At 37.2% G+C, this 144,179-nt stretch overlaps 1 protein-coding gene across 1 annotated transcript; it reads right to left on the minus strand.

Moving 5' to 3' along the window:
* Positions 1–2,720: 2,720 nt before the first annotated feature.
* On the minus strand, positions 2,721–98,116 carry LRPPRC (leucine rich pentatricopeptide repeat containing; the record flags this gene model as incomplete). Its single annotated transcript, XM_075707684.1, is given in 40 exon segments — positions 2,721–2,777; positions 4,058–4,200; positions 7,553–7,634; positions 9,123–9,197; positions 12,205–12,320; positions 12,481–12,620; positions 14,485–14,689; positions 18,166–18,254; positions 21,942–22,065; positions 28,746–28,833; positions 28,939–29,081; positions 32,494–32,584; positions 32,862–32,930; positions 45,895–46,001; positions 46,650–46,774; positions 54,906–55,110; positions 56,733–56,818; positions 58,243–58,373; positions 59,581–59,694; positions 60,411–60,464; positions 60,812–60,889; positions 61,102–61,208; positions 62,329–62,386; positions 64,700–64,727; positions 67,850–67,919; positions 70,881–70,974; positions 71,606–71,724; positions 77,673–77,780; positions 77,862–77,967; positions 78,252–78,394; positions 79,191–79,335; positions 80,399–80,525; positions 81,014–81,100; positions 81,860–81,918; positions 82,009–82,130; positions 82,849–82,971; positions 85,925–86,130; positions 97,546–97,617; positions 97,714–97,982; positions 97,985–98,116. Coding segments are annotated over 40 exon segments (4,497 nt in total), but the record flags the coding sequence as incomplete, so codon positions are not given.
* Between the last annotated feature and the right edge of the window lie 46,063 nt (positions 98,117–144,179).

Consider the following 144,179-nt stretch of genomic DNA (forward strand, 5'->3'; position numbering starts at 1 on the left):
CTTGAAATGGCTGAGTCTCAGCACACCAATGCACAAGAAATATTATCATTTCAAGCCCATTCTAGAAGAGTTGGCACAAATGCCGACTCTGCAAAACCTTCCCAGTATAACCTTGTTTCAGACTGAGATGACTGTGTCCCGGAGTGGCACAAATCCCTCACTGTCCCACATTTTAAAGACAGGACTGCACTCCTCTATGTAATCATTCGGTAATTGTACATGAAACACTGACCAGAACAGAAAACCAGAAATATTATCACACAGTGGCAGCCTTTCCCTATCCTTTGAATAGTCTCTGCTTTTCCCTCTCTGGCACAAAGCTCCACAGGCCAGGGCTATTGCACTGTGATCCCAAGCGGTCAGCGTGCACCTTCACCCATTACCCTGCCAATGCTGCCACAAAACCCTGGTCCTGTTTGGCAATGCAGGAGCGTGAGACCTCACTGATGTTTAATCGGCTCAGCAGCCAGCTCTTTCAGCCCATAGCTTTTCATGAGGTCACTCAAAATGCAATTTCAGAGCTGAAAAAATTTCAATTTATATTCTTCAGTTACAGGCTATCAAATCTACTTGCCCCTTCCACAACTGCAACTATAAAATCACAGGGCATTATTCTGTTAAAAGTTCAAGTCAAGCAAGTTAGAAGAAAAAGGTGTAGATGCCAACTAGTACCAATCCTGCACGGTCAGACCTCACGCACGGGCACTAGCATCAGGCAGTCATGCATCTGGCTGCGGCCTTGCGTGCTGCTGTTCTGCCTCAGAAGGCAGCAGCCAAACACGACCTGCCAGTATCACAGCACAGACTAATGACGGATGCAGCGCCTGACGGTCAACTGCACCTGGTCCACGACCACATGAGATTCCACCTCCTTGTCAAAAAGATACTTAAGATCTACAGATCTGCTGTTAACTTCCTCTGTGATGACCTGGAGTTTGCTTCAAGCAATAGCCATTCTCTCCCTTATCCTATGTGCTAGCTTAGCTCAAAAAGAATACAGGCCCACTGCCTCCAGTTACGCTCAGACACGACCCACTTACTGGAACACAGCTACCGCTGTGAAACTGAGAGATTCACAAGATGACCTGTAAAAATAAGAGCTGTGGCACTAGAGAAAGGGTTGCCAACTAGTTGACACAGTCTTCAATTTTGCTGCTATTACACTGAAACACAGTAAGGTAGCTGTAGCTTTAGAAAAATAAACACCTCTATTTGTGACATGAAATAAACTGAGTACGGCCTAGGCTTGCTTTCAGATAGGGCACACAACCATTAGGCTATGAATGAAATTTCCAATGTTGATGCCTTGACAACCCAGGAACAAAGGCTGCCAGACGGTTAGAGCCATGTAGGTGCAGTACATTGTCTACTCTACGCTCGTGAAGTAACAAAGGTCATCGTAAAACCACACCAATGGAGCAGACACAGCTAGGATTCATACAGTACATTTGGAAAACAAAATTTACCGCTCACCTCAGCCCCTGATTAGTTGTGCCTCATTATTTGAGTACAGCAGGAATTTTCTGTGTATTTATAAATACAGTAGCTAGTTAATGAATTGGAAATTTTACTTTAAAAAATTAGGTCCCAATTTCTTCCCAAATTCATCACATTCAGATTACTGCACAAATCTTTCAAAATTTTGTCAAAACCTTGTGTGCACACATGAATTTAATTACCACAGTATTGCCTATGTGGGAAAACCTAAGAAAGACAAGGTTAACTAACTGAAAATGTAAAGATCAATCAACAAAGTTATTAAATGCACAGAAACAAGCTTTCATTTCATTAAAACCTGTTTGAAGTACTGCATAAGCACCGTATTCCATTTGTTAAACTAGGGTGTGCATTTGTGAGTTTCCATCAATATTCACAGAGATAATGGATGTATTTTCTCTCTATTCTTTCATCTTTGTAATTTATAAGTGTCTTATTTTCATGATCCCACAACTCTGGACTGTAAAACTTCACATCAGAGTAGGTTTACTCCCACGTTTATACAAATAAAGTATGCCCACTGGTCTCCCAGCAAGCAAACAACTGCTACCCCTGCAAATAATGGGCACTGCTTTGTTTAAAAGGCATGTTTTCATGGATATGCAGTTCTTGCACCCATAAAATTAAATGGACTAACAGTTACGAGAATGAATTAAAGATGCTATGAAACTACAACACACAAGCTAGTGTAAAAGGTAGAAAAATTTTGTCTTTACTTATAATCTCACACACCCTAATTAGATACTTAACACAAGAGAAGTACATTTAGATGAAATCTAAAAAAGCTGTGTTTATTTTCTGTGTAGATACAGATGAATCCTGAAGATGATGTTCTTTACCCTTCTACTTTCACCCCAAAGTACATCAATCAGGCAAAGAACAACAAAAGATAAGACAGTTTGCTTAAGTTATAGTTAAATACCCCTCTAGCAACTTTCTTGATATACATATATTTGGTGAGTCAACAGGAGCCAAAATACAGTTCAGGTTATAGCAGATCATACATCAAAACAGAAATAGTCTAGAAAGCTGTATCCTGATATTCCATTAGCAATTTTAACAGCATTTCTATTAATGAGTTTCCATCAATTACAGCTGTGGAAAGTGCTGTTCAAACACAGATTTATATTAAAAATTATGCAGAACAATATGCTTTTTTAAATTTTTATTGAATGTAATGTTTAGCAATTTCATAAACAACTAGATCATAAAAGACTGTCTGTTCATGATGCTTCCAATCTTCTTTTCCTCCATTTTTCCACATAGAACTTGAATGTCTCCTATAAATAGAGTGGAATAAAGAAGTTCAACATTGTTTCAACTGAAAAGTTACTAATTCTGAACAAAGTCTAATGTCCTGACAAAAGCAAAATCTATTATTCTCTGTCATGCAAAACTAGATCTGTATTGAAGTCTGTATAATTAAGAGAAATACCAGAGAGAGAGAATAAAAGGAAAAGGAAAACCTTGCCAAAAATGCATAATGAAGCTTCTATTACAAAATGCAATAACAGAATCAATTTCATTTTAAAAATGAAAATACTTTTTAACTGCAACCTGCAATTGTGTCAAAAAAATTATGAGGACCAAGCTGCATTAGAGAAAGACTGAACAGGGAAATCAGAAAATGAATCATTTCAGTGACTTTGGAAAAAAAAAAACCAAACCCACTCTTATTTTCACTAGCTGCATGTAAGAAACAGACATTCTAGGTTTTAAATTTAGACAGTCCACATAAAAATTCAGATTATAAATTATTTGCAGAAAAAACTCCACAGCTGTTAAAAGGCTAAACCAAACATTTTATGCCAAAATTTTCTCAAACTCTTTGCAAAATGAGAAAAGAAAACCACATTTACCATGAAGGAATATGGAGAAAACAGCATATAATCAGGTCTTTACAGAACTATAGGAAAACACTTATTTTAAAATGTAAAAAGTGGTTAGAAAATGGCAATAAAAAGTCTACTTTGCTAAAATGGTACTAGTAGACTATTAGTCAAAGGATGATGTGAAAGAAGTATTTACAGTCTTGACAGATTTAGCGTCATGCCACTTGTCACCCCCAAATAAGATATATTTGCACAGTTGCATGTATCTGTTGGCAAGGCAGCTAGAAGCAAAGCTGCAATAAAAAAATAATTCCTACAGTTCTAAAATCCATCCTACTAAAGTAGCAACTTGTACTAGATACAAACCAAGTAATTAATGAAAACTAAAACCCATTAATAGTTAATGAAATACACATTCTATAAGACTTTTAGACTTCAATTGCTTAGATAAATGCCCCAAGGACATTTGACAAAGGTACACCTGTAGATGAGTGCCTGGTAAGGATCGGGTAGTTTAAGTATCATAAGCCCCAAGAGGTTTTATTTCTTCAAGCCAAATCCAATGCAAGATTACTACAGCTCCTACAACATTCAGTACTTCACACATTACCTCCTTTGAGGAGTCTCTGCAGAGATCTAATCCCTATGTAATTATTCATGCAGTTTGTTTTATTAATATTGAACATACAGAATTCTGCAGATCTATTTCTTAATTAGGAAATACTCACAGGGGGTTCTGTGAAAGGGACAGGCTCTCCTACTTTCTTCAGAAAAGCTGCTAAAGATTTCAGAGATAGCTCGTGCAGCTGTATATTCTTCGCTTTTGTTGTCTCATACACAGCCTTCACAGAAGCAACATCCCCATCCAATTCTGAGGAAAAAAACCCGCAAAACAAAAAAACCCCCCAGTGGTTAAGTGTTCCTCTTTTCACCTGTTTTCATGATGTCACACATTCCTACTACTTGCCAAAACAAAACCACAAAAATAAAATTACAGGTGCTTGGCTACATCAAAACTATAACCTAAAGGAACAAAGAAAACAAAGGCCAGGTGCTCATTTTAGAACACAAAGAAAAACCCATTTAAACCTATTGAGCAGGAGAAAATTTTTGCTGACCCACTAACACTACTACAAACCTTAACTAAGCAATAACATTTTGCTGGATATTCCATAGAAGGCACCATCCCCTACAACAAGTTCTAACTAATCTATTCTTAATTTATTTAAAGCACTGTTCACTTCTAGCTGTAGAAGAATGGAGTATATTTCTCCTTCCTCTAAAGCGGGAGAGGGAAGAAACTCCTCTTTCTTCATTGACTCATGCTTAACAATAGACTTTCCTGCTGCTCAGACATTTGCTGGAGAAGCATCAGGATGAAATTAAGGTGACACCTGACAGTTTCACTGTTGTCCTCAGGGTCCTAGAAGCAGTACAACAGTTCTTAGTACCTTGTGAAGAAGAAAGGCATCATGTCCAGCTAAATTAATTTTGTTGCTTGGGAAAAAAGCAAACACCTGCAGTATAGGAGCTGTCTCAGGTTCTTACTTGTTCACATTTGGAAACAGCATCTTCACAACCATAAGGGCTATAAAAACAAAGGTTCTTAAAGAAAAAAAGAAAGCTTTAATTATGCAGAAATGGATAGCTTGTGTCCCTTTCTCATGAGAAAAGCTTCCCACTCATATCTGGCAAGTGGCTGAGCTCCTTTTTAAACGTGGGAGGCTACTGCAGAAACTGCATGAAGCGATGGTTTAATGAAAGCCTAATAGAAATTGTTAAGCTTCTATTTCTTTAAAATAAATGTATTTACTGTATGGAAAACAACAACAAAAAAAGAGCTAATAGTTTGATTGTGTTTAATGGACCACACAAATGTAAGTTCACATATTTCTATTTCCTCTTTCTAGAAGGTATACAGCAAAGAATTATGCATCTCACCAGATGAAGGAAATCTAGTCCTGGCAGTGGATCATACCTCAGGACAAGGAAAGGAATAAACGTCCGTTTACTTGTTCAGTCATGGACATCCAGACATTATGGAAGTCTGATATACGATCAGATTTTTTTTTACATTCTACTGTATCTTTGTTAAAACACATAAACAATTATCATTTTATTTGTCCATTTATTTTGATAACTAGCAACAGTAACCAATTGTAGTAATTCTGTTATTTTTCATTCCTCTTTCTAACTAATTAAAAATAACAGTGGTCCTGACAGGAGAATCATTTGTTCTCTAGAGAATGAGGATACTACAAGGTTGGACTTGGCCCAAAATAAGAAAACTTGTTTTAAAGCTTATTACCTGTAAAGTGGGGAAAAAAAAAAAAGAAATCTTTTAAATAAAAGATCTTATTTCTAGCCCTCTTGGCTAGAACACAACCTAAGCACAGCCTTCTAGATTTCGGCTGTGTTAAATATTTTACTGATGATCATTTTAACAGCCAAATGAAACTAACATACTCACCACTGCAGAAAGTATCAAAAATAGAAGAGAAGGGATGAGGCGAAGAGGTAGCTAAATTGCTGTTCATGTGTACAGGTCTGCACATATTATACGTGGTGGGGATAGAATATAGTAAATGCCCCCGAATATCCTAAGAATAGGACAAGACCTTACTTCCTTAAAACAGAAAGATGCAATAGAAAATGCAAAGATACCCTAGTATGATGCATCCAGCCCAGCCCTGGTAAAATGGGTCAAGTAACTGATGTGCACACTTCTACCTGATACAGGAGTGGAATCAGTATCTCATATAGGTGAGATGCTTGTACAGAATAACCTGGGAACAGCTTTTAAAACTCTTCATGCTGGTACTGAAGGTCTCCTCTAGCACTTGCTATGGAGCCACCTACGTCTCTGCCTGAAGAAACTAAAGCAACCATCTCTTCACATACCATGTGGTTTCACATGTTGAACGCATTCTAACCACTGTTTTAGGTATAATAGAGCACATGATTGATTCTCCATACTTTCTTTATGAAATAATTGTACTATGATGTAGTTGGAAAGGATATTGAAAAAATTAGTTAGTTCACTTACAGAGTTTTCACTGAGGTGAAAGCAGTAAAGGGCTAATGATAGTGTAAAGCAGCAAGTAGAGTGCTGGTGACAAAAGGGTGGGTTTTTTTGTTTTATAAAAACATGTTAGAAAACTTACCCTCCTGTGAATGAAACTATGAGGCTAAACGATTTTGGTAGTGATTGTTGTTTTGAACGTTACTAAGCAAGTGAATTTTCTAAGTTAGATACTACATCATGAGAACTTCTACAAGTTAATTCAAATACAGTGAAGTTTGTATTCCTTTAACACCATACCTTGGATTTGGGTTTGAAGTGTTTTACTTAATTACTCCTATTTATCTCCTCTGTGACAGATTGGAGCACAAGGGCTTCTGTCATTATACATTTTTGCTTGTAATACATGCATGAAGAGTATTTACTCCTTCTAATAAGACTGGAAGACCATATCAGAGTACACAAAGCAAAGGACACTACAGCACAGAGATGCAAGCTTCCAACTCAGTGTTGCCATAGGGGCTATGTGTCCTGTTTTTTCAAGAGTGAGTGTTGCAAATAAACATATTTAAGCAACTTGATTTTTTAGAGCTGTTCCTCTCTGACTTCAACTATAAAGACAATTGATTAGCACTTTAAATCAACTATTTAGGTAAATCCAAATAAAGGCTGGAATATTAACTTTGGCTAAATTAAAACAGGTATAAAGAATCTACACTAGTAACAATAAGGTCCTTGCACATTACTGATAGAACTAATCACTTACAGTTTTGAAACACCCTCATAAAAGGAACTAATGTACTTATTACATGTTTTGGGGGAAAAAAGCTAGATTAATTTTAAAAGCCATTCATTTCTACAGTATTTCTCCCCACGGGTTAGGATGGATTCTATTTTATTCCACAAAGCCCCTAATGAGCCTCTACTGTAGCAGTATCCTTTAATCTAATACAGCTCCTTTTCTAAAGGATTCAAGGCTTGGGTCAGTTGGTTGCTTTTCCAACCTAATAGCTAGGATAGTACACAGACCCAACAGACTTCAACAACAAAAACCCCAGACAAAGCCCCCACCTCTTTGTGGCTCAAACTGTAAAGCAAGTTACGCAGTGTGGATCCTACTCCCCTTTCTAAGGGTTTCTGTGACCTTTTTGAATGTCTCAAGAGTTCTTACTAAAAAACTGTTCCAAGGAGAGTAAATTACCGTAACATCTCATGAGGTAACGGTATGCAGTTTCCGGATCTAGATCAGGAATCAGTTCTAGAAGTGCCTCGATCTTCTTTGCCTATGAAATTTAATGCACAGACAAAAAGAGCATTAACTTCAAATCTTAAAGAACAAAATAAAATTGCCAAAGTTAGAATAATTATTTCAGGTCTTTTAAGTGATATGAACTGTACTGATAACAAGGAATAGACTGTGCAACTGGAAGTAGACATAATAACTTCCTTCCCAAAATTTCACATGCAGATAAAAATAGTCAAAGAAATCAGGCACAAAATAAACCAAACAAAATAGAGGACTAAACCCCATACTTCAGAAGCTTAAATATTAGTTTCTCAAATCTTTTTTGAAGGAAGCAATTCATGTATTAATGAGAGTATGTCAGATTTCAACCAATTTAAAAAAAAAATGCAAACCACTCAGCAGCCTTCACTGACCTAGAGGTCAATGGTAGCTATGATCAGTGCTTAAAAGAAGTCAGATCACTAACTAATGTGCTTAAATTTAGATCCTCCCTCAACCTCTGATTCCAGTTTCAAAAATTCTCATGTCTGGAATTAAAAAAAGTTTGTAGAAATTAATAACATCTTTATCACATACTAACTTCTATGTGTTATTAAAATTTCAGCTAAGCTAGCAAATTTCAAGTTTTTTAATTTCTTCTACAGATACCAAAAGATGGTGTTTATCATCACCATATTTATCACCATCACTTCAACAGAAGAACTTTTAATCTATGAGTATTTAATAGCAATTTCCACAAAACATAAATGTGCATTTTCCCTCATTTGAAAAGTATTTATTGTAGTTTGTGTATTAATTGCCTCCTGATGCTGCTCCTCTACAAGAGAAATCAATGTAGTTTTGCATGGGGGTGTGTGCTTTGGGTTTTTTTTTGTTGTTGTTCAGTGTTGGGTTTGGGGGGGGGGGGGGGTGTTTTGGGGTTTTTTTGTGTGGTGTTTTTGTTGTTTGGTTTTTTTGTTACTTTGAGGGCAGCATATGAGGAGGGAGGGACAGGAGTAGAGCAGGCACATAAATGAGAGCATTTGGAATTATAGGGAATGAGCACAAAGCCAGGAATCTAAACAGATGCTCAACTAGATACATGCCTAAACCACCATAACAAGTAATATGAAATGTGTGATGCAAACATAGAGGCATTTTATCATTAGAGGAGAGGCTGAGGTTTTAACTTGGATTTGTATTCATACAATGTAGCCAACAAAGTAAGTACTTCCACATTGCAATTCTGAACCGGACAGTGCAGTAAAACATTTAAAGCACAATGTTTGTAGGATATAAAGTATAACATAAAAAAATGCAGGAAATTACTAAAACAATAGAAAAATATTAACTACACCCTCTTTTCCATCAAGCTCCATAAAGTAAACTGTTCCTTTAAATGTAACCAGCTCTTCAAATTAACCTCTCCCCTCCCTGAGAAACCTGAAAGCTGTCAACTGTGAAGTTCAAGATCCAAAACACTTCAAAGGTTGATGAAATAGTATTTTGCCACATATACAATGATTACATGAAAAAAATATTATACCTGTCCAGGTTTCGATGCTGATCTAGCCATAAAACTCACTAAAGTTCTCTTCTCATTAACTAACGCACCACACCTCTAAAGAAAAAGAAATAATTAATGTAGCAGTCATGAGTATATTAGTGATAAACAAAATGACTAAGGTGAGTGGAAATTTCCAATTACAGATGTTTAAAATAATAGACTAGTATATTACCTATTTTACAAGGTAAATAATTGACCATTAGTTTGGAAAAAAAAAACCCAACACAAAACCAAAAAACAACCAAAAAAACACCCCACCACAGAACATAGGAAACAAGTTCATTTCATGCACCATTTTGGTAAACATTGTTTTTAAAATGATAGGTATAAAGTTTGTTTAAAACAAAAGGGGAAAGAATTAAACTAATACTTCAACACACCACAAAAACGAGGTTTAGGACTGCAAAAGAATGAAAAAGAAAAACACTATTCCTCTCCAATTATACTGCCAAGCATTCACAAGTGAGCTAGGGATCATAAGGTTAATTATACATTTAATAAGGTGTCAGGGAGATAACTGCTCGTTTCTTTATAAAAATTAAAATGTACAAAGCAAGTTCTCTTTAAAGTATAATTACCTACACTTATGCATACAAAGGACTGATTTCAATCTCTCTATTTTATAAAAGGCTTTCACTGCAATAGACAGTGTTTGAGAGAGAGAGAAGTTGAACTTAAAAAAGTTTGAGACAGACCAGATAAATCAAAAATCTATTTTACTTCAGAAACAAGGGCAAAATAAAATATACAAGACAATATTTTAGGGTATGTTCCTCAAAGGTGCCAGTCTTAAAATTCTTACAATGCACAGTGCTGTTTACCAGCTGCAAGATATTTTTATCAGTACCGAAATGCACAGGAAGAAGAGAATATTGTACATATAAAAACACACATACCATGAATTTACTACATTCAATTAGTATTCTAGACACATGCAAACAAATTTTGGTTTATGCCATTATGAATGTGCTGTATGTGTATGTAATATGGTTTGACAAGTTCTTTAAGGTTCAGGTGAAAGGGTGTGAAGCCTCATTGCATCAGGCAAACTGAGGCTAAAACGTACCCATAGTGTTCTGACCAAAAAAAAAAAAAAAAAAAAAAATATCGCTTTACGGTGATAAACAGAGGTGAAATATTCATGGGAGAAACTTGCAACGTTTTATTTACTGATTCTAGCCATTGTCACCTACTGTCAGTATAAGAAATAAGGATGCTCTGAGAGGAGCAGAAAGAGACAGTCTAGTTGGAGAAATGTTTTTCACAGCCCCCTTTCACGCTGAAATATCAAACCACTTTTGACTTTCATCAGTAAAAGCATTCTCCCTCCAGACAGTAAAAAAAAGACACTGTTGCTGTTTCTTGAACTTTTAAATACACTCTTGGATGCATTTTTGAAAGCAAGGATTCTCCATGTGTAAACCGATATTTCAGATTATTACAAGCAAAATAATTCCTTTAGATTGTGGTTTACTTTTCAAGAAAATAACAGGCAATGGACAGTGATTATTACTATCTCCTAGTTACCTATTAATAGAATACTCGATCCACAATAGCAGTCAAGAATGTTCAACACAACTGAAAGTCTTTCCAGCACCACACAAAAACAAATTTTCTCATATACACAGAAATTTCAACTCAAGCTTATCTGTGAATATCCACTTAACATGAAGTATTTTAAAATTCTCCCCAAGATATAGCATATACAATGTTATTTCAAGTATGCTATAGAGCCACGAATTTAATTCCAACAGTTGGATGCTGTTGTAATAAGACGTTTTAGGATATCTGAATGGAATTTATTCCATTTTTTGAAAAATTCTAAGAACATGCAGATTTTACTTAAAAATGCAAAACCCTATCTTCACAAAAGCAAGAAATTGTAACCAATTTTCATTCACTCATTCAATTTCATTCATTTCAATCAAAGAGCAATCAAAAAATCAGGAAGAGTAAGATAACTTGAGATTTTTTTGCATTTTGATGTTTCATGCTATATAGCAAGAGGGTTTTATATCAAAATTGTAGTCTCCTTTTAATTTAGTACTCAGATGACCCTTTAGGCTAAGCAATAAACAAAGTAATATTCCAGAGCAGGGAATATACAACTAATACACCTTACACTGTAGCAGAAGTAACTGAACACATTTGTTGGTATGCATTCTTCTCAAAAAATGGTATTGGAATATCGTAAAACATCTGATGGATGAAGCAAAGCTTTTTCTTTAACAGCTTAAACCACTTTGGAACTGGTAAATGAGTAGTATGCACTACCAGGAGATGGTAAAAGGCCTCAGTTTGAGGCAGGAGCCTATGCACACAGAACAAGCTGCAGAATCGGCGTGACTGCTGGACTGCCACCTGCTGGGATGGGCCTCCCTGAGGAGGACCGTGCACACTGCCAGCGGCAGCTCCCATCACCCAGGGTTCATCCCACCTCTGGCTCGGCTTTGTCTTTAGCTCTGTACAAATGGCACGAATGCAGCTGTCTGATTCCCTGAAGATCACTAACAACTGACACTGTGGCCCAGAGACCAGCATTTGTCTTCTAATGAATCTGTGACACTCAAGAGAACTGAAAATTCACTCAAATTCAGCTCTTAATAAACTTGAATACAGCAACCAAGTGAAATAAGGTCCATGAAAACCAAACGTTGCCTGCTTCTGGTTTACAAATTGTACACCTGTAAGATATTATTATGTTTACAGCACTTAAAAAATTATGTGAGAAGTTGCAAGAAAATGGTTTGCGAGAAGCAACTGCTGTCTAGCAGAAAACTTACAAAAGCATATTTGCTTTGGATGGAATTTCAAGCAATATACAAATCTTCCTTTATTTCCTTCAGGTTGTTAGAAGACAAAAAACCTTCCAGCTCTGGCACCCACTACTCCTATTAGTACTAGCTCCTGGTTTGGAATAGTCTACACTGTGCTACTGCTACTCACACTGTAATTCAAAAGCATACTAGTACCAGCCTACACCTCTTTTCGACAATTTCTCAGTTAACCTTAGAGCTGGAAAGCTCTAAGCATTTCTGTACCTCTCTTGTTATGTCATTACCTGTATCAGCGATCTGGCATCATCCACTCTGTCTGCACTGACATATTGAAGGAAAAGATCTGTGACAGGTCTGTAAATTCCAAACTGACTGGCCAGTCGTTCTGCCATCACACCAACTGCAAAATGATGGGTACATAAGGAAAATCTTTGATTGAAAAGCCGCTTTTGTAAACTTCAGGCATGATTTATGCTGACTGAGCAGGTTTTACATGTAACAGCTCTTCCATAACACCTCTGTCTAGTCAGAATATTTAAATATCATTGCAGTTAACTTACATTTTTCCAAAGCTGGTTCTAATCCTTCCTCAGACACTTTTCTTAACAAATAGGAAATATTTCTGACAGCTCCATCAGGATTCTGTGCACCAGAGATAAGCAGAGGCTCAAGGTACTCCACAGCAGCATCAAGGTCATTGCTAGGAAAACAGATTGAACTGGCTTAGTTTCTTAAATCAAGATTTCTAAACCTAGAGAAGCAATTACATTGAAGCTTTTGGTTTTTACATTAAGGTTCTGTTTCCCAGGAATGGTTAAGTACCTATGACTTCATCCAGATATTGTAAAAGTGAAACCATTTATGACTGAATGAATAAATTAACCCGTAAGTAAAATATTTTTAATGACCTTTGAACTGTACGAAGCCTAAGTAATTTTGACAGACTTTTTTCTTCATTAAGAAAGAACAGTTCAACTAGCTGCTTTAGGAAAGTGTGTTCTGCAAATCCAGAAGGCAAAACCAAAACATTAACAGAAGGTATCTGAATAATTAATACACGCAACTCAAGTACTTTTTTTTTTAATGCTATTCAATTAATTATTTACCCGAGTTTTCCTATGCCTGCCTTTTTGGATGCAAAAGATAACATTAAGTGTCATTTGGTCAGTACCTTTGTCTAAACACTTTTAATCTTATGGCCTAAGTATAGCAAATGCTAGTAAAATGCAGCTGATGCTGCTTAAATAACCTGTGCCTGCATACAGCAATTTATTTATTTATTTATTCTTGTCACCAATCTACATCGTAAGAACATGGCATGACTTTGCAACACTTTTATGACATGGAAATATAGGACAATATGCAGCTTACGAGACAAATCCTGAACATTCCTATTTGGAGTATTTAGTTTGGGCAAAAGTCAATGCACTAGAGCTGTGCGCCAAGGACCACTCAGATCTAAGTGTTTATGGGATCAGTCCTTTATAGAGATTGTTTTTCAGTGGCTGAAAATATAGTGAGGTCACTACTGCAACTGGCCTGCATGGTTCTCCTTCAGTTCAAGTCTTCTTGCTGTTCCAAACACTTCAGTGACTATTCTCTCTGGTCTGGCATGCCTGAGGCAATCAGGTATCTGTTATGTACTACACAGTTCTACAGCTTTCCTGCTAAGTTAGACACAGAAGCTCTACCTGATGAAACTGGTTTGAAATAAAATAACAGAGTATGTAGGATTCCTGAAGACTGGTTCCTGCAAAGCATATCTGAGAAGTTCATAGTATGCCCTTTCTCTCAGAAGTGCTTCCCCCATGCAGTTTTATACAAAGGATAAACTAGCACAGTAGCAATGTATCAACAAAAATGCTAGGCAGAATGTAATACTGAATTAAACAGTTGAATCAAAGGATACTCAAACTGTGGGGATAATTACCATGATCAAAACTGTGGCCTAAAACAGCACAGCAGCCAATTTTTTATAATTCTGACAAAAAAAAAAAAACCACCAAAAAACCCAAAACACAAAAAAACCCCAGAACAAACCACTCCACAGATATATGTCTGGCTTTCACATTTTGAGGGTAAAGACAATACTATGTTGTCATTTTAACTACTGTAACAGGTAGCAGATTTTTGTTTTCAAACAAGTATTATATGCATAAGCTGTGGGTGTTAAGTTCCAAGATCTTTTATATATATATTGATGAAGTAATTCAATTTTACATTCAGGTTTCATAGGGCTTGTGATCTAACACCAAAAAGAACACTTTACATAGGGTGTAATACTTTAGAACAAAGGTATCAAAGCTAAATTACACTACCAGAGAAGACTTTATGCTCTCCCAAATGCTTCATAGCTATCCCTGCATTTCATTAAATGATGTTCAACCCCAAATGTGTTTGGGAAACAACATCGGAACAGAATTGCACAGCACACTGCTCACCTTGACCAGAATTTTAACATCTAGAAGACTCTGAGAACAGAAAGGGAATAAAATGGATAATGCAAGTGATTTCCCACCACTCTGCATAGAAGAATTACATATACCACTCCTAGAAATACTTACTTCTTAGTAAGAGCCAATGCAATAGCATTAGCAATTAGTGAGGCAGACACTCCAATTGATTTTGTGACGCCTTCCAGCATGTTTTTAAGTGCTTGCAGTTTCTTCAAATCTCCTTTTTCTGCCAGAGTCTGAGTGAGCGCAATAACTGCTGGTCTAGCAGGCAACAAGCCACTGTCAAGCAATCCTTTTAAAACAGCCATGGCATCTAATGATGGTAAAGAAATAAGGGAAAAGGAAGTCCGCTCTTAGTTTGGAAGGCAACCATGCTGCTGGTATCATTAACCCTACCTTTATGAAAACATGTACAGAAAATAATTCTCTTGCTGAATTTAAGCCCCACAATTGCTATAGTGAATTGTTAACTTGAATATATACACACACAAATAAAAAACTTTCAACAGTAATGCAGGTTAAAATGCTTTAATATTTGCTCAATAAAAATTATTAAGATACTTTTAACATTTAATTAATTTATTTTAGTATCCAGCTCAAGGAAAGCAGCTGTGTCATAAATGTCCTCCCATATGACCTTAAAATCATGAGCTTTTCAGCTTCTTTTTTCTCCAAACTATAATCAATTTTTGTTACTAAAACCCAAAAATGTTGCATACTTAAGAATAAATATAGTTTAATAATGTAATTCATTATTGAAACTGCTGAAGTCTCGTGTGCAGATTTGTCTTTTTAAGTGTGCACCAAAACTTTGTTTGCCAACATTTAATTTTTAAATAAAAGCACAGGACACAAGTCTCCATACAACAACAAAAATAAACTCAAAACTGGATTGTTACCTCACAAACTCCTAAAATTATAGCAATCACCTATGTTACAAACAGACAAAATCAGTCTCCTGTCCATCTGCCACAAATTCCCCAAACCCACCGCAGATGCAGTCACCATCATTTCTCTAACCAGATTTCTTGTCAATTTATGTTATACGTAAGCAAACACACACAGAAAAACATGCCCCTCTGGTAAAAATCTCTTACTCCTTACCAGCACAGGCAGGATTAATCATAGATAATAATTATAACACCAAGGGATAACACTTCTAACATAATATACACCCACTTGAACTCCACAGCATTAGCATTCCAATTCAATATGCAGGTACTGCAGAAACCAAATATTACCTTTTACAAGGGGGGGGGGGGGGGGGGGGGGCGGGGGGAGAAACCAAACCATCCTGCATGCCTAAGCTTCCTTCACAGCAAATTTTCTTTTGGCACCCCCCCTGCTTCTGTTTTTTTGCCCTTTCTTTTTAGGGGGAAGGAAAAAAAAGGAAAAAAAAAAAAAAAAAAAAAAAGCGCAATACATCAGGGGCAAGATTCCCAAAATCTAAAAAGCAAACTTAAAACACATGCTAAGTTCAAATTCTCTCCTGACTGTGAGTGTGGACCTCCCTTTAGCATGGAGCATGACCAGCCTTCTGAAGAACAAGGACACAGGAAGATTTGAAAGTTGCATGTGTGCAGCACCACTGCAAGAAACATTGCACTGTTCTAGTAGCATACTAGATAATTTTGCTGGTATCTTTTTTTTTTTTCCCCTTATGCAAAAGAACTCATTACTACTAATCTGAATTCATAATTTAATGCCTTGGTTTTTCAGTAGTACATAGAAGCAGGTAGCTATGTGCTTCTGAAAACTGACCATTTATCTTTTAAAAGGCTTTCCTATAAACTCGGCAAATTCCATGCCATGAAACTCAAGTTCTGACTCTTAAAAGTAACCTGGGTTTTATCATGTTCTTGCTAGAAGATATTAGAGCTCTTATGAGTATACTTAGGGACCTACATAAAAACTTTTAACTATACCATATTACACAGCAAAGAATGATGGTGAACTGTATGAGGAAGTGATAAAGCAAGCAAGTTTTATACAAGTGGAAGCCTTCACAGGTGTAGGTCAAATGGACCTCACCACCAAAAAGATTACAAAAAGACTGTGCCCAAAAATTTTTGGGTAATCGATGAGCCTCAGAAAATGACCAGTATGGTTGAAATATTTAGTAGGTTGCATTTTTCAAGGCTTCACTTACAAAAAGAGCAGTATCTTTCAAATTAAAATAGAAACAAGGATCAAGTCTGACTATTCAGTTAAATTACTGAAGTAAAGCTTGTTCAATGCACAAGATAAAGGAAAACATAATTTTGCAAACCAATGTAATTCCACAGACTTCTTAAGAAACTTTGTATTGTGCAAAAAGAAATGTTTTTAGAGTGCAGCAAGGTAGAGGGTTGATGTGGCCAAGAATTTAGTATGCTAGCTAAAAAGAAATCATGTAGTTAGCACAAGACACTGGCAGAATACAGAAACATCAGTGATATTCTGAAGAAGGAAAGATTTTTGGTATGTAATATTTAGGAAGAACTGGCAAAACTTCGTGGCACACTGGACAAGAAAAGGCAGAAAATTTATTAGAATGAAATCGGACAGTAAAGTCAGGTGAAGAACTTGAAAGCTGCAAAAACTTCAGACTTGCCAAGAGCAAGAGAAGCAAATTGCATTCACCACAAATACTTCAGTCGATGACACCTGGCAATGATGTCAGACTGGAGACTGAATGGGGAAGGAATTTGAAAGAAAACAAGTTTATCAGTTGCAGGAAAGGGTACAAGTGAGAACATGCGTCTTAATGCTCATCTTAGAGTATTTTTAAATGCAGCTGATATTACATGGGTAAGGGCTACTACAGCTATGCGTAATGGAACGAAATAAAATTAACTGATGGCAGAATCAAAAATGGATTTTCTGGTATGACTTCTGGTACGAAATTAAAATTCAATTCAGCATAACACATTTTCTTCATACGTAGCTCTTTAACGCTTAAAGGTACTGATGAAAATACATAATGCTGTACTTAACGCTTGCACAGCGATAAAAGACACAGCACTGCATGTAAAACTATGTGCTTGCAGAGTTTTCCTCTCTCACAAAAGTTCTACAGAACAACTAAATAAGTAAAATGTAATGCTGCAGAGCTGAACTCTAGGCTGCAAAACAACCAATGCCTAGAACTAAAATAACACAACTATAAACTTTATCCACCATCTTGTTGGGTACCCTTACATACTCTTCAGCCACCATTTTCTTTTCTATCATCATTGTTACGTTAAAAAGAAAAAAGTGAGTATTTTGTTACCGTTGGTATTGAGAACTATTAAAAAGTATTTGATTAAGTTTTTAAATCAATATTATAATCATTTTGTGCACAATCATGCACATTTAACAGTCAATTTAACTCATCTGGTATCTCACACAACCAACACAATATGCAAGAAACAACTGCTGGGAATTGTTTCAGATGCTCTAAAGTATGTTAATTTCTAAAGCAAAATGACTTGTGCTGTGAATTTTAACGCACTTGAAAGCCTGTACTTTCTCTCGTTCTGGAGCACAAATTTTGCATGTCTGAAGAGCTGTGATTCATCTTAAGAAAACCCATCTTGTGTTAAATGGAATGGAAACTGGACTAAGTGGTCAAATGACAAGTACATTCATATTCAAGCTGTATTATAAATGCATGTACAGTAATTTACGTCTCTCAGCTACCACAAAAGGCTCTTGATAAGCAGGTAATTTGCTAAATGGACTCCTTTATCCAAGTATTCGAAGGGCGTTACAAGAAAAATCTGCAGAGGCATTAATGTGACGTAAAGGTCAAGCATTGTGACATACCTTTCAAATAATCCCGCCTAACTTGCGATATGATGAGGAGGCTGCTGGCAGCACTGTTCAGTGTGAAGCCCTTGATGTGGGTCTCAGCACTAAAAGAAGCAGACATTTAGAAAGGAATTACTGACATGCTTCTGATACGATAATAAATGGTTGAGCACCAAGGTGAAATTATAAAAACTACTGTTCGTATGTTAAAAATATTGCTGCAAAATATCGACCTGGAGACAGCTTTTGTGTTATCCTGTCAATGGTTATAGAAGGATAATTTTTTTTTTGCATTCTGACAGATGACAAAGTTGGAAGTGAGCAACAAAAGAAACAAAGTACAAGATTTTTTTTAAACAATCGGTTCAGATTCTTGAATGCTGACATATTAGATGACTAAAATAACTGCATGCCCTGCATTGTTCTGTTGTATCCTAAGCTGGATACTTTTTCTTCTTTTTTCAATAGTCACCATAATTATAAAATGTAAAACTATTCTTTCAGCAATAAAAATGAAACATTTATTTTCAGCACTGTATATTTTAAACATAAACTAAAGCATATTATGAACTAACACCATATCATTTGGTTGATTAATTTTCAAATTTCTGTCATCTAGATGTATACAGGTTTTAAAGTGAACATACTACATTTGCTGCCTTAGCCATGTCAAAATTGTATTTCGCTTATCAATTCTTTATCTCCTGTAATACAAAACTTCATGTATCTATAGCAAAGAGAATCTTTAATAACACTGCTAAAGCTTCTCTAACACTCTGGAAATTAGTCAGGAGAGAATACCCAGCAATCACATTGATCTTATACTACAAAATGTTCCCGTTCCTAAATGACATGTAGCCACATTTTTAATATATAAGGATAACTTTACAAATGTTCATTTCTAGATTACAAAATCTCTACACAGAGAAGGGGGGCATTGCCATTTACCATATCAGCAATCAAGATAAGCCTCACTGATCATCTTGTGGCAAACAACTGAGCAGCCTACCTACTTGAACTTAGAGGCTGAGCGGATTGGGAGGTAAGCAGGGTCATTGCTAAATTATTCTCCTCAATCCCAAGAAAATCCTTCACATCGCACACAATATGACTATCCTCTCAGTCACTTTCAGCCTCCCAGGCTCACAAATGCAGTCACTGGACTCGGGATTTTCTTACTCTCCCAACCAATCCTCTTAATCCCTGCCTAAGCACCCACTGCTCAGTTCTGCCTTTTTTTTTTTCCCTTTGTCCCATCTGTCAAAGCCCTTAAGTCAACAATTCATGCATGAGACTGTAAATTACATATAACAAAAGATTTACTTTCTCCAATCTTCCAATCTTTAGTGTGATTAAATAGATGTTAGCTACTATTACAGAACTAATCCATCATTCTAATACTCCTAAATTTCTATTTAAAACTTCTTGGACTAATGCAGTAAATATTCCTCAAAACAGTGCTAGAATGCCAAAGCAACTAGACTTGGGTTGACCAACAGATCAGTAACCTTCTGGTTTTTTTGGTCGCTTTGTTTTTTTTCAAATGCAGAGTAGGAGTGCAATTTCCTTCTACCACATCACTTTCTCATGGAAGTTTCTCAGTTCTGGTAACAGAAGGGAAGTTTTAAAATTATCTGGCCTTTGCAAAAAAAATTACTTTGTTGCCTATGCTAATACTCATACTAAGGCTCCCTAAATATTATTTAAATTTCAAATCTGGCTTCAAGCAGTAAAAAGAAAAAGATGTTAGCTTATATAGATGAAGGTAGCTTTCCTGTATTTTATGAAAATATTAGGAGTTGCACAAGTTTCAGGCCACTGAACACATTTAGGCTTTGTAAGACTAATCTCTTTGTAATATGAGGTTGGAAAAATTGTCAAGCATGCAGAAATGTGTGCGAAACACAGATTTGCTATTCCTCGACCATATGTACACACACAATCACTTTCTTTATTTCAGTGAATAATTTAAAACTTACAGACTTTTGAAAATGCTTAATGTAAGCACGATTTTGTTACTAAAGAAAAAGGTACACAGAACACTATGAACACTGCCAATATGAAGCATTTTCTGTCTTGATGCAACAGCAAGCCGTTACAGGCTGCTTAGAATGTCATTATTCGGCACTTCTGTGCTGCAAGATGGAGCATAAGAGTTCTGAAAAGCACAGGGGTTATTATGATGGCTGACTCTGACCAGTGACCAAGCACAGAACCTCTTACTAAATCCTATTTTCTTTTTCCTAAATATCTCAAGGTTCAGAGGCTTCATCCTTTAATACTCATCTCCAACTCTTTCAGTCTTTAAAATTTTGTTCATTTTTTCCTGCATTTTGAATTTACATACTAAAACACATATCTAAAGTGGGAATTCTGAATCATCGAAATATTAGGAAGAAGCCACCACCTTCTTTCTGCTCTTCCAATCTGAAAATTACTGCAGATAACATGCAATACTTGGTGCATCTTTGTTACAAGTGTGTTTGAGCTGCAGACCAGGGAAGCAGTCAATGCATGTACGAATCTTCAGTAGAAAGTTTCAAGCTGCTTCTCTGAAGAATCTTTCAATACATCTTTTGATACACGAATATTTTCTGCAAATGTTTAATAAACTACCTAAATTTTAAGAACATTCTTTTTTTCTTCTAAAACATGTCCTTTCCATCTTCTATTTACAAGGATTTATCAGTTACTTCCATTTCAGGGAGCTTAATTTGATAAACTGTTTTAGTGTTTCCCTAATATAAGCCATATATCCATCAAGCACAAACAATCCTTATCATAAAGCCCAGTTACCAAGACCTATTTGAAAAAATATTATTTGTTCTTCTGAATGCAGAAGTCAAATACCTTTTCAATGAAAGACATTTCTTCAGTCTAAACACTTTTAAAGAAAACATGAAAATGATAAACATCATCTTACACTATACTGTTCCCAGACATCAAAAACTAAAGTTGACTCTAAAAATTATTAGATTTTTATAGTGCCCTATGCATCATGTAAGTTACCTACAGACACTTTGAAATTCACTGTATTCAGTCAGAGAACACACTTGATGACAACCACTGTTCCTGTTTTAGCTGAAGAAACTGAAAGACTTAAATCACATAAACTTAAGTTTTTGTTCTTCTTACGTCTACACTGATGAATAGTAACACTTTTACTCCGAAGCCTACAATGTAACCAGACCACACATTACAGGCAGTAATTAAAGCCAGTGCTGTACCATACAACTCACTAAAGGTTAATTTGATTCTGGTGATTCTAATAATACATGACAGCAGGTTGGATTTATTTCAGAAGTGTAAGAGTTGGATTTAAGGTTTATGGTCATCTCCTAGCCACTGGCATCACAGTCAAATGTACCATTTTGCATCTGGCAGGCAGCCAGCTGTGAGGGAGTGTGGGTAGGGTAAGACAGCAGCAGGGATGGGCATTGAGGGGAAGGCTCACGGGCAGTTAAATGAAGGAATCTTGTCCGTTTGGATATTGCTCTGCAGAGGAAAAGGCAGACTGCCAGAAGGGTAGACTTTCAGTTCTGATGCCAAGTACATTTGTTGATACTGTTAGTTGAAATGAGTTATTAGCAATACATACTGTCACTCTAGTAACTCTTCAATATATGGCATATCGCCCTATGCAACACTGGTGTATTTCATATCATAACTCCTAATTACCAGTCATGACCTGTTTTCCCATTGAAAGATAAGGACTTCCTGAAAATGATCCAGAAATTATTTTAAAACACTCCCACCCCAATTAAAATCCCCCAAACACAGAAAAGCCTTACATGTGTTTCACTTTGATGGCTTCTTCAAGACAATTCTGTGTTAACAAAGCTTTTATAAGGGTGACATAAGAACGATAATGAAACTCATTCTTCCCTTGCATTTTCAGGAAAACACTGTAGGCCTCTGGAGCGGGAGGAAAAAAAAAGCCAAAATGAAATATCATATTGTGATTATGTTGATCATAGAAACAAATCAGCTATTCATTGTAAAGGTCCATCTTAAATCTGTTTATCCTCTGCTTACACCTTTGAGCCCAAAGCTGTTCGTCACACCTTATTCAAAACTACTTGTATAAAACAATCAACTGACACATCTTCCACAGAACAAAATGTTTGCTACTCCTGTTTTTCTGTACATGGCTGTTGCTTAAATACCACAGCTGGTTAGAAGGGGAAGACTCAGGATTTTTAAAGCAACACCTAATTCTGGGGTATATAGCTACAGTGTCTGGTGCATGATCACAACAGCATTTAACAAATAATATAGGAGGCGATTCCAATATGGGGAGATGAAATTATTTGGCTACGACAAGATTTATACAAAACATACAATTTACAAATATACAGATATTTAACAAGTAAACTACGCTGCATTTGTTTGACTGATTAACAGTTTTATTTCATGCATTCACAATAACTGTCAGTGTATGAAAAGATGTTACCAAAAAGGGGGAAAAAATGATAAGCACACTTTTCAGTCATTTATTTTTCTGAAACAAGATTATGCAGCTATAAACATGCAGCTAAAACTGCTATCCAGTCTATAACATATGCTAGAAAGCTGTGTTAAGAACCACAAATGATCTTTTACATCTAAACTGTGATTGCATGTTCCATTCAATGAAACTCAAAAAATAATCCCTTTGCTAATTCAAATCATAACCACAATAACCTTTAAAACTTCTCAGATACACTTGGATTATCACTATGAATTTCACAGCTAAGTGGTTTTTTTCTTATACTTTGAAAGTACAGATGAAGACAACTCATTTGAGTCTTACTGTCACAAAAAGTGTCACACTAATAGCACTTACTACAGTGTGCTGCGGAATTTTAAGTTGGCATTCCCCAAACCAAAGTGTGCCTTTTGGTTTGAATCTTAAACTTCTTCAACCAAAGAGTATACAGAAAAACCTCCTGAAATGTGGGCACAAAAATGACTATGCATAAAATTTATTATTTACAACACACAAACCCTTACACTGAATTAATAATTAGAATTAATGTTGCCATCCATAATCTACTCTGGATGCTTGGAGCTACATTAAATATATATATGAACAGAGATAAAGGATAAGAATATCACAGTAAAAATTAAATCCACTTCTGTGTATGTGAGTTTCATGTATAGGAGACATGAGAGAGATGGAGAGAGAATATGACTGATGTCTGACATTACAATAGTGATTGCATTGTCAACCAGAAGACCAATAAAACAACAACAGGCGACACGGGAAAGGTCTTGAATCCTCTGCCATGTTTACTTATAGGTCTGAGGTTAAAGCTTGGCCTGTTGCAATGTGCTGAACTCTCTTGCCTGCTCAGATGCTGAACACCAGCACCCATAGAGTGTTCACATTTAAATTCAGGGGGAAAGACATTTTTTCTTCCACTTTTCTGAAATGTGAGGTACCAGTAGACTAGCAATCACATTCAACAATAACAAAACCCCTTTCACTGGTATTATCTATTACAAATGTAACCAATTATTTCATTAATAAAAATGTACCTGACTGGCAATAGGTTTGTTCTTTCTGCTTGTGAAAGCCTGTTTAAATTTTGTTTTTTAAAGCCCCAAAACTCCTTATGTTTGGAGACTCCTACAAAAGCTCTGCTGTGTTCAGACTGAACTAGGATTTCACCCTGTGTTTGAATATTGCTTTGCATTGCTTGGGTACAGAAATGGACCTTGCCACCAGTGGACATGATGTCAAGCATATGATGTTACCATCAATTTTCACAGTTCACAAAATGTAAGATCTATTTCTACAAGGAAATATATTTAAATCTTTTTTGTAATGAATAGTTCAATGAAGAACTAAAAGTCTTTGTGTCAGTTTTGTTTTCCTGTTCTAGGATGTTTTGTTGTGTATGTCAGTCCCAACCTCAGAATGATTATCCTAGTCAGATTATTTTCTTAACTTTATTTTGCATCCGTGCAAGTAGCATGTTTGAAGCATACCTAGATGAGTCTCAAATTGAGACATATGCCTCATCAGGTACTATCAGCTTATTACTTCTTCAGATGGCATCTAAAATTACTGAAGTATATTAGCATTCAAAAGAGAAACTTCTTGGTTTCAAAATCATATTGTGTTATACTAGCTATTTCAAGTAGAAAGGTTTGCTAGAAAAGTGACAACTTGCCAAGAAAGTCTCAGTTCTCAAGACAGTCAAATTTGCTTCAGCAATTGCAACTGTTTGGGATATGTGTAACATGATCCCCTAGAGTCAAGTTCTCACACTGAGGAATCAAGATAAAAATGAAAATATGACTTTGCATAAATCGAGCACTTCAGAGAATAGCTTTTTCAAAACACCTGCATGTCAGAGCTGATACATTCATGAAACTGGTTACATAACTAGATTAAGTTAATCTTTTTCCTATCAAAAGGTGATGTTGATAAACACTTATATTCTGCTCTGTTACATTCACATCAAAATTACATTATACTGTTATATAGAAGTGACAACTTAGTTTTTATACTTTTTTTTTTTTTTTTAAGACAAAGAGAATCATAGAATCATAGAATCGTTTAGGTTGGAAAAGACCTTTAAGATCATCCAGTCCAACCATTAACCTACACTACCAAGTCCACACTAAACCAATCAAGGGTAGACTAGACTAAACCATGTCCCGAAGCGCCACATCTACCCATTTTTTGAACACTTCCAGGGATGGTGACTCCACCACCTCTCTGGGCAGCCTGTTCCAATTCTTGACCACCCTTTCCATAAAGAAATTTTTCCTAATTTCCAACCTAAACCTCCCCTGGCGCAGATTCAGCCCATTTCCTCTCGTCCTATTGCTAACCCCATGGGAGAAGAGACCAACACCCACCTCACTACAACCTCCTTTCAGGTAGTTGTAGAGAGCAATAAGCTCTCCCCTCAGCCTCCTCTTCTCTAGGCTAAACAACCCCAGTTCCCTCAGCCACTCCTCATAACGCCTGTGCTCCAGACCCTTCACCAGCTTTGTTGCCCTTCTCTGAACACGCTCCAGCACCTCAAGGTCTTTCTTGTAGTGAGGGGCCCAAAACTGGACACAGGATTCCAGGTGCGGCCTCACCAGCGCCGAGTACAGGGGAACAATCACCTCCCTGCTCCTGCTGGACACACTATTCCTGATACAAGCCAGGATGCTGTTGGCCTTCTTGGCCACCTGGGCACACTGCTGGCTCGTGTTCAGCCAGCTGCCGACCAACACCCCCAGGTCCTTTTTGGCCAGGCAGCTTTCCAGCCACTCCTCCCCAAGCCTGTAGCGCTGCATGGGCTTGTTGTGACTGAAGTGCAGGACCCAGCACTTGGCCTTGTTGAACCTCATACAGTTGGCCACGGCCCATCGATCCAGCCTGTCCAGGTCCCTCTGCAGGGCCATCCTACCCTCCAGCAGATCGACACTCCCGCCCAGTTGGGTGTCGTCTGCAAACTTACTGAGGGTGCACTCAATCCCCTCATCCAGATCGTTGATAAAGATATTAAACAAGGCTGGCCCCAAAACAGAGCCCTGGGGAACACCACTCGTGACCGGCTGCCAACTGGACTTAACTCCATTTACCACTATTCTCTGGGCTCAGCCACCCAACCAGTTTTTTACCCAGCGAAGACTACACCCATCCAAGCCATGAGCTGCCAGCTTCCCAAGGAGAATATTATGGGAGACGGTGTCAAAAGCTTTGCTAAAGTCCAGGTAAATGACATCCACAGCCTTTCCATCATCTACCAGGCGGATCACCAGGTCATAAGAGGAGATCAGGTTGGTCAAGCAGGACCTGCCTTTCATGAACCCGCCCTGGCTGGGCCTGATCCCCTGGTTGACCTGCACTTGCCTGTTGAGTTCAGTCAAGATGAACCTCTCCATAATCTTTCCTGGCACTGAGGTCAGGCTGACAGGCCTGTAGTTCCCCGGGTCCTCCTTCCGGCCCTTCTTGTAGATGGGCATCACATTGGCAAGCCTCCAGTCATCAGGGACCTCCCCTGTTAACCAGGACTGCTGATAGATGATGGAAAGTGGCTTGGCAAGCTCCTCTGCCAGCTCCCCCGATACTCTCGGGTGGATCCCATCCGGCCCCACAGACTTGTGAGTGTCCAGGTGGCGTAGCAGGTCATTAACTGCTTCCTCCTGGACTATGAGGGCTCCATTCTGCTCCCCGTCCCTGTCTTCCAGCTCAGGGGGCTGAGTACCCTGGGGATGACTGGTCTGGCTATTAAAGACTGAGGCAAAGAAGGCATTAAGTACCTCAGCCTTTTCTTCATCCTTAGTCACAATGTTCCCCCCCACATCCAGCAAAGGATGGAGATTCTCCTTGGCTCTCCTTTTATTGTTGATGTACTTATAAAAACATTTTTTATTATCTTTTACAGCATTGGCCAGATTGAGTTCTAGCTGGGCTTTTGCCTTTCTAATTTCCTCCCTGCAGGACCTAACAAGATCCCTGTACTCCTCCTGAGTTGCCCGCCCCTTCTTCCAAAAGAGAACTGTTCCAAAATAGAACTGTTTCCCAACAAGAACGGAACTGTTTCCCAATATGTGTCTTTTTTTCCCTTAATTCCCAATATCTCTGGACTACCTCCTCTCAAATACTGCACCTTTAAATAAAAAAAAAAATGCAGAAATAATTTCCTGATAAATTCAATATCAAATGTCATCATAGACTGTTAGCAGTTGCATTTTATATTTTTGTTTTAAACTAGTCTCCCTGCAAAGTCCAAGGCATATTTAGTTTCCCCCTGCTCTCCACTTGATCATTTATGATATCAAAGGCCCAGGACACTTTTCTAGGAATAAAGTTATAAAATGCATTCCATTAATTTTGCATGGTTTTCAGTGAAAATATTTCTGCGTTTCTCATTTTCATTTGATTCCCAAAATTTACCAGCATGAAGAATTTCCTGAAAACATTAACTTTATATCTGCCATAATACACAATTCTTACATTCATATACATAACACGAGGTTGCACTCCCTATATACAGAATATCCAGGCTCCACATTAGACTTCTAATCAGCGTTTCTGTGACTGAATAGCTCTATAGGGTCATTTCACTAACAATAGAAGTTAACTGTGTGAATGACTGACAGAATTCTTCTTTTAAAAATGCAAAGCTTAAAAATCTGTGCGTTCAACCTGTAAAATATACCGATAACACTCAGAGAAGAAAATAACTAGGTATCTTGTATTTGTAAGTCTTCCTCATTCAGCAAAATTAATTTTTTAAAACCTATTTAATTCTATTTTCTAATCTGCTTTCAAGTGAGATAACTAGGTATTTGTCATAGTATAGGCAAAGAAAATAAGGATTTCCGGGATATTAAAATGCTCTGCACCTTGGCAAATGCTAGAAATGGGCTGATTTCCTCCCCTCCTTGAAAGATCCAGTAATGCTAGTTCTGACTCTGTGACCCTGCTTTGGGATGAGATGGCTAGGAATGGATTTCTTACACACAGACTGAGCCACAGGAACTGCACTGAAGTGCACTCTTCCTTTCTATATACAAAAGCAAATACCCATATGTAAGTTAATTCTGTTTTTATGTGAGGCAGGGAAGTTTGCACAGAAAAGCTATTCATTTTTCATAGCAGAACTGATCTGAAGTGATCTCTCAATAAGGCCATTTTATTTGTGGGGTGGCACCCACAGGCACAGGGGTTTGGAAACAGTGAACTGTGGGAACACAGATTTTGGTATTTTGTTTACAGTCTGTGTATTTCTTTGGGCAAGGAACAACAAGAGGAAAAGTTTGCAAATTCTACAGAGAAACATGGACAACTTTAATCTTAGTTGTAAAGAAGCTAAAGACACTATGCAACACATTGAATCCTCCCTTCAAATAGAAATAAATAGCCTTGCAACATCAACAAATAGAAAACAGACTAACAGATAAAAGACAGATAGGAAGAAAGCAATGATTCTCTCCATAATGTAGTCCAATCTCATTTAAGCTCCTCTAATTTCCTTGCCAAATCTATAGCTTAAATAAAGTACCCGAAGTATACTGTGGAACCATATCTCATCTTACTATTAAGACTTCAACAGCAGGGGCAAATGCAAAAACTCTGAACAACTTCTTTCAATAGGTAATTACCTTCTTATAAACGTGTCCCAGCTATTTCACTTAATATTAATCTTTCTTCTCACTACACTTCTCATGTCTCACACTATAAAACTTGTGACTGGGAACCATAAAAACGGTATTTTTAGCATCAATCCTGTACATAAATTTAGTTTCTGGTGTTTAATGGATACATTTGAAAGTCTAGAACATGGCGTTAACCCAACAATATAAAGTGAACTACAGACCAGCAATACTTTGGTAATTTTAAAATTGGCAACTTCACCACAGACTGGGTCTCAAACACGCATTTAAAAGTCAGCATTCCCAATGACATTTTAAATATCTTAGCCAATTCTTCTCGTATCAGCTTCTGAAGCAGAATATTGGCAGGTAACATTATCACATACCTTTCGTAATATACTAGCAAACCAACAAAAAGCAGCAGCAAGCATCTGTTGCTCTGTAGTTAATCAAAATCATAAAAATTAATGCTGAAGGGCGAGAAAAACTAGTGGTTTTCAGTTTACCTTTTGCGTTGTTTTTCTTGCAAAGCATCCTTATTTTTCTTTCTTCTGCATTAGAAAGACTTAAACTTCCAGTATCTTCATGTTTAACCTTTAAAACAAACTGATTTAAGTTACTGTAATACTGTTAACATTTTTCAATGGAAAGAAATATATTCAAAAGTGTTGTTAGCTAGGAAAGTTAAACTCCAGTTACCTTAGGTACCTCAAATGGAACAACTTGACCATTCTTCTCAAGTATATCAGCCAGTAAGGTTAGTGTTTTCTCACGAGGAACAATATTTTCTTCTTGAATTTTAGTCCAAACAGCTTCAGCCTTTCCCCAGTCACCATTGTTCTCTGAAACAAGATTCAAATCTTCAGATAAAAGCACATTTAGAGTATACATACATATGTGAAGTGATTCAAAAAAGGTATCTTTGGAAAATAATTCATCAATTAATCATGTGGTTCTGTTTCATATGATCATCAACTTGAAAAGTTCTAATTTTAATACACAGAGGACACCAGAAGATGCAAACAGAAAAAACTCCAAAGGATTGTATGAATTTTCAAATGAATGAGAAATCAACTCAAAAATATTGCAGAAGTGTTCCTCCCTAGCTCATCAGTTCTAATATTCTTGATTGTTATTTGTAAAAACAATTACAAAAATTTCTAAATTATTACAAAACATTAACACTCTAAGGTACCACTTCTAAATTCTATTCTGAAATTCTTGAAATGAAATCCTCTGGTTACATTGCTACTGAGTTAGAGCACCTACATCCCAGAATTTTATCACTTTCAAGTTAAAAAAGTGTTCTAGGCCTTCAGGCTCTCATTTTGCTTGGGGGCAGGGGGGAAGTGTATCTGAAGACTGTAAAAGGCAAGTTTTCTGAAAGACAAAAACTTAAAAAATTGCTACCAAATGCACAGAATAATTCAACTGTTTTCAACAAGAATAGCAATTTATATATGCACCACTGTACAAAACTACAAACAAACAGAAAGCTGGACTTTGTGAAAGAAAACAGTTAATTACCATTTAACTACATACAGCACACAGTTTCCTGTGTCTCCTATCATAAGCCACCAGAACAGCATTGACTTCCGGTTGTAGGTCCTATTCACAGCTATCTAATCCCAACATCTGCTAGCTGTATTCTGTCCGTTCCATGGTTTAATTCAGAATCCCAGAAATGGAGATATGCAAGGCAACAAGGCGGATGATGGAATGAATCAGTCACACGGCAATATCTCAGCCTGTAACAGCAGCTCTTCAGCTATTCTTCCACTGTTCAGTTAAGGAACTTCAGCTGTTCTGTAGCTCAGGCTCCACTGACTAAGTCATAATACAAGGAGAAGCTGGAGCAGCCACCTGGAAGCAGTATGACGCACTTGGATATTCTCTAGAATTGTTATAAAGTTGGCGTTTCAAAGCAGCATATATTGCTTTGTAAACAATACTGCAATGCAATACTGAAACGTTATAGTGCAATGTTCTCTTCTTGCCAGGAGCAGCATGGGCTTAGGAAAACACATGGATATGTAACCAGGCTGGTTCAACATCCAAGCCCACTTTCAACAACGTTCTGGCATCAATTCAGCTTTTTAGAAGAGACAGCAAACTTCGTGACTGCCCTAAGTCAAATAAAATGACCGGTTTTAAGGACTAAATACTGCAGATATCGTTTTGAAGCAGATTATTATGGCAGTTAACAGAGTAGGGACAGAGAATGTCTTAACACTTTCTCATGTGTTTGTCCCGATGTTTGACGCTCGTGAGGCCACATTAAGGACTGTGTCCAGTTTTAGGCTCCACAACTATAAAAGAGATGCTAGCAACTGGAGCAAATTCAGCCATCAAGACAGACATGGGGCTGGAGCAGATGAAGCAAAAGAGGAAGTTGAAGCAGATGAGTTTTGGGCAGCCTGGAGAAAAGCAGGCTAACAGGGGGATCTAATTGCTTTCTTCAACTACCTAACTGACAGAGAAGAGACAGCCAGTCTCTCCTTGGAAGTGCACAGCAAAGCATGGAGGGTGACGGTTAAAAGTTGCAGCAATGGAGTATCTGAGGATGATCAAACCCTGGAACAGGTTGCCCAGGGAGGCTGTTTGATTTCAACCCTTGGAGGCACTCAAAACGTTACTTAGACAAGGCCATGTTCTGATCTAACTTTGAAGCTGTGAAAGGGCTAGACCTAAAACTCCTGAGGCTCTCTCCAGCATAAATTATTCTGTGATTCTACAAAACCAAATGCAGTGTTTTCAACATTTTTGATCATAGCTTGGACTAGATGGTAGATTCTTTTTTTATATGCTTAAAATAGATCTGAAGTTATGGCTCAGGTGCAAAATGACAACTCTGTACTGTACTTGTGCATGGGGCAGCTTTGATAGATAATCTGAAATGGTTGAAAGCAGGAATGTGCATGGGTTTTGTCTTTTAAGGTGACAGAAACCCACAAACATTTTCCACTTCTTTGAACAGATGGAATTCGTTTTGTCTTTTGAAAGAAGACTGAAAATTCTGCATGACAGAATTTGATAAATTTTATCTTAGATTCTCTTCCTAGCAGGCACACTGTCAGACTTAGTCACTGCCAGAGGTGAACAGGATGAGCGGAGAAATAGGAAGACTTCTTCCCTGTTGAGACAAGATTGCTTTTCAGGCCTACTTGATTTTTGGTGGTGAACCAGTATACGCAAAGCCAGAACTGGGTAATGCTACAGTTTGGTTTTGAAGCTTTCTGAGGGTGTTCAGGAAATGAAAAGGAAAAAAGTTCTCAAGGGGTCTCTGGTCATCTTTCTTTGTGGAAGTACTCATCTTTTCTGCTTGTGTTAAGTGCAATGGGGAAGAAGCCTCTTTGGGAAGAAGCCTCTTTCATTACCATACAAAAAGAAAAATGGGGTTTGAATAATATCTTATTTAGCATTAAAACATCATTAGTTCTAGTCAACCAAAAATATATATGGGGAACAGCCTAAAACTACTTGAAGCTCAAATGCAAGTTCTCCCATGACCAAATATATCAAATTGCTATAGTGGCTCATTAATACATGTACACATTACCGTACATAGCAATCCCTGTGATGCTTTTTTTTAATGTCCCAATTCACTATTTAGTGCTCCGTATCCAATCTTAACACAAAATATTTTTTCAAGACTTTAAAATAACTTGAGTTTCCAAAATTTTTATTACGTATAATACAGTATGATACCCTGAATAACAAAACCAGCACAGACCGAAAAATACAGAAAAGAAGAAATGAAAAACACTATAAATACATCCTACACTAAGTGTAGCACAGAAATGAATTTTCAATTTTAAAAAATGTTCCGTTCCTACAAATGATGCAAAAGTTAGGTTGTGGCTGGTGAAGAATTGGTAGATATAAAAGAAAAAATGCACCTTTCAGAACCAGATCCAATTACAGGAGACTCCAGATCTATATCAGTTACGAAGATATAAAAAATAAGCAGATTTTCTTCTTTAAGCATATTAAAAACCAAAATAGAGTAAACTTTCAAATTAGGACACAAGATAATAGCATGGGTTGGAAGACTTGTGCTGTATAAGTTCTATGTAAGTGTTGAGGTCTGCAGGTAGAAAAACCTGTACTCTCTCCCCTGCAAAATGCCTCAGAAATGGTATCCAGGCTAATTGCATACCCAGATAAAGCTCCTCTCCAATTCAGGGTTATTTCCTATCTCCAACCGTAAAAGAACACAGATTACAACATGAAAAAGATCACAAGCTCACTTACCACACAGTTGAAGCAGGTAGTAGTACATCTCATCTCTATCACATTCAAATAGATTTTGAGTTAATTCTACCAAATGTTCCAAAGTCTCCATCTTCAAAAAAAAAAAAAAAAAAAAAAAGGAACATAGTTATACCTCAACCAAACAATTATTTTTCTATATATGTGCACTTTACATGCTGTGTGCATCCAGCTAAAATAATATTTCTGTTTAAGTATATACCAGCATTTACACAGAGCATTAAGTTCACCTCATCAGCCTGTCACACGTCCTTTCACAAACATAAAAATCAAACAATGAAATATTTTAAAACAATTTTTTGTTGGAATATAATGACAGTAACATAGAAGACATCATATGAGCCACATACCTGATTACTTGAGATACACTTTTTTGCAAACCACTGCAACCTTCCAGAGTGTGCTCTCAAGCCAGGAGTCTGTAAAATATTTCCACAAGAAGAAACACATTACTTCACAAAGAACATTCTAAGGAGAAGTAAACATAGCACTTGTACTCATAATAAAAGCTCATAGTTTTTCTCTGGTTTTTGAAACCTGAATGAGACTACAAGCTCACAAATAATCAAGTTTGGTTGCATTTATGAGACACTTAAAAATTGCAGTCATTTTATTCAAGACTTTTTCCTTTTTGGTTGAACAGTGCTGAGAGATGATTTAAAATACGCTTCAGATAAACTGAATTGTTAAATCATTTCTATCACCACAGTAATAGGGTATTATTGCTATTACCTATGGTAATCATTACTCAAGGTAGAGAGTAACGCCAAATGTTTCCAAACTGTCTTCATAATGAAATGTTCATATTCAACACCACTGCGATGTCTCAGCAACTAGAAAACCATGCCTCTCAACCGCAACATCACCATTTGGTACCCCTTCTCTGCTAACATTAGCCATTTTCTTACAACTATTCAATACCTAAAAACAACAGTGCTTTTAGATATTGATTTCTCTTGCTCAGTAAGAAAAACAGGGATTTGCAGAGCAGTAACTGTTACAACTGTAACGTGCTGCCAATGCAGATGCCAGGTATGCTAACTATATGCCAATTCCTGTCCCAGAACAGAGCAAAGGCTTACTCTTAAGAGAGTGCGTATACAGAGGAACTGATGTATAATAGTTAATATGCCATAGTTCTTTCTGTTATTAATTTTCTCAGGTTTGATGAGCCTTTGCTTTTTCATTTCTTTGTTGTTTCAAGCAGACTACAGCTACAGAATACACATTTTCAAAAAGGTTTCAATCCTTGGAAACTCTATCTGGTATAGACTACTACATTGTGCCTTCTCAGCATGACAGACCACAATCAAAGTATCGGTTCCTCCACTTAAATAAATTCTTAAATAAACATAGGAAAATTCAAAGTTCTTAAAGAAACATGTTACAGGCATGCCAGTACTTATGTCCAACGTATCTAAAAAAATGATACAAAAAAACCTGTGTGCAAGGCATCCATCATTTTCACCTCTTACCCTTCCCCTCCCACAGAGTACCTGAATTTACTTTCTTTATACTCTCTTGTTTTAGCACAAGGATCATTTACAGAGAGGACTCTGCTTTCATTTCAGGTGTCCAGATTCACATTAATATAGCTCAAAGTGATTCCGAGGAAATGACTGTTCAACCCTACAGAGAAACCCGTGTTTTGACTCTTGAAGGCTTTTAGCTGTTAATATTATAAGAAGTCTCTACTGTCTAAACATGAAGTGTGACTTCGAAAATTTGAACACCACTTCACATAAAAGGTAAGAGGCAGTTTGAACAAAAAGCTGTGAGAAATATTGAGTCTTAGTTCCAAAGCACCGGAAACAATTACCATTGGGAAAGTCAATTTACCTTCTATCTTTTTAAACAGATAATTTCCTTTTCCCGTATTCTCCAAAAGCAGAATTATTACATCCCCCTGAAATAATTCAGCATACACCAGAAAAACCGCATGCAAAACTTCAATCAAAAAATGTTAAAATTTGCTAAAGTTATAGTAAACAGTGCTCTCCAGAGTAAATGTTAGGCCATGTAATCCTGCCAACCATCCAAACCATTTCATGCAATCAGTGTAAGCTTTTTAAAAAATAGGATGCTAACCCCCCCAGTTCTTCAACATGGACCATCTTTTCTATGCATTTAACTGTCCTATAAAAATAGTCTCAATCCAAGAGGTTACAGAAAAATAGCAGCTTCTCAAGTATTCAAAAATGGTATATAAAGACAGGTTTTTTCCCCCAGTTATTTATGTTTCTAGGTACCTGTTCAGTGCTTTTTAAGAGCCACCAAGCAGTTTCACATAAAATATGCTGAAAACTAAGTCAAGAATTAACATCTTACACAACAGGCTCTTGAAAATGAAAAAGAAAAAAGTATGTTGCCTGCATTTGTAGCTAATCCTCTTTAGGACATGGTAAAATTCAAATGCTGAATTCACTTACAACTTCCAATATCATTGCTGATCCGAATGCCAATGAACTCAACAGCTCCAAAGCTACAAACTTTTTATAGTAAATCCTTTCCTGTTCAGAAATGATTGATGTGTCTGTCACTACAAGGACAGCTGAGTTATACAACAGATATCCTTGTGTTTCATTTTGAAATTGAGAAGTGTTTTCACATACTGCAGGTCTCAATCATCAAAAGAACATCTAGGTCAGATTAACTAAATCTCCAGGGCTTGCCTGATAGTCCATATTTGTAGCTTATCCCTTACCATCTTAGGGAATTTTAAACATTGCATTTAGCAGGAAGCAGACTTTCTACAATACAGCAGACTAAAATACAGAATAAAACAATGCAAGGAATAAAAAAAAAAAAAAAAACCACACCAGTAAAAAACTGTTACTCTAATTACTCTTCCAAATTTCCATTTAAAATTTTAATCTTGCTTGTTTCAGCGGACAGAAAAAATTTCTATTATTGAGTCACAGTGTTTTATTTTGGTTTTTTTGCCATTTTTAGGGCATTCACTGCTTTAAAGAATGAAACAACTATTGAGAGTCTCAAGCAATTCATACAGCATATAAACTAAACATGGAGGTTTTCTGGCTTTTAAATTCTCTCAGAATATAAAACAGCTGTACTGTACCAGACCAAAGGTTCACCTAGCTTTTTATCCTCTTCCTAACAATGCCTGTGGGAGAATATAAAATGACAGAAAACCCAGCAATACTTCCCCCTTAGCGCTCTTTCACTCTCCAACTACTTGAAGTTCAGTGGGTCACACTGTTTCTAGTAAGTGACTTCTCTTCCATGAGCTTTTCTGGTTGCCCCAGGAACCCCATAAGATTTATCATTTGTAAGATCTTTTGGCAAAGGGTTGCCTCAGTTACCTGCTGCAAAAAAACACCAAAAACCTACCACTTATTTGTTTTCAGCCTAGCTTCTAACCAGCTTCATTTGAAGCCCCTAGATTTTGTATTGGAAGACAATGCACAATTGATTTCTCTTTATCCTCTCCATTTCATATTCATTTCACGACCGGTGTATATAATAATTCCCCATTTCGCTGTTTCTTTTCCAGACCAAGCAGAACTCACCTACTTAGTCATATCTCCTACAGAAACCATTCCATACTTTTGATCACCTTTGTTACTATCATTCTGAGGCTCAGCATACAACCCTACACTAATTTATTCATTGATTCTATACCTTCACGTACTGAAAGGAAAGCTAACCAGAAGGGGAAAAGATATGCTGCATCTTTAGAAGAACTCTTGCCAAGCAGCACTCGAAAATCATGTGAATCCTAACACACTGAAAGCATTTGATTTCTTCTCCTCCTTCCTAGAACCAGTCACTTCAGACAGGTGATTGAAGGGGTCCAATCACCAGAAAAATCTTTTCTGTACTAACATTTTTATTTGAGCTAATTTCTACCTATTATAACTGAAAGAAAACAGATTGTCTAGGAAAATACTGACCTGTCAGAGAGGATTCTATTTGATGTTTTTCCAGATTTTTAGATAATGATAGAAATATTCAAGTTTCATTTACATTAGCGTTCTCTAACTGTTACAGCTAATAGACCAATACTATTTTTTTACTTTTAAAAAGCCTTTTTTTAAAAAAAAAAAAGTTAAGTAATTTACAGAAGACATATGGAAAATATTTATTTCTCTCTACTTGCCTAAAGCAACCTTTTTCTCTTTGAACACAAAACTTACTTAAGGAGAAAAACCACAAAACCCAACATAACAGACCAGAAACGACATGGTATTGTTCAGAGAGAGGGACTTTTGGAAAACTAACTGTTGAGAATGTCCCAAAACAGTGCCACTTTTGCTATAGCTAGCTTTGGATGCATAATTATTTAAAAGCCAGCAAAAGTATTTTTCATTTGGCATATACATGACATGAGGTAGATTACTCTTTTGTTTTAACCTTCCAACACTGCACTTCCACAAACTACTACTGTACACTGGCTGGCAAAAATAATAGTTACATATCCTGGCCAACTTACTCTAGCCGTTCACAGTATAACTTCACTGTGAATAACACATCAATACTAACCTTTCAAGTTTAACTCTGCCCTCCTTAAGTGTTTTATGTTTTCTTCTAGATACTCACGTCTTCTTCCCAAATTTCAGTCTTTTCTTAGGGAAACAGTTTACTAAAATCACCAATACAAACATGTTGGAAAGAAACAGCCAAATTTTATAAACGCTATCCATGTTGCACTTTCTGATGGTATTTTTTTTTTGACAGGTAGATCCATCCGTTCCTCTCTTTGCAGCTAAAAAAGCCAGTAATAATGAGAGACAGCTAATGCTGCTAAGGAAGAAGAACATTTCATGATGAGTTACATCAACAGCCATAACAGACTTATGTTACCAGTACCAGAACCAGTTACTGAGATTCAGATGCCAAAGCAATGTCTTGCAAGAAAATGCATTACTTCTCCAAACAGACAGCCTTAAACAGACAGCTATAAGAACTGATGTGTGTCATTTCTACCAGCTCTCTCCAACATAAGCATTGGTGAAAACAAAACATTTGATGGGAAGTTCTTAGTTTAAAGACAGATTTTTCCCTGATTCCACAAAAATGTCTATCAAATCTCACAAATTCCATGCAGTTTCAATGAAGCCTGGGATATTTTTGTATGGCAGCTTACTAGAACAAAGTTTTTTACAACATAAACACTTTTGCTATGCTTGAATCTTCCCCTACGTTAAAATTCTTGGCAGAAGTCCTAACTTCTATTAAGCAGTAGGTGTGCTGCTTAATCAGAAAGTTAAAAGAATATGCAGATATATAATATATAGATAATATATATTTTGTACCTTATGTAGCCATCTAAATCTAGTTGATAGGTGACATGGTTAAAATTATCTTACACTTGTTATATCTTTGCCTCTTATTAAATACTGTTCACCTTCAAATAGCAATGCATTAGTTTTAAAAAATACTAATTAAAACATTTATATTATTTTTTAAAATAATCTTAAATCTGTGCTCATATGCATGAAAGAAAGATACCACTTTGGTTCATTTCTTACATTGTACTCTTTATAGCATAATGTAAGTGAAGTACCATAGTGGGATATACAAAAGATTGTTTTGATTATTGTCTCTGAACATATAAACTTTTACACTAGAGTCCAGAAGTTTATAGAATCATAGAATGCTTTGGGTGGGAAGGGACCTTTAGAGACCATCTAGCCCAACCCCCCTGCATGGACCAGGACATCTTTAACCAGATAGGGTTGCTCAGAGCCCAGTCCAACCTGACCTGGAATGTTGCCAGGGGTGGGGACTCCACTACCTCTCTGGGCAACCCGTTCCAGTGCTTCACCACCCTCATTGTAAAAAAAATTTCTTCCTTGTATCCAGTCTAAATCTACCCTCCTTTAGTTTAAAACCATTACTCCTTTATAAAATAAATATCTTTAAAGACTGAGGGATCTAAAAATAATCTTTGCATCAAAAAGCATCTTTCCTGTTGCAACCATATCAGATATCTAGTAAAATGCATCACCTCTTAAAAGCTCTGCTTTTAAGTCATTGTACTACCAGGATAACACTAGAGCTACATCTGTATATGGCAGGCAATGGAAGTAATACTTTTCTACAAGTTCATTTTCCACCTTGAAAGAAGTTTAGCTCTCGTGGATTTAAAAAATAGTTTCTTTAGTGATGGCATGGAAAGATATCCTTGTTCACTTTATTCTTTCCAAACAAAATAAAACCTTGCAAACTGCTTATAACTAAGATGGGATTTCTCTAAAAAAGGAGTAATTGCTTTTGGTTTTTTAAGCAATTTTGCCCAGAAATAAATACTATGACTAAACACATCCCAACCCCACAATACTGATTTCTTTAACGAGAAGCTCATCTGAAACATCCGGACGCTTGCACAACTTTTTGGGTAAGGGATAACTGTATGAAAGCTTGAATACCATTAAATCTGTAACTTCAATATGACTACTTTTTGAGTTTGACAACAAGGGAAAGTACTCTAATACAGCATCAGAATTTTGAAAATTATGCGTTGCTCCACTGCAAGTTATGCCTTCAAAAACTACACAATTATAGTGTATTTGATACTTTATTTGCACTATCTGATACTTAATGAAAGACATAAATGGACATATGTTTTCATATTTATCCTCCCTAACTCTCCTGTGATTACAATTCAAGCTCATGCTCTCCTTTCTGCCTATCCTACAAACACCCAAGGTAGCAACTAGCCTACTTACACCACGTTAATTTTTACACAAAAAACAGCAGTAGTTCACAGGAAGAAAATGCAAAACTTACAGTCTCTACTGGGAAAAAAAAAAAAAAAATCACAAAACATCAGTTTTTACCTTTGGGTTTTTTTTCCCTGAAGTATCTATTTGCCTCAAAGCTTCTGTCAGTCATGCACTTCACAGACTTTACCAACACAATTAATATCTGTTGATTAGATACTCATGATTTTGTTTATTTCTCTTGAAACAGAAATATATGTTGTTTTATGTTAGGCAGACATTGCAAAAAATGTAAGCAAACTGATTATTTTCCAAAAATGCCAAAATAAAAATAGGAAAGAGCTTTACAACTGTAGCATGACTCACGGCAAGTGAGACTGATGTATGTTTAAGTACTATTGGAATAGCCTACAGTAAGATTTCCAAGAGAAATTATGCAGTAAAATACTATTAATATTAAAAAATCGTTAGACAATAAGAGAACTTCACAACAATAATCATGCTGGAAGAAAAGACAACATCAAAAATATGCAAAACCAAACCCCTGCTCAAAACAAAATTCTCAAGGATGCTCTAGACTCAAAACAGAGCAAAAATTTGCTCTTTGCATTGTAATGTGATTTTATGTTGTATGATGAACTAAAATAGTATCTTCCCTCTAATACAAAGTCCCTGGAGCTAAGAAAGGATGCACAGCTTTTACCATGATCCCACATTCTAAACACATTACCCTCTCCCTTTCTGGAAGGAATTTGTTCAATAGTTATCTCCTTTACCAAATTTACTTATTTGAAACATATTCATTTGCTATTTAACAACTTCTAAATAATGTGCACTGAACTAGTAAAGCACCCTCATTTTTATTAACCCACATATACACATGCACATACAAATGGACACAAAATCCAACTTCACTAATAGCTGTATCAGAGTTCAGTTTCATAAGGAGAAGTAATGCTTTTATTAGACTAATAGGACTCAATAGTAAGAAAAAAAATAATCTTCTCTTGTAATTATAGGGCTTGCATGCCTAAAAGCTCTTCAGCCTTTCCCCTCCCTCTCAGTTGTATACAGTTACTCTAATAAAAGCTATTACACCCCCTACAAACTACTCAATCTCAGACCACCGTTATTCAATACAATTTGCATTCAACATTCACAAACATTTACATTTTGTTCTACTGTTTTCTTAACTGGACCAAAAATAAGTCTTTGTAGGTAAATTCAGACACTAGATATAACCACCGTTAAACTACACATTAAAAAAAAACCTAAATCCTGCTGTCACAAATCAAGAAAGCATCTTCTCCCAATTATTCATCTCCAGCATAAAATCAGCAAGACTCAATTTTATGATGTAGACTCTTAAAAAGCAATCTGGATGAAAGAAGGTTGTAATCTCTCAATATCAAGTAGAAATATTCTCATTGTTTTTATGGTAGATTAAATCCAATGGCAACTGGTATCTTGAGGTCTGCTGACAGTGGATGTCACAATTCTTTGCTTAAATCTATTTACCTCCTGAATTAACCTGACATCTGTTGATAGATATATTCCTGTACACTAAACTCACCCAAAACAGTTCTTTTGTCAGGTCTTGAATTTCAAAAGCAAATGCCTTTTCTTGCATTTATTCACATTTGAACACTTTTCATTAAAATATTTCACAACCATTTGTCCCCCAGTTCTTCACATAAATGTCTTAAATATATCATACCATATCTCTCATATCTCAACTATTAAATTATATATTTAGTTTGAGAGCAGAAGATGAGGAAAGTATCACACTTAATTAAAGTCTGGTTAGAAGAGTTCTGAAGCTATGCACTATGCATTGCCATTGTCAAGGGAGGTTCCTCTAGTGGTAGCAAACTTGTACAGGTTGGTCTTCTACTAAAAAATTTTGCCATACAGCTCTGAGATCTTTCCCTGTATCCCAAATACTGCAGTCCTCGCTTAGCCTTCATTTCCAGTAAAACTACAAACAGAATAGAAACTAGAGCTTTTACTCCTTCACTGAAGGAACAATTTTAATCTAATAGCTGTTGTGATTTGATTTAGAAGGATTTCAAGAAGTATCTGTCAAACAACAAAAAATGATCGAACATATCTACCACCTCCTAGTTCCTATCAGAGGAGTCCATAAGCTCCTAACTAAAAATGCCAATGACCTGATACCCTTTTTTAACGTGGTGCTTGTTTTGGGGTTTTTTTGTTGTTGTGGGTTTTGGGTTTTTTTACAGAAGTATTTTGATGTCCAATGAAATATAGTTTAAGGTGTAATAATTTCATTAATACAGTGCAGAAATTTATTTAACACCAGTTCAAAACCTTGCATACTTTAGCCATAGGTGTAAAGTTCTCATTTCTACTTCATGATTTAGAAGTAAAGTGTTCATTTCTACTACATGGTTTAGATTTCTGCTAAGGAGATTTAAAGAAGGGCTTGCTTGAACCTCTGCTGCAGGACTGTTACAGTACTTAACGATACTTAAGTCTTGTGACTATCAGAAAGCGTGGACATGGCCTTAATTACATGCAGATTCAGAGAGTGTTTTGATAATTGCATTCAGCATGAATAATAAATGAAGGAGAAAGGGTGAGTCTAGAAATATCCAACCATCATGAAGGTAAAACAGCTGTAAGTATGAGATCCCAGTGCAAAATTCAGATATGACCAAATAATTAAAACTGGAGCAAAATGACAGACAACAACTATATTCTAACTACTTTAGGCAGTGAAATCTTTAAACCTCCATGCAGCATGCAAACAAAATAACAGAAGAACAGGTGAAGGGGGGAGAAGTAGATTCCTCCAAGGTAGTGTAACATTCCCTTTTTCATTCCCACTCTCCTGGATGACCTTCACATCAGTCCAGCTCTCAACCATCAGCACAATCAGGTTAATAAAGTAGCAGTCAACAACTGAATAAACATAAGGGAATTCCAATTGTCCAGTTCTGGCAACAGGTAAGAAGCTGTGGATTGGAGGGATTTGGTGGACTAGGCTCTAGAAAATTCTCTTACCATTTATATAACAGACTTAAAAGAACACTAGGCCAAGCAACTCTTCCAGACTCTCTGATCTACTACCTGGACCAACACATGGGAAGAATTACACAAGATCTCTCTCCACGAGAAAATTTGATAGATATTATCAAAATAAGACAACATCTTAGAAGACAGTACCTTTCTAGAAGGTACTTTTTCCCTAATCCTATTTATTGAAAATTCATATCCCTTTCTTTTAGCCTACATTAGTTTTAATGTAGTTTAATTTAGTTAAAGTCAAAATGTATTGACTTTATTTTCTTTCTTTTTTATGAATAACAAAACTAAAGTAAAAAAGGCAAACAAAATTCCTTTCTGAGTAAGGGAAAAAAATCCTAAGCACCTAGAACTAGATTTGATAAAACAGAAGTTATGCTGTGCCACTCGAAGGGAAAGCAAGCTAGCATGTGACCTTATGGTAAGGGGCAAGAAGAGATGTGCCAACTTTGTTTGGACATGATCACTGTTGAAGGACTCAAGACAAAAGCTAACTCACCAACTGAGGTGCAATTAAGAACTGAAGACTAAATCATGATACCACAGCACCCAATGGTAGAACTTGTTCCCAAAGGAAACCAAAAAAGCATCTATCAGTACATCGATCTACCAGCATAGCCAAGGGCTTAGGAACCTCCACACACAGCTAGAATAAAATAGCCTTTTACTTTACAGAGCAGCCCAAGGCTACCTCATTTGGAGGTACTGTCTCTGAGAGATGTTTTCTTCTCTAGCTACCTGCCATAGAACAAATGAGAACAGACTTTCAAAAGCTTAACAAGGCAGTCTAGCAACATTGGAAACTGTTACCTTATCAACCAAACTCTGTGAAGCCTTAGAACTTAGCTGCATTTTCCCTGCATGGTCTTCTCAATGATAGCTTCTCTTCCACTTAGCATTGCTTCAAAAGAGACTCACACCACCAAACTACCACATGCTTCAGTTTACTTGTTCTGGTATCGGTCAGGTGCATTCTTTGCCTCATCTCCTTTCTATTCACCTTTCGTTGTCTTCTATACTATCATTCTCTGTTTAGTCTTGCTGTTCTTCCGGCAAACAGTTGAGCCGCAGAGCTTTCGGCTCTCTTGCTATGACAATATCCCACAACATGAGTTTATACATATGCATGCACAACACATTTGTGACTGGACAATGTACATACTCAACTCTGACCTAATTTTTATAATCTCACTCAAATGTTACCCTTCTTCCTTTCCCACTATTGTCACCCCATTGAATTTTACCAAAGATTGAGATTTAAGAGTTAAGATCTTACTCCTGGGGCTTTGAGTTGCAATTTTCAAAGCAGCAGTTGTCACTAGGTTTCACATAAGCATGTAGTGGACATCTGATTTTTAAAAACAGCAAGAGCAAGCAGAGACAGTGGTCACCAATGAGTAACACCCCATTCAAATGACCATATCCTCCACAGTCTTCATTTCCTTAGCTCCTAAGGAAATCTTTTTCCAGCTTCATTACCACCCTTTTAGATACTCTTTATTAACTCCATAGATACTTTTAAAACAAATGATACCACTAAAACCAACTGACCACCATATTCAGCAATACCCGATACAAGTATGTGCTGAAAGGTAATCGACATCTAAAACACGACAGCATCTAAAAAGAGAAAGCGGCACCTACTGATCACCTCTGCTGAATATTATTTCACAAGAAAGGAAAAAAGAAAAACAATCTGAGATGACCAACAAGAGAATTAATTTAGTTGCAAAAGCCACCGGACTAGACAAAAGGATACACATACACCTTGTACTCCATCTTCCATATTATATTCATTAAGGCTTCGACTTCCCAACAAACAAAAAAGCAGGCAACTTGTTTATAGTTTAAAACAATAAAAGCTATTTTCTTCTTCGGCAAAATACCAATTTTAAGATTTCTCCCCCTCCCCCCCCCCCAAAAAAAAATTTATTTGAAAACACTTAACTTATTGTTACATAATAAAAGCATGAAACATATGTGCATGTGAATATAAGGCACCATATAGTAATTGGTTTTGTGCCACTTTATCCACTGGTAAAATGCAGGCATATTATTCCAAGCTAAATTCCTATACTCCTAAAAATTCTGGGATTTAAATCCTCTTTTTTCTCAACAGCATATACACAGCTCTAATTCATACTTCATGGAAGTTAGGGAAGAGCAAGAAAACCTACTCTAAATAGCATAAAGAGCCAGGAAAACTTCCATTTAGTCTCCAGGTATCATGTGTTTGAATTTAGGCCTAAGCATCTGTTTGTGGTTACTAATAGCTCATGATCAATGAACAAATACTGAGTATTTGCAGAGATAATTTGGCACCTATTAAGAGAATGACAACAGTTTCAAAGCCCCAACAATTTGACAATTTGCTTACTATCCTATTCATGACTGCTGAACTGTAGCCACCAATATGTTCTGAGAAATTAAATGCTAGTATCAGAGAAACAGCTGCTAAATGACACCAGGTACCAGTTTTCTTCATATAGCTTTAATTTTACTTCCAATTCTCAGATTTCATCCTTTTACCTCCTATATGTTTTAACCACTATAAAAAGAACGCAACTCCTCAGTATCGTCTTCTGTCGGATACTGATATTTCTGTTCTTCTGTGTTATAAGACTTTGAGCTCCAAAAAACCCTCTCAGAACAAAATACCAATGCTTCAACATTGTGCTTAGCAATTTCCACACACCCCGCAGCACGACAGTATTGTTCCACCACAGACAAACAATGAGATCTTCAATTAAGTTTTTTTTTTAAAAAAAATGCAGAAATTCTATTAGATAATTCAAGTAGGGATAACTGGTATCCCAAATATTCTAGGAGGAATCAGAAAAAAAGCATACTTTGTCTTAGGAAGGAAAAAAAACCCCTAATTAGATTACAGAGTTGTGTATGTACATAATGCAACAATGATGAGGACAAAGTATTACTTTTGCTGCAAGATGCCTCCTCCCACACATTAACCGGAAAACTTATGCAGCATTTTAAAAACACACAACTGTGTTAAGAAGAAAAATAATCACAATCTGGGCAGACTCTGCAGCTGCCCCTTTGACTTATCAATTTCAGTAAGCACAATTTCAATCAAGTCTAGATAAAATATACTAATCCTAAATAGACCAAGTTTGTCACCTACCACTTCCTATAAGCTGCTTACTATTCTGAAAAAGAGAGAGAGAAGAAATGCTAAATTAAATGCCAAACAGTAGCAGACAGCGCTTGTTTGGCTGATTAACTTGTAGACAAGCATTACAAATAAATCTGAGCATGGTCTGCAGCAAATTAAATTCCAGTGCTTTTAAGAACAAAGAATTCCTTCGGAAAGAGGATTAGCAACTTTACACCCAGGAATGCCAGTTTAATTTAATTGTTCCACAATCCGATATTTAGTATGCAAATATCATTTTGATATATAACAGTGAATTTGAAAAAGTGAGGAAACAATTTCAATATACAAGACTGTCTCTCTTCTGAACTGTAATTATACAAAATAAAGCTGGTCGAGGTTTTTTTTTTTTATTATTGGGATTGAATTCTATTAACATGAATCAGAGCAAGTCTAATTAAAGGTTAAAAACTTTAAATGTTTCTAATTAAGAGTCTAAATAGCTGCACGATTAGAGTACTACAGTTAAAACCCCACCTCAATGACCTTCCTGGCCTCTTTGTATTTTCCTGTTTGCAAGAAGGCGAAGAAGAGATCATAAAGAGCCATCATGTCACCATATTCTCTGCTTATAAAATCTGAAACTAAAGAGAGAATAAAACCCATTAATTTACTAAATATATAGAAGCATTTTAATATATACATCAGATATTCTTAATATAAGTATTTTCCAAGCATCACAAAACTCCCAAGAATAAGCTATAGGGAAATAAATTTTGAAACATACGGAATGATTACAACATACTACACAATTTATTGTAGCTTTGCGGTTGAGCATATTTAAAATGTTTTCCTGTTTATCTACACTATATTTTGAATTACATTCACCAAAATAAACAGACTATATATTGACATTCCCTACTTGTAGAGAGTGAGGATATAGGATTTCTTAACTGCACAACTACTTGAAAAACACGTATTGCTTTACTATTGCGTTGTATTACTATTAAGTTGTTTCTCAATAGTAATATACGTAGCTAGAACAAGTATTAGCACTAATCTTTGAGAGCTTGATGCTGTATTATCCAAACATTAGGATTCTTCTACATTTAAAATCAGTATCAATTTTCAGTCTGAAGAACAGAGGCATCATTATATGTGTAACTTTAAAGCACTTAAAACACAAACAATTTTTTTCTTTCCATTAAAAGAAATTATATACAAATCATGGAAGAAAAGCCTCCAGAAAACACTCCATATAACCAGATAGCATTTGACTACATGCAACTAACCCTGTTGCAGAAGATCAGCATCTCCTTTTTCTATCAGTCTACAGTAGATGTTATGAAGCTGAAGAATTTTGCCATACTTCTTATAACAGTTGATTAAAGCTTCCAGAGCTGCAGGCATGTCATCCCTTGTGGAATGAAACAAAACAAGAATAAAAACAATCAAACATTCCGAGCAGGAGCAGTGCATGCTAAACCCACTTTAGTCTTGAAAATTTCAAGGAAAATTAATTCAGCAGTCTATAATCCAAAAGTGTATTTTTTTTCCCCAATATGCTACAGTTATTTTTAAATAACAGGTAAAGTTTTCCTACAAACAAATAGCATGTATGCTTGACAGCCACAGAAATGAAAACAGAACTACAGATTTATGCTTAAACCTCTTGGTTGTATAATTTTTGATTGCATGGCCACTGTTCACTACAAATTAACTGAAGGTGTGAATGCTCTTCATCATTAGATGCACTTAATTTTTGAAGTAAAATTCTTAAGTTCTGCTATGTACTGTTGTGACAAAACCCCAATTCCATGGAAATTTCAGTTTATATTTAAGAGTTCTATTTTTCTCATTAATAAGTAATATTGGGCACATTATATTACCTCCAAATGTCTCTGTTTAGACATTTTCAATTTTTAAGCTCTTTACAATTTTTCCACAGCATTTTTATTTCAGTATAGATCTCCAGAGTTAACTAAGTTAACCACAGCTCTTTAGATTGCTTTACTTGTTTTATGCCTTAACAGACTAGCTATGAATAATCTGTTGATTTCCATTTTGTCACAATTGAAGGGCTAGCACTTTTCCATTCCCTATAAAGGTCAGAATCCAATGTGCATTTTCTGCAATAAAAGTGTAATTTTTGCAATTAATTCAACACTATATAAACATACCAAAATGTATTTCATGCTGGCCTATCCATGTCACACAGAGCCATGGCACTAGTATATATCGATGGTACTGGTAAACTAGCGCATAAGATGCTGACTTCCTTAAATGCACTTATTCAGGTGCTTTTGAGCAGCAAGTAACAAATACAATATTTCCATTGTTGTTATCTCAATCCTTTGCTGACTTTTTTCCCCCCTGTGTATGCAGTATTAACATCTTCAGAAGTATACACAATTAGAATGCAAAACTGAAAAGCCATAAACCCAATCAGATCTGGAACTTAAAATAACAACAAATATAAATTAATATTCTATCTACACTGTGCAACTAACAGAACTAAACCATCTGCTGCAGACCCTTTTTCAAAGGATTACAATCTAAATCTAAAAAAATAAACCAAAACCAACAGAGGACAACCACTGAAACACTGGTAAAACAATATGTGTAGCTATTCTTTGAAGGGGAAGGTTTAAACTGAAATTGAAACAAACCAAGACGACGCACGCAAAATGTATTAAGTAGCCAAACAGTCACAGTGAATAAGTGCATTTTAGATTTCAAAAGGCTTATCAAAAGAGGGTGGTGGAAGTGGGCAAGGTGAAAAATAAATAAATAAATCACTTAACAGCTGAAGGCCATAATAAAACTGACGTGAAATAATGATTTTGCATTCGTGAATCAACTTTATTATTGATCAACTGAACCTTCACAAATTAAGAAATTACTGTTAAAACAAGCCAAATTCAGATATCCTCTCCTCACGCTGCATTTCTTATGCAGCACAAATTTTGCTTTTTCAAAGAATGAACTGCCTACTATATACTACTACCTTCATCTAGGCTAATATTTTAAAAATTTTAAGAGTAAAACACGGAAGAAGAATTAATACTGGCATTCTGAAAATGAACCTAAGATGATGGATTTCTACCTTATCCCCCTTACCGAGCCCTGTTTACAGTGCATCTTCTGGCACCCCATGGAGTCATTTGAATTTTTGTCATTTGGGGTGAAGACTAAATTACAGGTTAATTTCAAAACTGCAAGTAGATGTTGCAGGCTAGATTACTGTCATAAAAGAGAAATACTATGGTAGTTACCACAGACAGATATAAAGCTTTATATAATCAGTATTTTTCTCCTGCTTTAGATGCAAGTTCAGTTAACGTTAAAAAAAACCAGTTTTACAGAAAACTACTCAATTTCTAAGGAGGCACAACAACATTTATACATTCAAATTAAAGTTTTCAGTGATAAATCTAGCTGTTCAGATTGATGCTCAAACAGCCATAGTATTGTCTCGGCTATATTCCTAAAGGATTAAAGTGACTGGGTTTAGGTCAAAGCTATCAATAAATGAATGAATAATTGGAATGTCATTCAAACAGGAACATTAAGAGTTTTGTAGTCTCTAAATGTATACTTCTGAAGGCATTAATACTGTATACGCAGAGAAAAAAGACAGCAAAGAACTGAGATAACAAAAATGAAAATATTGTACTTGTTACTGGTACTTACTGCTCAAAGGCACCTGAGTAAGTCTGCATTTAAGGAGGCCAGTATCTTACACACTAATTTACTAGACTGTTGTTTTGAATCTATAGAAATCTGATGTATTTGTTCTGTTGCATTCAAGCAACCAACCAGTCATCCACAGTTTACTAGAGAATTGTGTTCATAAAACAGAGAAGTGATAAAACTGGCAACAACCAGCTATAAAACAATAGAAGGTATAGAAGTTCAGCCTCCACAAATAGCTTGTACTACTACTGCAAAGAAAAAAAACCCATCAAGCTTATGCTTGTACTTGAGTTAATATGATTTATCCAACAACCTGCACTATTTCTTAATTGTCACAAACTGCAGTTAATTCCAAGTAAGTACCAGCAACTACTTTTGCAAACAGTTTTTACAATTCTGTTAGAAAAGCCCAATGAAAATTAGGAACTTACTGTAGGCTTCAAATTTCGAGTACAGGAAACATTTTAATGTGTTTCTTGTTATAACTCACTAACTTAAAGAAAGAACTGCACAAAAAAAGATTTCCCACATTTTAAGAAAATGCTATTTAGACATAATGATTTTAAGCTAACAGCTGTACATTTGAAAGTATTTGGCAGTCTTTAAATACGAACTTATGCATCGAACACACTTTTATCTTCCCAAAGGATCCTTACTACACTACTACATTAGAAGCCTGGTCCAAAATGACTATCTAATTAATATGGATCGAGTCAAAAAAGAAATAAAGCCCATATACTCATAGCCATGTTGGAAAAGTCTGATTTTCAGTGTCAGTCTGGACAGAAGAGTATTACAAATGTGAACACAGATGATCCATGCTTCATTTTGAGTTGGCCAGATACTACAGCTTTAAGTCACTCACAAATATTATCTGTTCAGGGCTAATACCTGTTCCACTTAGAGATTAGGTGTATTTTTCCCTCTCATTGAAACTTGTTCTTTTAAAAAAAGAACATATACTATTATTTTTGAATGACAGAGCCTCAGTTACCACTGTATGATGCTTGGCCCTTATGTATTCCTGGAAGAGTCCTACTGTGGCATTATTTTTCAACTAAATTGATGCTAGGGTTAAGACATCGTAAGTTTTTGGATTCATTTGGTTTCTGTTTAGGATGTCTATGAAGTTCAAGACACCATGGGCACAATCTTCCAAAATATTTGCGTGGGCAATTTTACTCACATAAAGCTACCTGAAGAGACGAAATCACTCAGATGTCTGAGTGTTTGCAGAACACACTCTGTAGCAGGACTGGCTGTAACGTGCATGGATGTAACAGCCCCCTTCAATTTGAACAAGCCACTCCCCTCTTGCTTCAAGAATGTAGCACTAAATCTAACCCTTTTACTTGTAATAAACAACTTTCCCAACCAGAGAGTCTGGCTGATAAAAATAAGACTCCAAATATTGATTTTAATTGGAATGAAGTGCTGCAACATTATGCATAAAGCTTTAGTGAAGTGGCAATTTACCTAAGGGGTTTACTGATTGAAAAGCTCTCAAACCTGAAATCACCAGAGAGGTAGAAAGAAAAAAGGGACTCTCTGGGGTGGGGGTGGAGGGTAGACTGGTAAAACAAATCCCTCTCTACAAATCTGAAACAGATGTTAGTGTAGAGGGAAGTCAATTCAGCAAGGTACAATCAGCTTTACAAAAATTATTCTGTTAAAAGAGAACGGGCTCTTGAAAGAGCTAAATGTTTTTCTGTTCATTTGCTATACTAAGGAATCTTCAAGGAGACTGGTGTTGCAATTACAACTAATCCTCCCCAAAAAATTAACTGTGTTGAAGGCTTTGTAATTTCCCTAGGTACAATTTAGCTGTCACTTACTTTAAAATTTACTCAAACATGCGTTCCGAACAGCACTAACTTCACATGTCAAGTGCTTTCCAGCCAATTGAGTCTAAACTGGAAGTCGGTGTTAAACAACTGAATGATTAGACAAGATAGCTCATTTCCCTGCTCTTTTGTTCAGAATAAAATGCCACATTTACATTATCAGACTCAACAGGATTTTCTGACAGAGGGAGAAAAAACCCTAGTGAACACTGTCCGTACCAAGCACATGAAGCCTGTCATTTACCAATCATCCTTCAAAGAGCAATAGCCATGAATGTAACTTAATTACGACCCAATGATCCTTGACAAAAAATCATCTTATCACTGTCCTGTCCCCATAGGGCAAATGAGACACTTTTGTCCTTTGGCACTGATGATGCTAAATTCCTAATTGCAATAATGGAGTAAGAGAGCCAAACATCCCTAATTTCATAGCAATACGTACAGAGTTTTAATACAAATATTTGAAATAAAGCCGCTAAAAATTAGAAAAACCTCTCCGCACTAGAGATATCTTTTCCCCAACTAAAAATATCACCGAATTTAAAAAGATGCCTATTTTTAAAAGTAAATTTAAAAGTCAGTTAACTTGCATGTGCTACAGAATCATCTCAAACAAAATTACAGGTGAATTTAACTCCGTGAAAACAACAGAAGAAAAATTGTCCAGGCACTGGATTCACACTGTATCTGCTACATAATAAACGAAACAAAATGGGTTTATATAAGATTAATCAAAAACCAGCACACAATGCTTTACTGGACAATGCTGTATAAAAATACAGTGACCATTTTTAAAGAAACACAATCCAGCTATAGCCTTTTGATCATTTAAAATACAGATATTAACTACTTACATTGACTGACTTAAAACTACAAAGTATTTTGTTCATACAGTCTGTAGCATAATGTTTTCATAGTTCACCTGCAAATTTTCTTCCCCCTGCTTAAGAGCACTTCTGATATAGGGAATTAGTAAATTTCAAACCTGAAGATGTTTTGTTTTGTTTCTTTTCTCAGAGGTGATATTATTCAAGGACAGCAGAAACAAACTTATGTTAATGAAAAGACAGGAACCACATCAAGTTTTTAAAATGTGCATTATTTTTGGTTGTACGAAAGTTGGCTTATGCAGCTTTCTTAGAAGAAGAAAAAAAAAATCATCCGTAGTTACTGTATCTGTTAATTTATGATCCTTTAAATAGGTGTTATCAAAGTATCATATAGCACAGGAGCATGTTAGCTTTACAAACATCTTCAGTTTTATAAAATGGCTCGTGTTCAAACAGGTTTCCCCTGACAGTTGGTAGAGAAGGTAAAAGCCAAAACTACAATCCTTAAGAAATCGTAAGAAATTTTACGTGGTGTAGGTAACACAACCTTTTCCAATTATTATCAGCTGGAAGAACCAGTTCAAAAATATGACATGTTTTAAGAAAAAGTACAAGCTCTTCACATTCTTGCAGCTTTTAAAAACTAAGATTTTTGTCATACTGTCCAAGGCAGGTTTATCACCTTGAATAACAGACCAAGATTCCACATGTGGACTGTCTCAATTTTTAATGTGATTTCACCGTCTTGAGAAACTGTTCAGAGTCATAAATAAAGATCATACAATTAAAAGCAGGGGGGTGGTTCCCCTTACATTTACTCTGGGTAAAAAAAAACCAACAACCCCACAAGATAGTATGAGTGCTCTCTCTAGTTACTTCAGTTAAATATTTCTCAAAATATTAAAGGTAAAATGTCCATTCTACTAGAATATTAGATTTTGTTAGTTTTGTCAAGTTATACTCTTCATCATCAACAGTTTTTTTCTTTTCCATGCTCTGCTGCAAATTGTCACTTTTAACATGCACTAGGACTTAACAAGAATTTCATAACATTCAGGACTGGGTACAGAGAAGAGGGGTAGATGAAAACATTTTACACCCACATTTGTTGAAATCTTCAAAAACAAATCACAGATTCCTTTACAAGCAATTAAAAAGTTTGAAATAAATTAAGAACACAAAACACTAGCACAACCACTGCTGTGCAACATTAAAAAATATCCCAGAGCTAATTTCAGAGGCATGCTGACAACCTGCAGCTAAATGACAGCATTTCAGCATGATACTTGAGCTGTAGGATGGTAAATAGTAAGCACTACTGCTGAAAGAAGTGACTAACACTTATTTCAGTCACTCATAACTTTCAAAAACTCTTAGCATCTCCAAGACAAAAAAAAAAAAAAAAGAGCAGTTATTCCTCCCAAGCAAATTATTTGGAAAAAGCTTCCCCTTTCTGTTCTAACATTGGAGAGGAAGCAAGTCTTTCCACCCATAAGGCAGTAAAAAAACCCTAGGAAATTAGCTTACTTTGTACTGTATTTATATATACAAAATGTATTGAGTTATACAGGTGAGTACCAATGACTTGCAGCCAGAGAGGTCCACAGTATGGAATTACTTTCTCCTTTAAAAATCTAGTCTCATCAAAAGTCCCTTTATTAAAAAAAAACAAACCAACTTTTTAGAAAGTTCTATGAAACATTTACAATTCAAAAGAATGTGGAATCAAACTAAAGTAACACTCTTTACTGTCCCCCTTTGCATCCACACATGATCACATCTTTATTTATATCATCATATACTACTTCTCAAGTGAAAATAACCCAAGTAGCACCATGTACAACCTGCATGTCAATGTACATAAAGCAATTACGTAAAATGCAGCTGCTCTTACTGCACACTGCAAAGCATATCAGATATTTTTCCGACACATTAGTTACATATGATTGCAGTTGAATTACTTTCATAAACATCTGCCCTGTCTTGTGATGTAACCAACGCAGTGTTGCTGACTGAAGAGATGTACATTATATTCTTAACGGTTGACCACTACACTAAAATACTATTTTTTAGAAGAGAATGTCCTGCATCTACCAAGAGTTACATCTTTTTGACAAGAATTTTGAATACAGAAAACATTATATAGACCTTGCATACCCAGAATACTTACAAGAACTAAAAAACTCTACACGTTAACAGAAACATTAGTATGCATCTTTGAGGCTGACTTACATGATACTATGAAAAATTCACTTATTTCATAGGTATTATATTTAAGCCAACAACATTTCATATACAAGAACCAAACCGCAAGAAATTGATCCATCACTCTCTAGCTGCAAGAGATTAAAATCCAGCAGCTACATAAATAAGAAAAAGATAAAAGGATTGTGCATATGGTAAAAGAAGTGAAAAGGTACTCTTGGTTCAATTTCAGTACGAAATTGTTATATAGTTCACACATACATTTACTCCAATATCCTACACCTCATAATGAAAATTTATGCAAAGGAACATGATACATGGAATTACAGATACATCCTGCCAGAATGAATGTATGAACTTCCTTTTCCATATTAAATGGTATTAAAAGTATATGGGGGGGGAGGGGGGGGGGTAGAATTACAATAGACAAACCAGACAATACTTTCTTCGAATTCTAATTTACAGCAACATAGCCGTCTACTGGAAATAACATCAAATTATTTGAATTATGTGAATTCAAAATATTTCAGTGTTCAACAACCACCCTTCACCTCACCTGAGGTGTTTTGGATGGCACAAAGTAACACTGTTTTGATGGGAAAACACATACTATTTAACCACAAGAGCTGAGAATATAGCTATCATGCTCTGAATAGCTATCTTGTCAAACAGACTTTAGAACCAACTAATTCATAAGCATATTCCAGTACACAGCCACTTCATGTGTTGTTCCCAGAGATCATGATGTGATGTATAACTGATGAAAACACTTAGGTAACTTAAGAAAACATATTCGTTCATTACTATTCCTAGATCACTTATGTATTATATGTGCGTGCATGTGTGCATGTTTACGTGCATGAGCACTTTCAAACATGAATGTGCAGCTGTGTATAGCATACACAGGTCATGTAACACAAATAAATATCATATCATAACTTATTTCATCTAGAGCCCAAACACAGCTTACTTTTCAAGGTGAACTGTAATCAGAGGGGAATAAAGGACAGCAGTTTCTGCCAACCCCAGGTTCACAATGGTCTCATGTAATCGATTCACTGTTTCAACTTCACCTCGCATGGCAGCGGCATTAAGAATGCGGAAAAAAGATGCAACTGTTCTGTCTGAGATAGGAACATCCTTCTCTTTCATCTCCGTTAGAATGTTAATAGCATCTACAATGAAACAACACAAAAGACCCTTAGGTAATTTCATGTAGGGAAAACAAACTGCTATTAAAACAGCATTTCAAACCCAGCAGGAATGTAAATTCTGGCATATAATGCCGATTTCAAGTTAATTACTACTTGCATTTCTAAACGAGACTACAATTATAAATCCACAATAGCATGGTTTTATCATTTTGCTGCAACTTTGACTACAAATTATAGACAGGAACTGTGTGCCCACTCTGCACCACATAACCCTGTATAGTCTGCCCTATAGCTGCAAGATTCTACTAAATGGATGCTTTTATCGTTCAATGCTAACATCTGCTAAATCACTCCATTGTTTCTTCAGCAGATGGCTTGTCACGAGGCCAGATAATAAAGATATGTTTACACTGTATATACAGCCAGACTAATGGTCTGATACCGATAGGGCCTGTTTGCTGTGTCGATACTAATTAGCCAAGGAGAGCCAATGAAAGCTTTCTAACAGACTGCATGTTAAAACATTAGGTTCATTAAGCTTCATTAGTAAGGCAGAAACAAACATTTCGGTATATGGAATAAGTGCATTCTTACGATGTTCTTAATTATTGCATAGACAGAATTTTTTGACCACTTTACATTTGGCTACATTTATGAATCATTTTATTTTCTGAGGGACATTTATGCTCTTAAAAGCAAGCTAATCTTTTCAAACTGCTTTAAGGTAGAGGTGGTATTGATCTGATTTATTATGATTTGGATAACATCAGCTTTGTTTATTATTTTTCTAACAGTAAGCCTAATAAGAGGCCAAGACAAATTTCAAAGACAGATCTTACAAGAAAAAAAATTACATTCGCTTTATTTTATTGTACAGTGTTTTATATAAAACCTTAACATTTTGTGTCTAGGCTTGGACCACGCTTTTATGGTGTTAAGCCTTCTACAAAAATCATAGAACTTGATATTCACAATCACCTTTTAAAGCTGCTGATAGTCTAGAGTTCTTTTAAAGATCAAATCATCTAAATTACAGAATTATATTAGACTAAATTACAGAAATTAAAAAGCTAACAGTTTAATGCAAACATCTAGAAATACAAAATAGGCAGTTTGCAGAACACTCATTAAAAGCCAAGATTTCCAGGCAGCTTGACAGACTGACTCTAAAATTCAATAACAAACACATAAAAGAACACTAACAGAAAAATACATACTTTATAAAAAGTTAAATGATTTTTTGCAGTACTTGGCTCTTATGAGAAGGTTATGTTTATAGGTTTTATGTTCAGCCTTCAGACCTTCTTAAGCAAAAACAAAGCCATTAGTCTAGGCACATACGCAATTTGTGCCATAAGTCATGATCTTCAAACTCAATCCAAACAGCAATGCTAATAAAAACTAGCTGCAGAAATGCAAAAAGCACTGGGCTGTGCAAATGTAAATGACAAGCTTGCCAATCCATTAAAACTAATGGCCTGCACTGTCCAAGTATCTCTGGTTGAATTCACATGCAAATTTGTATGCAAAATGTTCAAGCACTTTTCAGGACATGATATACCATTAATATCAACTCACATTTTTTTCTTGAGGCAAGATACCTTTATTATATAGTAGAAACACAATGAAAGTAAATGGATTACCTTCTAGTCTACCATGCTTTCCTAAGACTTCTACCAGTGCTACGTACTTTCCAGTGTCAAGAGCAACAGGTGAATTCTTAGGGAAGCTAGAAATTAAAACATTAAGAATTGTATCAACAGAAGTTCACATTTTATGGATTCAGCTTAAAGGTTTATTTTTAAAACTACATAACAAAACAACAGCATTGAGAGCTAAAAGTTACAATAAGTATTAAAGGAAAAATCTGATAGACTTTAAAAGACGCACTATTAAAATGTGTTTTTAAAATATTTTCTACACACCTTCCCACCCCCAAAACGCAGCAGTTGTATACGAGTCAAATGGCTTAGTTATTTGGTAGTTATCGCATAAAATAGGGTATTTCCCAGAAGCCTGGGAAAAAAACTAAAGTCTACATGGCTGGGCCAGGGCTATATTCTTTTTGATAAAGAACATGAAACTATTCGCCTACAGTAAAAAGTTAAGAGCTACTATTTTCAAGTTTCTGCTATGTATTTGTTTTCTTTTTTCTGAAAGTTTTAAAATTAATTCCTTCTTTGTTGTTTCTTTTTGTAGCAATTCAAAGAGTCACTTCTTAGCAATATTATCCTACACTTGAGGCAGATCAGTAAAAATGTGCTACTGCAATGAAGCTCCACTAGAAGAGTCAATTTTACTTCATGCAAGCTCACTATGGGGATTGTGCAATAGTGGTAGTACAGCCAAAACCAAAAGACTACCGTTATTTGCAGAGTGGCAAATTTCTTGATATTCATGGCTCAATCATTTCACATAATTTCCAAACACCAGCAAGGTGTAATGATCACCTACCTGATAACCTACTGTAAAAACAAAGCAAATACTTTGTGAGTGCATATGAGAGAACCTGAAAGTAACACATAACTTGTTCTATATTCACTGCAGCGTCAGACTGAAAGGAAGCTTTCAAGAGAAAAAAGGAAGGGGCTAATAGAAGGATGATCTGTAAAAATTTGCTGCAGGATAAGTCATGCATAGCACTTTTTTGTTGGGAGCTAATTTTCACGGCCAAAATAGAAAACTCTGAAAATAAAAATTTAAAGTGGAATGTTTGTTCACAGTCTTAAAACCATGTCACTCAGAAACATTGCTATTCTAAAGAAAATTTAAGTGCAGCATATTCTAAACACATTCTAGGTGCTACTCTGACACACAATACAGGTACTTTTTTCCCTTAATTTAAGCCAAACTTCAATTTAGACACTATGTATGTTTTAAAAAAAAAAACAGATCTTACCTAGCAATTTGCCTTAAAAAAAAAAAAAAAAGATAATTACTGACCATACAAAGTAGCTGCTTCTGATGTTCAATCACACAAAGCAAATTTTTTGTTTCAAAAAACCCCACCCTTGACTATTTTAAATGCACATACATTGGTGGGGAAAACTAATTAAAAATGGATGAGGGGGTTAACACTCAACCTACTTAATTCAACAAGGTCTGTGTATCAGCATAAATCTCTGTGACATGTTTCAGTGCCGGTGTACTTACACTTTTTCTTTCAGGTTCATTGCCTCTTCTACATTATCATGTCGACAGCACAAATTTATTAAGGCTGCATAGCCACCGACAACCATGTCCGGTTCGTATTTGGCTTTCACTTCAAGGGCTTTTTGCATATTCTAAAAAAGGAACAAAGCAAAGATGTGAACTAGAGGAAAAGTCAGTATGACATTATGATTCTTATATGTTCAGTGTGCAGTTACATGACTGCTTTAGTGCTTTCAGTAGTATAAGATCACATTTGAAAGCACAGTGCTGTAATGCTTTAGCAAATTAAGAGTGAAAGTTATTTTGCAGAAATTAGTATTTTTCTAACACACCTTTTAGATTAACTTGACAGTAGATTTCTAAATAAATTTTCTTGCTTTACGTTTATATTTCTACCATGTTTTAAGAGTTGTTTTTTTTTTAATCCAGACAGACACCATAAACATGATTAACCCAAATTCTAAAATAGTTCTTATTTATTTGGAATTCATAACAATTTTCACCTGGTACACTGCCAAACACATAACAAAACTACTTTCTGAAGAATAAGAAACTACTTAACGATCCCATAGAACGCTTATTTTTTTTATACATTCCTATTCATACATTTGACCACTTTGAACTTACAACGGTGTTTGCTTCTAGTCTTATTTCATATGCAAAATTGTAGAGACAGACAGCTAAGAATCACTCTTTCTAAACTGTATTCTTAGCAACAGAGAATATGGTGCTATCATCTGCATGACTGTTACTGTTCCTATATATACAGCTTTATAGGCAGGATCATACTGAACAAGAAACTGAATAGAAGTGTGGTGATACCCCACAAATTACAGACACACACTAAATGAATGTAAACTACAGCTGGACGCCTGCCGAATGAAGGCAAGAGACCCTTTATCTCAGAAGAGCTTTCCTCCTGCAGGAAAATGGAATTTCAATCCCTGCATTAACAACCTAGTAATATTTGAATTGCAAATGACTAGCGCATGTATCAGTTGCTTGACAATCTAGATATAAGAGACCGGAGCCATGGCTTGAAAGGACATTTGGCATGTATGTTAAACCTATCACAGCTGTTACTATCATTCACTTTGCAGATTATTGTAAACAAACTTCAGCAACCCCAAAACATGCCATTCAAGGTGTTGCTGAAATTAGTTAACCTTTTGATTTAATTGCTTTTTGCACTTATGTTTGATTTATAAGCATCAAACCATGAAACCTCAAGCACTGCACTTGTCTTTGCTTAACTATGTCTTTCCATAATACAGTCATTTATGTCCCTTTAAAAATATAGCTATGTGTTTCCAATTATCTCTGCATTGCTTAAGATACCTCTTCTTCACAAAGAGCATGTATGAGTTGTTTCAAGACATCTGTAATAGGCTGGTTTTCAGCTTTTCGCTTTTCTAGTTTCTTCTCCAAAGCAGACACGTCAGATTTAGCACTCTAAATGGAGGTAACAGAAAGAATGTCAATTGCAAAAACACCCTTCCCTGAACAACTTGTCGGATCACTTTAATAAAAGACAGACAAAATAATCCTCTTCTTTCATACTACAAGAAATTTTTTAATCATTTAAGGTGCTTTTATCTGTTTAAACACTACATACTAATTGAAGAGTTGAGTCAGAATACAGTAAAAAAAAACCATTAAGTAGCATATCTACAAAGGTCAACATTACTATTTCTCTCATACTCAGTTCTTTACGTTCGGGGAAGTAGGGAATAGAAGCCTGTTTCTTTTTCCATCTCCATTCCGCTCCGATCAGGGATATAAAGACTTGACACTCCACCATTAGAAGCAGTATGGATTTATATGGTTCCTGCCACTCAAGTGGATCACTGTAATTTACAAGCATGAATTAAGCCTCACACCACCACTGTTGACTAACTAGAACTTTTAAAAAAATATTTACCAGACAGGGAAACTGAGGCATGAAACCTCAGCCAACTCCAAGGTCAAGTATCAGGGTTAAGTGAAAATCTGGATAGCCTGTACTCCTACTCTGGAAAGTAACCTCTGAACTTCAAATGGTAGATTTAAATAACATTAATATACTTCCATGGTCTGAAAGCTAGTGATTACACTTCATCTAAAACCCATATCCAAACGTTGTTATTATTACAGTAAGAACAAGCATAGCTATCTGTGAATTTACTTACTTCTGGAATGTTGTCGGCAGACGGGGATTTTTTAAGAGACAGTAACCTTGCATCCTAAAATGCAGTAAGACAAAGATATCACTAATCCCCACAAAAAGTTCAATCTTCCAGTAAGCCTATCATACTAAAAATGTTCAAGTTAATTATATAATTGCAATGTTCAAAAAAGCTGTATTCTGCAGCATTATTACATTGACTTGAAAATGCACTTATTAAATGTATCCCTCAAAAACTTTCACATATGAAATGAAAACAGCTTCAACAGTGAAAAATCATGGAAAGGTTAAGAGGCTTACATATAATCACTGCATAAACATATTTATTTTGCAAAGGAGAATATATTCACAGAGTACAGATACTCCATTTTTTAGCTTCAAAGTAATTGCTATAGAACAACAGACCTTAATTAATTCAGGAACTTGAGAGGAGTCCAGCAGTCTGCAAATGCCGCTGTAGTGGGTTGTAGGGATAACTATATTCTGTACCAAGAGGTGGGGAAAAAATTATATGAGTTTTGAAACACAACCAAACTGAAATTTGTCTAACAGAAATTATCTCAGACGTAATTCAAGTCTCCAGCTCTTGCATGTCATTGAGAAGTGGTCTGGTTGTACTTAAAAGCAGCAATTTCAAATCTAATAGATACATGTCAGGCAGGACAGGCATTATGTAGCAAAAAATGAAATGGTACCATCTTCTTCAGCTGATGGAAGTATTGTCTCAAACGCTCCTCCTTGGCCTGTACCTCTGAGTCACTCATGCTGTCAATCAAGTGATAAAGAAAATAGCCAACAGCTTCTGTGGAAAAAAACAAGAGAAAGCATTCCACTAAAATTACCGAGACTGTCATGTTATCAAGATTAATTTATAAGAAATCATTTTGGTGTGAGATGTCACCCTGATGAGAGGCTCTGAAATGGCAACAATGATCACTGAGGCATAGAGATTATGTGGTTTGGGAGCACATATCTAACTGGTGAGTGAAAGGAATATTAATTATTTTCAGACCTAGTGACAGCTTTTCAGTACAGAATCTTACTTCAATCTATTTTTTTCCACTACTGTGTGACAGAAGTGGTACTGCCCAAGGCCTTCCCCCCCTCTCCTGCCCACTACCCCAAATAGTTGCCACAAATATTTTGTCATCGCTCAAAAGAAAAAACAGATTTCTAACACTTTGCATATTTATTCTGTACATTTTACCACCCATTATATTCCATTACCCAGCTACATTAAGTATTGTAATATTAATATAAAAACATAAAAGATATTTTAACCATTAGATCAACTAATACTGAAGAAGTTGCCTATCAGCCAATGAAAATCAAGATTAACAGATTTTAACAAACAGTGCTGAGTTTCTTATCTATGCAAGTGTAAAAATACATGGGGCCCTGTAGCAGAGAATAGGAAGAGCATCAATTATTGTTTTCCCAAAGGTTAGCTTTCCCCATACCCTTGTTAGCTTGTCCCTCTGGCCCCGACAGGAGGAAAAAAAAAACCCTGTTTTTTTAAAAAAACAGATTATACAAAAAAGTATACTTATTTCAAAGTACTTTTAAGTACCATTTTGCTTCACAAAATCAGAAGAGCTAAGAAAGGTAAAACTAGGTTGAAAAACTGCCTTCTTTTAAGTATTTAAGCAGTGATACTATGCTCATTTTAAATCTCTATTTTGGTCAATAAATTTAGAAAAATAAATCATTGTCAGCAAATTTGTTTATAATTCTAAAAAAAGATCTCATGGATCTCACAAAATATGCTCTGATTATTCGAATCAGGATTTTATCCAACATGTTTTCAAATTTCACTTTCAAAAAGAAGCAATCAGTGTTTACTGTTGTAATCCCTCAAACCCATCATTACACAGAAGAACGGATTTGTGGATAAGTTACAATCATAGAAATTGAAACTCTACCAGTTGGTCCTGGAGGCGTCAGGCAATAACGTTCATCCTTGTACAACAGTTCTGTTATCTGGTAAGACAGAATAATCGTACATTGCAGCCAAAAGAAGCAAGGAAGGACAAATAGTATCTGAAATTGAATTCTCAAAATAATAAAGTATTTCTCTGTTAAAGCATTATTCTTTACCACATCATAGTAATTCCCTAAGAAATATGAGGAAGGGGGTTTTTTTGTAAATAATAGGTTTTTCTTAAAAAAATATTGCAAACAGAAATGCTTTCTGAGGCATGGCAGAAAGACAGACACTCTAGTAATCTGTTTATGTATCATTCTACAGAAAGTTAGGTATTGTAAGACATTGCTTAAAGCAAATATTATCTAGTGTTGCTCCTGGAGATGCTACAATTATGTTCCAATTTACTGAAAGGCTGAAATTGACCCATAAGGTTGGGTTTTTAACTTTGAAAGAAGCAAATACATAAAGAAAATAGAGGAACACGAATTATCATGCTCTGCTAGATTTAAGATAACTAGTACAGCTGTTGTAAATAAGTGCAATTTTGAATGACAAAATATGCATCCATAAAACTTAATTGCATTTGACTAAATTTAGCACACGTTCCATCAGTCATATAAACTGAAGGAATATGTAGATCTCATTTCATCGGAGGAAAAGAAGCATTTACCCAAAAGCACCCACGTCCTCCCTACAAATACTTTAACCTAAACTACATCACTTTAAAAATCCATTTGATTGCTCTTAAGGAAATTATGTCATCTTTAGTTAAAAACTAAGAAGTATTTCAAGAATTTTGCTTTATCTGACATGATTCTAGAATGCAATCTGAAAGAAGCTAGAGGGAGATGCATTCCCACTGTCAAAGTGCTAAGTAATGGCAAAAGAAAAGGACCCCTCACCTTCAACTTTTAATGGAAATGGATAAATAAAGCCAAAAAATACCAAATGTGCAATGGAATACCGTATATATCACTTCTCATTCTACCAACACCACAGACACTGTGCACAGTTAAACTACAGCTTTCTTCTGCCCTTTCGCCCTCGTCCTTCTATGATGAATCAACACACAGAACCTACAACTACAATAAAATTCAAGAAAGTCATGGTAACACAGTTCTCCTTCTGAATCAAATCTCAGAGAATACCAAAAAGGATGGATTACGGAAAAAAAAAAAAAAAAAAGAATGTGTGATACTGTTTCTAATGCTAAGAATCTACTTCCCAAGTTAGCAGTTCTTGTTTTAGAAGGTTAATACACATATTTACTCATAAATTTAGCGAAGACAACAATGTATCTTTCTTCCATTGTGGAGAACAGCAGAGGTAACTCTAGACAGTACTTCATGTGCAGACCACCATTACTTTAGTCCTCTGACTGTCCTTCAAAATTAATTTCATAGTGGGAATAATAAGAGATCCTCTTCTTTTCCTCTCCCTGTCCTCCCTTTTTATTTTTTAAATGTAAAAAGGAAGGATAGAGGCAGAGGACAAAAACATCCTCTCACCATAGTCTTCAAACAGAAAATGGTAGTAAAATACAAAAAAACCCTGCACCTCACAAGCTGTACCTGATTCATACAAGTCACTAATCAGTGACTTTCCAAATTACAATTTCCATTTCATTCGAAGATTTCTTTGCAAAATCTAAAATATACTGCAAGCCATGTGCTAGTTTATTAGGCCACAGGTACAGTATGGAAGAAAAATGACAAAAAGCACAGTGCATCCCTTCCCAAATTCTGTAACCACATCCCAGGCAGTATCTGCCAACACCTCCTCTATTCTAGTGCTCCCCAAAATTTACTGACCAAGTTATATTGCAGTGTCTTTCTGATGTAGCCCATACCAGAGAGGGCAAGATTATCAGTCATTTCCCCTTGACTTCATCGAGGTGATTTCTTTTATCTAGCTTTCCATTCAATGTCTGAAGTTATACGACAGACACTTTAAAATTCTAATTGTGCCTTATCATTTTTGTTAGTACTAGTGTGGGGATAGGAAGAAAGTTTAGGGAAGGCAGAAGAGGAAATTAAACAACGTCAGATTGCACAACCATGGCAGACTTTGTTCCAGAAGCTACAACTATATACTACCTTTAGCTATAACAACATTGATCTAGAAATAGGAGTAGCATAACCTAGACTACATGGTAACACCACATTTGATTTTTCACAATTACACTTAACTGTTCAATTTGAAAACTCAATTCATACAGTTGTACAGTCTGCCATTGACAAAAGTCTTGCTCAAATTAATCAGGTCTACAATTATCGGGCTCAGAATTCAGATTTACAGTAATACATCATAAACATGCAGTGCCTAAAGAACTTGATTTTATTTACAGCATTATTATCTCCACTTACCTTGCTCCAAAGATGTACATCATTTGAGCTGAAGAGGGCAGCAAAGGATAACAAATTAAAAGCAAGAAAATGATTTTACTCCTGTATCTTTTTTTTTTAAAAAACACAGATTAACCCTAAGAATCTTATTAAATTATTTAAATACAATTAAAATACAATAAATTATCACATAATTTTTAAACCAACTTTGTACAGAATAAGTATTGTGCTTTTTACTATACTGCATATGATCATAGTTTCTGCTAAATAACTTAAAATAGTGCAGCAATCCAAACAGATAACTAAGACTACAAAGAATATTTTTAGTTCAATCTTTCAACACGTCCTAATTGTACTTTTTTATTTTATACTAGATTCTATTTAGCATTTCAAGAAAATAAGCTTCACTCAAACAAGTCACACTTTACATAGCAAACACTCGATATGTAGAATTTGCTAGAGCAAAAATCCAGCATTAAAATTTTAGTATAGACAGGTAACTATAGGCAGCTATAAATGCATTTATACCATGCAAAAAAGAAAGTAATCAAATCTTTTACTTAAGGTATAATGTTTATTATAGTGAGATAAATAGATAATATTTTAAAAAACCAGAAAACAAATCATAGAACTCTAATTTCTCCCCTCATAGAACAGGACAAAACTTGATGGAGAACACTCCTCTGTACATCATCAGGTTACAACCAAACATCCAATGTTAACCAGTTCACTAAAGTATAAAAACCCCGACATACTAAAATGTTAACCAGTTTACTGAAGTATAAAAACCCTGACATTCCTGTAATTTGTAGAACATCAGAATTCTCACTAGAAGCTATAACTCTTTGACAACTATAAAGCAGCATTAACCTAGACAAGGCTAAGAGAACAAAACCTTATGACCTTATTTCATCTTCCTATAATTCTCGTAAGGGGAAAATAAGATGTCAGTCTGAACAGCTGCACAGAAATTTGAAAGCATTCATAGAAGTTTAGGATTTTATTTAGGAGGTTCAAGACTACAAAACATTTATTCTTTTTGTGCAACTGCCACTTGTATTTGAAAACGAGTCAAATGCAGGTCCACACAGAAGGAAAAAAAACATTCTATCTGTGAGGTTAGTTAAGCTTTCCTGGGTGAACTCGCTCCACCACTGACAGCACGACAATGAACTGGAGATATCAAATGCATCAATTTCCTAAAGTACTTGACTCTGAAATAGTAATGGCAGATAGAATGGGAATACTTTGAAGCAGTTACTAGAGAAGAGCAGCTTCAACAGAAATCCATAAACTAGTCTGCCACAAACATTGTTCATGTGTCCCTGGTGTCCATACCCTGTACTTTTGTACGCCAGTCCTAAACTCCACTCATTTGAACATTCAAGAACTGCATTTAGTCATAAAATTTCGCTGCAGTCTTTACAAATGCTCTTTTCTACTATCCTATCATACCCTCAAGGTTCATTTCCAGGCTGTTCTAGCTATTAAGTTTAAAATAGAAAAGGAAACATGAATTGGCACGCTTTCAGAAACAATAAGGGTGAAATTTGGGCACAGCCAACCTTGTCCATAGCTTCTGAAGCTAGGTAGCAATAAAGGCAAACAAGAGAGACTAATATTAAACAAATTAAAAAAACCCCTTATACTGCACTTACAAATGGCAAGGAGAGGGGAGGAAACAGTACGCTGAAGTAAAAACAAACAAACAAAAAACCCTGAAAAACCAAAACCACTGCCCCCAAAAACCCCTAACCTTAATTTCCCTCAGAATTCTGAGTTTTTAGCCCAAATGTCCAGTAACTATTGAAATTACAACAGTGGTAACTGTTCCACTGCTGAGGAGAGTAACTGTTTCACTTGAGGAGAGTATGATTCTTCAGCAGCTAGTTTTCACAATACAAGTTGGTAACATTTTAAAGATACTTAAAATCACATTCTGAACACCTGCACAACTCTCCAGTGGTAGGGGTATTTCATGCTAGCATTTCTGTGTGGTAAACATTGGTATGGCTTCCTTTCTAGTGTAAGCCGGGCTTCAGTTGAGTATCTATACTTACAGACAGAAAATATGTTTCAAAAATCTGTTACTTTAATGAAAAGATCTGAAATGGATGATTCTGGGGCTGACTACTAAAAGGAACAGTAAAAATACCCCTATTGTATCTAAAACATTATTTCACTTATCCCTTGGATGTCAAGGTCAGCTAGGGCCTTGAACACTGGTTTGCTTTTTCTCCTCCTTTTCCCATGGTAGAACTTGCAATTTACCAGGAAATCATTTTCATCATATTGACCTGGTATGTTTTACTTAAATCCAACCTAAACATAGCTATAGTTCACAACCATTACAAAATTTTAGGAAATAACTTAGTCAAAATCAGCCTTCAGACTCTGGTCCTGAGTAATATTAAGTGACCTCTCTGGTTCCCAGTGGTATAGGTATGCTGCAAAAAAACCCTTATTTGCAGTCCTAAATGTCTGACTGGGGCAAACTGAATTATAGAAATGCTTGTTAATTCACATATACTTGCATAAGCTTAAGACAACCCTGCAAGGTAGCAAGGAACCCTTCCTTGCAAAACGGAACCATGTGGCTGTGAATACAAAGTCACGGCAACATAGCACAATACTAGGTGCTAAATGTGAGCGTTCAGGAGTCATATTAACCCAGAGGGCACAGAAAGCTATCAGATGTAGTAGAACATGCCTGGCTCCTATGGGTATTTCATCTTCATGAAGCACCCCTTTACTTTAATGGTTAATAGCGACAATCTTTAGGGAAATCTTACATTAGCATAGCAGTTTATAAACAAAAAAGTGAATAAAGATAAAACCCCAAATGCTTACTTCCCTGATAAGTTTATATACTGCCAAATACCACAGAACAAACAAGAATAGTGAAGTTTTTTAATCTACTATATGTAATACTTCAAAGGTATGCTCATATATAGCAGAGGCAAGGAAACCAGGGAGAGCAGAGAGGAATAAAGATACGCCTCAGATCTGCTACAGCTGGAACCTGACTTTTAAATTTTCAAACACGGAGGCAGGGGGAAAGACTGCAGACTTGTGCTCAACAAGGCAAAAAAGAGAGGGAATTTTGCTGGGGGGGGGGGGGGGGGGGGGGGGGTAGGTGGGTGAAGAAGGTGTTCATAACAGCAACCTTACCTTTTAAAACCCAAAATGAGGCTGTTCCTAAACTGACGCATATCAATAGGAGGTGTCCTTGCTGAAGACACTGTAAATGAAAGAAATGTTTCTAAATAGTAATTGTAAAAAAATCCCTGAACTGCAACAAGTCAGTAGGTCGTCTAAATACGGTGTCGTTAGAAGAACTATTTCTTTAGTTCAGTAAATGCTGACAAACTTTTGTAAATCAAAATTTCAAATACCAGGGTATTTGAAACAGTCCTGGTTTTATCAGCCCTAAATCTGCTCCATTTCAAAAGGGATCAAATATGCTAAAAAAGAGATTTTTCCTTCTTCATTGCCTTTAACGTCAATACTTAATACATCAGTCTTTTATATAGATTAATAATAGGAGTAAGTATCTTATCTGTAAAAAAGTACAAGACCAAAGAAAATACTCTGGAACAAAAAACGATCCACCAGAGGCAAATGGTTTGCTGATTGTTTCAGACTGAATACCTGCCTTAAAATAGGCTTTACAATTTTGCCTTCTATTTTTTTAATTTAAAAAACAAACAAACAAACAAAACCCCAGTGACACTCTCTTAGGTGTTTGCTTCTGCTGGTGTAAATTGCTTGACAAGAAAGAAAAAGTAGTTTCATCTAAAGTGCTATCCACTGAATTAAGTTAACATAAGGGGAAGAAGAGAAAGATACACAGTTCTAAATGTTGATATTTACAATGTTGATTGAACACAAAAGAAACTATAAAATTACTTAAAATTAGATGTCCCTGAGAGGTCATTTACAGTTATGCCCTATGTCCTCATCTTTACATCATTTCTTGGCTAAATATGCCAAATCGTTCTACCTTTTTCCTCAAGAATTGCTGTGGCTCATTCCAGCACCACAGTCCAGCAAAGAAAAAAATACAGTAGTGGATGCATTTAAATCCTGTATGAAGCTGTTATCATCCAACTTCAGTACCACAACAGAATTAACCCCTGTAAAAACCTGAATGCACTGGGCCCTTTCAGCAATGGCTGCAACATGGTATATGGTAGAAAAGAACTGAAATAAAAACACCAGCTCTATAAGAACCTGGGAAATAAAAGGCAGGAACAACATGCTAAAACCACTCCTTAGTGTAACTCCAGGCATTTAGAAAATTAAAAGTTTTAAATGTTGGAACGTTTATTTTAGTTTGAAAATCTCAGGTAAAGTTGCTTTCAAGAAACCCTCACGATACAAATCCTCTTCCAGTGGTATATTAAACTTTCTGCTCATAAAAAGATGAGCAGAAAAGCATCTTAGTATGCTCAGCTGCTGCTGACAATCGGCAACCTGGTTTCCTTAGCAACAAACAAGTCTGGGAAAAATCAAGAGGCTGACAATGAAGTGGAATGGAACAGCATGATAAAGGGAAAAAGCGGCTCTCATGTACACCGCCTTATGTGCCCAGATTCCTCAGCTGATGCTTCGTAGGTTTCATCTTGTCAGTAGCAGAAATCTATACATTATAAGGTATGAGAAGCTGAATCAATACACCTAGATAGCAACCAGCATTAATTACCAACCTTTGCCTCCCCCCGACTACACTGATGAGACCATCTTGAACTATTTTCCTTACTGCATCTATTTTTCCCTCTTTGTAATACTGCAAAAGGAGCCAAGTAAAAAAAAAAAAAAAAAAAAATCATCTGTTTAATATCTGTGCCTTATCATTACATAGGTGCTAATTAGATTTACTAGCATTCATTTCAGCTTGGTAAACTATTTATGGGAGTACCTTCCTTTAAAGCTCAAGTTCAAAAGAAATTTTGTATATCTCCATGAATTATTAACCCTAGTCTTTGTAAACAGAAATACCACTACAAGATTTAAATTCAACACACAGGCAACAGCTAAATAATACACTATGTGAGACTAACTTCATGACAGTAAGACAGAATGCACCCTACTATATATGCCTATATCATACTTTTTATATCATTTACATCTACCATATACCAGGCAGACACGTATTTGTCTTATAACACATTAAAACCTGATTATTTCAGTTAACCAAAATGAATGCGCAGGAGTGGGTCTACTTTTTCGTGTAGTCAAAAATAAAAAAAAATATTTCACTTTCCAGAAGAAATTTCATTGCTCATAATAAATAGTTATCCTTTCAAAAAAAATTCAAAGTTATTTTAGGTACTTCATTTTTCATGGTTAATGTGTTTTTTTGTAATAAGAACAACCACCAAAAAAAAGGCAGAATATAAGGTGAATCTTAAAGATCATTAATTGATAAATCTCCAAGACAAAGATTAAATCACTGATTAGTAACTACTCATTTAAATTTTCTCATTTTCAACACAACAGCCTCCCACTGTCATGGTGTATAGACAACATATTTCTATATTTGTTAAATACAACCGTTAATGACAATTGCAACAAAAGACTGCTAAAGCTTTTCCCTGAACCCTGGACACATAAAACTGTTGTTTAAAAAAACAAACAAACAAACAAAAAACCAAAAAAAGAGATTTTTTTGTATCAGAATTAGTCCAATTTTAGGTGTTTTATTATTGTCTCAGTATATCAGGCAAATAAAAACTGTATTTGTTTTAAATTTTGAAGAGAAATATATTCCTACTTAACCAAATCATCCCACTCCATACATTCAGTCAATGACATATATTAACTTTTGCAAGCACGAGCATCAGAACAGTCTTTGGAGAAAACTCTTAAAAAGTGATTAATTCATGCTGTTACAATTTCATCACCTAATTAACCCATCAAATCTGTACACATAACTTCCACGACCAACAGATCAGCAGAGTACCCTCAGGTTAACACCAGCGGCAATCAGTTCTTTAAAGTTGGTTCTTTCATTAATAATTCTTTAGTACTTCAGAGCCATATTGTTAGACCAGCATCCTGTTGTAACTGATACTGCAAACAAAAACAATCCCTGCACCAACAACTTAACAGTCAATTGTGCAAGGCACAATCTCTTGGCCTACAACCAATCAACACTACCACCAAGTACATAGTAACATGCAACATGAAAAATACTTACATAGAGAAAGAACATTGTTCAGTCTTCCATGTGCTGCTTCGTATCTTATTTCTGCTATAGAGAGTCCAACAGTTTCAAACAGGCAGTCATTTTTCTAGAGATAAAGCAATCAGTCATTGGAAGTACACACAGAGAAGACCTTCTGGCACTTTGTATTTTTAAACACTTCCTTCCTAAAGGACATCGGCATTCTTGTATTGATAGCTGTTGAGAACATAGAAGGTGCTCTACAGAAATCTACATGGCTAGCCAGATAAGTTGCTATTGATCAAAAATTATCCAGCTTTTGTATTGAAATCAAATGCAAGAAACAAAGTTACCAAAGGCAGAAAGAGTGGGACAGTTAAAGTTAGTCTGCAATTCTGAATTCTTTAGCAAGTTAAAAAAAAAAAAAAAATCACCAGAAACAATTGTAGTACTTCTAATCCCCAGTAAAAAAAGGCCATCATCCATTTATTCAGTTTTCCACTTCAGGAAACAGGAAGCTAGTAAGTCTGGAGCAAAATATTTCAGTTAGCTCTGAAAGGCGAAAAGCAGCAGGAGAAAGACATAGTAAACAAACCATTGGTGCACCAACTGTTTCAAAAGTAATCTAAATATTCTGAACGGGCTTCATCATACCAAGTTCATGTTTAGAGGACTACTGGGATCTAAAGCCTTCACAAAAAACATAGGAAAACAAGCCATGCAACAGTCATTTTTATGAATTCTGAATGCAAACTCACCTCCAGCTGGGCACGAGCAGTTTCACTATCAGCAAAGTTTTTAAAAACATAGTCTGTGTATGTTTCTGTATCAAGTTCCACCCCCAACTCATGCATCACTTTGAGGACCTCAAAGATACCTATCAAGGCAAAATTGGTAAGGCTAAGCATTTCAGAAAAATGAAAACTTGAGACTCAACATTTAAAAATAAGTTGCTTTTCAAAAAAAGGACTTGTCTCCTCAATTTCCCTCCTTGAAATTGTCATGCAAAATCCTGCATTTTTATTTTAGGTGTTAATAAATTTCTTAATTGTGAAACTTAAAATAGATTTTAAACTTCCTGTTCTATGCTGTACTATCAAAAACATGATCACTATCTTGGCTAGTTTAGAAATTGCTAGTATACAAAGTTATTTTCTAACACAGTGAATATATGACAGTTATTCATGTTTGCAAAACATCTTTTAGAGCTATATATCAAAATGTCCCCATTACTGTGCATAAAAAACAAATCTGAAATTTGGTGTAAAATATATAATCAAATTCAAGATACAAATGCATTTAATATATAATACATTCTTAGCTTTGTTCCCAGAATCCAACTCTGATTAGCAAGGCAAGCTTTCAAGGTTTGTCTCTAGATTTGTTTGAAACAAGTAACATTTTTGTAAGCAAATAGGTTGATTACTCTATCAACGCATCAGCTTCAAACAGGAAATTCAGATAAAAGCTGGAGTCTCCTGTGCCCCAGTGAAGCTTACACTACAACTTTTACAAGGTTCAGATCAATTCACACAACCAGACTGTATATTACTACTGTAGACACGCATTTGAAGACAACAGGTACAAAATTTTAATAGTTCAGCAATTAAAGTGTAGAACTTCAGAGTGTATGTTATGCTTTTTAATTGCTCACACTCTTCCGATTTGCAGAAACTTCTTACAGCAACCCACCCTAGCTAGCAAACTCTGAACCCCTGTCAAAATCAATACAGGCATTATCATTTTTTTCTGGTGTAAAAATGATTTGTCAGCTGCTACAGGACACCAGTACCAAACAGCATATGTTTTTTTCAACTTGCATTTCATACTTATTACTTTAAAAATGTAAAGTTTCCCAAAGTCCCTGTCTTTGCCCTGGAGTGCCACCTATGGAAAAGTGACACTTCCATGAATATTTTATGCAGTGCACTATGGTGCAAATAATCAAATGTGAATTCCCTTTGAGCACTTGAAAATACATGCAGGGAAGTCACACTAGATTAAAGTCGCATCATCTGTTCGACTTTGCCTTAAACAAAACTCTGATTTTGGCCCAGAATCCGCAAAAATATGAATAAAGAATTAATTACAGTAAGTCTTTCTTGATACCTTTCAAATTTTGACAGCTAGTTTCTATTTCATGTTTTCAACTTCCCAGAAAATACATTAAGTCCTCTTATGCTGAAACCTTTTCAAAAATAACTATCTGAATCACTAGAAAGTCATGTGAAGACCAAGAACTAGATACCATATTGAATAAGGTGTGGTAAGCTCAGGAGATTTGAGTTCAAATTTGTATCTAGCACAGAGTAGAAAACAGGCTTGTTAAGCATCCCCATTCCCTAGCAGACATTTGTCACAAATGTCTACTAGCGCACAGTTCCTGAGTAGGAAAGGGCATGTACGAAGATCAGAACACCGGCGCAACGGTGAGATGCAGATTAAGGAGGAATACCAGTAACAATACTGCACAAAGCCAAATTAATTGCAAACTTAAAAACAATGCTGCCACACATCTCTTCATTTCTGAGATGACTGATGTACAATTTTGGAGTGGAAATAGAAGATTAATGAAAACCAACATAGAATCCTACAAATTTGCATACATTTCCTACCTTGCTGAGAGCAGAACTATTTTATTATCACATAAATATCTTCCACAATACAAAGCAATGAAACATTCCTACTTCAATCAAAATACTATAAAATTGTCAAATACATGCATGAAATAGGATTTGATCATTGTGTGTGGACTTTTGGAAATTCTTTGTTCCTTGTATTGGAAGATACACTGACCTCTTCTCTCTCCCTAAACCAAAGAACAGACTTAAAAAAAAAACCAAACCAAAAGTGCAGTCACATTTACCTAGAACACTGGCCTCCCAAACTTCTTTGAGAACGTACCCTCAGTACACACATATTTATTTAGAAAGTATATACGTGTACTACTGTACTGATATACTATGCACATTATAAAACATACACAAAAATAGAAAGTAAAAAAGGATTAAATAATTGTTTTATTTATTAACAGCCCACTCACACCCCAATGGATTGCCTTGCACACCTCATTTTGGAGACCACTGATCCAGAAGACTGGGTATGACTAAAACTCACAGTAAAGTCTTCCAGTCATCTCCCTGCTTGATGAAGAACAGGTTTTTGAGATCTTGGGCTGAGATATGTAAGGAATGCAGGAGCTGAGTATCTAAAATCAAGTAACTGAGTGAGCGGAAACAAGACAGAAATAGGGAACAAAACACAGCCAAACTTCTGTTCTCCTTTTTGTCCATATTGGAAACAGCACTTGAACACCCCAACAGAACAGATTCCAGCCTCGAATCAGTACATTCAAGAACAAATACAGAAATTATTAACTACAAGAAGGTAATAATATTTCTGTGGTAGAACAGAGCAACTTGCTGCTTTTCAAGAAGTGAAAAGCGAGACTTGCATTTCAGTCCATCTTTCGTTTCCTAAGTTTCTCATAGTAAGTTGTGCCTTCTTCCTAAAGCAGTCCCATCAAACATGAGGGATTTCTAAGGCAGTTACATTCAGTTCTACATGTGCAAGGGCAGCAAAATGGGGCTTTAAGCAGTTTTCTAAGGAAACAAACAAAAAAAACCCCTCCAGTTCGAAAAGTGAGGTCACACTCAGGAAAACAACATAGCATTTAACATATTTTTGCTGTGCTGTTAATTTCAGATGCACTCAGAAAGTTCTTTGCCAGAGAAGTCTGTCTGCAAAACAGTATTTCATGCAATTACTTTGTGAAATCACCACCCTTATTCCTCTCTGGACTCAGACTCCTATTTCCCTTATTTCCCAAAGTAGACATTGAATTAGCATTCACTAACCATGATTTGTGTACATAACAACAGTTTAGTAGAAAACAAAAGTAAAATACAGAACTGACTTTTAAAAACTGTCTTTAAAAATAACATGATTATACAAAGACGAAGGGGAGCTATAAAATATTCAGTAACAGTGTAAGTCAAACACTTCTGCTTATTTATACTAGGCCCTCCTGGTTTTACTGTATAATCTGATATAAGATGAATCTCAGTGCCAATAACAGTTTCAGACACACTGCATATCGGTCTTTTCAACCCTGCAAGCACTTTCCATTCCTACAAGCCTAACAGCATTTACCTAGATAAATACTATGGGAATAAGTAATTATCAGCTTGTATAACAGATGCACATAAAAGCAAGAATGCCCCATCTGAAATTATTTGCCTGTGTAAAATGCCTGAAAAGAGCTGTCTGCTATTTCAGCGTGGTTAAGTTCTCTACGGTATATTTAAAAACGGCCTTGCTTAGTTTCATTCCTCTTAGCCACCACTTTGCTGCTACTTTTCTTTCAAACTCAATACCATAATACAGAAGTTAGGGAATTTCCTTTGATATCCAGTGTCAGCTTTTGTTATAATAAACATTGGATAAACATATAATTAAATGTTCCTGCTAGTTATATAATTGTTTGGGCCACATTACACATACCGATTCAGACATTTGTACCCTGCAGTTCTAGATAGGTTGTTGCTTACATTCTGTGTTCTTTTCCATTTCCAGCCTTACCTATACCAAGATGCAAAATTACACACATTAGGCCAAGCATTCCTACTTTGTAGAGAAAAGAATTATTACTTCTTTTTTGGTATGAGATGTGATACAGTTTCTATCTATACTTTTGTTCACACAACTCTATTTGCTGCTAGAAAGCACTATTCTGTTCATTTACTATCTGCTGTCACCTTTAGGTTCTCACTGCAGCATTATTTTTTGCTCTATTATTTCTGTGAAACAATTTCAGGGTGGGTGGGTGCTTTTTTTCCCCCCCTATTTACTTTTCTTCAAGCATATTGGTTGTATTTTTAGATAGCAGATCTCACTTACTCATTTATTATTAAATTTCAAAAAATTAATGTGAGCTTATACATGGGAAAGAACAAGACAACTTAGAATCATAGAATCATAGAATCGTTTAGGTTGGAAAAGACCTTTAATATCATCCAGTCCAACCACTTGTTTCACTGCAGCAAGAATAATTCCACTGATCTTCACTGCAGAAGAAATGGCCTAGATATCATCTTATGTGTTTTAAGAATTGCAAAATCCCTGACTTTTGTAGGTATGCACACAGCAGTAACATTCCCACTTCACAATTCAAACCCGGAGACTAAGTACCAGGTTACAAAAATGTGTCTGCAGATCCACAGTATGATCATACGGCCATGCAGAAGTTTATGTATCCAATGCGTTTGCAGACAGAAAAAGAAAGGCTCTCTAGAAAACAGCAAAGAAAGTCAGAATTGAGGCTTCCTTCATCAGTTTTCTTCTCAATTTGCTTACATGACTTCCAGCAGGAACTACTAGCCAAAGCACAGTTGATTTCTATGGTAGGAGTCCAAATTAAGGCAACCTCTGATCTTGCCAAAGACCAAAAGAGATAGGAAAACTTAAGTTTCTCTCGACGGTCAGATATTGTTTCAGTTTTGGGAGCTAAGTCTAAACCTAAAACTACTTCCAATGTCTCTCAGAATTGTGTTAGTGAGGTGAAATTTTCCATGGAGTAATAGAGAGCATGTTTTTTCAGTAGGCAGCATCCACGTAGAGAAGTAGGACACTGATTTTAATTTACTTATTTTTGGCAACATTGTACTTCAGGTAAGTCACAAAGGACCCAACTAAAACAACGTTGCCAGACTTTTAAAATATCATAGAACTTTCAAGCACTTGAAAACCTGGGAGAAGATAAACTTGGGAAGTAGTCTAGCAGGAACAGAGCCTAAGGAGTTAATAAAAACTGAATATTGTTTTCACAAAGGCTTTTTGAAAAAGACTTGAGACATTTTTATAGCCAGAAACAATTAGGGAATACTTGTTTCAGCATTTCTTCCAAACTGGAATGTGACTGTATATTTAAGATAAAATTGCGATATGAAGAGCCTGCTAAAAGCACTTTTTTTTTGTTTGTGCATTTTGTTTGTCACCCAGTGTCACACTAACAACTCTGCATCTCATTCTAAAGCACATTATACTGTGAGATAAGATGAAAAAGACAGTTTTTTGTTTCCCCAAGGGGGAAGTACTTCTGTTAAAAGCATCTTTTTACAATACCATTCTTTCTGAATTACCAATAACGCAAACCAAAGAATTAGATACTGTACTCTAAAATTTAATATTTGTTCAATTCTTATTCATATCCTGTAGACATCCCCATGTGTAACAGGGGAAAGTATGCTAAATGCTTAAACCTACTTAAGAATCCCAAAGATTGAGCATTTCTGTCCTTCAATCAGTATGCTGTCAGGTCAGGCTCACGCATTCAGCAATGTAAGTTCTCCTGCAGTTTTTATTATTGTAACAAAACTCACGTTTGGCTTATCAGGTAGATAATAAGAAGTTGGCTTGAAAAAAGGATTGGGTTTGCAGTCCAAAAGAGCTATTATAACATAACCTTACTTTTAAATTCTTCTCTCAGGTTTCAGTTTCTTCAAGAGTAAACTCTGTAAAAGGTAATGAGCAGCAAAACCAGTGGAATGCAGAAAGAATGTGAAGAGTTAAAAATATAATTAAACACTCTCTCACATCTTTCTGTGCAAAGGTAGACTTCAAATTTGTAGAACTGTACCATCATTAAGTAAGAAAGTATGTTTTAAAAGTCTTTCTGAAGGAAAATCGGTTTGCAACAAAGTAAGACATGCAGCAAGGTCTTTGTTTACTTTCAAGAGTCTGCTGAATCTCATAGCAACGTTTTAATAAAAGATTTGTGCACTAGGTTTGCAATAAAGCTAGGGAAGCATTTATCAGATAACTAACCTTTAAGATTCTTCTCTTTCTGGAACCCAACTAGCAGCGGCCAGGAATAGTGAGGTCTGAGTGGCAAGCCTTCCTCTTTCATCATCTTCATCACATCAATGGCCAAGGCTGAAAACATTCGTAAGATAATTAAACAGTGACTGAGTAGTTTAAATAGGCATATGTAAAATAACTAAATAAGTAAAGTACCTGATTTGTTGGCCTCCAAAGCACAACGCAAAATAAACGGTAATGGTGCCGAGTGCATTTTGGCTTCTTTTAACTCACTACAAAACTGCTTCAGCTTGTTAAAGGGCTGCAAAGAATTTCAAAAATTAATTTAATATATTTTTCAATTTCTCAAATTGTTAAGAATGTCAGATTCTTCTAATGTTAGGAAATGGATTTTACACATGCCAAACATGATTCCTTTCTGAATTTCAATTTACTATGCAAATTGATATGAAATATTAAAATCCTTCTTTTATTCCTTAAGAACCGTGCAAAAAATCTACCATTTTCTATCTTCACAGTTACATTAAACTAAATAAATGTACTTTTATTACTATAGTAAGAAAAAAGTATTACTATTCTGCATACCGTATCTCTATTTACACAATGTTGCAAGAAGAAACTACCCTGGTCCATATTATCACGTGATAAATGAGTAAGAGACTTCAAAATATGGAAACTTATATCTTCGAAGCCATGAGTTATCAGAGTCAAACACAGGTTCATTGCATCTGGCAAATGAAAAACCAAGAACAAAATTTAAAAAGTGCATCTAACTAGTTTCACATTAAATTACTAAAATTAGTGAAAGCTAGGAAAGTAAATGTTTTACAAGTATCATTAGCATACTTTTAAACATGATTAAGCGATCAAATTTGAGTCTACCTTTTTCAAAATTATTTATATTTATCAATTAAATTCACTTTTCCCATTAGAAAACCATGCCAAAAACCACAGATGCATCCCCACTGCAGCATGACAGAAGGATACTAAATAAGAGAAACACATTTCTAGACATGTCAAAGAAAAAAAAATGGATAAAGTATAATTAGCAATTATCAATCAGATTACGCATACTGGGATCCTAAAGTGACTTTAACTGTAGATAAAGAAAACTATATTCAGCGTTTAGTCTCCCTTTTTATGATATTCACAAAGAGCTGTCACAACACAAAAGTGTTGTTTGAAGAAAGGACTCCATACTTACTGCTTTCCTATAAAATCTTAATGAATTTTAGAAGTTAAAAAAATTGATAATTATTTTTTGTATGTAAATGATTAAAAACGGTTTGTATTTAAATTTTATAAAATGTGACATAAAGCAGCACAAATGAATCCACAAACTAATGGCAAAAATATTATTTTCCGTAAGTATTCAAGAGAAAAGTACAAAACCAAAATTACCTATTTTTGGTAACATTAGTTATTGTTGAAAAAACAAAACAAAACAAACCCACCACCCAAAAGAAAATGCTTTCCCTCTCCACCCTGAGTAGCAAAACACTGCTGTAGTAACCAAGAACATACCTGGAATTAATTCCCTTTCAAATCTTATGTGGTCTTTAATATCTTCGATGTACTGAGGATATCCAGCCTTGGCAAGGCTAAAAATCACCTGCATCAAAATCCTGTCCATAAGGTACCCTTCAGTCTTCTCAACCTCTTCTAGAGTCTGTAAATGAGAATAAATTTGACTTTAATAAACTCCAAAGTGACTCAAAAGAGGATAAATTAAAATTTCAAAAAGTCACAAAAAGCTGGGGTTTTTTTCCTTTTTTAAAACCACGGGTTTAGATACATGGAATATGGTAGAGAGAATACCCAAGATCTACAGAGAGGGCCGCAAACACCTTTAGACTGTAAAAACAAAAAGGGACAGATAAAAGGGATATAATATACAGTTTCTCTCTAATATCTAATAATATATGAAAACACCAGAGGAATTCCCATTGTGAGATGACTTTCAAAAGAAATTACTTTGAAAAGGGGAGCAAGATTAATTAAACTTTTTGTTAGTGTTTGGAAGAAGGTTGGTTGATGAAGATTTGTTTAGTTTGTAAGTCACAGAACAATATTATGTTTCCCACATTCTCTTTCTTGATTTGGTCCTCTCCATCTGATACTACTTATTAAACTCAAAACAATTTTCTTTTCTCATTCCTTTCTGAGTACTTCTTTGATTTAAAAAAAGTAAGAGAGAATACTTGAAAAAAAAACAGCTACACAAAGGGCTGTAAGGCAGCATTATCTTATCCACACTTTATGAATACCTAAGTTGTCGGTTTGAATCAAAAAAAAAAAAAAACCAAACCAAAAACAAATCAGTTTTACTGGAAAGATTCTGTGGCTTCAATGGCAGCCAAAGAATGCCTCAATGGGAGCAGGATAATCAAGATTGACTTTTTATTTATTTTTATAAATAAATGTATAAATATCTCACATGCACTATTTGTCTCTAAAAAAACCCTGAATTACTAAATCGCTCACTGGCAAACATATCTTCTCAGAGTAAAAGGCAACTATCAAAAGACAAGTATTTTTCATAAAGTATGAGACTGCTTTCAGTTAACCAGCTATTCAGATACAATAAGAAAAAATTGTTTAATTGCTGTGGACTAGGAGGAAACAAGCTGTAAAATTCAGTATTATTCCTCCTGCATGGATAGAAAGCACTCCAAAGTTAAACTCATCAAAAAAAATCAAACAAGTTGTATTTAAACTCAAACTTGCAATACCTTTTTGATGCTATCAGCATCACCCTTTTCAGCATACATATTCAGCAGTGATAAATAGGTTTCTGGACCTGGTTCAACACCGGCCATCCTCATCACTGAAAGGATATTTTCTGCACTCTTCATATCTCTAAAAGAATTCAAAAGAAAGACCCTCAGTAGATTTAAGCATAATAATGTTTATTGTGACTTCCACATTTCCTCAGTAAATTAATTAGAATTGGAAACAAAGACTGCAACAAGCACAGAGAAACTTATTTTAACTAAGCAAATCCTGAAAGGTGAAAGTGCAAATCTTTTAATTATTGTATTACTTAAAATACTTTTTCAACTTTAACAGATGAAAAAGTTCAAACCTAAGTGCAGCAAATTTCTTTTTCAAACAGTACAAAGGTACAGTAATTTATCTTGAAATTCAAGATTTTCAGACACAAGAAAAATCTGCTTCCTTTGTTAAACAGCCCTGTTTTGCTTCAAAATGTATAAAAAGACAGTCTTCTATACCTTATTATTCAAAACCATCACACTATTCTGCAGCATGTAATTTGTCTGTACAGTATCACTTCATATTGTAGTAAAACCAAAACAAAACAAAAGAAAGAAGGTATTAAACATTACCCTGATCTTGCATGGCCTTTCACAAGGCTACTGAATACTGCCTCAGTGATTGGGAGATCTTTGTTCTTCATAAATCCAAGAATCTTACTGCAAAATACAAGACAATGCATGATTAGATATTTTTTTCCCCTTTGAAAAGATAAACTACTGAGCTATTGCTGCTTTGCTGGACAAGTACTGTATCATCAAACAAAACCAAATCCTGATCTCACTGAGCAATTACGTTTGGGGATGCTGCATAATGTGCTCATAATTTGGTCATTTTCATGTTTTCAGATGAATTGTATTTGTCGCTTTGAAATATGCAGACACAAGGGTGGGGCTGGGGTTTTTTATTTTTATCTTCCCATTACTTATTTCTCACGCCCAGCAATCACACAGTTGCAACTTAACCTTGCTAAAATTAAAATGTTAGACAGGTATCCAGCAAGCCCTGCAGAATGACAACAACAAAAAACAGAATTACTACTATTTGTTCCTCATAGCACACTTCGTTCTCAAATGCCTTTCCCAGTAGCCATTTTCTTACATAGGCAGTAAGCCTTCATAACCTCACACTTCTTCATGCTGGCTCTAGAAATGACAAAACAAGTTATTTTCTGAGCAACTTGAATATAATTTGATTTGAACACACTGGTCTATCACTTATTTTTATTTTGCTTGTGTAGGTTCCAGCTGTCTCTAAGAAACTGCTCTTCAGTGCTTGGTTAAAAAATATACTTAAACCACCTCTTTGCTTTGCTCAATTTATAAAAATTACACTGAAATGAGTTTTAACATTAATGGTAGGGAATACAAGAAACGGATTTTGTGGAAATCCCTTTAAACATAAATGCAAAAGAATACCTTGCTCCTTCAATGTCACCCTCATTGCAATAAGCAGCAATCAACCTTTGGTATGTAACCTACAGAAAACAAAAAGGGGAAGTTAATGATTTCCATCCAATAAATGGATATTACTATTAAGAATGAAGATATCATAAAAGGGTACCTACTCGATTGGGCTGCACATTAGCTTCCTCCATTCTGGCCAAGAATTCCGTCGGAGAAAATTTGTGCTCATTCTGAAGGTAGACTTTAAGTAAAGCATTATAATGGCTTGTATCATACACAGCACCTAAGGAAATATTTCAACCACAGTCAGTGAATGTAGATTCTCTACAGTCAACATGATTTTATATCTTTCTCAGGTAATTAATTTCATAGAAATTTTATTCTGTATGAACTTTATGTATAGTCAGACTGCTTCCTTTTATCCATCTTTGAAATCAGACATCTATTTAATTAACAGCACGCCTGTTTATAAAAGGCTAAAACATAACAAGAACACAGTAACATCAATGCTCATGTGCATGCTATTCAACAGTCTCTATAGCTGTATTTATTTTACAGAACCAGCAATATTACTATCAAGAAGTAGTTCGCCTATGCAACATCTATAGAGAAATTACTAACTTAAAATAAAAAAAATCATCTGATAAAACAGCTGGTAGCACTAGGAATACTCAGCCCACCAGATATCAAGGTATCGTTTAACAGAAAAGTAAAATACATTCTTACAATAATCAAAATCAAGCAAAAGTCCAATTTAAGCATCTTACAAAAAAAAAAAATCTTTAGATTTTTTATTAACACCCCTAGATGTCAGTATAACTCCCAGAATAGGAAATAGGTCTCTCACCTGATAATAAAACCTAACATTTATTTGGTAATGAGTATTTGCTGTTATAACCTAAGATTTAAAGACTATTAAAATACATTCCGTCTTCCATTACAAAGAAAGTAACTAAAGCACATAGCTGTTCTTGCAAGAGGGACTAACAAAACCAACCTACCCAGTTCTTTCATCTTGTCCCATATCATATGGGCTAGTTCCGTTCTTTCAGGTGACAACACCTCTGGTAAAAGAGCACCACAACTTCGCAACAAAAGCAAGGTCTGGTTACTCCCTGGACACCCTGCAAGTGGAACACAACCACAAATTTCTTTATAAATAATTATGCATTTAATATTAGAACAAAGATTTGAGATTGACCCACTGAAATATTTAAACATTTTGCATAGCACAGAATCTTCCGCAAGATTGAAGATTTTTACTGAACAGGACACCCCAATGATTAAACAATGACACGACTATGCGCTACCATGAGAAAGATTCATGATAAAACATGCCACTTAGTACAATAAACAGCTCAGCTGAGCAGAAATTTATTTTAAAAATACAATACAAAATACTAAACTCAGGATGATCTAGTACTTTAAATTTCCCAATCCAAGATCCATAGATCATTTAATCCTAACAGGGACATTAACTTTCTGGTAAATTTCTAAACCAGCAAATACTTCATACCAATTCCGTGCTATTCCAAAACTGGTATTCAGAGACATTCCACATTTAAATTTCCATTTCCACTTCTGCCCATGCTCTATATAAAATAAATGAGAATCTACACCTAGAGAATAGTGAAGGAAACTGTAAGAATGTCTGCCTTCTCTGACTTCTGGGCTAGCCCCAGAATGTCAAAAAAGTAACTATAAACTCATCTGTCTTGCTTGGACTTCACTATTACTCCTGAGGCAAAGGCAGAGCTGCAGAATCTATCACAGATTACCCAATAAGCTGGAGACAAAATTTTTCTCAATCACATCTTTATATGCAAACCCAGCAATTTCTAATAGAAAGGAGAGTTTAGAAAGCAGCATATGGTAAAGGACAGAAAAAAAAAAAAGCTAAAAAATGTTGTCTATTCCTTTCCTATCACAGAGAAAGGTATACTTCAGAAGTAACTTCATCTAACAAGGAGCAAGATAAATGTTTACATACAACATAAATGACGAAAAAAATCTGTAGGATTTTCTATCTCAGAGACATACATGCAGACTTGAAAGATTCAGACTTCCAAAATGACTTGAAGTCTAAAACATCACTAATGCTTTGTAAGCTACTTCCAAATCATCACGCCAACACTCCAAAGTTGTGTACAGCCCTGCACAGAGGCAGGAGCTGTTGCCAGTAAAGATATCTCCAGATGCTGATGATCGCTGTAAGTGTAATTTTTAATTATACAGAGCTGTAGAAACAGCTATACAGCTATAAAATAATGGCAAAATAAAGTAAAAAACCCTCAACAGCAGAAAGCTATATACTGCCTAGAATTAGATTTTCAGGTACTGAAAAGGACCAGCAAATCTAGGATACCACATAGCTATTGTAAATTATGTTTCAAGACCTCAATCCACAGCAGAAAACTTATTCATACAGTGTAAACTCATCTGGGGAGAAACACAGGCAGCAGTGGGGAAAAAAAAAAAAGCAATAATGAGAAGTAAGTTAAAACACTGAGAGGGGGCAGGTATAAATTGCAAATGGGGATTTGAACTTCTGAAGACATAATGGAGTGGTGAGAGAAGTCATACTTGACTTAACTTTGAAATCCCTGCATACAATTAATCCATGCAATAAAAAGGCCAACACATGTCCAGTTTCTTAATGCCGTTGTTATACCAGTGACTGAGTACCTTGAAAGGCAAAAGAAACAAGAAAAGGCTTGGCAGTATGAGCATGGAGAGCTGCAGGACAAGAGATCTATAGCAAGCACCTTCTTCGGGCATTTTTCATTAGAAATGGAAGAACAATATAAACACAGGCAATCTTTTTAAGAAATCAACAGTAACTAACCTCCCACACTTCTGCTACATTAGTTTTCAACATTATTAATAAAAAAGGACTGAATTCTTCATATGGAAATATATGTCATTTATTTTAATAGCGTCCTAGTTAAAATTCTTGTGAAGTTCGGTGCTTTTTTTTTTAAATATACTTGCACAGCCAAAGGAAACCACTATAAAATCTTTTTGTTAATATGGCTTCCTAAAAACTGTGTAACTAACCAATGATCATGAAGAACTGTGATTTGCAGATAAGCCGAGACACATAAAATTCTTGCCAACCCATACTCACAAATTAAAAGTTTATACCTAAAAAAGACAAAGCAGTCAATATCAGAAAGGATATCACAAGCAAAAAGAAAAAACTAAGAAGTCCAACAGAAAGAGAGCACGAATTGAAGACTCAGCTTTTAAGCAGTGAACTGCAAAACTTTTAAAAGCGCAATCCCAGGTATACAAGACATTAACAGTCCAGAGCAATACACAGCAAAGTTTAAAACTAAAACAAAACAATACATGCTGTCATTGACAAATATTGGCAGTGGTACTTAGTGAGTATATTTAGCAAATATCTCTATTGACTCATCCCAACTGGTACCAAACCTCATTAATTGTGGTACCTGGTTTGCAAAATATTGATATGGTCTGGCTATTTTTAGCCAAAGGGGTATTGAATCTGTCAGAATGAACAAGGCCTCAGCTGTTTATTTTTGGTTTATTCAAAAAAATAAAGCTTTCTTGTTCTGCATAACCACAGCTACCTGGCAATGCAGAAACTTGGGGATCACCTCCACATTTCCCTGTCTGTGTAGTTCCATTTTAAAACAAATAACCTCTTAAGGACAGCATGGCTTATTACAGACATTTTAAAAATATACTCTGTAAAACAGACAGAAATGATCCCTGTTCAGAGTGCACAATACAATTATATGAGGAAGGTGTAACATCGCCAGATAAAAAATAAGCAAGGCAATATGATATCTTAAAAAGTGCACTGAATTTTTACACGACTTATAAATTCCCAAACACAAAAAAAACTGGAAAAGTAATCGTGTGCATTCAAAGCAAAATAACATCTCTAAAGCATTTAAAGCCTGTTCATCAACATATGTAGCAGATTAAATAACACTCAAAGACAAAATATAAATCAGAACTCTTTCAATTAATTTCCTTGGTTTGATGAATCATTATATTGCAGCTTTAAATGTAGCTTTTATTTTGCTTTAATTGGAAACAACTTACCTGTTTTGCATATTTCATGGAAGATTTTTAGTAGAAGGGCTTTAGGAATGCGGCCAGTTTTTCTGACAGAGTTATCCAGTTTATTTAATGCCCAGTCAAACTGCCAGGTCCGTCTGGTTTGAATTTCTGAAATTGGTTCTTCTTTAACACTTCCCTCCTGTTGAGGTGCAACTGTAAGGAACCTTATTTGGTACATAATGTTTCTGCTTCAATAAAAACAAACAAAAAAACAGAGATTACACTTCTGTGAGTCATTTTGCAATTACACTAGTCACACAATGTCAAAAAGATAATGCACCTCATGCTGATGAACAGTTTCTCAAAAGCATACCATATTGATATAAAAAAACAAATACAGGTGATTTATTTCAGTGTCTTTGTACGTAAAAAGATATAGTCATGTATATTTTCTCACAGTGATAAGTGTTTCTCTGAGATTTTTGTTGGCTTCACCTCATGAGTTAAATGGTTCAAATACTGTTCCCACAAAAATAAAAATTTTTAAGTCATCCAGGTGCTATAAAAGTCTATTGTCCCACTACAGCTTCTCACAAAAGCTCTCACATGCTTTTGAAAAATCACTCCAAGAACAGTCATGGACATCACTTCCAGAACACCGCAAATCGAGGCAGCAAATCATACCTTTCTTTTCAATTAAAACACAAAAACTAATGCAGAGGCCAGTGTTTCAGACAACAATGGTTTAAAGAACAATTCCCCATTCTGCAGAATTTACATTAACAAGCATGAAGAGGCCATCCTCCAATGCACACCAAACATCAACACCAGATTTGTTTAAATATTTATTTTCTCAAAATAAAGTATGACAACAAGAAACATAATGAGAAAGTGTTCTTATTTCTAGCAAAACAGTAAGAGCTTGCCTTTTTTTTTTTTTTTTAAAAGAACAAGTTGATGTATATAAGAATAAGAAAATAGTATTTGTGCCATAGTGGAATTGTGAACAGCCTGTGCAGGTAAAATTATCATTGCACACACAAGCATTTTTGGAGGTCTGTTCTCAATTGTCCTTAGAACTGCATGAAATAAACCAGACTATCCTCCTCCAGAATCCTATACAAAGGAAGTAATACATGCTGGACGCCAAGAAGATTCAGCAACTTCTGAAACTGTCCTCCCTTATCTCTGGCTCTCTAGACAGCTCTTCAGCTAAATTTCTGTAAGGTCTCTAGACTAGTTGGAAAAAACCTAGTTGTTGTACTCCCTGCTGTTACAGATGCTCCAGGAGTCCTATGCAGTAATGGCTGCATGTTTTGTTGAAATGGCAGCCTAGAAGTAAGGAGTGCTGGCATTCTCTACAAAATGATTTCCTACACCTGGAGCTTTTTCACAGGTATATCTGCTGGTTGGTTTCTCACCAACCAGTGCTGGTTTAAGGCCCTCGGAGAGGAAGTCCAGTGGAAGAGAAAAAGCTTGCTGGCAATTCAGTGTTTCAGCAGCACTGGCAGCAAGCTGCTAAATGGCAGAAAAATCATCAGTGGAGTGCATATCAGTGTGGTGGAAAAAACAGACTGGTGGTTTACCATCTGGTTGCCTCTTGTGAGTAGGAAGTAGCCCAAAGATCACCTTTTTCCGGGCTGTTTAAAATCCTGATTTGATAACTGAGCAGGCCATAAGTTCTAGGAGTAAAATTCTTTAAATAAAACCAGCTTGAAGCAGAATATCTTTCCTAATGGAGCTGTGAAAACAGTTTAATAGAAGATGTCTGGTTTTTGAAGGCATTAAAAAAAAAAAATATCCTTTAGTAATGAGGAACATCACTACCATTTGGCACTATCTTTTTCAAGCAGGAAATTTTACACTGACCAATCTCCTTGAGTTTCCTCTTGAAGAATTTTCCAGAGGCCAGCAAATTATCTGCATTGTATTTGACTAGGGAAAGGACAAGAAAGAAAGAATTGGAGAAGGGAAAGAAGACTGCCAAAAAGGAGAGATACCCTCCTTTAGTCTCAGTTCTACCTCCTTCTAGATCCAAGTTCCCCCTGATTCCTTTGAACTAGCCTTCATTTTATTCAGATCCCTGTGTGAGCTTATTTAACTCGCTAACCTGGCACAATACCAATTCAGCCACTTCTAAAAAAACCCAAACAATTACTGTTCCATCAGGTTAGAGTGGAAACAGTTCACGATGTCCAAAAATGACACCTGAATGAATGAGAAAAAAGAAATGGAGTAGGAATAGGTGGCTAAAATCAGAGGCACTAGGAAGAAGAAACTGAAACACCACTTTTGGTGGTAAACAGCTCGTCAGATTAACACTATTAAACTTTTTTTTGTTACTAGTAATGCCATCTCTCACTAGAAATATTTGCAAGGGTGTCATTTTCCCTGATTCTTTCCTTCCATCCTTTTCCTCTTCTCCTTCTACCTCATCATATAACCAGAGACAGGGTACTTTCCCTAAAACAGAAATCATTAGACTAATAAAGAGTAAAATCCAGTAGTATAAGGTAAGAATAACAGTAAGATACTAAATCTTAAGTCCTCTTGGATGTAACAACCAAATGAGATGTCCACAACCTAAACCCTTTACTAACACATAAATAGCAATACTCAACTATGAGCTAGCCACTGGATAGCTACAAGAATGAAACTGTAACAACTGCAAGTTCTTTATCTATTTTTTCTTAAAGATATAGATAAAAAAAGAAAATGGTATCATCCACTCATATACCCATTAAAAAAGCTAATTCTTGAAAGCTTTTCAGAATACTTCAAGTCAAGTTGGAAAAAATGCTTTGGAAGCAAGCCACACAGGACTTACTGTCTTTGTAACACAGAACTTCATACTTTGATTTCCATTAACAATCAAAGCACAAGTGGACAAAACTCCTGTGCTTCAAATAAAATTGAAAAGTCTTTTTCTATAAAAATCTGCTATTGTTTTATAGTATTTTGCAAAATATTGAATCATATCTTACGCCACATTGCTCACTTGTAACCATAAACTAATCGATATCTACAATTCTTATCTTCTGCACTGTTCTAAGCAAGCCATCTTTGTAAGATTCTCCACATTTCGAAAGTCACAAACATTTTAAATCACTTGCATAGCTCCATCAGATTAAGTATGAAGATAAAAACAGTATGTGCATGCTCAAAATACACCGGTTAACAGCATGAGAGGACTCTAGTTTCATTTGTGACTAAACTCTCCCTCCTTAGCATTTAGCATGATGATGTCTATAACATAAGTTTAGAATATTATACTATATCAATTCCTACAGTTGCACACTGTAAAATATTATACTCTTACATGAAGTGTTACTTTAAGTTAACCTTCTGAAAAATCAGCAGAATTGGGCATTTCTATTTACATCACCACCACGCCCTGATACTATCAAGTATGGTACTGGTGTTTCTGCTGATTTATACTGATTAAAGACATTTTAAGGAATGGCAACATGGGAGTCTGAAGGGAAAACAGTATAAGAGTATAAAACAACCTGAAGAACTCTTAAACTTCCACTGGCATCCACCTAAATTACTATTATCAATCTGACATATAATGTCTAGCATAAGACTTGTGTGTACTTTATCATCTGTAGGCTTTCAACATTTGAATAAATTACACTTCTAGCATGATTTAAAGCACTGTGTAATGCTAAGCCAATCCCATAGTAAGAATTTGTTAAAAATAACTGTGTCTTCAAAAGCTGGATGAAGCTGCAGGCATCTACTGTCTTGAATTTCGTTCTTAGCACTACAAATCAACTTAGAATACAAAACTTGGGGGGGGGGGGGGGGGGGGTGAAATGCTAAGAGCTCACTATTCTGAAAGATTAAGCAGACCAGAAAGACAGCTTCCAAAAAAATGCAAACTTAACAAATTAAGTGACACAGTATAAGGTTTGATTTCAGGCAATCAAGCTGTCATGGTTTAGCCCCAGCCAGCAACTAAGCACCATGCAGCCGCTCGCTCACTCCCCCTACCCCGATGGGATGGGGGAGAGAATCGGAGGACTAAGAGTGAGAAACACTCCTGGGTCGAGATAAGAACAGTTTAATAATTGACATAAAGTAAAATAGTAATGATAATAATAACAATATAATAATGATAATAATAGTAATATACAAAGCAAGTGATGCACAATGCAATTGCTCAGCACCTGCCAACTGATACCCAGCCTGTCCCCAAGCAGCGATCGCTGCCCCCCAGCCAAGCCCCCAGTTTCTATACTGAGCATGACGTCATATGGTATGGAATAGCCCTTTGGTCAGTTTGGATCAACTGTTCTGGCTGTGCCCCCTCCCAGTTTCTTGTGCACCTGGCAGAGCATGGGAAGCGGAAAAGTCCTTGACTAGCATAAGCAGTACTTAGCAACAACTAAAACATCAGTGTGTTATCAACATTCTTCTCCTACTAAATCCAAAACACAGCAGTATGCCAGCTACTAGGAAGAAAATTAACTCTATCCCAGCCGAAACCAGGACACAAGCAAAGGACAGAAGAATGCAATAGACTACAGACTTACTGAAAATTGATACTAATGGCAAAACCTCCCCATGAAACAGAAAAAGAAGCTAACAAAATGAAGCAGTTATCCATGCATCAGGAATCTTCAACAACCTTGTACGATTCTTAATTTTTAGAAGTTGAGAAAGAACACATGATTAAGTGGAATTAAAAAAAAAAAAAAAGGCAAGGATAAAAAAATCGAGGCAGCCATGTTAACCATTTCAGTCAGGACGTCACAAAAAAAGGCAGCAAGAAAGGCTTCTAAATACAAGAAAGATGGTTTTAGAAAATACACATACCTCTTAAAATGGAAAAAAAAATTACAGATCATACACTGTTTAGCTTTCAAAAAATGTTAATTGCAACCATACCATGTAAACTTTAACCATTTTACCATGACTAAATTTTAACAAGGAGATGGGGATGCAGGTGAGAATAGGGAAGAATGAGCTAAATCATTTCTGGAAACATTAAGATATGTTATATTTAGGACACATTAATGGACCTTGCTTAATCTCCAGTCCTTTGGAATTACCTTCAAAAATTCATGAAAGTTTTGGGAAAAACAGAAGCATAATCAATAAAAAATAGAGATTGATGTACAGGCTTTTGGCACCATGTTACCTGACAATTTCATAAGCAAAATGAGAGGATACAATGTACTTTTAGTCACAAAAATATGGGTGCAGTAGTTGTTTAAAACACAATCAAAAAAATACATATAAAATTAAAATGTGCCGATGAGGGTTTGCTGCAAAATTGGCAATGTATTTTGTGGGATTCTAAATTAAGCTATCACCTGACCCAACTGGGAAAGACTGGTACGAGACATGTCTGTTCAATAATTTAATTAACAATTTAGATGACAGAAGAGTTAATAAACTTATAAAATTTGTAGACGACACCATAATGGTGGCAAACTCTTAGAAGAGGAGCCTTAGACTTCAGAGTCATCTTGATTACTTGATGTAATGGTCTGAAATCAACAAAAAGGAAATTCAATACAGACCAAAGAAAGTTGTATATTTTGGACAAAAAAACAAATGCAGAAACATAAGACTAGTGTCTTATTGACTAGACAGCAGTACAACCAAAAAGGTACTGAAAATGAGCTGCTGCTAAACATGAAACATCACGCAGCAAAAATAAAACTGCAATTCTTCAACTCCTAACAAAAGCAACGTAGATAAAATACAGAGAGAATTATTCTGCTTGTCATGCTGTGTTTACTCACAAAAAACCCAAGTTTAAAAAGACTCCAAAGACTCATCTATCCCACCCCACTCTCCAAGTAGAGAAGCAACTTTACCTAATCCATCAGGCATCACACTGGTAATATTAGTTGTTGTAATATTAATTGTAATTAAATATTAGAACAGGATACTTCCACAAACTTTCTCATTTGGAAGCTTATGAAGTAAGATTGGGGGGGGGAGGGGGAATCTAGCCCACACGTCCCTGGCATTTCTGATCCTGCCTTGGTGCTAGATGTTAGATTATATAGTCTTACGATGTAACCATATTTTTTCAATTATTTTAATCAACTTTGTTCAGAACTAAATGCTATGCTACACAGCAAAATGCATGATACTTCTCCAAGGGCTGCAATGAGTGCCAAGTATTTACTTTCATCATACCTTTAAATGGCATTTGAAGATTTTCTCCATGTGAAACATATTTGCAAGCACATGAAGCTGCACAACAAACTTCAGATCTGCCTGAGCTCGCAATCTGATTCTTCCCCAACACGTGTAATTTCTCTTGACTATGCTGCAGAACTATGTTTCTTTGTACCTACCCAGAGAAGCTCAAAAGGATATATTAAACCCTATAAAGTGATCTCTCTCCTACTCCCACAATCACAAGATTAGAAGTAGCCTTCCAATATTTGAGCTTTCACATAACTGTACCTTTACACCATTTTCAGCTTTGCCTCTGCAATTGTGAGGATTAAAACTGTAGACCTTGCTGACACAGGAAAGGTTAACCAATTATACATTCATAATTCCAAGACACAGCCACCCGCTATTTAATGGTAACTTTTCACCTCCAATTTAGCTTACGACATTTGGAAAGTACTTGAAGATAAACTCATTAAAAAAAAAAAAAAAACTTATGGAGAGATGAAGTGTTCATGGGGAAATTTATACCAAGTCAACTAGTAAAGTTCTTCTATGTTTGCATGGGTTTAGTGAGAATCCCAGTACTGTACTAATGTACTTACATGTTTTCCATATTTCTAGAGCAGAACAACGGCAGTGCCTTCCATGTCCTAAAGGAGCACATCTTACACACCAGCCCGAGTAAAAAATGTCCCATCTTTCTCAAAACTTAAAAAGGAGGTGGTTCCAGTGCTCTCCCTGGCAGCAGCAAAAGTTTACTTTCTGTAAAGCTTGACCAATTCCAAACATACAAAAAAACAATTACAAAGCCACCATATGGATATTTGCCTCCCTTTATCAGAGCCACAATAAGGTAGTTGCTATGCTTTTTCTAAGAAAAGTACTGAATATTTTGTTCTTTCTAAACTAGTCAAAAAGTGTATGAAATAGTTTTCAAAATACAAGCCATGCTCAAAGTAGAATAGCAGTAAACTTCAAAGAGTTAAAACTCATTACTGTACACAAAAGCACTACAGAGTTAACATTAGCTACATTTACTATATATACCACCTGAGAGCCCAGCATGATTCATATGACTGCTAAACAGTATTTCCCCTGACTTAGCTATGGTCACCTACAGAAAAAGGCCACAATGTTCAGACTACTGTATCCTTGTTTCAACGAGATACAGTAGGATCCTACAAGAGAGAAAATTTTAATGTTTCTTCACATAGACTGAAAAACCTCAAGTTTCTTGGAGACTGTCTAAAAACTTTGTCCAAGTGATTCACAAGAAGCAAAGCAGAAAAACTTCGCTTTGTGCTATTTCTTAGGAAGTCTGTAGACATTTTATGTCCATCAGTAAAACACATACAACTACAACAACAGTGCAGCTTGTGAAACTTTACTACAACAGAGCATCGCTTCAGTATTATCAAAAGTCTACTGAATGCCTCCTCTGCATTTAAAGCCCATTAATTCTATCATTTTGCTTATGTAAAGTAATTAACCATTCAGTTCTACATTTTTGTCCACTGGTGATGGATTGCTGAGTATGAAAGTGAATAGCCAAAAGCAATTTGTCTGCAGCTAATTTAAAATAAATAAATAAAGTACCATGCATTAGACCATGAATCATTTGGGTTTTTAACTTACGCCTTACCCAAAGCTCAAATCAAATCCCCCCAGATCTGAAACAAGATTCTTTGAAAGGGTATTCTCCCTCCCATCTCACCAACATGCTTTAATCTTGTACAGACACACCACAACGTACCAAAAGTCAACAGTCTTTACAAAGGACAACTTGCAAAGCATTGCGCATGGTACCCTCTTACCAACTTCCACCGCAATCGCTCCTCTGAATACAACACAGATCTTGCAAAGAGCAGGTTTCACTACAGCACAATTTACTGTTTGGGGAGATGCTCTTTGCTCCGCAGCCCCAAAAACCAACATTTAAACTCACAGATGACAATATCAAACTGAGGAAGTAACAGCAAGGCCAAAGACGCCTTGCGAGACTTACATGTAGAGATTCCACCTGGTTTTTCTCCTCAGCTATACTTTTATGATCTATGCCTTAGGAGCCTAATTGTTCTCCTTTTCTCTGAGGACAGATAGGGTGCCGACTTCAGCATGAGCATCCTAGCACTCACACATCTACAAGTGCAGTTCAGCAATACAGCTGCACTGATCTAATATCACACAGTCATCACACAGGACTCCCTCTTCTCCTTTTGACCATGGTCCCACCCTTCTAGAGTTCATCAGATCCTTAACTGATCCAATAAAAACTGTGGACCTGTCAGAAAACTTTTTCCTTGCAGTGTAGCAAATTAAATCAGTCCAGTAATAGGTCCAAGGAGCACCCTGATTTAGAGCAGGACAAGCTGGCCAGCAATGGGAGGGTGGTCAGTGTGGGAAGACTGGAGCCCATACCCTTCCTCCCAACACCAACTTGCCCACGGGAGCAAGCTGTAACATTGAACCATAACATAATCATCTGGAGTATGTAGAATAAAGTCCCCAAAAGATATTCTGATGTTAATTCAAAGCCTACTCTATACACTCGTCAATTGAGAGGTTTGTTACAGCATTCTTGACAGTCAGCTACTAGCAGCAAATTTAAGCATCTCTTCCCTTAGTGAAGCTTCTATGAACAAAGTTCCAGCAAACAATTTGTACTGCATAAATCAGCACAGTGCTAAAGTTTGTTGTTGTAGATCTGAAGTTTGTTGTATTGGTCTATCATGACTTATTTATCTTGTTATAATTGCATGGCATGAGAGTGGTGACATATAGCTCAGTATATTTCACATTTCATACTAGAGGTAGTCAAGTGAAGTAGTAAATTTGCCTTGGAGCTGATCTGATTTGCTATGAAATGCTTCTCAACCATCCAATGCAATCGGATATCCACCTACTGTCCTAACCCATTTTCAGAAGTTTAGATTAAAAATCAGAGCAATATGATGCTTTGATAAAATCTCTGCTTGAATGTGAATGGTTGCTGTTTCACATCTCTAAAGAAGTTAACAGATTTGCAACTTTTCTGTAACCCTTGTTGTCATGAAAGTCTCAAACCTCCCTCTGAACTGATTTATTATGTTCAATGCTAAAGCTACTATACCAAGCACATGTAAACATAGAGTCATTTACCCAGTTCCCTTGCAAAATGCTGGATTATTCTGTGTTATTTATTTATTTTTAAAGCTGTGGGGTTTTCCCCCACTATTCCAATTAGAACTTTATCAATATTCTCTGGAATTTACTGCAGCCGACAGCATTTCACTCTCGAAATACCATCTTGAGACCTGAACAGCAAGTATAGCAACTCAAAATGTTGTCCATATGTTATTCCAGTCCTTCAAGAGGACTATTTCCAGAAATGGAGGCTTAAGCAGAAAAAAACCCAAATAATTAATAGTTACTTAAGGTAAAAAATGAAATGCGATTACACACTTATATGTGCAAATTCAGTTCATAAATGTCACCTTTGCTTTACGGTTTGGTCCTAGATTACCACTTGTGCACTAGGATGCCCAAACCCATATAGTAAAGTGACAATAAGACAAAGATTTTAGGTGTAAAATTATCTTAGGAATGAAATTACTGGACAGAAAGAATGCACAAATTTAGATGCGTGCTGCTCAGTCTTACTCCAATATAATTCACAGTTTAGGTCAAAACCTAAAAGCTATGAAATAAATACCGCTGCTGTTTCCTGTGAATATGTTCTCTACCAAACACCTTTCTCACATAGCTAACTAAATCTAGCCCAAGAATTAAAGAGTTTTCAGCATGATCACTAAACTATCCCACATATGACCCCTTTTATACTTGAAAACACAGAATATAATTTGATGCAAGAAAAAAGTATCATTTGTGGGGAAAAAAAAACCAACCAAAACCTCAAAACCCAGCTGTTAGAGACAAATTATCATCACATAAAGCACTTTTCACATTCTTTCCAGAAACGCAGTTCTAGAAAAAACAGCACTGTTAGTCCTTCATCAATTCATACGTGAATTTCAGTGAATATGACTTCTTGCAACAAACAAATTTAGGAAATTAAGCTTCCAGTTGAAGAAAACAAAAATCAGCTCAATTACCAAAAAGTTTAGTTACGATTTGCAGCTAACTAAATATGTGGTTCTGTTGCCAACCATACAGCAAGTGTCCTCCCAGGTCCTGGTCCTTCCTGCACACAGGTCTGCTCCATCCTTTAGCATTTAACAGTCTGTTACACTTCAACCACTAAAACCAGCAGAAAACTATATTCTTTTTTAGGTAAGATTTTGGTCAGGCTACTGAATAAAATTGGCTCACAGTAGGTTTAATAAGCACTAAAGCTAGCGCAGGCAGTAACAACTTCCTTATTCTGATGGTGAGACTTCCCTCGAGGAGCTCTACATTGCTGACTCTCGCCTGTTCCCATCCCTTCGCCTGAACCTGCTCTGGAACTCACCAAGTCCTCTGCTGAACATATTTATCTATCTATAATGGCAGACAACCGTTCTGGTTTTCCACCAGCCACTAAGTTACACTGACTTGGCGGGACCACCAAAGCTACAACGAGGCACAAGCCCCTTCCCACCTACCTGCACTGGATCCTCACTAGGTTTTGCAAACACTGAAAGAAACAGAGCAAACATTCATATCCTTGGAGAAAACTGATCTAAACTTCTACTTAGCTAAGCATTTACATTTACAAATTATTTACAATTATTTTGTTTAATTTTATACAAATTTTTAGTTAACAACTATAATTAAAATGACAACAAGTCATTTAACATAAATGAAAGACAAGCATCTCAGCCCATTCCCAACCCCTTGTTTTAAGAGTTAGTCCAATTTTGGACATGGCGGAAACCAAAAATCTAACCCCATCAAGGCTCAGAAGTCATAAACAAACCTTTCTCTCATTCACAGGCAGTTCGAGAACTTGACAATGAAGTAACCCCTAGTGTTAAAAAAGTTTGCACAAATCTTCATGTAATTGTAATAGCATACTTGCTACATGAAATACCAAAAAAAAAAAAAAACCAACCCAAAACACCCAAACTCTTTGACATAGCTATCATCTGTAGAAGGCACTCCCTTCTTAGGACAAGTAATTAAAGAAAAAATTACAGAAACAACTAGCTTGCCTATATAACGGGATGCTAACATCACCCTTGTAATTTATTAAAAAAACCACTGCATGCAAAAACCCCTGAAATATTGTATGCTCCCTACAAACATGGATTCTGACATGTTTGATCATGTATTCAGGGCTGAGCCTTTTGCACATCTGCATCCAAGAGGTATGTGCTCAAGACAAATAAAATCCCAAATCTGGAGCTGCAACGCACCACCACTGGAGAGAAAGCTTAGCTCCCCTAAAACAAACTTTATTTTTATTTATTAAAAAAAAAATAAAAGTACTCATGTTAAGGAAGGCTTGTGTCTCCAAACTTCCTGCAGGGCACCAACCGCATATTAGTGTGGCCAAAACAGCGACAGGCACACACACAGGTGGGGTGAGTTTTCCACCCTACCTGCGTGATGGAAGAGAGGGAACCATAGCAAAGGAGTTAAGACATTCCTCCTGGTAACAGCCACAGCAGAGTCTGACAGGCACAGTGAAGCAGCCCAGATTCCAAGTGCGGTTACCCACAGGCAATCACTGCCTATCTCTGCCCGGCCTCCCGCCTCCCCCTCTGCACAGCTCGTCCCACTGCGGCGGCATCCCCCGGAGGACAGCGCCCTTTGCTCTCCAGAGAGGACAGCACTCTGCTTCCGTTTCAGCCCAACCAGACGCCGCTACCGAGCGGCGCTGCGGAAGGCGCGGTCCGCCCTCGCCGACCCAGCCGGAGGGAAGCGGGGCTTCCCCGCCGCCTGTGACCCTGAGCTCACCCTGCCGCGCACAGGCGGCCAGAGGCGGCCGGGCCGGGCCGGGCCGCAGGGCCCCCGCCGGCAGCCCCGGGGGGGCGGCGCACGCGGGGCCAACGGCCGCGGGGCAACGGCCGCGGGCGCGCGAGGCGGCCCGGCCGGCAGTGCCCTTGGCCACGAGGACCGCCGCCTCAGCCGTGGCCCCGCCGCACCCCCCTCTTCCGCCGACGCCGCGGCCTGCCGGCCCGACGACGAGCGCCGGGCAGCCCCGCGGCGCAGGGTCTCACCTGGCGGGGGCCGGCGGGCGGGCGGCGGCGGCAGCGGCGGCAGCGGGCGGGCGGAGGAGGGGCAGGAGGCGCGGGCAGAGCGCCCGCAGGCGCCCGGCGGAGCTCAGCAGCGCAGCCATGACGGCCGCGCGCGCCGGACGCGAAGGACCACGTGAGGCGGGCGCCGCGCTGCTGCGCACGCGCAGCGGGGGGCGAGGGGGGCGGGGGGCGGTGGCGCCCCGCCTCCGCCTGCCCACGTGCCGGCAGGAACCATTCCCTGAAGGGGGGAACCTCCGCCCCCGCTCTCGTAAGTGGCCCGCTCAGGCACCGCCGCGCTTCCCAGTCCACCCCATGGCGCTGATGCGACGTTCCGCGCAAGGTCGGCGGCGCAGCGCCAACCGCGGGTTGGGTCGATCGGCAGCCAACCCGGAGTTGCTCCGGCGGAAGGCAGGCGCCGGGCGGCCGTTGGCCGTTAGTGGGGAAAAAGCGCGGGCTCGCCGCGCTCCTGGAGGCGGAAGGGGCCGCAGGGCTCTGCCGGCCGGCTCTGCCGGGAGATGGGCACGGCCGTACGCGCCCTGCGTGCCGCTCCGCGAGAGGTGTCGGTTGGCCCGGGAGGGTCGCGCGGGTGGGTCGCACCTGCCCGTCCTTGCCGGCGGAAGGAAGTCACGTGGGCGGCGGGGGCGCGAGCGGTGCTTTGCCGTCCGCGCGCCGGCGGCAGCCATGGCGGGCCCCGGGCGCCCGGGGAGGGGAGGGGAGGGGGGGGCCGGGCCGGGCCCCTGGGGCTCCCGGTGCCCTGGAGCCCGGGTCCGGAGGCGGAGGAAGGTGGTTCCCGGCGGCTCCCGCTCGCTCAGGGTTTGAGGCGGGACGGAGCAGGCGCTCGCTGTCTGTAGGGTATTTCAGGCAGCACTGAAAACGCGGCACGTGGCGTGCAAATGCGGGGGGGGGGAAATATCCCTCGGCCTGTTCTTGTGCGTAATAAAAACGCCGTCTCGCCCGCGCCACGTGTTGCTCTAAGCAAGCAATGCTTGCGTAGTTGGGCTGGGAAAGCCACTGGTGGCGGTCAGCCTTATAGGGCCACAGCGCCCTCGAAATGTCGTCATCCCCTGCTTCCTTCCCTTCCGGGAACAAAATGGGAGGGAGAGGCAGAGGGAAGAACCTTAATGAAAAGCTTCTTAGCAGTAAATACCTGAGCATGTTTATATTTTCTACGATGCCATGTGCATTGATGTTTCATTTTGGCATGCAAGTTAAAGCTCGTTCCTATGATGTAACACACTAAAGTATATGGATACTTGTAAGTTATATTTTAATACAAAAAGCCATGTAATTATTTTTGCCATAGGTTGCAAATAATTACTCCAGGGGGCAGATTGTTCATCAAAAGAGCTGAGTGATTTTTATCAAATCAATTACAATCAGCCATTTCCAATTACACTTTACTTGGTAAGACTTGTAAAGTCTCCTCATCAAGATGCAAAGGGCCCAGTTTTTGAAAGTTATGACCACCCACTTCTGCTGTTTATAAGAAAGTCCTGGATGCTCAAGACTTCTCATAGTCAAGCCATAAGGCACGAGCTACAGCTAATAAGACAATATTTTTAATGTTACTGATTATCATGGCTTCTGCTGTATCACAGTATTATGGTATTTCGCAGAATACAGAGTTCAGGCTTAATGAGGAAGACCAAGATGAATTTTTTTAACCCAAGTACAAACCTAGTAGCATTTCTGCTAATTATTAGGCTGACTTAGGTATGTGCTTACCAAACTTGATGACGGAGTAGAGCACCTGGGAGCTGACTGTAAAGGCACAATACAAAAATGTTTACAATGCATCCAATAAGGACCAGAAATAGTAAAGCAAATGACTGGAAGAGTAAAGGAAAGTAATGAGATTACATTGGTCAGCATAATAAATAGTAGGTTCTTGTTGCTGAGACTTCACTGCTACTGAGTAAGTAAAGAACAGTTTTAAGAAGTGTTTTGAAGGAGAACAATGGGACAGATGCTGACCAGGAATTCCTTCAAAGGACAAAGAAAATACGAAGGTGTTTGAAAATCTAGTAAGTAGATAATGGGATCTGAAACAATGGGCTGCTCAGGGTGGAGTTGTCTTTTCACTACTGAGTGAAGGGTTGAAGATATGATTCTATAAAAACAGCTGTTTGATGTGAAAAGGAAAGGAGGTCCCAAGGAATTAGTTCAAAGTGTGATATATCTGAAGCAATAGGCTTAGGAAATTATATTTGCTGAAGTTCTCTGAATGGATATGGGAGTCTAGATCACATTTATCAAGATCTGAAAAAGAGAAAATTCTTAATCAGTAAATTGAGACATAATGTTTAGGTGAGAGTTTTGGTTTTCTGGATGAAGAAAACAAGTTGTGTATTAGATACGTTATTTGTGGAGAAAAAATATTACTGCTTGTATGCTAGAATCTAGAGAAAGCACTGTATGGATGTATCACCAGTAGTAGTTGAGAAACAGGAGGAGTTAAGAGTGAAAGTTTTATTTTAGCCATGCCATGCTTGAGTTGATGAGTCGTATACAAGATATGAATGAGGTACTGGTATTTCAGTATGGACAAACAGCTTGAGATAGATCTGTGGGTCCTCAGCACAGTAGCTATGCTATATTTGTAGAAGATTATCCAGAGATGAAAGATACAGATCCAGAGATATGGAAAAGGCCAAAGGCACAAATATACCCAAAGAGGGGGATGGAGATACTCATCCAAGGAGGAGGATTGAGAAAGAAGCGCTAGGGAAGGAGTCGTAGAAGCCACAGAAGGAAGAACTGTGGTCAGCTGCATGAGGGACAAGTGAAAAATCAGATGTGAATGAGTCCAGGCTAAGAGAGATGGGAAGGAAAGACGTGGCAGACAAAGGACCAGGAAAAGGACGCAGTCTAAGGAAACATGGTTTGTTGGTCTTGCAACCAAAAGAATTAACAGAAAGCTCCAGACAAGCAAAAGAAATACTCTGCTGACTTCCCTGTTTTTTCCTTTCTCTAAACAAGCCACATCCTCCAAGATTTTTGTCTGGATTCACTCTGCCCAGGCAATTTATTCCTGTCATTAATAATTCCCAGGAGACTATCCCTAGGGATAACAATTAAGCAGTGCCGTGTTATGTTCCTGGGCTCCGGCGCTGTGTCTCTACTATTGAATTCCTATTCTCTACAACAATTTCAGCCTATGCCAGACAATTGCCTGGCATAGTTTGAGCAATCAGCATCACAGCTTGGGGCTGTTGCCAGTAGGCAGTCTGGTAATCACCACCCTGTGCTGGAGGGTGGGAGGATTTAAAAGTAAGGACTCTGGCTAAGCTCCTCCTTGAGTTGCCTTGAAGGCCACAGAATTGTTCTGGTTATTTAAGGTAATAGATGGCCATTGCCTACAGGCATACTACCTCTACTGCAACTTGTAAGTTCTCATAAGGTTTCTGCTGATTTCCTAGATCATAATTTCAATATCATAAACATTTCTTAATAATTTTTAAAACTTAATTGAAGTGTGACATGGAAATTTCCAAAGCAAGACTTATAATAACATGCACTAATTAAAGCTTCCTTCACTCTCCCACCTTTCAAATAAAACCCCATATGTACAAAACAGCTAAAAAAAGTAGTTTATGCCACAGTTGGCTTTGGAAAATCTGGAAATCCAAAGTTAGAATTACGCTATAAATGTATCCTCAGAATCTGAGCAGTAGAAACTTTTGGAGTGAATGATCCAAGTTGTGTCAAAATGCCTTTGCAACACTGGAGGAAACATAAGAGGACACATGGAAGGGAATCAACGTTGGCCTAGGACTGTTGCATTTAGGCAGTTTGGATGTGGCTGCTGTGTGGCAGAGGGTAAGATGATAACAGGGATCATGGTTAATTGCCTTTATCTCTTACAAGAGGTTTATGAGATGTTAACCTTTGGAAAAGTCAAATGTGGTCTGTGCTTGCAGGCTGTGCAATGGGGTCTAGGTTAATTCCATGGTTCCTTTGGGGGTCTCAGAGGTGCCCTCTACTGGCTTGAGCTGTCTGACAAAGCCATCAAATCCTTGCTGGAAAGGTAGCGTTCATTTCTAGAGTTTTCAATGCAGGAGGTTTTAAGGTGGACACAAAACATCTTGTGCTGTGTAGTGGGGGACCTCTTGCTCCTAAACTCCTGCTACTTTTGCCTGTTCTTTCCCATTCCCTAAATTAACATGGCCTCATCTAGAGGCAGCTCTGTGCAAATGACACCAGTGCAGTTTAGACATCCATCCTCCCACCAAGGTCATAATTCAGTGTGGTACATGGATTAGGTTACGCAATGGGGAGAGGCAACATGGTTTCCAGTGTTCATTTATTGGCTGCATTCATCTTGGGAAATCGGGAAGGTTTGCCATGGAGAGAATAATTTGGGACATTTACCTGAGGCTTGGGGGAAGATGGGGCACGGAATTGAGAAGATGGTGAGATGCATACATACTTGTATTGTTAGTATCACTATTGATTTTATTTCTGATGGCTGAGTAATGATAACCTTAGCTTTCAGACAGTATGGTACTTAAGAGATTCTGGTATGAAGAATATGCATTCTTAATATATCTTGAGGCAACATGACAAAGAAACCAAGAAGTGACCTTTCCCTGTGGCTTGTTCTCTAAACCTGACTGAAAGAGTTGGCTTAAGCCTCTTGCCTAATCTCAGGCATGCAATTCAGGCTGAAGCAATAACACCTCTGAAAGAGGTGACCCAAGGCAGTGAAAGACAGAAGGATAATGATGAATGTGGTTCTCTGTATGTTTATAGAGATATATACAGATACTATTCTGTGACAGCAAAGAAAATCTAAGTCTGAATTCACACTTGCTGAGGTTTTTGCACACTTTTAATATCTCATTTCCATTTTGTTCTGAGAGGAGAAAGTGGGATCAGCTTAAAGTACTTGCATGATTGTTATTGCAAACCCTCACATTTTTCTGTTGAATCTCTTAATATTTTTCAGATCTTGTGAAAATGCATATTTCAGCTTCATTTGCAAAAAGACTTTAAAGCATAACCTGAGAACGTCTGATGAACTTAGAGAAAAAAATGTGTTAAAAGAGTGTTTTTTAAAACAAATGTGTGATTTTTAGAGCTCAAGTTGCTTAATGCTAGCAATAATGCGATTTCCTTGTTTGCAATATTTTCCGGGATCCCAAAATGCCTCCAGTTTTTCTTACTTCAGTGTCTTTCAGGTCTTGTAATTTGGCCAGTGTTACCTAACATACAGCAAAGCAGGTGCTCCACAAAAAAACTGGTTGCAATAAGATTGAAGTCAACAAGTTTTCTGAACTAGTCAAGTTTTATTTTGAGAGGATGACAATGAAGAAAGAAGTTCGAGAGCTATAGAAGTGAGGTGGAGATGGTACAAACGAACACATTGTTCAGAAGGAACGTGGAGAAGGGTAACAACGGAATAGCTTGGCAGAAATGAAGGAGAAATCTGTGAGATGGGAGTAACCGAGTAACTGGTAATGCTGCTGGCTGGCTGGAAAACGGATTGCTGTTCACCTCCCAGAAACAAAATTAGTGTAAGCACAGCTCACTTGCAAGAAGACAGTGGGAAAATCCATGTAATTTTTCATGGACACTTAAGATTAAATTTTGTTGCTCAGATGCCTTTGGGGGCTGTTTGTGTCTCATGTGTCAACTGTTTCCCCTCTTCCCCCCCCCCCCCCCCCCCCCCCCCCCCCCCCCAAAAAAAAGTTCCTCTCATCCATGCTGCAAGTTTAAACCATTCTCATAATCTGTGGAAGCCTGACTGCATAGCTTTGATGGTATGGTATATATTGTTTTGCTTTGTTCTGGGTCTGGCAGGGTGATAAAATCAAACTGAGTTACTGGAATAGGAACAAGCAGTAACAAAGAAAGAATCAAAGCACCAAATCTTAGGATTTGTAGGCTAATATCTAAGTGTCTTGTTGAAATGATGAATAAGGTGGCAAACCAAGGAACCAGAGAAAGATGGATAATAGACAATTTGAATTGAAAATTGCTGCTTGAGAGTCCTGTTGATTTCTGTATAAAGCATGCTCGGTGTTCATGTAAAAAAATTCTTTTCCAACAGCCAATGGTGACTTAATCGCTAACAAAATGTTAAATTAATTCCTTATTGTATGTATCTCTTAAAGTGTTTCTGTAGGCAGAAGTATGCCTTTGCTGTGGTTTGATCCCACCCCAAATCTTTAATGAGCTCTTTTAGAGATGTATTGCACTAGAAAATAGTTATTTCCACTGAAGATGCAAAAGAATTTAGCTCCCTGTTCTCCTCATCTCTGTTAGTTTTGCAAGGTTAGTAGAAATTTTAATAAGTAGTAGAGCCTTTATTTTTGTAACCAAGTCAGCAGATCTTATCCTGGCTATCTATGGGGAGTAGATCTGATGAGTAAGAAGGTGCTTTTTTTATATAGTTCCTTTTCAGAGGATCACAGTTTGAAAATGGTTGTGACATAACTGGGTCACGTCTAAAATTTTTCTATAAGCTGCATAAAATGAGGAGTTGAGGTAGCTGCCTTTGTCAGGAGGTGTATACTTAGAGCTATAGTGAATCATATAGTTGAGAGATTTGCATATTGTACTGTCACTGAAGGCTGCAAAATGATTATAAATCTGTAACTGATAGTAGTCCTTCAGTCTCTTAAATGTGTTGCTTTTAAATAATGGCAAAGTAAGAATTAAGATACATATGCATGTGCATGACATACTGTGTTTCTTCTGTTATTGCCTGTGTTTTACATGTTCAATTGTGGGCGTGCTGTACTATGAAGAATATAATGTCTCAGCGTTTGGCTATTATGAGTGTTGGAGGGGAGAAGGTAGTAAGATGAGTTTCAGGAATGGTAAAACTGTATTTCAGCTGCCAGTAGGTCCAGTATGTAATAAATAATTTTCAGATTTTGATGCGTGCTTTAACTTTTGGTTGGAAACAAGAATGGAAGGATTCAGAGATCATGCAGATTGCTAGCTGGACTGGGAAATTATCATAAAACATGATTCGTAAGCTTACAGGGTTTACTTTAGATAAGAATCCTTATGCTGTTTTTGTATTAGTGGGCACGCTGGCTAATTCTTTCTGCCAAATCTCCTTCTATCCCAAACACTGAAAAAATTTTATAATTCTGGATATAAGACAGATTGAGTGAGAGCATCTGAAGTCTAGGCTTCTGCTTTGGTTCAAAGTATTTAAGCTTTTCTTACAGATGTTCTGATTTATCTTAATGGTTACTGAATATTTTTTAGGAGTTGTACAATTAGTCATGTGTCATCTAGAAGGGTTAATCCAAAGGTCACTTAGAATCTGCAAAACCTAATCTACTAACACTAAACAAATGTTAAATCCCTTCGTGTACGCATACAGTATATGTATACCTCACACATGTCTACCTCACTGGTATACATGCTAGGGACAGATACAGCATGCTACTATTCATTTGTATGGCTCATTTGTCTGAATGACAGTTAATTTAGTTTCATGCAGGTCATTCAAATGTGATATGGGTGTCTAAAATGGTAGCTGGATTGTTATCTTTATGAACAACAATCAAATTAGCTTTTATTGTGTTAAGAACTCCCATTTTTCTGTTTATTTCTCTTCCCTCAGAGTAAGTCCACAAACCTGACTGACCAAGAAGACAGAAATATCCAGAGAGGTGTAAACAAGCATTTTGAAGGGCAGAGAGCAAGAATCTCTTAAAATAGATCAGTCACTGATGGAAAAAGTTTATAATTTTTTTGGCAGCTGGTCTGCTTTGAGATATTTTTCTTCTCTTGCTAATTTTTCCGTCACCCCTGCTGGACATTTCTGCCCCACCAGTTAAGTCGGATGCCAAATCAAATGTTGGTATGGTTGTGCTCTGACTGAGGAGTACTATTTCCAATTGTGAAAGCAGGGCAGAAACAATTATTTTTTTTTTACTTTCTTTTTAAGTGAAAGTACTGATTGTGTTACAAGACAAATTTATAACTGAAGTGTCAATTAGTCATGTAGAAAATTTGTATTGTTTCCCTGGCTTTAATTGTTTTCTGAAAGCATTTCCTCTTGAACTCCAGAGCTGCTGAGTTTAAAAAACAAACAGATATACTTACCATAAGTAGGGTTCAGTGGTGGCCTTTTCCATGTTGCTTTAGGCCCTTGAATGAGTTTTATACATATTTTTGTTGTGTCATGAAAAAACTCCTTTTTTTTCCTCAAGAAGGGAATATTTATAGTAAAACATCTTTCTAGCTAGACCTGTGTGCACACACAGTGAGTTAGGGACAAAATGTGAGCTCATCCAAAATAGAATTTTTCTGTTAATGAAAGTCAAATCCAAGTGTGAATTCCAAATTTGCTTAACAAGCAGCTTGAATTCTCTTTGTGGTTTCTAAGTACTTTATATTTTTTGAACTACTTCGCTTTTATACTACTCAAAATAAACGTTTATCATTAAATACTGCGGAGTCTATCAAACTTTTTTTTTTTCCATAAACTTCAGTTAGGATGACTGGACTGGGTATCATTTAATGGGAGAGAGTAACCTGTTTCAGCAACATGGGTTGTGTTGCTGATATTTTCCCATTGCTTCAATGTGTGAAGTCTGGAAAGTTCAAGTATTACCTATAGAGCAGATACTATCTGGGTAGGTCAAGATAAAATAGCAGTCAAATATATTGGGCTTTCCAAGGTGTGGCACAAGTGATCCTTGGAAAGGAAGAAAAAGTTATTGACATTTTAATCATATCTCCTATGAAAAAATCACTTTTACTTTTCTCTAATTTGTCTAATAAATTACTTTAAATACATGACTTTGTGGCATAAAAGTATTAGTGTATTTCTGTAAACTCATGTTTTAAAGGCATTAATCAAAAACATGCAAAAGAGATGGTATTTTTAGCAGCACAGAAGGAAATATTTCAAACATGGATTCACACTGCAGAATCTTCTCATTATTGGCAAATACATGGTCTGATCAAATCAGTGACTCGGACAAGAATTTCATGCTCCACTAAGTCTAATTTTGTATACTGAATATTTGCCTTAAAATAAAATTTTAAAAATAGTTTTGTCCTCATTTGTTTTGTTTCTTGACTGTTGCTGTTCTTTGGAAAGTACCAGTAAAAATTGCTTATTGCATTTTTCACAGTGATAATTTTTTCCCATATGTTGTAGTATTTGAGCTGAATAAATGTTAGCAAGGAAAAATGATATGGCTAGGTTTATAAAATTGCAGGACAAACTGAGACTGAAGAATTCTTCCTCCTCTTCTGCTTTATGCAAAGGAGCTTCTGGCTGTATCTGATCCCTGGAAAATTTCTCTTCCATCCAAGAGACCAGATGTCTCTCCAACATGCAGTGTCCTAGGTTTGTGGCCTTGGTGGAAATTGCTCTATGTTGCCTTGAATCCTGTTTGAAGGTTAGCCACTCCATAATCTTCAGTTATTCAGAATTTCTCAGTGGCCTAATACCTGATATAATGCCTTATTCTTATGCAGGTACTCTGCAGTCAATGTTTGCAAACAAAAAGCAAGGAAGAAAACTATGTTTACTGCTGTCTAATATTAGCAACATAACTGTCGGGTTTAAACACAGATTTTGAAAAATATTCAACTATCTATACTTCAAAATGAAGACATTTCTCTGTTTTATCTAGCCAAAAGGTTTCAGGTTGTACAAGCTAATGGCTGGGATCTAGTTGTTATATTAAAACTCTCATCCCAGAGACTGTTCTCATTAAGCACAAAAAGAGGGAAAAGGAATTTTTTCATGACATGAAAAAAGAAGAATGGTCAATTTCTCAGCATAAAAGGCAGAATTTTCTACAATACAGAAAATTTAGAAGTACTTAATGTCATGTTTGTAATTTGCAACAAACCTGGATGCCACCGTATATATGAACAATAAAACCTTTTTGCCCTGCAATGAAGAGGATAAAAGGACTACTTTTTAGCATTAAGTATTTTTAATATAAGCAGGTTGACAAGTCGTCCCAAGAGGTTCTTAACAAACCTGTCCTGACTAGTCATATTGATTTTAAATGAAAATCTGAGAAGTTTCAGAGAATCAGGAGAATGATCTGCTGCTGTTGTAAGTGGTAAAGAGAGTTGACTCAGGAAATGAAATACAAGACACCTATTTAGGCACAGAGCTTCAAGAAGGTAACAGGTGAACTGGTCATGGTCTTCATCAACAGAGAATTAAATGCTGTGAATGCAGTTAATGTTAACCAGCATGATTTCACAGAAATTAGGCCTTGTCTTTGATATTGTTCTGACAGGACTACCAGTCTGGTTGATAGAGGTGACTGCTGCATTGGCACACTTCTGTAAAACATTCGACTTAGTGACACCAATTCAAAAATGATTGCTCTTCAACAACAGTAAATTCAGAATGGGTTAACTAGTAATAGTAAAAATGTATTTGCTAGGAATAGCTAGCAAAATAAATTACAATCTAGTGAGGTTATATAGAGATCATTTTCAGCTTAGTACTTAAAACCTACAGGAAGAATCACTGTCTGAACTAGTGAGAAAAATCATGGAGCAGTAAGTGATGGAAATGGGTCCCATAAAAAATTATTTGGATCGTGTCAGCTGGTACAGACGAACAATAACTGAGTTATTTCAGCGCATGTAAATTCAGGTGTGTTGGAATGAGTGGTCACTGCTCAAGAGGACTTTCTTGGAAGGGCGCCCTCCCAGAGATGCAGTGACCTCCCTGAGACCTGCCTGTGAATGTCCACCGTGTAAGTCAGAAGAGCACTAGGTGACAGTGAGGAAGATGTTGCTGGCACTGAGAACACCATCATGTGTTGTCATCAGCTCGATGTGTGCGTATATTAGTTCCTGTGTCTTCACTTGGAGAGCGTGTTAAGACAATGCCATGCTATATTCTTTCCCACTTCTCTGTTTACATCCTTCTTCCACATGTTTCTTATTTAATGAACATTAGCATCCAATTTTACTATGTAGCCCCAAAAGTATCATAGTTCTTACTTTGCTTCTTTCAGCATTGAATGCAATTCTGGAGATAAGCTTGCTAGAATTTATCAACATTTTAAAACTTATATTTTGGAGTAAGAATTCCTTGAAGTATATAAAGCTTAAACTGAGAGTAAAAACATACTTTGTACAGAATAAGGGGGACTCCACAAAAATTTAGTTGGTGATACATACAGTGCTTTAAATTTACATCCTCTGTTCTGAAAAAAAGTTAAACATACAGAGAAATCTGAACTGTCATGGCCCAAAGTTGCATTTCTGGTCCTTGTAGAACTTCAGTGTAAGGACTTCATCAATAGCATTTTAGGGTGTGCAAGGACTAATGGATCAGCTCAATAACATTTATATTTGTTTAAATTACTTCACTTGCTTCAGTTCAGTACTACCATACATTTTTCTGGCCAGGCAGTGTTTGAATCTTGGATAATTTGTTCGTTCCTAGTTTAAAGAGTGACTAGAATTACAGCTGTGTTAAGCGTGCTCACTTTGCTGCAAGTTCATTTACAGTTAACTCACACTATTTGGTCAAGACTTTCCATCTTCCCAGAGTTTTTAGTAAAGGTTATCTGTATATGACAAAATTCAAGCTCAAGCATCTAGTAAAGATTTTTACAAGAACAAATGGAATCTTAACTTTTTACCTAGAAGACCACTTCCAACACTTTTAAATCTAAATCTGAATTTGGAAGATGCACAGTGAATTAGTTGGAATGCATTAGGACTCCAATAGGAAAGGTTTTGCCTATTGGCAAGATGGGTCAAAAGAAGAATGGAGGTGGTCCCTTATATTGAGGATCTTGGCAAGTTCATCTCTTACTTTTTTCCCTCCAATATTAGCCCTCAAAATTTAGCTGTTTTCTTCTGTTTTTCAGTCGTGTGTATATGTTACTTTTATTATCCCTGAACTACGCTTTATTTCCTCATTTTTGGGAGGAATTTAATTGTTTTTGTCCAGGTTTTGGTTTTGTTTTAATTTCTGCCTATAAACTTCACAATTTCACATCTTACTTTCATCCTTTTAACTACTGACTTGACAACTCCAACCACTGGCTTAAATGTACCTAAGGCATATCTTTACTAAGATGTATGTGAGGATAGAGATATGCCTAAACATTTGTGGGACGCAGACCCAGAAGTTCATTGAGCAAACATTTTTCCCTTACCAACACCAAATTCCATTATGAATATTTGATACATGGGCAACCATACAAAGTTTTTCTTGTATAGCTTTCTGCATTTTCACCTCTTTCTCACCTGACCTTGACAAAACATTTTTCAGACTCATTCTATTATAAAAATTACTTTAATTTGAAAAGAAAAGAAACCCCTTTTATTTTAGTTCTTTTGCTTTATCATAAGATTTATAAAAGGAGATGTTTTGTTTAGTTTTTGGAGGTAGCAGTAGGTCCCTAAGAAAACTCTGACACATTAATCAGTATTTTTTGTCCTTAAGAAGAAGAAAATGTATTTTCAGTTAGGCAAAGTATAAATTACTTCCTCAGTTATCCAGGTTTAATGCAATCCATATAGCACACAAATCTTGCCCTGCTCATTGTTTAGCCATCCATGGAATCTGTGAAGAAAATAAGTACATGTGGCTTGCATTTCTAATGTAAGCAAATAAAACTTGGATTTTTTTTTCTTTTATGTATTAAAAAGCATCAAAAAAGAAAGAAATATTCTTTTCCCTAGTCCACTTAAAGTTTCTTGGGCTTGGTTCATCATTAGATGTATACTGAGGGTGAATTGGGCCCCTGTATTTTTCCTATGCTACACATATTTTCCCACTCAAACCAGTCCTTTTTTTTTACTTTTTATTCCAAATATTTGCTTCTAAGCCTTTTCCTAGCCTTCTCTTTATTGTCAGCATCTGTTTTTCTTCCTTTCCTGTTACCTTTCTGTTTCTTCAAGTAGATCCCTTTAAGCACTTACAGTTTCAGAAAGTTTCCAATCTGCCGTTACTACTAAGCTCTTAAAAGAAGTCCTCATCTAGAAATGTCTGAGTAGGATATTGTTACCTCATCAAAAGATTAAAATATTTTTCTAATTATGTGTCAATTTAAATTGTAAAGCTCTTGCAGAAATTCTTGTGTTTGGTGGTCGTTTCCTTAAATACATTTCAGTGAGAAAGACAAGGGTTGCGAGTGTCAGCAAGATATGCCTTCAAACTGTTTAGGTTTGATTGCATTGCATTATAGAATGCTTCATTACTAGTTTAACCTCTCAAAGGTTTTCAGCTGCTGTTTTATTTAGCTATACCGACTACACTGCCTACAGCAACTCCAGGCAATGATTCCCCCAGTGGCATGCATGAGCTGCCCTGCTCTACTGCAAAAATACATTATGGCTGAATTTGCCCTCAGAGTTTGGAAAGATCTAAAGTCTTTGGAGACTAAAAATGTGTTTTTTCTTTGTTTTAGCTGGCAGTATGAGCCTCTGGCATTTTGAAGTGCAAGTCATTAGTGTCCACAAGGGTGATGTTAATATGTCTGTGTTTCAATCTCAGGACATTTTCCAGTTGCTTCTGCCACAACAATCTCTGCCATCTCAGTGCTTTTTAAGCCCCTTGTGAATTCAAGTAAGCTTTGCAATGCCAGTAAGAATCACTATAGACTTCATCTGAAACCAGTTGCTACCTGATTTATTCTTTTTGCAGTAGTTGGCAGTGAGGTTGAAAGTCATTCAGAGCTACATGGCAGGGGGTGGAAATGAAGACAATGAGGGATGTAACGTTTAGAAACGTTTAACGCAATCAAAAGCAAAGTAGAGGATTTTGGACAATCTTAATTTTTTTAATTATTTGTATTTATTTTTTAAAATTGAGACACTATGATTTAGACGTACAATAATACTCAGTTGCACATACAAAATCCCGGCAACAGTGATAACATGGCATCCAGAAATAAGAGCAAAATGAAGGATCAATTGAAACAGTCGAGAGCGTAGCCTGAGGGACCAGATGACAGTCCTCATTGACGAGAAGGACGGAATCTGTCAACAAAGGTAATGCCTTGCGGGAAATGCAATAAGGCAACACAGAGAGATCAAGGGCCGTCCCTTTTACCCAGTGTGTAAGTGCCGAGTGTGGATGTACAGCGTGTTTGGTCAATTACGGCTTGCTTTCACTGGGAGGAATGTCAGAAATATTCCCCCTTCCCTTTTAGACTGCTTTACTGTATTCCCTCCAGTTCCGGGCTCAGGCGTAATCCTGACTCCCACAACTAAGAGGACTGTAATCTAATCAGAGGGATAGGGCAGAAGAAGAAAAGAGGTCTGAATGTGAAGACAACCGAGCAAAGCTAAAGAGATAAATATTTTGGCAAGTGTCGCTATTTTTAGGCATTGCATTTGGTCTTAGGGAAAGCTAGGTAGTATGGTGCCAAGTCAATAGTGCCCGGGGTTAGCCCACAAGGTTTCACAGCCGTCACTGCCTATCTCCACTGTGTAAATATATAAAAGGACTGGGGACCGAGAAATGCGGTTTCTCTCTTACTTTTCTTCTGATTCATTGTTGGTTTCCCCCTAAACGTCTTTAAGTTAAGCACCCTACAGGGGATTATTCTCTCCAGCTCCAAGCAGAGAGGGTCCCTCTGGCACAGGTTCCTGCCCACTCCTGCCGCCAGCGTCAGACACGGGGTCTTTCAGAGAAGAGCGGGAAGGGTCAACTGGGCACGTGTGCCCACACGCACGTGTCTGCCATCTTGTACCCAGCCTGGTGATGGCTTAGCGTGAGAGCTTGAATGGAAGGGATAATCCTGGATCACATTGTAATTACTACTGCCCGGCTGATTTGGTGCTTTATAGAACTGAATCTCTTGCTCATGAAGTGTATGAAGTGTCCCAGAAGGGCTGGGGTTTAGATGAAGCTGATCCAGATCTTAAGACCTGCAGGTAGTGAGATCATGGTGTGGCGGTTAAAAAAAATCAGTCCTGTTAACCCATTTATTTTTACATTCATTATTACATTTATGGATAAATATAATGCTACTCAGATGTTTCTAAACCTAGATTTCTTTAAAATGTCGCAACTCCTTATTCTGGTCTTGAGTATTTTCTGGTATTTTCCTTTGGATCACTAACTTTTACTCATAATATTGGGAGTGCATATATTCATTCTGGCCATTTCCTTTTCTTCATGTGTGTTACAGTAGTGAGTAGCTCTGATCCAGGTCAGACCTTACAGAAACTCATGTGCTACTCTGAATGCCAGTAATAGTTTATACTGTATATTGGTCTGTCCTGTTTACACATTGGCCTACAAGGAACAAAAAACTTCAATATAAATTTCAGTTTTGATCAAAGTGCAGCCATTCTGGGCCTATGCAGAACTGGGAGTGGTAAGAATGCAAGGGATTAAAAAGCAGAACCCAGGTGTTGGCTAATTCAAAGTACCCTAAATATCAACATCTGAGGAGAGGGATGGACTCTTATTTTGTATGGGAGGAGGTTGAGCTGTCTTATGGGAACTGTAGCAGTAAATTTATGGTCACTGGAATGAAAATTCAGAGGTTTTTAGCTAAAGTTGCAAAGTGAATGGATAGCAGCACTAAGCACAGACTTGGTTTGACTTCCAGTCTCGTATACCAGAGCACTTCTTGCCTCTTTTTATTTGATTTGAATTGACTAGCATGAGCAAGTGAGGGTCTCCTCATGCTCTGAAAACTATGCTAAGATGCTCCTTTTAAAGTGTGAATTTGACAGGATTCACAGGCAAGTACCAGAAATAAAAAAAGGTGGGCAGTGTCTTGTATTTCTCCTTAGCTGAAATCTGCACATCAAAAGCAAACACACACTTAGAAAGCTTTGTACATGTTTTACTGACAAGAAGAGGCAAGGATGACTGTAGGCCTGTGTTCATGTAACACATGTCAGTATGACATAGATGTTCAGTACATCTACATCTTAACAGAGGCTGAGTGTATCTATCTGATGTATTTTCAATTTAATTTATTATTGTTTATTCGCAAAAAAACTGAGGGCATCATACTATTTTAATAAGTAATGGCCAAGTTTCCTTTGTATTGTGAAAAAAAATAGTATTCCATTTTATATAAATTCAACACAAATTGTTTGAGAATGATTGAGAATAATCGGTATTCCTTTTATATAAATTCAACAGAAATTGTCTGAGAATAATAGCTACAAGAGGTTCTGTTTTGCATATCTATCATTGTTCCAGTTGGATGCTCTAAAAGCATTTTACAAACAATAATAAATTTAGCTTTACAACACCCTGGTGGTGTGAGTGAATATTATGAACGTTTTTTAAAATAGGAAAACTGAGGCATAGAGATAGTAACGCAAAATGCCTCAAGGGTAGCTACTGGCATTACTTTGGGATGCTTCCATTTTCTTCAGTGAAAGAAAATGACACTACATTATCAAACACTACACTACCAAACTGGTGAAAGTGTAAGGAAAAAGTTTTATGGTGCTGTCATCACTTCTGCACTGTTTTTCCTTGGAAGATGAGTGGTAGTCTAGGAGGATGGTCAGGATTTCAAAGAAAATCACTTCAGATTAGCTGGAAAGAGCATGCTTATTTTATCATCTAGTAATTAGTGTTGTTTCATTATTTATAATATTACCTTTATTTCAGCTATTTAACAATTTATGTCCAAGTAAGTTAAATAGATTAGTTGGCAGTAGAATGATCACACATCAAATTCCAAAATGGGACCCTAGCTAATATCAGTTGCCATGTAGGTACTTCCAAATGTAATTACCTTGGAAATCCTGACACTAGGTAACAGGGTAACTTACAGTTCATTTTGCAACACCCTAGAGCACCTTGTTGCAGGTGTAACTTTTGAGTTGAGCATTAGCACTCATATGCTGTGTCTCAAGGAATGAACAGAATTAAGTGAGTAAATGAATTAAAGAAAATGGAAAGCAGGGGTCTGTATACAACTGATTCTGATTTATTTGAATCTTGTGTCTATCAGTGGTCTTAAAAATAGCTCTGTGTCAATGTAATTAGTTGGTCTGTCAGCTTTTCAGGTAGGAAATCTTACTAACTTAAATATTAAGCCTCTGAGAACTATTTTATTCTTTTCATATTGATACCGTGCTGCAAATGCTAGTGGGGCTTGCAGGACAGATGTTACCCATAAAGCAGTGAAACCAGTTCCAGCAAATCCTGCTCCAGAACCTCAAGATGTTGAATAAAAGCTGGTTTATATTGCTTCACAGAGACCACCTCAGTCCTTGAAAAATCAGAATGTTTTTTCCCCCGCTTGTTATTCCTCTGACTGGAGAGTACTGCAATTTTCTCCTCTTTTCCTACTTAACTAGAAAGCTGCTTGTGGTTTTTTTCTGTTAGCTTCCTAAGTAAGCTATTGCTGGGTATCCTCCATTCTGGCTGGAGAGGACTCAGTTCCCTTGGGTTGATGGTCTAAGAAGAGGAAGGCATTAAAGTAAAAGTTGAGCAGCAGTTTGAGCCCTATAATACAGTTATTTAATCAAATTGTTTTTCAGATGTTCACAAGAATGCTTGATAGAAGAGTTTTGGTGGGGTGTTTTTAAAGGCTATTGGATCTCAATGTTTGTCCCTTAAGACTCAGTGATGGGAAGGCTTTGAGTACAATGAAAACTCAATCAATTTTAATGTAAGTGCTTATTCTGAAAATAATGATTTAAAGTTTTTTGTAGGGCAACTCCCTTCAAAAGATTAGCCAGGCTAATCTGATCATACTACCTGGTGAATCTATGGAAATCTTGAAAGTGCTGTATAGTTGAACTGTTTTCACAAAATAAAATTAGTGTAATGAGTGTATATGTATTCCATTAATTTATGAAATATATATTAGTAACTGTTCTGCAATACAATGCAGAAACAAAGATTTCCCTATATCATGTGACCTGCTATCTATATTTATTAAGCTATTGCATTCCAGTTTACCATTTACAAGCATCACTCCTTGTAGGTGCTTTGAGTTAGACCTTTAGTAATTAGACTCAACTAGCGCATCATCCCTCCCTCAGCCTCTCTCCCCACCTCTCAGTGTATCTGTACTCACATGGCTCTATGGTAAGATAATATCTACTATAAATGGAAAGGCTAGATTTAATATAGATCTGTCTTGATTCTAAAAGGTTGTATGATTTACTGACTCTTCCCTGGATTAAAAGTGGTCAAGATCACCAGAGTGGTGAAAAACAGACATTTTTGCACACCAAAGATGTAGAATTCCAAGATTTAAAGCTTGAATATGAGTTTGTTACAAAAGTTGTTAGTGTCACCTGCACTGGAAGTATACTTGGATCTTTACTCCATCTCTGCAGAACAAGGTGACTTAGGATCCCTCATTCAAATTTTTTTTTTATTTAATACCATTAATATCACCAGTTGTAAAGTCTACAGGTGCTAAATGCCTTTGAAAATTCTCCCCATGGTCCATTAATACAAGATTATTAATGGTTTTACTTGTATAGTACTTTGGGCTGAGGACACTTCTCAGATAATGGCCTAAATTGTACCTTTGAGCATACTACTGATAAAAATGGTGTTATAGACCTCCATACAGCCCAAGATAATGTAAGCAAAGGACCTCCTAGGTCTTCACATCAAACATGACCGCATGTACCACATCACGTAACTCTTTTCCTGACCTTGTCAAAATTCATCGTGCTGGGGAGCAGCCCTTTTGCTTCCACCACTCGGATGAGAAGCTGCGTTCCAGAACTGGACTGCCACAGGAGCTTCCTCCAGCAGCCCCTCGGCTTGCGTACAGCCAGTCATTCATCTGCCTGTCGGGGTGGTTAAATGGAAATTCTTTTCCTTCTAAACTCAATTGATATATTTCTTAAAAGAACGTGATATCTGTAATCAGCCTCAACAGGTCACTCTCTTCTCATATTACCTCTTTAGATAGCCTCTTCTTGCAGGAGTGTTGCAGTTTGAGGAGTTCTCTCCTGAACCAGGTGATCTGAAAGCTTCCTAGTAAGGTGTCACCTAAAGCTTCCACGTAGGGTATCACCAGCTGTGTTGTGCAATGATATTAGTAGTTCTTCAACAGAAAAATCTCATCTGACACCAGCTTGGTATCATTTACCTTTCTCATGCTGACATCAGATTGTCATCTGCAACTCCTCCTGTGATCACTCATTACACCAGAATCTTTCTCCTTATCCAGCTGATGGATTCCCAGCTTGCAACAAAGATTTTGTTATTAGTCTCCAAATGCACAATCTTGTGTTTTGTGGTATACCATTTCTTCACAGTTTCTTTATTCCAGTCATCAGGTCTTTCTCTGAGACATGCTGACTCTTTTTGTACTGCTGTACCTTTTAGCTGAGCATTGTCAGCCCATCTCATCAGCACACTGTCATTTCTCTGTTAAGGTCACAGAACTTTTGACAAAGTTTGGTTTTAAAATTATCCTGGAAGATACCCACTAATAACCTCTCTCCAACTTGAAATGCTTATTTTCAACATTGTTTGCTATTATATCCTCTTTGATCAGTTCCTTATGTACCATGTTTTCATTTACTAATTTCATCTTCAATTTTCCCAGGTAGCAATTTGTCACATTTTTCACTGGAAACCTGGCAGAGATTTTCCTCATTTCTTATAACCAAAACCCATTATTTACTTGAAGAAAAAAACAAGGTTAGGCAAACATGAATGACCAGTGAAAAATTAATTTTTTTCTGCCATTTTCCATTCTATTTATTGAGGATTTTCCATTCATTTCCAGTCTTTCTTGCTGATTTGCTGAAAGTTAGCCCTTGCATGCTGTCATATTATTTATGTCTGATTAACACATTTTCTCTCCTTCTCAACCTGTACAATTTGCTTCCTGACTTTAAAGACTGTTGTTCTTCAGTCCCCTTTTAGACGAGGTGTTCAAGGACTTCAGTACTGGAAGCTTGAACTGAATGACTTAACTAAAAGAATCACTACATAATCCCAAAGTGAGAAATAAACAGCTGAACAATGGGTTTTCTTGCTTGCTTACCTCAGCTGTCAGCTGGAATTTTTTAGCTCAGGAAAAACAGAAGTTTAGCTGATAGCAACTAATACAAATTTTATATTTATTGCATTTCCCTATTTTATGCCTTTTACATGAGTTCTAATGAAGGATTCACAAGGAAACCCAACTGGCAGTCACTTCCCTATACATTTTATCACATATCCCAATAGAGTGACATTTTTAGCATGCTTTTCCAAGTTGTTACATTAACAAATTTGCACTGATTTCTTTATCCTGTCATCTAAAGACCACCTTGTAGTAAGACAGTGAACTTTTACAGCATTCCATAGTTGATGCACTGTCTAATGTCACAAATGTCTGCTCAAATTACTTCACTAAGACTTGAGAAGAGTCTACATTGTGCCTCCCATTTGAGCTTGATTTGACAGAATCAGTCCCCGCGCTAGCTCATGGCACTTATCAGTTAGTCAGCCTTCCTCAGGGAAGAGAATTTAGAGTGCACCATATTCAGTTTTCAGATCAAGCCCTGTCCCCTTAGGAAGCTATGTACTGCATTATTAAACAAGGTGCCATCAGCTGTAGCACCATGCTTAAACATTCAGTCAAATAAAAGACGACATCATTATGTTAACTCTTTTTTCACCAGCCTCATTTATCTTTCAGTGGTCTGAAATAAAATGCTAAGACAAAGAAAGCTATGCTACATCTTTCTTTTAATTTCTCTTGAAAGTGCATAAACGTGGGCAGGAAAACCTGTCTGATGTTATAAAATAATGATTAAACTTAATGCTGTATGAGGTGGTTTTTTGCAAATTAGAATTTTTTAAGTTATTTGAGACTGATGTCTTGTTTATTTTGTCAGTTTTATATGTAGTTCTCATACAGACTACTCATTCGGTATGTTTTGATTTAACTGTCATAGCTATACACAACTGAGTTCTGATGATTGCTGTAACTTTAAATATATCAAAGACACAGAAGTTACTTCAAGCTAATATATCTAAATGAGAGAAGAAATTGGTCATAAATGTGAAAATCCCTTTATAAAATATATTACCTGTTATACCATCAGTGCACTGTGCAATAACATATAAGTAGATTGTGATCAAATTATGCACACAGCATCAAGAATTATGGATCCTTTAAAGTATTTTATGTCATTTCAGTCAAACTGAAAATCACACAGAAGGGAGACATGCTCCCTCTTGAAAGTGAATAGATTCAGGATATATACTTTAGGATTTGCATTTTAAATGTCCTTGGGTCTTCTTCCTTATATTCAAAGTGAGTTTTGTACATCTTTATTTATCTTGTCAGACCAGAAATTGTCAAGATTCTCCGAGAAAAGGAAAGGTATCTTTTTTAAAGCTTCATGTTGATATAAATATGAAAATGGATTAAACTCTCCTTCCAATTTTCAAACATATGTACTTCAATGAATATTAAATGGTAGACCCATATCATCATCATGACTTATTTACTTTGTAGAGTTTTTATCAAAAAAGGACTGGAGTTTGCTGTGGAGCATGAAACTCCACTGTAATTGAGTTTAGAGTGGTAAAACCACTAAAGAGGCCATGGCCCCAGAGAGTTCCCTGAAACCCACCTGTCAGCTGGTGTTACATCACTGATCCAACAAGCCGTGCCTTCTTCTTCCCGCTAAAGACTTCTGTGGCAAAAAAAAAAAAAAAAAAAGAAAGAAAAAAAAAGATGAAAAAACACCCGAAGTTGCTCCTAGTAAAAAAACCCTCTGCAACAGCTGCACAGTGTCAGCAGAAATAATGATCTGAAACTCAGCCTCCAAGGGATGCTAGTCTGGGTCCTAATTCTGTAAGGTGTCATTTCTTTCATTGCAATGCCATTAAGCATGAAAGTAATGGAGAGGACATGAAGTATTCTTTCACCAAAGTGTAATGAGAGAGAGAGAAAGGGTACTTCAGGTTATTGACAGGAAAAGGTGTCTTGTTTTGCTAGCAAGATCATCTTAAAGGATCCGTGCATAAAAACGGCAATTTAATTCTCACTATTTTACCATCCAAATTGCACATTTTAACATTGTCACTTTTGAACATGTATGTTCGCATGAAAATTGAGATTGTAAGCATGTTTAGTTCCATAGTTTCTTTGGGTTAAAAGCAGTTTTTTGCAGGTGGATTAAATGACTCAGAAGACTGATACTAGGCTACTTTAAAATCATTGATGAAATCAGTCCTCAGGTCAAGTGTTCTGCTTGCAGAACTCCACTTACCTCAGTGGAGTTACATCTGTGCAGGATCTGCTTATAAGCCGATAGTGACTGTTGATATTTAACAAATGGTTCACTGGCCTGTTTTCTGTCCAGCAGACAGTTAGATCTGAAAATATATAGCAAACCCCCCTGCTATAATTTAAGCACCTGCACTAGCCTTTTTAGCAGCGACGAGGAGCCAGACGACATAGGAAATAGCTTCTTTGTGAAACTCAAAGGTGATTCCTGCACCAAAATGTCAAGGCAAGCTGCCAGGGCCATGGGAGCAGTTTTCCAAAATGGCGCGTTTATTCTATTTTTGGCATGAAAAGAGGCTTTCGTCTTCATACTGTCAAGTAAGTCCCTTCACAAAAGCGAAGACCTAGCTTCAAAGACAGTTAAGTGTCCAAGCCTTATTTAAGAGCTTACTTCCACTGAAATCATTGCCATTCTGGTGTTGGACCAAAGTCTATAAAAGAAAAGAGTCCAAATGTTTTCCTTTGAGAAGATGTAGCTGATCATATTGAGTCCCTTTTTCAAGAAAGGGAAAGAAGCTGCTCTGTTAGACTTGGATTTGTTTCAAAGATTGTGGCTGGCAGATGCATTGTTCTGAAAACTAGTCCTGCCAGGTTTTTTTTATCTATTACACCTACATTAATATTCAGTGCAAATGAGTCCTCGGTTTGGTCTTTGAATTACTACTGTGATCATCAGTGATGAAACTGAGAGAGGATATGATGTTTCTCCTCTATCTTTGCTGCACATCAAAGTCTGAAACAGTGCTTCCTACAGGAGATCTGCTGCTCTCAGAGTTGTCCTGCTGTAACGTGCTTCAAAAATAGCTGCTGGGAGGAATGTTACAAATTGCTGTGCATTGCCTACTCGACCTTGGCATGCAGGCTTACTACAAGTACTAACTCTGAACTGGATCACTGCTGGGAAAAGGATACACAGAAATTTCCAATCTGCTCCAGGAGTGATCAGGGTTCCCAGCCTATTCCTGAAGGAGGGTAGGGCTATTGTTAGTGTGGGTGCTCTCCTAGCTGTACGGAGGTATGTTTTCTTTAAATCAGAGAACATCACTGCAAATTCAGTTGTCTCCCAATGTTTCTGCTTGCTTTCAGCTTCAGACTCAGAGTCTTGAGTGATTATTTATGAACAACATGGAACTGAAGATAACAAATCTGGTGTCCCTTACTGAAGAAATCTTCTAAATGTCCATGTTTTCAATATTCTATGCATTTTCACAACCAAGAAAACCTTTAGGCACACAATGAAATTAAAAAATGCACGTGTTGAGAAGAAACACACACTTTGTCTTTTGATTTGATCTTACTGTAAAGCAGCATGCTTTTTTCTTCAAAGGAAGCAGCTTAAACATGTAAAAATACCGCTTTCTCTGTATCATAAATAATTCTGATTTGAGTATTGATGTATTAAAATAAACTTTACTCCCCTGCCTTGATATTTTACGCTTCTTGAAGGGCTACACTTTATGCCTATCCATGAATACTTTGGTCTGTAGTACTGCGGTCTTGGATGTGGTTTCATTTGTTCTTAAACCAGTTGAACTGTGGGCTGCTGCTAAAAGGGGTGATTTTCCTTGAAAGATCCGGCTGCTGTTCCTGCCCCAGCATCTGCTATAGCAGGACTGCAGGGTGTCATTTTTAGTGGCTATCTGATAGAAAACTTTTTTTTCCTGGTTAGTTTTCTGTTGGATCAACTCACTGACCTGGCAAAATCTGATGCTGCAGGATCACTGGTGCTGACATGAGCACAGTGGTGGGAGCACGGCACCACAGGAGGGCAATCTGAGTGACTTTTTTTGGCAACAGTCTGAGTTACACAGGATAAGATGTATCATGAAGTCACTTTGCAGTTAATAACAGTGCTGTTTTATTACACTGAACAAACACGGGAAATGTGACTCAATATCTCTGAATTACCTTCCTTTTTCTCCCCTTACTCTGCCCACCAGTGTAGTGCCTGCATTCACACCAGCCTTAATTTTAGCAATACATCAAGAAGACGTGAGATGCTTAAAATAACTGTTTTCATAGATTTTCACAGGCAGTCTTTTTTACATCTCTCTGACTGTCATACAGCTTCTTCCTTCCAACCCTGCTCACCCACAGTGTTTCTGGCACCTCTATCTGAAGGGCCCAGGATGGAACAACTGAAGAAACAGTGACACCTTACACCAGAGAATTTACATTTTGATATTTGTAGGCACGCACCAAATACCAGGTGTTCATACTTGTCCTTACTGTGCCATGAGATGTTCTAGCAATTGCTTAGGAGAACTTTATGGTAACATATGTTAGAAGGTTGTGCTCCTCAGTGATAAGAGCGTATTTGTGCTAAGAGAACTGCCAGAATGAAAGTGGTGCTGTGGGTTTGGCTGTTGATATCCGTGTTGCTGCTGCTATCTCATCACTGAATATGGAGTAGCTGACAAGAACCAAGAGAACAAAAAAAAAATGGCAGTCTGCATGTCTTCAACTTTCATTACCCATTTTGCTATTGTATGAGGGTGGTAATTGGGTTATATTGTCCTCGTTACTGGAGTTTCAGGAGAAGTATGTCATCACAATCTGTTGCACTGCAAGCTGGGCTATCAGTTCCAGCAGTTTACTGAAATAAGTGATCACCGCAATGACCACTTTATATTCAAGGTATTTTATTGTAATGATGGGCAGCTCTGTTTCTGCAGAAGACTCATTACTCTTTGGATGTGCTCGTTATCAGTTGTTGATTGGCAGCTTTCAAACAAAAGATGTTCACGAATTGTTCACACATACTGCCCAAACATCGTGGAGGTGAAAAATTATTATTATTGTCGAGCCTTACATTTAATGTGTGGTATCAATAGCCTGTCCAGTAAGTGATGAAGGATATATTACGAATATTGTAAACATTGCGGAAATTAATTAACGCTTCCTCTTCGACAAACAATATCCAACACTAGATGGCACGCTTGGCCTCAGGATCACAGCCACTTCTGCATGTCCCCGCGTTGCCCAAGTATCCTCACGTTTTGGTCTTTCTTTTCCGTAATTTTAAAATAAGAAATGTAGGTGATGTTACAGAGCACACCTGGGCCACACTAGTACAGTAGTTTTGAAACCTCTCTCCTGTGATCCTCCCCAAGCTGCTTCTTTCTACAGATTTTGAAAAATTTCAAAAAATCCCTTAATATGGAAAGAAAATATCACTGAAATAGTAAAATTAGAGGAGAAACAGGAATGAAAATAGTAGAGTACTAAGAATAGTACCATTTTTTAAGCAAACAGTCTTTAATCAAAGAAAAGGAGAAAGGAGATGCAAAACTATGTTCAACAGGCATTTTCCTCCTCCTCCATTCCATCTCCATCATCTATTATTCTTATACTGGCAGATTAAAAATGGTTACATAAGAGAAAAATAAACTGCTTTGTGTCAGTTTGATCCAAATCAAAATTTTACTTTGTTTTATGACAATTCTTGATTTGATCGTTGAACCAAAAATCCATAATTTCAATATCCCTAAGGCAAAGTGATACACTTAGCCTGTGCCTATGTCAGGAACTAGTGGGACATAATAGGATTCAGATTAAAGATCAAAATTGATGGAGCTAAGGATCCAGTGTCCACGCGAAATGAGTTTCAGGGAGGTTACTTCGACTAGCTCTAATCTGCTTCTGTGGGCTCAATACCCATATATCAAGCAAGGTCTTGGGGCTCAACCTCTGGTTTAATTGCATCGGCCTTGATGCTCTCTTGAGATGCTTTCCAGGTCACAGTATTTCAAAATCTTTTTCAAAGCCTGTTTTTGTTATGCCTGAAAAACACGTACTATCTTTTCCTTGTATAGTACTTAGAAGTTCTTAGAAATTAAAATATTGCTTTTGATGCCATCAACACACTGCACAAATAGCTGGGTTTCTCTGTATTTCTCTCCATTGCTCAGCTGTAGAAAAATGCATCTCGCTTTTCTACCAGGAATAAAAGCTTACATGAAGTCCTTGTCTCACTAAAGTATTTTTAGCTGTTCTTTACCTCACTTTTGTGTGAAAATGCATATATCTCTGTGGTATTTGTGCCTCATCCTTTTCCATCATGGGAGGCCTGGCCACACAATTGTGATGCTGCATTGATAATATCCGAGTACAGACCTCTACTGTTCTGTTACAAACCTTCTCTACTTAACTGGGATTATTTTCAGGGTATGGTCTCCCTGGTGAGAGCCTTGGCTCAGATATTTCTTCTTCCTGAAGAAGGGGAATCAGAACACAAAGCCCGGCTTTCTGTCGGAAGCTGGGATTCCTGTCTTGGCAAATGCAGGCATTGAACAGAGTGGAAAGCTATTTTTTTGCACTCTGGTACCACTCAGTACCAATGTTCATGCTAAATGTTTTGAAAGAATTAGACATAAATTCTTTCTAAATTTCTCCCTTTCCACCACTGTAATTTAAATTATTTTACTTGCATTATTAATGATTTACACCAACCAAAGTGAGAAGAAAATCAAACTGCTGAAATCTTAGGAAGTGAAAAGGGACCTTATTCTACTGTCAACATTAATAACAAATCTATTGATTTTAGTAGTTCAACATCCTAACTTTTAGAATCACTGAAATATCTCCCAGCTGGATAAAAAAAACACAGGAACAGCAGCCCTGTCTAGCTGACACAAAGTCAGAAACCTAATAAAGGGAATGCAGCATTGGAAAGTACAAAAGTCAACATGTCAACATAAATCAACTTTGTCAGAATGAAACAGATGAGTCCATTTGTTGGTAGATCAGATTAACGTAAATCAAGGCAGTATAAAGGTTACACATTATAGGGATTTGTGACTGGTAAACTTTCATAGTGTCATCAGAGATAGTAATCATCTGGCAGTGGGAATAAAAAGTCAAAGTGAAGCTTAAACGCTGAACCAAAAATCAGTCCTGTTAATGTCTAACATGCTGGGGTCAAAAATTCATAGAAGTCCAGCTGTGAAAATAAGATGGGAGCTGTATTAGTTTTCTCCATTCTGTATCTCACATTTAAGTGTTGTCAGTTGATGAGGGTTTGTCCCTTGGGAATTGTTGTATGGTAGTTTAGTCCATGTAAAGTGAAAATTTTGCATCACATAGAGGATCTTGTGAAATTCTGTAAGGCATGACGACTACATGCTGAGATTCATAATGGTGAGGAAGGAACAGTAGAAACAGTAATCTGCCACATACCCTTATCTAAAAGTGGTTCTTGACAAAAGAAGGCAGCGTGCTTGCAGTGTGGAAGCTATCAGAATCTGTGACACATTTTAACAGTCAGTGGTTATTAGTGGATAAGAACTGGTAACTTTAGACAGATGCTGACATATAGAACTGTTTAGAATAAATATAAATCCCAATGGACCCATTCTTTTCATGCCTTTCAGTATTATTTCTGCTTGTGGCATTGTGTAAAGTTCCATTACTGGGTCAAAAGTTTGATGTAAACAAGCAGTAAGTTCTCTAGAAAGATTTATATAATGAGAAAACTTGAATTAAGAAATCACATGCAGCTTCTTTAAAGTAAATGTTGCATAATGTCTATGCAACCACTTTACAAAGGTTTTTGTACTTTGTCCATTTTCCCCCTTTGTTTTCAAATGATGCATTCACAATTCATTGTTTATAGCTGCAGAAACTTCTAAATATATGTAACATTTTAATATCATGGTTTTACTGTGTACTCAAGAGAAAGAATCTAATTCAAGCAAAGAATGAACTTTAAAATAAATTAATGCAGTCCTGCTTGTTTTTTAAAAATTATTTGCAATCCTTGGCAAATAGTTTAACATCTGTGATCCAAACTCAGGCCTATTTAAGAAGCAGTTTCCTCTGCATTTGGCCCCACTCTCTTATTTTGAATTGGTGATGCTTTCCAAAGGGTAAGATGCTAATAAGCACATGAACACGTCATATCTATCTATAAGGGATGTATTATGTACTTGTAAACTACATTACACAGAACTGTTGATTTAAGGTTTTCAAAGGTTTTTCCAATGTGTATTTGTTTATATAATTAGCCTCATTTTATAGACAGGGTACCAAGTGACATAAAAACTGAGGGCAGATGATGTCACTGCATAACAGCTTCTCTTGTGATGGTCTAAATGTAATTGAAGGAGGGTTGTGAGGATGTTGGTTGAGGCTGATATGTCTAAGAGCAGGGCCTATGAGCCCGTTTGTTGCCCCAGCTCTATGACTAGCTACTTGTGAGTAATTGAAGCTCTGGAAGCTGGAAGTCACAGTCTGAAACAGTGATTTGTCCAAGATAACAATGACAGCTGTGACAAAGTCAGGATAAAAATATCCAGGTATCCCAATTCCCAGTTTCCTGTTCTAGTTATGAGACCGTGTTGCCTCCTGCCTTATAACTATAGTGAAAGCAACATCTCAACAATAAAAATAAAGTTCTCATACATCTGTTTGCCCTTTGAAAATACACACTGAGAATAATGTACATAACTAGCATCAAGCCATCAGAAGTGCAGGTTCTATTCTTACTAGATTAAGTATATGTGACTGAATATTCCCATGACTCCCATGTAGAAGACAGTACCACCCTTTGTGAATAAAGGTGGCATATGCTTTCCAAATTATCAACAATGGCTTTAACTTTTAAATAAATTACTGAAGGGCCAACTGACTTATCCGCTACTTTAAGAGAAACACACAGAGTTGCACAAGTTTCCTCAGCAAGTCATGATGTGCTTGACTTACAGTTCTCCTTTGGGGAAAAAATACAATCTTACATGACAATAGGACAAGCATTAGTGCTGATGAGGTGGAAAGGTCATAGCCAGGATCATGAAATGTAGACCTTAATATTCAGAGTGGCAGTGAAAGACAATGAGTGACACAAAAACTGAGGGCAGATGATGTCACTCCATACCTTCTTATCTTGTGACGGTTTTACTGACCATACATGGTCATGGGATGGTCCCCTAAGCTAATAAAACATGAAGCTGGTTAAAAAGCTACTAACAATAAAAAGATCTACAATTAAACTAATAACTAAAGTAATTTACTTCCATTCAGAAGGGTCTCAATTTAGCTTAACAGTTACTTCTGTGGAAATTATTTTATTTGCCACATAAATCTAGCCAACTCAGAAATGGGACAAAAAGCTTTTAGCAGTTCAGAGTAACAGAACACCAATTAATGACATAAAATGAGAACCAAAATATGCTACTGGAATAAGTGTACATATAGTACATGTAGGGAAATGCCAATGTCCTGAGAGGGAGGCAGTCGTTGCTAGGTAATTGGAAGACAAACCTGATCTTGTGGCATTAGGAGTTACGGTAGACCTAGAGAAGAAGGAGGGACAATACTGGGTCAAAGCTAGAAGCTCTCAGTAAGCGTTATTAATGAAGGGAAAAATACAGTGTTGGCAGAAAGATCTGTGGATGGGTAATGAAGGCAACCACAGACTTGTCGGGTAAGTGAAAAATGAACTATCTCACTGAAATAATAGTTGTTGTTTTAGACTGAATGTACTCAGGCTGGGCTTCACTCCAGACATAAGTCTGTCAACATTGAAATTGTCTTGAAATCTTTCATTGTAACTTCCTAACTTCATTCACTGGTGCTGATTCAGTACGGTTGGGTACTGACTGAGCCTGAAAAATGCAGCATGGGTGGAAAAGTACTCCTTCCTGCAGACATTCAAGTTTTCTTGGAAGTTTCCCATCTGAATACTGACCTGGCCTGACCCTATTTAGCTTGTGAGATCTGATGAGATCAGAGCCTGAGGTTATGGCACTAAACTAAGAAAAGTGATAACAAAAGAAAAATGGCATGATTGACAGGGTAGTAGGCTGAACACAATAAACCTATGGAGAACTATGTGTATGTATACCACTCCTTAATATCCTCTTTGTAGATAAGAAAAATAAGCCTTACCCTGGAGCTAAAATAGTAATGGGATGAGGGCTGCCTGCCTTACTTGATGGCCATAAACAATAAGTATATTATACAAAGATGAAATACTGAAATGGAAAGTGGGTACTCATGAGATGCTACCTTGAGGCAGGACTGAAGCAGGAGCCATCCTGGACCCTTGTGCTGTCTACAGTTATCTCCTTTTGGTGGCCCCGTGTTTCTCAGTAAGCTGTGATACGACCCTGTGTAGTCCAACTTTAGTGCTTTTCACTGTCAGGTTCATTGAGGCTATAGAAGATTATTTTGCTTGGAGAAAAAAAAAAAGATACGTGAACAAGTCACTGAAAGCATTTACAGATAAAAGAAGTAGTCAGCAGAAAGCTGTCCAAAGAGGTTTCTTTTGTAGTACACCAACGAAAAGGAGCTACTTATGAAAATAGAAAAAATGGCAATAGAAGAGTTATGTAAGGAAACTCAGGTTTCTTTTTCTGTGCCCATGTTTTTCACTAATCTTAAAGGTTATTGAGACACATGCTGTTAAGGTTGTGATGTAATTATATTGAACTCATTTAAGAGAGCTGTAATGACAGATTTTTCCCTCTGCAATGAGTACTGGAAGTAAATTAAGAAATTAGGCCAGGTTCTGATGTTACTTTGTAGTGTGATAAATAGGGAGAAACTCCATTAATTTCAAAGAAATTGTTCTAGATCATTATCAAATACCTGTAGTTGTTCAGTGCTGAGAGCCTCTATTTTACAGTTTTTCGGAAAACTAGCATATTTTCTAAACATCTTTCATTTCTATGGACTATTTTGTATGCAAGCTGAAGGCTCATATAGATCTTCTCCTTGCTTGGAACAAGCTGGGACAGATCAGATGTCTCCAAGCCTTTTTTCACCAGTATTCCAGTTCAAGATAGAAATGCAAATACATTTAATAAGAAATTACACAAAAAGCTTCCTATTTTAGAGATTCAGAGCTGGTTTGTGATTTCTGGATGTGAACTAGAGCTCGTGGGAATTTTTCTGCTGAAACAACTAATGCAGAATTGGATTTCTGAGGGAGCACAAAATTCCATAAAAGGGAGAATACATAGTCATAAAACTATAAATGAATAAAAGTCATTGCTGATTTAACATAGCTACATTATTTTAGACTGGTTTCAGTGAAGATCTCACAAATCTTCTGTCCCTGTTAAATTGAAGATAAATGCCACAAATGTTTGGCTTATCAAACAAATTTATCAATTTGCATTTATCAAACAAATGGAACCTGGAATACAGGAGGTTTTTTTCCTCTTTACTCAAAAAATCTAAAATGCTTGTCTTCTGTTCTTTCAGAGGATATGAATTAATTTGGAAAGCAATGGATCATTTTCCCAGTGACTTTTCCAAATACCGTTTTATTTCTTTGTGAGGCATACTTGTGAGTGTTATTGTTTTATGTTCTGTATAAAACTCAAATGCAATAAAATACAAAATTCTTTTAGTACTGTTATCTCAGTTGTTGCAAAGTACTGTCTTCAGTCAAATTTGTAGGCATAGTTTTTCAAGTACTGAGAAGTCACTTGCTCCCTGAGAATAAAATCACTACAGCAGGGACACCTAAAATCTGGAATACAAATCATTTGATAAATGCAAAGTCGTCCAACCTCAAGTCTTTGTTACTAAATTCATGCATATGCTTTTCAGGCATCTGAGACTACTTCTTGGGAAAGATGATACTGGACAAATCCATGATTAGAGCCTTTGTAATGTTAACCATCCCTACTGCGCTGGAATTGATTACACACATTTGGTGAAAGACAATTTGAATGGTAAGTCACTTAGTCATATTCTCGTTTTCACACACTATTCAGCTTCCTACTGTCCTTCCGCTCATTCTTTTCTCTTTTTTCGCAGCAGTGTGCACAGCATGTCCCCACCATTGTTCAGCACAGTTTAAGATGGCATTAAGATAGAAAGATTGGTGTAAACATGCGGAAAAAGTTCCCAGTGAAATGTCCAGGCTTCTCCAATGCACACACAGCAACAGCTTCCTAACATCCCTGAAGAAAGCAGAGAAATTAGCAGTGTTTTACCAAAGAGATGAAGTAATTGCTGCAAATTGGTTAAAGCCCAGTCCTACAAGTGGCTGGGCATTCTTACTGTACCAGTGAAGTCTGAGGGAATGGAGCATACTCAGCAGCTATATCTCTTAAATTTGACCACTTAACCAAAGAAACGCTGTTTCCTGCTTTGTAGAATATTCGGGGTTGAAAATTAACTTGAAGATTAGACCTGGGCCAAAACAGAACCCAGACCTCAACTCTAAAGCTACGTCAAATTTATCTTTTTAACCATTAGATTACATTTCCATGTATGAACATGGTGAAGTATGAACTTTGCTAGATTGTAAAATGTTTTTATTCTCTTTTTCAAAGAGCAGCATCATAGGAAGACTCAAATCTAAACAGATCTTCATCCACTTTTTCAAGCTCCATGGTTTTCTCTTTCTTTTGGGGCTTTTACTACTACATAGCATCACAACTGTCTCCTCATACTGGCATTTATGTCACTCAGATATCAAACACTAGGATTGCTTGGTTTTGTTTAAAACAAGATTGGTTGAACTGCATGGCAGCACTTACACATAGCTACCCAGAGCCATGGTTGTAACAGCTTTGAGTTCTTTTCGTGATGGCAAGGCTGTATGCTGAGAAGTGGAGAAAAACTCCTGTAGCTGACAGCACAGTCTCAATTAGAAGTATTTAACCCGAGTCTGAAGCTGCAAAGTGGTAGTCTGGAAGCCTTGTCAACCATGCCTCAATACATGTAAGGTACATCAGCATGGCACAATGCACTTCTGAGGCAAGAAATGTGAGCTGCTAAAAATTACTTAAGGATCAGCTGTATTTCTACATTAGCACAGAGCTCTGCTCAGGCTTATAAAGCCCATGTTTCTTGTAGAATCGATGTTTGGCCATCTGAGCTACCTGCCCCAGTTTAAAATGCACCTGAAGAAGTACCAGTGCAGGTACAGAAACAGAAGGTGGTAGGATGCAGCAGGACAGAAGGGAAGGCAGGACCATGGAAGTATCATCTCAGAACACCTTGGGCTAATTAACATGGAATTATGCTCTCAGGCCAACACCTGCTCCTTGGACCTGAAGACCTCATTTACAACTGCACTGTGCAGTCCTGGTAGTCCCTTAGGTCTACTCATGCTCCCACTGCAGCCAGCTGTATTGGGTTTGCGTGGCAAGTTTTTGGTAGCGGGGGGGCCACAGGGGTGGCTTCTGTGAGAAGCTGCTAGAAGCTTCCCCTATGTCCGATAGAGCCAATGCCAGCCTGCTCCAAGACAGACCCACCTCTGGCCAAGGCTGAGCCCATCAGTGATGGTGGTAGTGCCTCTGGGATAACATACTTAAGAAGGGGGAAAAAAACCTGCACAACTGCAGCCAGAGAGAGGAGTGAGAATATGTGAGAGGAACGACTCTGCAGACACCACGGTCAGTGGAGAAGGAGGGGGATGAGGTGTTCCAGCTGCTGGAGCAGAGATTTCCCTACAGCCTGTGGTGAAGCCCACGGTGAGGCAGCTGTCCCCCTGCAGCCCATGCAGGTCCACGCTGGAGCAGATATCCACCTGCAGCCCGGGGAGGACCCCACGCCGGGGCAGGTGGATGTGCCTGAAGGAGGCTCTGACCCCATGGGAAGCCTGCACTGGAGCAGGCTCCTGGCAGGACCTGTGGACCCATGGAGAGAGAGGAGCCCAGGCTGGAGCAGGTTTGCTGGCAGGGCTTGTGACCCCATGGGGGACCCACACTGGAGCAGTCTGCTCCTGAAGGACTGCACCCCTTGGAAGGGACCCATGCTGGAGCAGTTCATGGAGGACTGCAGCCCGTGGGAAAGGACTGATGTTGGAGAAGTTCATGGAGGACTGTCTCCTGTGGGAGGGACCCCATGCTGGAACAGAGGAAGAGTGTGAGGAGGAAGGAGCGGCATAGACAACGTGTTATGAACTGATCGCAACCCCCATTCCCTGTCCCCCTGTGCTGCTTGGGGGGAGGAGGTAGAGAGATCAGGAGTGAAGTTGTAACCGGGAAGAAGGGAGGGGTGGGGGGAAAGGTGTTTTAAGATTTGGGTTTAGTTCTCATTATCGTACTCTGATTTGATTGATAATAAATTAATTTTCCCCAAGTTGAGTCTGTTTTGCCCATGATGGTACTTGTTGAGTGATCTCTCCCTGTCCTTATCTCGAACCACGAGCTTTTTGTTATATTTTCTCTCCCCTGTCCAGCTGAGGAGAGGAGCAATAGAGTAGCTTTGGTGGCACCTGGTGTCCAGCCAGGGTCAACCCGCCACAGCAGCGATAAAATTTCAGTTGAATTATGGCTGGGCAGTACTGTCCCAATGGCTGGGAGCAGAGGCATTGCAAGAATCTCCAAAGCATCTCAGAGAAGTGGTATCTTCAGGAACTGTATCTCTGCAGGAGCTAAAATTGCTGAGATCTCACAGGGTGGATGTCAGAGATCTATAGAGCTAAGTTAAAGGGACCCTCTGGTTTGTCCTGTACAACACAGGGCAGAATTTCTCCAGTTATCCCATTTTTATTCCAGATATCATGTGGTCAACACACAAAATGAGAGGGAGAATTGTAAATAATGTACTTCCTATGTGATGTCCAGCAAAGGCCAGATTTTCACAGTAAGTGGGCTCTATATTTGCTATCTGTCACAGGCGTATTAAAACAGGTCTGAGCAACCAGTGTGCATCCAATGAACCTACCTTTTACAAATGCATTCCAGTCTGCTGTGTGGACTGGAGGGTGCACACGGTAATTTCTTCCCTGCCTCCGTGTCAGGCAGCGTTCCCTAGCATTCCTTCTTTCCAGTAAATAAATCCGTGCATAAATAAGACCCTAAAAATCATTTCTCTTTGATAAATATTTTAGTGAATATTCCTGCTTGCACAAGGCTCTGTTTGGTTCCCCTGAAGCCAGATCTGGCCCACATACAGTGAAAATGAGGCTGTCTGCTCAACATGCAAAACTCCTTATGTTCTAGCTAAACAGTAAGCATCAAGTAAAAGGAAAAGGACTTTTTCTTCCTTTGTCTTCCAGCAATGTTAGCTTAGACAGCCAGCAGCACATGATCATTTACATAAGGAGGGAAGTGCAGAGCTGCTGCCAACTGCCCATAGTGCCTGCCAAAAACAGATGTTAGATGTTACTCTTAGAATAATGTCTTCCTCAGCTTGACATGTGAGTGCTGCAATCTTTATTTAAAAGGAAGAGGAAAAAATATGGTTGAATTAATGAAATGAAGCACACAACATACGGTCTGAAAAAATTATAATGTAAGGGAAAGTGCTAGTTGTCCAATTGCCTAAGACTGCTAAACTCAGCTGGGTGGATTTGTCACAGAGAACTGTCCTGGTCTGTCACATAGATGGATCTGGTGACCTAATAGGTCTGTTGTATTTTTACATTTTTACTCCCATACCTTCACATTGATTTTTAAATAGTTTCCAAAAGGCAGTGAGTAAAACTGTAAAGCTCTATATTGACCAGGAAGGTGCTAAATCCAGCATTTTTTGTTACCAAAAATCTACATGTTAAGTAGAAGGCAGCCTTATCACAAAACCTCTGATTTATGCTTGGGTTTTCCTATAATTTTGCATTAATCCTGGGGGCTCTATAAAAGCACAATTGAGATAAAGCTTTTGTATTTTATCTGTGAGGTATTTTATTCATATATCTTCTAGGAAAAGAAGGAACCTGTCTACAAAGGTGAACAATATTATAATTTATTACTTTGTTTGCCTGTCTTCCCGTAAGGAGGGAACTAAACCTCTTGGTCTATAGAGCTGAAAAGCTGACTTATATTGCACTTGGCCTTAAATAGTCAGCCTCTATCAAGACTTCTATTGATGCTGGTTCTGTGGGGTCAGTAGAACCAACTAACAATGGTTAGTTCACTCTTCAGCCCTTCTTTTGGTTAACAGCCACACTGTCTTTTCTTGCTAGCCAGAGGTTGTGGGAACGTAACATCGTGGAGACCTCTGTCCCTTGCCTAAATGTTGTTGAAAGTCATTAAAAAAAAGTAATAAGAAATACAGATAGACGTGCAGGCACACATACTGCGTGATCTCACCAGCATTGTTTCTTCAGGAGAACTGGCTAAAATGGGATCGGATCCTCAGCTTTCATGTGCTTCGATTTCATTGCAGGTCCTGTAGTAAAAGCAATTTGCACCTACGAGGTGTCTGTCCCCAGATGACTAGGAGATAAGGCAGAGTAACTCTCTCCTGCTGCAAGAGTAGCTGATACAAACTACCTCACAGGGGATGCTCCCACAGTTTTTAGGACTTCAACTTGAAGCTGCTGTGCAGAAAAAGCAGCTGCCGTCTGCTTCTGAAGATAGGTGGGACATGAAAGCATGTGAGTGCTTTGTGTCCTCTCTACCCTCCTTTTCTTCTCCGTGGCTGGGAAAGGAGGTTGTCAGGGTGTTCCCTGGGTCTTAGACTCTGGTGGGCAGGTTTGGAGGAGGTGGGCTCTGCAGCCAGGTCACAGCTGGCAGGAGGGGAAGCCCTCATCCCCTTCTCCTCACACTCACCATGTCTGTGGCAAACTGGTGCTCCTCTGCTCCCGCAGTGGGCTGTTTTAACTGATTAACATGGCATTTTAGGTGTGTTTTGTTACTTTTCACAGCTTTGGTGAACGAAGTCACCTCAGTGAATAGTCCGAAGCATACCAGAGCTTCCTCCAGAGAAGAGGAAGAGGGAATGGGATTGCGCATTTTGGTAGCACTGGTGTATTGGGTTGGCTCAGCCATCTTGCTTAAAGACACCAACAGACTGTGTTGAGATGTTATCACCGCGGAAGGGTTACACAGACTTTGTGATATGGTTTCAAAACGGCAATAATCTTGGCTTTTGGTCATTCTGATTCTTTAAGGGTTTTTAATCCCTTTCCTCTTTCAAATTACAGACTGTTTCTCCAGCCAGTTGCAAAGGGACTGGGGGAGGACGTAATAGGGAATTGTGTGCTGATGCAGCTCTGCAACAGCACACCGATGGGGAGCTTTAGCTGGATGCAAAATACACTGTGTTCAGCAGTTAAGCCCTTTTTCTTTGTATCCTCCTATCCAAAGAAGTATTTACATGAAATGTCAGTCACCCTGTGGAATTATATGAGAATTAATTATCTGTGGAGAATGATTTGGCCCTATTAATTATGGGTCTCGCATAAGAAAAAGAATAGGCCTAATGTGTCATATGGGTTTTTTGAGCCACTGAACTAGGAACTCATCGGCATCAAATATCAATAATGGTTTTGTTGAATACAGATTGATGACCTCTGACAAAAATTATAGGAGAAACTTGTATCATTTTGTCTTATTATAGCCTACTAAGACCTTAGTCAAGATGAGGGTCTTATTTTCTTAGGCTGTCATGCAAGGGGTTAAGCTGATATTTATCAGATTATTGTCTGCAACCAGTCATGAATGAATAAGGCTTTAATGTATGTAGAGTCAGAAATAACTGATGTTAAAATACAATCGCAAATCAAATACAGTATTTCATGGAGACAGTTAAAACATTATGTCTAATTAAGTCTTCATTTAAACATGTGTGTAATTTTGTTGTTCAGATTTATGTACCGCCTTGTAGACTGTTCCCTGCAGTGAATCATGGTGCCTGTTTGTATCTTGCCATTTGGTAAAGGAAATCTCGAATTTTATGTTTTGCAGATATAGTCAGATATAAACAAAGTCCTAAGAAGTTTTCTGGGTTATTCAAAAGCTGTATATTTCACCAAGAAAAATGGTGTATTTATCATATTGTACTTCTATAAATATGCTCTATGTATGTTCTTGTCCCTGTGCTTTTCTGTCTCTGTTCTCACATCGTTCAGCACCTTTTCTGAATGGCTCCAAAGCACAGTACTGGCATGGCACATTTGCTGGAATAGGATCCTGTCTCAGGGAAATAGCTTCTTGGCTGCAAGGGCAAGTCATACTTACACATCAACAAAATAGATATCACCACCATGTATATGAAATTCTGACGGTAGCATAAGTATATGAATAAGATGAAATGGCAACCTGATTTTTTTTCCTTTTGGGGGAAAGTAAGTCCTGGAAGTTAAAGTAGAAATTGAAAGAAGGTTTGGATTTTTTTTCTTTTGCAAATTATGAGTAACATCTAGCTGTTATCTTTCTGTGTTGCCAAAAGTGTTTAGGAGGTTGGTTGAAGTAAACTTGAAGAGACCTCATGGTATCCAGCTGTTATAGAACTGCACAGGTGCTGAATGCACAATATAAGAACATCACATCAACAACAGAGATGATCCTCCCACAGTAAGACCACTTAAGATAAAGGATGACCTAGCAACAGGATAAGCTGGTCTGTAGCTCCCTTTTGAAAAAAAAAGCAGTATGCATACATGTTACCTAGTCCAGCATCTGTACTCTGCTCTCTTGCCTGCATTAGGATCTTAGCGTTTGTTGTGCTATTGAATCTAAAAAATATCTATGTCAGGATGAGGAGAGATGATGTGAAGGAGTGTCACAAGCAATGCCCTAAGTTTCACAGGAGTTCTGTAGAAGGGGAGTGAAAAGCACAGATTCAAAAGGACAAATCCATCAAGAAATGTTTTTCCTGAATTAATGCAGTACTGCAGAATGATTTTCTTGGGAGTAAAATCGGTGCAAGTTTGATTTTTGTTCAGATATTTTACTGATGCAGTGACACACCTACTGCTGCTTGAAACAGTAAACCTGTGACAGAATTTGCTTTTGGGAAACAAGGCTATGGGAGAAGCAATTAACATTGTAAAGCAGATAATTCTCAGTTTTCAGGCAGTGATGTTGGACTGCAAGACAAGGAAACACATTGGTACAGTCATCATTTTCCCAATTCCTTTGAGGGTGGACATTTAAAATAAAAAATAAATGGCAAGAGAAACATAAAGAGAACTCCCTACAACTGGGAGTTTGTTTTATACTTTAGAAAAATCATTTCACCTACTAGCTTGGCTGGCAAGGTTAAGAACTGCAGTTAAATGAAACGGCCAAATTGCAAACCAGTTATTTGGAAAAGAAGAGAAAGAAATTCTAAAGAAAACTCAGATGATACAAATACTTCTTTGATATCAATTTCGTAGCAATCTAGTTGGATAGCATATAATGGGAAATGCAGTGGGGGATACACATAAAGACACTTAACTGAAGAAAAGCTCCTTCTTTGTCCTGTGTATTTTTCTTAAAAGTATTTCTGTTGCATTTAGTGTCAACTTCACAGCCCAAGCTTTGCTTTTTTTTTTGGTAATTTCTATGGAAAGGATAAATTGAAAATGTAATTTTTCACATATTTTCAAGACACAAGCCATTTCTGCATGCAGATTGGGTTCATTCATGACCATTTACAGACACATCTACATGGAAGCACAAAACCACAAACAGGAAAAAAACCAAACAAACAGGAAAATTATAAACAGGAAAAGCCTTCGAGAGGTTTCACCACAAGTATTTTCCACAGCTCCACTGGAAATGAGTGGCCGCTGCTCTGTGATACTTTCTTGGCCACCACAGATCTAGCATCAGGCTTTGGTAAGATCTGGCTGTAGAACTGGATCTGATTAAGGAAAAGAGAGCAAGTTTAAAAAAGAAATAGAATAAATACATACAGCCACTATTCACACCTGGATTGTAGGTCTTTTTGCTTTGCTCATACAAGAAAAAGAAGACCAGTATAAACACAACAGAGGCAATTTATTCATTAATGGCAAATCATTGCCTCTGTTTCCAGACGTAAATAAGAGCCTTACCCCCATGGGCACAGAAGGACAGAAGGCCAGCTCCATCACACACCACACCATACACCATGCCTCCCTATTCATCTCTCTCGAAAGCCTTTTCTGGATGCGCTGGGTGCATAAGGAGGGCTAGAAATCCTGCTGTAATCCATGAACTTGTTTCCCAAATATGCATAATAAACCATATTAATTTGCCATACTATCCCCATCAATAAATTTCCTTCTTCCAAAGGATGGGCCAGCAGTCCAGTGCAGCGCAAAAGATCTTCTGAACATTATTTTCAGTCTTCTGAAAGAAATGGGGAGGCTACAAACAAGTGCATAAATACAGAGCCTTCGCATCCATTGCCTCCTTCCACAAGTGTGTGTGTATAGGGAAGCTAGAAACAAGTACAGACATACAGAGCCTTCCCATAGATTTCCTCTTTTCATGTGTGCGGCGGGGTATATGCACTCAAACTTTCTTCCCAGAGCAGGATTAGGTAGAGTTTTTAATCATAATGAGGACCGTGTGAAAGAGCAACACTACATAGTAATTGCGTTGTTTATCCGCATGCTGTATTGATGGAGAAGTACATGATGGAAATAATTTTTAGCTCCACAGAGAAACAAGTAAGGCATTATCTGAATTCTAGCAAAAAGGCTATTACCTATTCAATTCATAGTCATTCGATACTTATATGCGATCATCGTATACCACGGACTTAGATACATAGTCCTGGATATTTTTCACATTTTTCCTTTCATCTTTCCTGACAGCTTCCCAGAGAAACAATTAATAAAGAAAATTAGATTTATTAATAAGTTCATAAAATGGGGAAAATATCTTTCAATGAAAAGTGTAGCCACTTCTAAGAAGCACTAGCATTTTTATTTCTTTCACCTAAGTTTCAGTTTCATACTATTATGGTAATATTGATTTGAAAATTTAACTTCAAATACTAGAATGATTAACAATAAGGTATAAAAGACAATGAAGACAGAAGGCAGGCCCTCAGCTTCATAACTGCTATAGTTCAGTGGCTACCAATGACATTTTATTCCCAAGAATCTAACTCAGAGTGAAGAGCAAAAAAGATGTAAGATAGGATGAGGAAGCCAAAAAAAGGAAGGCATGTACTGGTACCCTGGACAGAGTCAATATATAGGACCTGTTTAATCAAAAATATGCATTTGCTGCATAACTTTCAAGCAAATTGTACTTCAAAAGGATACATGCCAAAGTATTGGTCTTCAGCACTTTTTCAGGAGTTGATTCAAGGAGACTTATGAACAGCTGTTTTCTATGTCTTTGTTATTTTTTCAGGTGATTAACCATTTACTTAGCAGCAGAACATGGATAAAACATAATCACGTACAGTATCATACAGGCACTGACTACTCTGCCAGCTCTGAGGAATGACAAGATACAAAAAAGTCACAGCAAGGTATCTTATCACAACAGTACGATGGCATTTACCTTGCCACAATTTTTCTTCTTTTTTCAAAGAGCCATTTTTGTGAAATGAATATCACACTAGTGTATCAGGATCTCAGTCTGCAATTGCTCTGAGGCTATCTGCACTTACATTCAAGGTGGTGTTCATTTCTCCCTTTACTTTTTCCTGGAAAGGAGAGGTGTCTTCCTTCCCTCCCCCTTCCTGCTTCTTCCAAAGACAGTCTTATGCCTTGTCAGAGCTTCCTAAAGGTGCAAAGTGCCCTTGATCCTGGTAAACTCAGCAATAAATGAAGGTTCTTGGATCCTGTGAAGAGGTGATTTGAATTTGTATGTTCTGTTCCACCTTCAGGGTCCAGAGGAGTTGTGCCTGGCTGTAAGATCACACACTGCATGCATTCGCACTAGGGTGATGTTGATATTTACAGAAGCATCGAAGTTCGCAGCTGTCTGTCCTTTCATAGATAATCAATAAATCATACGTCACCTCTGGTTATTGTGCATGTCAAGCGACAAGTCATCAACATCCAAGCTATTAAAGATGGTGCCCTATTTTTGTGTTGGTTTAAGAGCTGCAAATCTGTTCTCACTAAAAGGAGAAAACGGGGGGGGGGGGGGGGGGGGGCGGTGGCGGAAAGAAACTCCATATACAAACCATCACTTGCTGCCATTTCTGGCTCTGGTCAGGAAATGCAGAAATGTTTATGAATAAGGAGACGGCCCTCCCCAGTAATCTGCATGATCGCTAAACTACCCTACTTGTCACCAGCTGACAGATCTGAAAAATGAAAACCACTTTTGACATTTACCGATCTTAGTCTACCAGATGGTGTATGGCACTTCCAGACCAATGTGATGGGGAAGATAGGAACTGATGGAAAGCAAAGCAGATCATAATTGTAAGCATCCTCTTTTGTAATTCTGACCATTTGTCACTTCATAAATTAATCAATCTGATTTCCAATGTATAGTTATAATTCTACTGAAAATCAGACTAGGATAAATGGATCCTGTTCTGCATCTCAGATGAAAATAAAGATTACAGAAAATAAACAGAATTTTGTGAGACTCTGGCATCAGCTCTTTGCCTCCACTGGCTCCCTTCTGACACAAAGGTATTTATGGTCTAAATTAGTGTTAATGTTTTGCAGGGCTTAATTCATATTACTAAGTGGCTTTGTGATAAACAGCTAAAAGTGCAAAACATTACAATTCTATTTCCCAGACTATAATTTTCTGCAGCAATAGAAATGCATTAGTGCTGGCTTTGACTTCTCTTCTGCTAAATAAGGGCATGTTTTAATGCATTTCTGAATCTACTGTACCTCGTTCTTCTGCAGTAGTTCATTGACTTATTTCCAACTAATAAACCAGGCAAATGCTGATGATCTGAAATCTGGAATTGTACATAACATCTAGGAGCTTCCCTCAAGATGGCACTACTGAACTGCTTCACATACCTCTGAACCCTTATATAATCTTGTTTATACAGCATCAGGGTCACTTTAAAGCTAAGATCACACGATGCTAATTTGGCCAATGATTTTCATTTTCATTTGGGCAAAATGCCTTCTTCATGTCTACACACAGACATTTAAATGCAATATTTTTGTGCAGGCTCTGCCAATAGTCTTGTAGTCAGGGAATACTTGTTAAAAAATAGTCAGGATTATACTTTTCGATTTGCCTTAGAAACCACAAACCCCTCTGAAATCTGCTACACAGATTTGTGTACATCAGATTTGCAGGCCTCTTTTCATATTGGCTGAGACTCAGGATCTTTGCCCTAACATGTGAATTGAAAAGGATGACACAAAGTAAGGGGGAGAATGGGAAGAATTTTTTTTTTTTTTTTGTATCTGTGAATAGGGAGAGCCCCTGCATGCAGCTATCTATCTCCACTCTTAAGCAGGAAGACTCTTGCATTTCCACCATCCTACTAGATAGAGCCTTCTGAAACACTGTGTAGAAATCGGAGGTCATACAGTATCTAGAGGTGAAAGGTCTGGAGCGATGTCATTACTCCTTCTCTCATCTCAAGCTTTGCAAGAAATACATGCTAAACTTCCCACATGCTGCCCTGACCTTTGCGCGCACACACACACACAGAGACTTCCAGACTGGGAGCTTCATTACAAAGAAAATCTGGACTATGATCAGTAGAGGCAATCCTTAGAAAACAAATGCTTTTTTTCATCTTTCCTTTTCTGACAGCTGTTCTCAAAATCCATCTCTCTGACAAGGCAGCTCTCTTGAATAATATTGTAAAGAAATACTTTTCTGTAGAGAGTTCTACAGAGAATTTCTACATAGTTTGGGATAACACATCGAGGAAAACCTTGCTGGTCTGTATCAATGAACTGAGAAGAAACTGAGTTATTGTTTGCATTAGCAGTCACCTTATAAACCACTGGAAAGAATCTGGTTGTGCTTCATCCAAGTGTTGGAGAAGATTAAATGAAATTATCCTCATTGTAGGACTAAAGAACCTTGCTATGCTATGCTGAAACTATGCTATGCCTTGAGTAACTGATTCATCATAGGAAAACCTCATCTGTGCACCTAAGAATAATATGAAATGACCTGAACAACACAGAACTAGGAAAAGGTTGATACACTGTGAAAGATCAGTAGCATCATAAGCACAGACTCTGTTCAAAATAGCTAATGCTTTGTAAATTTTAAATGTCTCCTCCATTTTTTAAGGGTAGTTGAAATCCTAGATTTTTACGCTTACAAAAGCTGATTCTTTTTTTTTTTTGAAGTTGTAGCAATCTACAAGAAATGAATAGACTTGTGTGAGACCTCCCTGTTATGTGGCACGGACGCAGCTGAGTCTCTGCTTAGCACAAAATTTGTTCCATCCGAATGAGATTTCTGGGATCAGGCCCTGTGGGACCAAAAGCTGGTCTGCTTTTTTCTTGCAACTCTGTCAGCTGGTTTGATAAGGTACATCACCTCTCCCTCAAAAATGTTGCCTTCCCACAGCTGCAATTACAGAGATCTCAAATTACTTATGAAAGGAGCTTCATGACTGTACGTGACGTTGCAACACAAGACAGCCAAAACTGTTCGCTGCAGGTGAACAGGGGCTAGTTTTGCCTAGCATACCCTGAGCTGAAATGGCTGACTTAAATAAAGGTTCCTTAGACAGCCCTGGATATATTTGCAAATGGTGTCATGCTGAAAAACAATAATTTAGCATGAGCTCTGACAGAACAGTTGAAGGAGGTAATACGAAGACGGCATGTGGGACCTGTGCCTTAAACAATGATACCTGAGGGAATCCATGGCAAGGGACTGCTACCCAGGAAGCTGGTGGGTTAAGCGTTGTACTCACTGAGAATTACTGATTATTACTTCAAATCCCCAAATTAATATTGTGGTTTTCTCTCTCCACGTAATAAAAGGTTGTATTTTCAGAACCTGATCAAGTATTTGTGAACAAGTGGGTATTGACCATTGTATGTTCAACAGAAAGGTTGATTGGTACATCTAACCAGCTTTCGGAGGATGGGGGGAGAAGTGCATAGTGAGCTGCATTTGCTTTATAACAAAAGCCCAGACTTCAATCACAATGTAAAAATACACATTGTAATTTCTGCGTTTTTTTTTCAGTAAAGGAAATTACCTGAACAGATCCTTTTGTCTTCTTCCTTGTGTGGAAAAGTTCAGTATTTCTGAGCAATAGTGGTAAGAAACACTCTGATTAAAAGGTCTAGCTGAAGTCAATAAAAGCTTGCAGTTTATTCAACAGCACCAGCGGTTCATTCCTGAACTCTTGGAAGCTGCTGTCATGACAAAAAACAAAGCAAAGTAAAATCATGGTGTCTTGCTACTTGCTGAATGCAATGAGCAGCCTTAAAACAAACAGTACCCTGTTGTTTACTGGGCCTTAATCCCAAAAGCACATATGCATGTGCTACACTTCACAACCATGGACCTTCTGACTGATTTATGTAAGACAACTTTGCGGAACTGTTTTCAGAATTAAGACCCTACATCTACTATGGCTGAGCTGCAGGACCTACTTTGCTGATTAGCTGGTCCATGGTGTAGAGTGGTAGAATCTGTCCCATTATCATTGACTGCTTAGGTTATTGGTGTGCTCACGGTGTCCTAAATCCTGGCCTTAGAAGGCACAGCCCCGCCTACAAAGTGCAATGGGCTGAAAAGGTATGAAACAAGGGATGAAGGGTAAAGGAGGAAGGCAGATGAAACACAAAAATAAAGCTAGACACGCTTCCAGTCTTCCCACACCTGCTGTTCCTTTTGCTCTGGCAAGCTAGGGAAACTATTGCAGTACGTTTCTGACTGTGTGAATGAATAACAATTTCAAGGTATGCAACAAGAGACTCAGAACCTCAGCTAAAAAAATTACTTTCTGAAGGCATCATTACTATCTTAGAAAGAATAACAAAATTTTCACTCCCACTGATTTATATCTATTATACTTCTATCCTTTTTTGCAGATTTTCTATCCTTCCTGTTCCCATTCCTTAGACTTCATTGCATGGCTATGATTTAGTAGCTTACTGAATGGTTCCTCTACTAGCTACGCATTTGGTAAATATTATCTAAAATTATTCCCAGATTTAAGACAACAAGAAGTAGAAAAGCAGAGGAAAAAAATAAGTCTAAGTAAATCTTTGCATCTCAGCCAACTCAGAGTACAGCCTCTACAAATGACCCACTCCCTTAATATATTGAACAGTTCCTTTTGCTTACAATA

The sequence above is a fragment of the Pelecanus crispus genome, chromosome 3, assembly GCF_030463565.1.
Source record: "Pelecanus crispus isolate bPelCri1 chromosome 3, bPelCri1.pri, whole genome shotgun sequence".
Classification (NCBI taxonomy): domain Eukaryota; kingdom Metazoa; phylum Chordata; class Aves; order Pelecaniformes; family Pelecanidae; genus Pelecanus; species Pelecanus crispus.